This window comes from Neodiprion virginianus, chromosome 6 (assembly GCF_021901495.1).
Source record: "Neodiprion virginianus isolate iyNeoVirg1 chromosome 6, iyNeoVirg1.1, whole genome shotgun sequence".
In the NCBI taxonomy this organism is placed as follows: Eukaryota; Metazoa; Arthropoda; class Insecta; order Hymenoptera; family Diprionidae; genus Neodiprion; species Neodiprion virginianus.
Window position 1 is genome coordinate 20,189,602 of NC_060882.1, and position 109,256 is coordinate 20,298,857.

Genomic DNA, 109,256 nt, shown 5'->3' on the forward strand with positions numbered 1-109,256 from the left:
AGCGCTTGTCCTGGAAGTCGAGAAATTTTATTAGCGGACTGACAGGTACCGAATTTGGGGTTGCGCGGAAAACGAATTGAAATAATTTATTGTAAACGTGAATCAGGAACCACGGAGCGCTTGTCCTGGAAGTCGAGAAATTTTATTAGCGGACTGACAGCTACCGAATTTGGGGTTGCGCGGAAAACGAATTGAAATAATTTATTGTAAACGTGAATCAGGAACCACGGAGCGCTTGTCCTGGAAGTCGAGAAATTTTATTAGCGGACTGACAGGTACCGAATTTGGGGTTGCGCGGAAAACGAATTGAAATAATTTATTGTAAACGTGAATCAGGAACCACGGAGCGCTTGTCCTGGAAGTCGAGAAATTTTATTAGCGGACTGACAGCTACCGAATTTGGGGTTGCGCGGAAAACGAATTGAAATAATTTATTGTAAACGTGAATCAGGAACCACGGAGCGCTTATCCTGGAAGTCGAGTTTCACCGCGTAGCGGACCCGAAGCGCGGGATCCGAGAGGTTGAGAACCCGGTACTCGAAATACGCAGCGAACCCGAAGCGCGGGATCCGGGAGGTTGAGAACCCAGTACTCGAAATTTGCGGAGCGCGACTCTCATCCGTCCGCTCTACTGCGCGGTTGTTACCAGACTGAGGAATTCGGCTAGCTGATTTTGAATTGGTGACGTCACTTTCTGAACGTCCGACATCCAAACTATGGTTTCGAACTTTGATACTACGTATGATGATGTATGATGTACGATGTATGATGTATGATGTATGATGATATGATATGATGTATAATGACTTTAGTTTTCACATTTCATACAAGAAATACACACCTTATATCTCCTGCCGATTCCAGACTCAAGCGGCCAGGCCCTTCCATTGTCAGCCGGTGACTAAATATATATCCTTCAGTTAACGGGTCAGCTAATAACGCAGTCGTTCTGCGACAGTTGGATGGTGAAAAATTTCGCTCCTATCTTTCAAATGTGTGTTGAAATACACTCGAAGTGTTAAGAAGCTTCGTTCTTTCTTTCCCTATCACCTTTTTAGGTCTTCAAATCACTACGCAGCGTTAAATACTGTCTCATATACGAAGCATCCATTTCATCTCGCTCAAAATTAGCGCATCCGTGATGTATTGCAGTTACTCTGAATTTTTTTCCATCCGAATACTTTTCGAAAAACATTTCTGCTCCTCCACCCAACGCAGATACTTCACTTGCGACCAGCTAAAACAGCGTTTCGATTCTATGCCTATGAAAATTCAAGATCGAGAGAGCAAATGAAAAGTTGTTGGAATAATTATGAATACTAATGTTATGGAATACATCGAGCGCGCGTCGAATAGAATCCCATTTCGAAATGAATAATTCTTCTCTTTTCATATCATAGCTGATCTAGTAATATAGGTAAATAGGATGGTTGGAGGTGTTCGAAAATGGTAGGACATTTGAAAAGTCAAAGTCGACGATGATCCAGTGCATCAATTTTTTCGTTGCAGATTTTCGTTTCCCATGAGGCATAGAGTATTCAACAACGATAATGCAGTCCTTAAAATTCATCATTCATCTCTGTCTGGAAAGCTAATTCGCAAGGCGTGGTATTCTAGATATGTGAAAACTAAGCTAGCGGCACGTGTTTGCATTGTTAGAAAAATACCCGTACTCTACATACACTGTATCTAATCTTTTGCTACATTTGGTTTAATTCCCATACTTCCACAGCACGAATAGTCGGAAATGTTTTTAATTATCCATAATAAAACAAGAGAAGTAACAAAGCTTAAATTTATTGATAAAGCTCCAATGAATACATCAATCTGCGGTCGAATTCATTTATTATTTGCACATGACCTTTGTATATCTGATAAATTATTCCTAAATACATTGAAACATATGTATTTATAATGAAATATCATGCAATGGGCTGTGTAAACTATAAACTATAATTTCTATCAAATAGCTGCTTTTATGTCAACAGGGCTTTGAGACTCAGTCAAGTTGGATCTCGATTTTTCTCATCGTATGTAGGACATTGGGTTACAAGAACAAATGCGAATTACGAAGAACTCCGTGTTAGAGATAAGGATATTTTAGTTCAAGTATACCTATACACAGAAATCCGTATGTGAATATACTAAAACCTCTGTGTATACCTCTCTGTATATATGTATATACACATACATGTACATAAATAATTGCCAAGAAATTAGAAACACTCACAACTTGTCGCAAATAGAGTAAAACGTGAGGTTAATAATATACAAATTACACAAGCGCACCATAAAACGTGGCAAGGGTAATCCTAGTGCAGTGATTGTATAAACTAAAGACATATACATTTACATGTGCATGATATAAATTAATAGTCTAGAAAAGAGTATTTAGAGAGCTTATCTAATTCCGATCTTGTCACAACAGATCAGTAACATAATCAATATACGGTTAAAGCTGTATTAGCTACATTCACAATTAGAGATAATATTTTTTATCCATTTTTATAGTTATTTAATTTCTTGTACAACAATTTTTCAAACTTCACCGCAAAATGCCCAACGAGTTCTCGTAGTGCAAATACGAGTCCAATTACCTTGCAGATGGCATTACATTGATTTTTGCCTTCTCGCGTCAAGTTATAAATACAGAGAAATCTCAATGAGAGCTCATTTCTATAAGATTTATTGTAGTGCTATATTCGTAGCTGTACCTGTTATTCTATATTATATACTGTCCTAAATTTTAAACACACAGCACAACAATGGCTGAAAGCACAATGGCAAGAAGTGAGGAGCAATCTGCATCTTAATAAATCTTTTCTTCTTTATACGTAGCACAGCGATGTCACGTCGGAGGATATGCACTAGTGGATCACTAGGTGGGGCACAGAACTGAAACATAATTATGTTGAAAATCTTCAACATCTCTTACAGAAAGTAGGTACGTTGCCAGAACTTATATACCAACAATGAATATTCATAGAGGCTATATTCATAAATACTTACAAAAGTAAGCTAATATTTTACCCGCAATTGCTTATTACTGATAACGTGATATGATAATATCCCCTTTCCGCCTCTCCACGCCCCTCCCTCCTCCCCTTCCCTTCCCTCTCACGACCCACCCCGCCCTACCTACTTCTGCTCCTACTCCTACTCCTAATCCCACTCTAACTCCTACTATTCCTACTTCTACTCCTATTCCCACTCCGAGTCCTATTCCTACCACTGCTCATACTTCTACTCCTATTTCTACATCTTCCCCTGATCCTACTCCTGATGCTGATTCTACTTCATCAAATATTGTAAAAATGTTAAACTCACCGAGAACGAATCCTCGTCGTCCACCTCGTCCAGCTCGACCACCTCCAACCACCGCCAACCACCTCGGGTTATACCTGAAATAGTAATAAATTATTTCAGTATAAGAACAAATGAAAAATATTGTGTAAGGATTAATGTAATTAATCAATTAATTAATAATATAATAAATTTTATTAGCGCATTGATAGCTACTGAATATGTGCTTGCGGAAAAATGAATCGAAATAATTTAATGTAAATGTGACAAGTTTGAAATATTTTAGATAAAACATAATTTCAATTGCCATCAAATATTATAAAAGTATTTTACCCACCGAGCACAAATCCTCAGCCACCTTCTTCTCCTAGTCTTCCTCGTCCTCCTCCTCGTCGACCTCCGACCAACTTCAACCACCGCCAACCACCTCGGGTTATACCTGGAATAGTAATAAATATTTTCAGACTAAGAACACATCAAAAATATTATGTAAGGATTATTATAATTAATTATTTCCTGAATATGTAATAAATTTCATTAGCGCGTTTAAAGCTACTGAATATGTGCTTGCGTGAAAAATGAATTGAAACAACTTATTGTAAACATGACAAGTTTGAGATATTTTAAATAAAATATAATTACAATTGCCATCAAATATTATAAAAGTGTTTTACTCACCGAGCACAAATCCTCGTCCTCCTCGTCCGTCTTGTTCTCCTCGTCTTCCTCGTCCCCCTCCTCGTTCACCTCTGACCGCCACCAACCACCTCCAACAACCACCGATAACTACCACAGATATACCTGCAATAGTAATAAATATCTTCAGTATAAGAACGTATCAAAAATATCGCGTGAGTAATAATATAATCAATTAATCAATTTATAACATCATGAATTCTATTAGCGCATTCATAGCTACTGAATTTGTCCTTGCGCGAAAAATGAATTGAAATACTTTGTTTTAACATGACAAGTTTAAAAAATTTTAGATCAAATATAATTACAATTACTAGTCAAGGACCTGGACAGCCACAACTACGGAGCGCTTTTCTTGGACGTCAAAATCCACCAGGTGAAGGACCTGGATAGCCAGAACTACGGAAAATTAGTCCTGAAGGTCATAAGTCACTAGATCAGGGACCTGGACAGCCAGAACTACGGAGCGCTCATTCTGGAAGTCGAATTTCCCCAGGTAGCGGACCTGGAGCACAGAAGCTACGGAGCGCTTGTCTTGGAAGTCAAGTTCCACCAGGTAGCGGACCCGGAGCGCAGGATCGAGGAGGTAGAGAACCCGGTACTCGAAATCTGCGGAGCGCGATTCTCATCCGTCCGCTCTACTGCGCGGCTGTTTCCAGACTGAGGAATTCTGCTAGCCAATTTCAAATCGATTACGTCAAGTGAAAAAAAAGTTTGGGTGACGTCACTTTCTGAACATCCGACATCCAAACTTTGGTTTCGAACTTTAGTACTATGTATGATGATGTATGATGTACGATGTATGATGTACGATGTATGATGTATGATGTATGATGATATGATATGATGTACAATGATTTTAGTTTTCACATTTCATACAAGAAATACGCACTTTATCTCTCCTGCCGATTCCAGACTCAAGCGGCCAGGCCCTTCGATAGTCAGTCGTTGACTGAAGATATATCCATCAGTTAACGGGTCAGCTAATAACGCTGTCGTTCTGCGACAGTTGGACGATGAAAAATTACATTAAATTACATCCATATGAGGATCCCGGCTTGACGTTCAAAGCGCACTTCGCCTCCATGGAGGCTAGGCTAGGAGGTGTCACGAGAACGCTGGCGAAGCTGATGCCAAACGTGAGGGGGCCATCCGAATCCAGGCGTAGGCTATATGCTGAAATGCTATTCCCGGCGATAATGTACGGCGCTCCGGTGTGGGGGGATGTGGCGAGGTCCTCAAAGTAAATTCAGCAGGTGATTACGAGGTGCCAGAGAGGCATATGCGCTAGAGTGCACTATATCTATTGGCTGATGCGTACGAGCGCACATTTCGTAGAGTGCGCGAACTGCGGTCGACCAGGACCTGGTTCCCGAGCATGGTCAAGGCGATTAGGGAGGAGGAACTGCCCATAGCCCGCGAGCAATGGAGGGTGCACCTCGGAAGTGCGGGGCTTCCCAACCGAAAGGCTAAGATTATCCATTCTATCGAACTGGACGGGATGGTTCGACAGGGCACACGGGAGCATGACCTTCCGTGTGACCCAAGTCCTGCCAGGCCACGGGTACTTTGCGGTTTTCCTCGGTGGCGGGACGGGACACCGGCCGGCATCAGCCCCGTCCTTTGGGTCGGCGCCGTGGGTCAGAGGTGGAGTGGAGGGGAGGGGTGCAGGGCAACATGGAATCTGGTGCAAGGATAGGAACGTGAGACGCTAGGTGATAGGTTGACGATAGGGTCGTCCCGGCCATGCCCCTCTTCTTCTTCTTCTTCTTCTTCTGCCTCTCTCTCCTCGGCCCCCGGCCCGAGGGACGGCGGATGGGACGGTCGAGCCGGATCCATCTTCCCCCGGACTCGCACGGGCAGGGTGCTCAATAACGCGAACACGGGGCACCGAGTGGCGGTCTCCATACGCTTGGCAGCTCCGCTAAGCGGAGCTCTCGTCGTAGTGGTAACCGAAGACGTCCCACCAGCGGGCAGGGTCGTCCTTCGTGAAAGGACGCTGAGCATAGGATGTAGCGGTGAGGGCCGGGAGGCGCAACTCCCGAATAGGAGTTAGAGTAAGATCCGCGCATAGGCACGAAGGAGCTGGGGGGATCCCTGAGGTTATGCCTCGCGCGGTTCCGGGGAATCCCCCCTAATCATACCAAAGTGATCGCTGGTTATTTAGTGGGTGCGAGTCCCACACTACCCTGAAGCTTCTTGCGCGAAGCTCCAGGGTGTGCATAAGGCATTTTTACCAGTGATATCAAAAAAAAACGGGGGGTTAGCCTTACTTTTTTCTTCATTTTTGGGGCCGAAAATTTTTGGTCTCAGATTCGATCTGCATCACCGTTTCCTGACTAATTGGATTCCCAGGAACTCAGAAAACGCAGTGAAAAGTACCTAGAACCAACAGCAGAGGATCGATGAATAAATTTCTTCGTTTTTCGGCTGTAACTTTTTATAGGTTGCTCGCAGCGTGTTGGGACTGCGCCCAATCGATTTCTCTCGCAAAATTACGTTGGAATAGTGCATGAAAGAATTTATTCCAGCACTTGTCAAAATCGCGAAAATTTTCGCCAAAAATGCAAAGCGATTAGCCTTACTTTTTTGTCTATTTTAGGTCTCAGATTCGAAAAGAGCGTAGGACTAACAGCAGACGAATGACAAAGCAAAAACCAACAGCAGAAAAATCGCAAAAATAATGTTTCGTTTTTGCTGTAACTTTTGAGTCGTTGCTCGCCGCTTATTCGGACTGCGTGCAATTGATCCCTGTCGCAAAACGACATCGTCATAGAGCATCAAAAAGTAATCACAGCAATATTAAAAATCCCCAAAATCTTCACGAAAAATTCAATGGGGTTATACATTTACCCGCACCCAAATCTAACGTTCTTCGATATGGAACCGCTATTAATGATACGAGACACTGAAACTCTTCTTAACTGATACCACTGAACAAGGGATTTCCGTTCACAACGGACTGTCCAAAATTGTGAGGACGCACAATTTACACGTCAATATATTCTGAATAGCGTACACCTCTCAATAACTGACAATAATTTCAGCCTGAAAGATGTCCGGTGTTGGGAAGTTTCACTGCAACTGAATAGTTCAAAAAGAATTACATTTTTCTCATTATCCTGCCAACCAACAGGAATATCCGAAGTATTGCACACACTCGAATATTCCAGTCAATACTGATTTCAGCACCCCTTTTTCACGTCGCATATTATAATGACGTCAATCATACAACAAACGTACGAGATCGAGTATAGTAAGTTTCATGACCTTTTTCACGCATAACTAAGTAATATACCATTTTCTAAGTGTACAGGTTATTTTGTGAAACATAAAATTTGTTTTTACAATCTGAGTCGAAATAGAGGAGTAAAATAAGTAAATGACTTTCACAATAATCCACTATCGCATAAACAAGTTCATCGTATAATCAACTCTAAATAAAATTAACGAAAGCTACGGTGTAATTTCTGTTATTACGTACAAAATTTTGTGACCGCCGAAGTATACATCCTTGAAATATTATGAGTTTCAACAGGCTTCGTCGTCAAAATACATAGAAGGCTTACACGAGGTGATAGAAAAATATGAAAACACACACACACCACACATAAATTAAACATCCAATTATAGTGGAACATTTTAGAATCCAGTGAGCTCAGCAAAGGTCGAGTCCATGTCGTCGCAGATGTACTTGTATTTATCCTTTTCCTTGTGCAAATTGTCTGTGTAGAGAAAAACGATTTTTTACTCATATTTGCAGGACATGTTCCACAATCAAAAAACTATTCTATTAAAGATGCTTATTCTGTCAATTAGGATCATCACGAAACTGACCTTCACGTATATCCATTTCCATCAAGAAAGCTCTGACAGTTTTTTCTGCTGCTATAGCTCGTTTCTCAGCTTCCTTTAATTTCACCTTCAAAGTCTTTAGCTGACTCTTAAATTCTTCCACCCGTTGATTCGCCTGTCACCCAAAACATATTCATCAACATTTTTGCATCATTCTACATCTTTCATAAACTCTCGGTATAATCTCATTGACACTGAGATAGCTAAGAAATTACCTTTTCTTCGGAAACCTCCAACGACTTCAAAATATTCCCCACGATGAAAAGTTCGTCTTCCCGCTCCGCTATCTTTCTATGGAGATTAGAAAAATATTCAGATTCTAAAAAAGTGAAAAATCAAATTCAAAATATCGGGTCGGTACTGACGCTTCGCTTGATTTAACCCTGTGCTCCGCAGCTTCCAATTCATCTTCGACCAGGGCTAACTTTTTTGAAATATCATCTGATTTGGCATCGGCATCCTCTGCAATCAATCTAGCTTCTTTAAGTTGAGTTGTCAAATGATCCATACGTTCTTCGTCTAGCTTGTTTCTGTTTTCCAGTACCTTGCAGATTCTACGGAAAAATTGCGGAATTTTTGTATATTTGACCGAGGAAATAACCATATCTAGTCCAATAACCATGTTGAAATTTTTCTTAAAATGATCTTTAATCCAGGAACCATACTAACCTTTTGGCATCATCCGCTGTTTCAGACGCCTGCGTCAATTTTACCTGAGCTATCAGTCTTCGTTCTTCCGTCTTTTCCAGGTCCATCATACATTGCTGCATTTTTCGATTAAGGATTGCTAATTCCGATTGAGTCTGAAATTAAATAGACACTCGCCTGGATGAATTTAATAGGGGTATCTTCGAATTCTAACGGTGAACTGTGAACATGTGCCTCGACTTTTGGACACATTAATTGTTTAGCCCAACAATGAAGTAATCAATTAAACTAACCAAGATAAATGCCTTCTCCGTTTCCTCAAGGTCTGCGTTAGACTTTGCCAGCTGCGCCGTGCTGATCTCGTAATCGTGCTCCATCTGAAGAAGTTTTTTAGCCAGATCCCGTACTTCATCGCGAAGTTTTTCCTCTCTACGATTCGCTTCTTTTACTTTTTGTTCACACGTGTCAGCTTTGTCCATTGCTAAGTCTTTCTCTACCTTCAAAGTTTGCAACCTCTTCTTGATTGCATTCATCACGAATTGTGAGTTATTTTCGGCTATCGAATACAGTAGAGGATGGTGTTCGTCTTCGAAAATAAAACAATACATTTATTACAGGCACGGTTGAATACATATTAATTATCGAGTTTTGTACAGCTGTAATTACTATAAATAAAAAAGTTTGCAGAACTTTAAAATTTTTTAACTTATGGTAGTTATAAACTAACCGAACCCAAGTAAATTGCTTTTGTTGCCTTTCGTTTCCGTGATTTTCGATACCACACATAAGGGAGAAATATAATATTATTTAATCAAATTCTGAAGAAACCTTTTATTCAAATGATCAAGACGACAACGAACGGGTTACTGCACTCGCTGACCAAAACGAACGATGCTTTATAGAGTACCACAAATGCAAAAGGAAAAAGAGGATCGGTGCTTTACTTAGACAACAAAGAGATTCTTAGACTTCTTCAAGCGCTTTGTCACGCACATTTTGCCTGCGTAGAAAATGTTTCTTATTTAGACAGACTCTCAAGACGGCACAATATGATTGAATATGTTTCGAATTTTCTGATATGTTATAGCTAGGTACTTATACTACCGCAATTCTACCAAATTAATCCATTGTAGTTTTCGTATCTAGACCGTAAAACACGGTTTTACACCCCGAGTGGTCGGCGTGATCAGACAAGGGTGTAAATCCGTAAATCGTTACGCTCTTGATACGAAAAATCATTTACATCTCAGAAAATTCACCATTGTTGAGAAATTGATAAATTGTATTCCGTTGTTCAAATGTATAATAATCAACTATTGCAAGATTCCATTTCTTCAGTGATCAACACCAATCCATAATAATGAATTTTCAATTTCCGATTTAGCATCGTGATGTAACAAGATTTTCCGTTTCATACGGCCAGCTGCAATTCTACAGTCCATTTGCTCATCAATACAGTTGCGTGTCTTGACTGTACTCATAACCACATCCGTCATATGCGTTTGTACGTGGTTAGAGTATTGTAACTAAAGAAAATCGTGGAAAAACTTCTACAATGGTTCCTGAACAGGCAGTGAATTCATAACATACTTATCTAAGCTAATTAACAAAAATAATATACTAATGGTACTATAACTTTACCCACCAGTAATGAATATGCGTCTGATGCAGTTGAACTCACAAGTGCGGTGGCAACGAATTTGCGCAGAGCCCATAAAGTAACTACAGATTCGATGTACTTTATCATAATTAATTTATAATAATACAAATGGGGATATCACGCATTGTACTCAGTAACAATAAGTAAAATACCGGACGATATGCGAGAAAATTATTAAAAATATTTTCCTTCCGTAGAGTAGCAAATAAATTTGCAAAAGAGTCAAATTATATATTTACTTTTATTTAGATTCGATGATTTTTAAGTGTGTATATATATTATACATCTATTTATTTAATATAATCAATAATAATACACAAAAAAAAATAATTTGAAGATGTTGAAGGTTCTGTTTCGTGTAGCCGAGGGATCGTATTGCTGAAAAATAAACGAAATTGTGGAGTATCGCTATTCGGTTGAGTAACACCTTTTCTTAATGAAAATAGCTTGACATTAACGTTGACATTAAGTAATCAAACGCACAGCAGTAAGCATAGTAGTTGCATTCTTCATGAATGAATTAACTACTAAATAAAGCATAGCTGTTGGTTATTTTTAAAACTGAAACCCCGATGTAGGTGATATTCTGCAGCGAAGCCAATAATAGCGAAAACGTCAAGCGATAAAAAAAATACAAGATGTATTTAAGCAGGCGTAGGCATTGCGTTGCGTGTTGCCTCATAGAAAATAACAATAAACGTGATATATGGAGAGAAAAAATTAATATCCTGTCATCTCGGCGAAAGTTGAGTCTAAGTCGTCACAGATGGCTTTGAACTTTTCCTTCTCTCCTCTCAGTTCGTCTGGAATGCAGAAATTCGATTACTGAATATCGCTGTGTACCGATCGTTTAAAAATTCATCATCCAAATTTTCGCATACACGCGATTCCCAATATCGGAATACGGAAATTCTTTTGCGAAGATTTAACAAAACATTCCGGAAAATACCTTCTTTCATTTCAACATCCTTCAACAACATTTTTACGGTACGTTCTGCACCGATCGCCCGCTTCTCAGTTCCCTTAAACTTTGCCTTCAGTTGTTTCAACTGTATTTTCAATTCCTCCACTCTTTGATTGGCCTGAAATATTTTTCATTCGTCAACTTGCAGATTCACGAATCACAGGGTCGCAAAACTCGTACGATTGTCTGATCAGTGAACGCAAAATACATATATCAGTATGACGTACCTTCTCTTCAGAGACCTCGAGCGACTTTACTATGTTTTGTACAATGAACAGCTCATCTTCTCTCTCTACAATTTTTCTACGGCAGAAACGTTGAAATTAAATCTGACAATTCATGCTGATTGAATAAACTATAAATATTAATTTCTCTATCAAAGTGTCGGAATGCTTCAAAATCAATACTAACGCTTCGCTAGTCTTGACTCTCTCCTCGGCGGCTTCCAATTCTTCCTCAACAAACTGCAGTTTCTTTGAAATCTCGTCGGATTTTTGGTCCGCATCTTCAGCCAGTAGTCGCGCATCTTTTAACTCTGCCGTCAACTTCTCCATGCGCTCTTCGTCCAGCCGACTCCTGTCCTCCAATACTTTGCACATTCTGTAAGAAAATGGAAAGGCCAATAAGTGAAGCTGAATCCCCGCACATCTTGAACTTTATTACTTTGTATCTACAAACCGGAAACCAAGAATTACCTACCGTTTGGCATCATCCGCTAATTCGGTTGCCCGCGTCAATTTTATCTGGGCTGTCAAACGTGTTTCCTCTCTTTTGTGAAGATCCTGTTCAATCTGCTGGACCCTCCTCGTCAATCCGGACAGGTCCTGCTCCGCCTTTTAATACAGCAAAATTTCATTTAAAAAAATTACAATCCTAATTCTGTAAACGTGAAAAGAAGTACTCAACTTGGTACCACGCAGTTGGATTTATACAGAATTTATGTAGATGTACTTACCTTCGAAAAGGATTTTTCGCACTGCTCCAGGGCCTTGGTAGATTGCTCAAGGTTGGCTTTGCTGATAGTGTAATCACGCTCTAGCTGTGCAAGACGCTTGCCCAGGTCTCGGACCTCGTCGTTTGTTTTTTCGGCACGTAGATTTTCTGCCTTTGCCTTGTTCTCGTTAGTTTCCACCTTTTCACTAGCGGCCTCCATCTCCAGCTTCAGAGCTGCAATCTTCTTCTTGATCGCGTCCATTGTGGTGCCTGCTTTCTAATCTCTTAGCGTTTACGGAAATTGATACCAGCGTTGTTCCTCTGACGCTGGAAATGTTACTTGACTTATTTCCAGAGTCGGTATTTTTCAACTTTGCCGGTATAAAATAGTCTCGAGCCTAGGATATGTTGAAACACGTCTAAAGGTGCGGTAATCACTTGCCCAGGATAATATTGCCGTTTGTTGGAAACGATACTATTGAAATATTATATAATACACTTTGGGGGAAAAATGAATAGCCAATGAACAGAAATCGGAGTTTCAACACATTCGTTATTATTTCCATTAACCCGATTTTACGGAAGACCCTAAGTTGAGATCGAAGCTATCTTTGGAATCTATAAAGAAGCCGGAAAAGGTTTTTTGAAAAGATGCGATTTTGCGACAAACTTACTTTTTGCGAGGAGCTGGACCTCAATGGAGAATTCAACACACCCGGATGCCTTCCGATGCTAAGCTAAAATAAAACTAAACGATACGAAGATGCAGCAACGGCATAAGGCTCCTCGGGCGATCCAAACCAATCCGATCCAATTCTATAATTGCTATGCGTCTTGGCTGTGATCCCGATTTCCTCTGGGCTCGTTGCCGGTCAACCCTCGTCGCTGCACTAAAGAACCGAAATGCGATCTCCACCTCCCCATTCTATTTTAGGCCAAAGGAATCTTAGTACTCTTTAAACACGATGTCGAATCTCATTGTAAACAGCGACAAATGATTTGGAATCGAAATAAGAACTGAGATAAAATATTATCGAGAGTATACATATATATCCTACCTTATATAGCAATATGTACGGAAAGTTAACGTTCAAGATCGCTCGCATCGCATTTATCCCACCAGTACCACATGTTCGATCTACGTGCATCTCAATATTAACGCTAAAGAAATACTAATTTTGGGAATATGTCAATTACACAAATAATACCAGCTTTTGCATTCAACGGTCTATTATGTGATACGTAGTATATAGTTCCGTATTTACATTTAAGCAGATATAATTTACTGTTAGGTACAATGTTTCTTACGGGATGGCGTATTACGTATCTCATAATATTATCGTTGAATTATATTCTATGTAAGTAAAATTATTTATTCACAAAGCTGTCAATATTCGAGATGTTATTTACTGAGTTATCTGTGAATTACGTTTGTTGTATTCCAAGTTGTTGTGATAACGATTTTCTGTTATTCCTGAGTTGAACTTACTATCACTACTTACGTTTTTTCTTTAAGATCTTTTCGTTACCTTTCAAGTGAAAGTTTAGGCTTATAAAGTGGTATAAAAGATTTTAATAAATCACGTGTTTGTGACACCTCATATCACTAATCACCGCAGAATTCACTTTATAATAAATTGTAAGTTTATTCTAGTAATTGATCATAATGTTTTACTTTAAATCCATACCATCATGTATTGACAAACACAAAAGCTACAAACAAAGAATGATCAGCATCCAAATTCTCCGAGACAAGTATCAAGAGAAAGAAGAAAAACTGCACAACCTGCCAAATAATTCAATCTTAATGCCTCAAAAAGTAAATTCACAACTTGAATATTTTGACCATCTCAACGGTTATGGTCAATTTGATACTACTTAATTATACGTTACCCATATAAGTTTCTAATAAATTAAATATAACAAGTATTAATTATAGACATGGTGCTTATTGTGAGTGGACTGAGCTCATGGCACATAGTGAAGGCATCAACAACAATAGTTCAAATGTAAAGTACACTTTGCAATAAGTAATCGTACCACAGTAAGCGCTCCGTATATTACTTATATTTAATACGTACAACGAAACATACACGTAATTACAATCATAGCGCCGGAAATGGTAACGTATCCACATAGAAAACAAGCCTTCGTATTTTTTTGGCACATTGCCAGACAAGGAGGGCTATATGTCAAATTGACATACTACCGCCTTATGTGACAGAATTCGATTGATTTTCAAGCAAAAATTCAAGATATCTTGGACGTTGTGCCATAAGAACAAAATACCATCTCAAGTCAGTAAGTAAGGTAGCAGTTTATAGACCATTTTCCGTAATATTTTACCCAATAACTGGGAAAATGAACAATGTGTAAGCTACATTTTAATTGAAAAATTGCAACTCGTTGATCGGAAGTGTTTTAAGTACCAGTCAGTCTGTAATATTGCTTTTGATTTAATTGTTATCATTATCGAATAATTTGTGTCATGAACAAGATATACTACTTGAATTTCTACTGTCTTAACATCATAGTGAATTCACTCGAACAGATTCATGTTATTGAGATCAAATATTATAAGAAACTCAAGAGAATATTGAATAAATAAGAAACAGTCACAGGTATTACTCTTTTTACATATCAGAGTTGTAAAAGCTACCAATGCTAAACTGAGATACAACTGGTGTTCATTAAGTACGTAAATAAATTGCTCGGCAATTCATGGGTAAAATCGTAATTCACTGTCCACGCAAAAAATTTGAACATCTTATTATTAAGTAGCAATACTCACTACAAAATACCTAATGGTTAAATTAACTAGAACATGTATTTTAGCACGAAAGTAATACGATTCAATCGTATTCAGAAATACACATAACGCTCTATAAATTTAATGGAGTAGACTGAAAATACTTCAACTTTGAATTTCTATAACGGAACTAACAATGATGAACAGTTTCAGTAAAGTAAATTTTACAGATGAAACTCATGTTGCAATAGACATATAATTTGGTCAATATTTGTTTTGCAATTAACACACTTGACACCGTAGATATTTCTTTTTTAAAATAAGTAGATAATTCAAATCAACATAATCAATATGTGAATCAGACTTCAGGACCATTCGTATTTCATACTCCTAAATTTATCACCATATGACACAATATTCATCAATAACCTATCTAAGTTGAAAGTATAATTCAAAGCATGGGCGGAAATATTGAATTTTTGGCAAATTTCATCGAATAGAGATTCAGTAAGAAATATTCTTAAGCCTTAAAATGTGCTCATTTGGTATTTATAATCATTGTATCGTCATCTGGATAAGTTAGAGCCAGTTTCAGAATCAATCAAAGTTGACATATAATGTGTTGGTGTGTGCGACAACAGCAGTTGAGCAGCGTCCTCGCGTCCTAACGCTTGAAGCTGTTGGACTAAAGAGCCTACAGTGGAATCAGTTCCAGCGCAGTTCAGCAGTCTGAGGAAAAGTCATTGATAACCCTATGTGTAAATCACTCATCACTTATGGCTAAGCTACAACTTTGGCCACATGTTGTGTTCCGCAGAATTCAAATTATTCTTGCATATTGAATAATTAACAGCATCAAACCACACGATTTTATATACACATTTGTAATATGGTAAATGTGAAATTAAAGTAACACGGTTCAGTTTGATAGGTTGCTAACTTATTGTGAGTGGAAATATAAGTATAATACTAACCGTAGGGTTGGACTATCTGTTGTACTATCAAACTGTGCTACTCGATCACCAAGACCAAGCCTAACTGCAAGGAGACACCAATCTCTGCCATGAGATTCTGGAGGATCCAGCATCTGGGCTAATCGTCTTTGGACACTGGCCTTTATCTGCTTTACTGGTAATCGTGTACCAGATATTGTTTCATGGTTTAATGATAAACCAAACCCAACGATTTCCCAAATACTTTCTTGCTGCCCATTGAATGGATTCTTCATTATCGCTTCATCTAAGCTCAAATCAATCAGTGCTGAAAGAAACGTTGCTGGTTCCCAGCTATGTATCACCTAGAAAAAGAACATTTCTATTAATAGGTGTACAGAAGGTAACAAAAGGCGATGTGCATCACTGAAGATTGTGGTCAAAAGGGATTGTTTAAGATGTGTTGCACAGAGCAAATAAACGTAGTCCGAGCTCAACAAACCTCATCATAGTCTCGAAGCTGACTGGGGCTTAACCAATGCTTTTCTAGCAGCATACCCGGAGCTACAATTTCCACAGTGGTATCCAGAGCATCAAGAATGACGTTGAATAATCCTGCACATTGACGGCTAGTTCCTCGAGGTCCGCGAACTCTTACCTCTATGTAACCTTGATCTTCTTCTTCTAAAGTAACTATACTCTCACAGGCTCCCACGCATAACTTTGATCCCCGCCACCACTGATATAAATCCGAATCGCGAGGGTCCCAAGACTGTGTGATTTTTCGCAACTGGGCCTTAGAAATTAATAATAGGTATAAATGAAAAAACTCCAGGCACACTGACAACATACGAGAATGACGACACAGTTTTTCATCTTTTCCAGATATCTCACCTGCAAATGAGGAAATATAGGTGACAAGTGGTATAATGACGCTTCTCCTAGGCAAAACCGCAATCCTGCATGGGGCAAGGTTGTAGGAGAAGACTTCCAAGGTTCCCAAAGGCCAGGCAATCGTTCTATCAAATTCAAACAGGGAAGTTCAAACTCCACTTCATCTTCGTCAACTTCACACTGTGAATGAAGTATTATTACGAATTACATATGCTTTCCAATATTGAATGTATTCACTTACAGATCATTAATTTTACTTTTCAAGCCATAATGCATAGCAGGATTATTTAAAAAATCCGAATTTCTTAATATTAGCAATGAACTTACCGGTATACAGAGATTCATAGCTTGGAGAGCTTGCAGTGCTTGAGCAGCTGGACAAGGACACCTAGCTTGAAAGTCATCCATTGTATAAACTCCGGTAGTACGTCCTCCCAAACGACCTCTGTGTTCTGGACTCAATTGCCAACCAATAACGTCTCGCCAAAGCCACTCGGGATTGAGTACTACCAAATCATCAGGTAGAAGTACGCATTCTCCTAAGGCCTGAATCATTGACAGCTTATTCCACCAGTGAAATATAAAGTTTCTCACTATATTTTAGAATAAAAAACGTATCCGACTGCTTGAACTTTGAAGAGTATGCCATAGTACGTTACCTGTAGCTGTTGTCCAAGTTGTCTACAATGATCTAAAGATGTCAAAGGATTAACTTTTCTCACGTCTGCCAATAGCTCCTCAAGAGTTAACATAACTGGTGTTTCTTCCATGGTCTGCAAATGTGACCTCCATACTTCTACCAGCCCTGTCCATACCAAAGCTCCCTATAAAATTATAAGAGAAATTGGAAATTGTTGTTTTTTTAATTTGTTTACATATACCCCCATAAATCTATATTAAGCAAAACGCACACAAGTTGTAAGCTTCTTGGTATTCAAAGATTGCACACTACGGAAAACATGCTCCATGTAAAAAATACAGTGTCATGCATCTAAAATTTCACAAACTAATACAAGTATATTTGTCATCTCAAAATAAAAAAAATCATCAACCTGCAATTCAAGATTTGCCAAGGGCGCGTACGTGGGTGCGGCACTCGAGTCGTGACTTTGACGAAAAGTTTCCGTAGCTCCCCCTCCTCCCTACACCATGCATTGCATGCATTAAAGCTGCAGTTAATCAACTTTCACAGTGAGAAAAATAATAGGGAAATATTTCTTTGCTTGGACTCACATCGAGAAAGAGCACTTTCAAAGATTATGCAAGTATTGAATAATTTTACTTAATATGTAAAATAGCGAAGGAAACTGATAATGTAAGATGGTTCTTGCACTCAGGTGATAACAATTACTTGAATCAAAGTTTCAAAATGTAATTAATGTATGTACAAATGCAATGATAATTCTATAAGACGGATTTTGTCAAAGCTTACACAAATAGATATATATCATACGTCTTGTAGTCCAATTTACATAAATATAGGTACGCAAAAATGAGTCTTGCTGCAAATTACTGATGTGATCAAATATATATTATGATGTCTGAATTTAAAATATCAATTCAAGTGTGCTTGAAAGAGATCATTTTAACACACTTGTAAACGATACTTCTCAAGCTATATGGCAAAAGAGCATACCTCCTATAATCTGCATTTAACCATAGAATTCCGACTCTTTTGCTATGTAGCCATCAGAGTAACTTTACTCATAACATCATATGAAAAGCCAATTATGCAACAAACTTACAGGAACGCGATGTTACAAAAGGATCTTGTTTTGTTCCAATTCCTTCCTTGACCAATGATATATGAGCAAAAACTCATGCCATGAAATCATGCATAGAATAGTGTATCTCAAGTTTAAAAAATAACAATTTAAGGTAATAAAAATCCATAATAAATGATGGTTATGTATACCCAGAAAATGTAAATACTGAAAGGATAAGGATACTCATAGTTATTTGTACTCAATAATTGCTGGTATTTGTCACAAACTTACACAATAATTCCATACTTATTACATTAGTTTCCCAAACAAACCTTGTCCTTTCCTATTATTTGTGACAAAATATAAGACTGAAAAACTGAATAAAAAGTGAAGCAGCGACTATTTCACCTCATTAAATTGTGCTCTGATGGAATTTAAATAGGTTCTAAGAAGCTTAAGTCCAGGGCTGGATGGATTCGTTGCATCTAGTGCAACCAGCTGAGGTTCATCTCCCAAAATTGACATGTATTCACTTAACAGGGGCAGGAGTGGAGCTAGAAGGCTTACTCCATTAGAAGTAGGAACTGGAGTTTCAGGAGCATAAGTTCCAACTAATATTACTTTCACATCACTACATCTGCCCCCAAATCCTGTGACACACAAAAGGCAGTTTTACATATCCCTGATTATATAGCTACCACATAAAGTACATTGTGAAAAATTAATAATGTAATGAAAATAGTGTTGATAAAATTGTACTGTAAAATATGATGCTAGTAAGAAGTAACGGAATTGTACATATTCAATTACAGTGAGTGGTGCATACCGATATTGGTTGGTTGAATACGATCTAAAATGTATCGCAGCCAGAACCTTGCTTGCTGTACCTGAACAGTTAATGGTTCTCTGAGACTGATTGTAACAAGGTGAACAGCAGGCTGTTGATATGTCAAAACATGATGGTATGCTATTAAATATTCCTCACGGCCGCATAACTCCCAAAACACACAATCACCTCCTAAACAAATGAGTTTTCAATGAAGCCCCAAATATGAAGTCGACTTCCACTCTTCACGCATTTGTGAGAATCACAACTAGCTCTAGACACATTTTATTACCTGCATTTCCACGACTCCATTCCACCCCCAAAGTACCTTCATATTCACTGTCACTATATTCGAAACTCAAGGAGCCGTGTTTGCTGGTTACATCCAATTCAATACTTGGTTCTCTCTAAAAGTAATATGAATATCAAAGATTGCATGTCACGTCTGATTTCTTCCCATAATTTCTAATTAAGAGGTGATTAACTACACATAGGAATGCCTACTTTTGCAGTACAGTTCTGACTTCGGGATCTTCGGAAAAATCCAAAACTGAAGAGACCTGACTTGAGAGAACGTACTAGAGATGATTTTCCCGACGCACAATGCCCCAAAAGTCGGATATGAAGACGTTCTATGGGTCTTTGGGTTGGCTGTAGTTGTCGTATATAATTATCCCTCTGCACTGGCTAGGGTAATACAACATTTCAATGTTATTTTAAACTTTTGCTTACCTAAGAACCTAATTTCTACATCAGGCCCAAAAATAACTTGTGAATCAAAAACAAGCTATTGCTTAATTGATTCTTGAATTTAAGCCGCATGCAACTAACGCATAATTAATACTACAATAATTTTGTGGCTCAATCACCATTCTGAAAGTTGCTTACATTTCTCAATTTGTCCAACAAATTGGCTATCTCAAGATGACCATGTTTAATTGCTGTCACATCAGCTCGAATTCCGCGATTAGTTTTATCTACGTCACAACCGGCATGACACAATAACCGCACCAAATTAATATGACCATGCCGAGCGGCCACATGCAGCGGAGTCAAACCCTTTTTATTGGCAGCATCTAATTCTGCGCCGTTATCTATCAGTAATGATACCATCGATTCGTTGCCAGTTTCGCAAGCTGTGTGCAACAACGTGTCTTCCTTCTGAACGATAAATATTCATTTTTTAAAACATTTATAATACTGTTTGGTTTAATGAGATAATAAAAATAATTATCAATTTTGCTGGAAATACTGAAGCTGATAAACTCCATTCTTGACAAAACAGATATACTTTTTACACATTTGTTGCAATATATGTGCATACAGTGAGAGAAAATTACCAAATCCGTTACATCGAGTGGTGCTCCTTGCTGCAGTAACTGTAATACAGCTTCTATGCATCCACGTTTAACAGCACTCATCATAGCTCCCCTGAGACCCTGAGGTCCGTCAGAGCCCTGTTACGAATAAAATACTCGTATTATTTATATATATCACAAAATGTGCCAAGTTACACCCTAACAGTATCTATAATGGTGCAAGGCATAATCAGTCAAGTAATGACAGTAGAAAAGGATTTCACAGTTCAGGCAATTGATGTTTAGAAATTTAATGCCAATATATTATTAACTCCAGGGATTCATCAAATGAAATACTGTAATCTAAGACTTTTAAAGACTGTTCAGTCTCTTTAATAATAATAATATATTATTTTTCAATAAACTGCGATGCACGTCATTCGAATTATGGAAAAATGATTTAGGATGACAATTGAAAGACACAAGACAGTACTTATTAACGAAAATTGTTAAGTTCTTGAATTCTGGGACACACCGTCATTATCCATGGGTGCTTGAGACATGATTCCGCGCTGCCTCTTTCCCTGAAAACATAATATGTATTTTCTTCGGTTCATACAAAATGTACAACACAAGCCAAAGTTAATTAATTTTAACATGCTTCTGCCATGTGGCATAATAAAAATGAACGGTTCGTAAGATTGAAATAAAATTGAGTATCAGTATGGTCAAGAAAAAGGTGAACCATCGAATGGAAAAATCCAACATGCACTAGGATGTTTGAAGTGATTGCGTCAATAAATAACTGGAGGATTCGGTGAACTTACTTTGCATCTTTGACTAATAAAGACTGAATGAAATCCTTGGCTAGTGTAGAAACACTGCTAAAGTATTCATTGTCAAATTGATATTGGCAGGAAGCAACGTTAGCATATGTTTCTTGCTTATCTTCACCCAAAAATGGTGAAGCTCCACTCAAAAGAATATAAGTCAAGACCCCAACAGCCCATAGATCTGTTCCAAGACTAAGAGGTTCGTAATTGACAATTTCTGGGGCCACGAATTCTGGCGTTCCAAAGAGAGCTCGATGTTCCGAACCAGGTGTCAAACGATGAGAAAGTCCCAAATCTACATTCAGGCAATGTCAATTAATCTATTGTAAACTCACAGATAAAAATAATCAAACTCAATACTAGTCCCAGTTTTATATAAGAAAAATTAGGTTCTAATTTTAAGTAAATGGAATGAAAAAAATATATGTTTTCAACATATCAATCTAAATTGTAATGATTAAAAGTTTCTGTAACTAACCACTAGCAAAACCTAAAGTATTGCATTGCATACAGTATTTGGGTTAATTAAAAGATTACCCTTGGTGATAGGAGGAGTAGGCATTAATGAAATTAAACTAACCGATTAGCTTAATGCTTGGCATGGGTGGGGGTGTAGACAAAAGTATATTTTCAGGCTTAATATCCAAATGCGCTACTTGATGGGAATGTAAGTGACTTAAAGCCAGTAAAACTTGTCGCACCTGAAATAAAATAATCTTAATATCGATATATAAATTTCACAATTAATTCATAATTATCAATTTCACAGTATACATCATTACATTACATATGAGAAAACTGCAAGAGGTATAGTATCATGACAAACCACGTGCGTAGCTTCAACTTCGCTGGATGGTGTCCAATGAAACAATTCACCTCCGGTAATCAATTCTAATAGGAGAACAACAGTTGTACCTGTGTCAATAACTTTGTGCAAAGACACGATATTTGGATGTCTCAATCTTGCCAAAAGACCTGCTTCTCTTGCTGAAATCATAATTGATAAGAAAAAATATAGATCTAACTAAAATATTTGTGGTTTCAGAGATAAGCTGATCAACTTTCAATATTGTATCAATATCTGTTGCATACTTAATGAACTGAAGGTCTTTTTACCTATATTTTGGTCTATTCTCGACTACAAATTGATATTTTATTTATTATTAGACAAAACTAAAAGCGTTAAAAAAAACTCTATGCTAAATAACGGAAAATATTAGAAATATACTTTAGGAAATATATGCATTAGGTACCAATATCAGCTGTGGCTACTCCCCTGGCAACCCTCCGCTTCCTCATAATCTTGGCAGCAAATACTGCATTAGTCTTTAGTTCTATGCATTTTCTGACCACAGCAAATTGACCTCTGTAACAAAAGAGTAATATATATTGATCATCAACGTATCAATAACCAATACCAAAAGTTTTAGTGTAAGTATCCAATAACCAATAATTTGTAAATTAATTTCTAATTGAAAAAAAATTTATTCTCTTCATCATAACGACAAAGAAACGCAGTGTCTATAGTTCCAAGGTAAAAATCAATTTTACCAGTGACAATTTAAAACTAGACCAATAATTAACAGAAACAAATGTATTTGTAATGAAAGCGAAGCCTATAAAAATTTAAAACTACTTCTGCTTAAAATGTAAGAATCTTACTTTCCAATCTCCTCATGGAGTTCATAATTTTTTTCGATAGGTTCATGATGAACCTCCATTAATGTGTCCCATTCTGGTCCTGAAAGAAAAAAAAAGGTTTTAGCTGTTCATAATATAGAATGGAATAACTGAGTAGAAAAAAAAACATAGTAAGGATACTTATTTTACCGTTACCACTTTGTTGGTGTGTAACAAGTTTAATAAATACAAACTGAACTGTATCTACGACTCGAACTTGTAAAATAATATTATTTACATCGAATAACTGATTCGATACAATATGATTAATTTAAGTAAAAAAAATAAATATTGCTTTACAATGTAACTATAAATATAGAGAATTACTTGTATCGGAGAGTAGACAATTAGGTATTTAAGATACAGATTTAGTGCTAGGAGACGTCAAAATTCGAAAACATCTGGTAATTCAAAAAGACACCTACATTGCGAATGAAATTTCACATAATTAACCAAAACATACCACTAGCGGAGGCTCCAAACTGACGCGAGGTGCCTGGCATCATCCCCGGTCCATGTTTCGATATTTAGCCAACAACTTTGCCGACCGTTTGACAGAAAATTGTAAAAACTGTGGCATTCGTCGACATGCCGGCCGCCCTATACACAACGTACACAATCGATAATTGACGCCACCTTGTTGCTAGCAGTGGCTAGCAGACGATAAAGTTCGTTGTAGCGTTGACTACTTAGCTGTGAAGTAACGAGCCAAATATTAATTATGCTTACGCTATGCATTTTTACATTTCGAATTCTGCTATTTGCTAACCGCAGTCAAATATCATATTACAATATCGAACATTCCTACAGGTGAAATCAAATTTATTACAATTTAAAATATCTCTATATTCGCTGCACATCCGAAACTACGACTCATTACGTGTATGTATAGCATGTTACTTATGACCAAACTATACATAATTATACATGTGTACCTCTAGTCAGCTGCGGGGTCAATTCCATCGATGCGGTATTCAATTGGTAAATTTTAGGAGAAATCAAGATATTGGTGGATGCCAGGGCCATTGTGGCATAAATAGTCATTACATTATAAGATATTTCAAATATTATTTAATACGCTATGTTGACAATGACCTATAAATAAAATGCTATTACATTACAAACACTGAGCTAGAAATCATTGGCCATAGCACGTACAAATATGGGGGTCAATCATCAGTATTTAAATATTTATTTTTGTCAAGTGAAAATGCTTACAATGCTGTGGAACGATATTGTATAATTCAAAAACGCTGAATGAATTAATAAGTAATTAGAATTGAGTAACACCGATGGTGTAATCTTTTAAAGCTAAGCATTAATAAGATGCGATAAGAAATAGGGTTGATTTCAAGGAGCAAGTTAATCTTTCATGGACTCCTCTGAAAGTTGACTCGGTTTAGGTGCCTCATTGTCATCAGCCTTCTTTTTGCTACCAGACACAATATCATCAATCCTCAACAATAAAATTGCTGTCTCAACTGCAGTCTTGTAGATCTGAAGCTTTACCGCTAGTGGTTCCCATATGCCACGTTCTTTCATATCAACCAATAATCCTGTCTCGCCATCAATTCCCCAAGTAGAACTTGCGGTAACATGCTTTGCACGCAGGGCTGTCAGAGTACGGATCGTATTTGCACCACAGTTTTGTGCCAAAGTCCGCGGGATAATTTCCAAAGCCTGTGCGACAGCCTTATAAGGCCACTGCTCAATGCCAGCTAGGCCTGAAGCCTTTTCTGAGAGACGACGAGACACTGCCATTTCCACCGCACCACCACCTGAAATTAAATACAGTATTTTCGTAAGACCAAGATAATTTGACTCATATTTCATCGTTCTAAATAAAGATCACTGAATTATAGGTGTAAGAATTACCTGGAACTAGCTTTGGCTCCACCAATAAATTTTTGGCAACATGAAGAGCATCTTGTAGATTTCTCTCAGTTTCATTTAGCACATCTTTACTGGCACCACGTAAAATAATGGTGCAGGCTTTGGGATTCTCACATTCAGTGACAAAGCAGAAATACTCATCTCCAAGTTTTTTTATCTCAAATAACCCTGCACCAGTTCCTACGTCTTCTTCACGAAGTTCTTCCGTGCGATTGACAACAGTTGCTCCACAAGCCCTGGCAACTCTATTATTATCAGATTTTCGCATCCTGCGAATAGCAGTTATTCCAGCTTTCAACAAATAGTGTTGAGCCAAGTCTGACACGCCTTTTTCAGTAAATACGACATCTGGTTTCAAAACAATGATGTCATCGCAAATTTTCTTTACATGTTCCTCTTCCAGTTCTAATATCCTTGTGAAGTCTGTGTCCTTTAGAATCTCAACATTTGTTTGGGATTCACCCTTTTTGTACTCCAACGGACAATCCAACAATACAATTCTTGGATTCTTAATGTAGCGCTTCATTTTTGGGTGAGTTACATCTTTGTTAACCATAACACCCTTCAATACTGTACTATCTTCAATGCTGCCACCTGAAATCTTTTCTACTTTGGCATACCGCTTGATGTCTATCTCTCGTCTGCCATTTTCTTCAAGCATAATAGTGTGGACTGCATCCAAGGCAATGTCACAAGCTAGTTCTGCCCAGCGACCGATGAATTTAGTCCCAACACATGATTTGACTACTTGTGCTAGCTTTGTTCTATCATTCCGATCCAATTCAGTGCTGACTTCATCATTCAGAATGGTTATCATATCTTCTAAAGCCTGCCTGTACGCTCTGATTATTACTGTGGGATGCATGCCTTGTTCTAAAAACGGTTCAGCAGTAGCTAAGATCTCTCCAGCTAATACAATTACCGATGTTGTCCCATCTCCGACTTCTTCATCCTGGGTTCTCGCAATTTCAATCATCGATTTACCAGCTGGATGTTGAACTGTGATTTCCCGAAGAATGGCATTTCCATCATTGGTCATTACGATCCCACCCATTGGATCCATCAGCATTTTCAGCATAGCCTGAGGCCCAAGGCATGTTCTGATAACATCAGCGATAGCCTTTGGTAATAGAAAAATAATTGAATTTATGTCTTAAATGATCTCAGTTCTAAAGCGGACTGTATATTTGCAGAGGTTGAATCTGAAAAGATATTTGCATGTTTCTCAAGCTACACGTTTCAGAATTAACCTCTCCAATGTACTTATGAAATGATCAGTGTGAAAAGTTTACAATATTACTGTTGTTCTTAAATAATTTTAATGCCTGGGATTAGCGACTAATTTTGCAATCGTCGTGATCCTGAATTCGAAGCATCACTTGCTACATATCCATTTGATTTGTGTAAAATTTACTAGTATAACTATATTAAACAGTATAATCAAGAAAACGGTCATAATTATTGACTGTTAGATCAGGTTAGGTAGCGGGGAATTATTCGATTTCTATTTCATGCTGAAAATTGATGACGAAAATGCACGTGAGTGTGCCGACGAAGCAGGACCGTATAAGGAGAATTTACTGGTCATGTGTGTGGCGGGTGTGTTTGTACCTTGCCGGCTTGGATGTTTTCACGTTGAACTTTCTTGCCCGCATCTCGCTTTGTGTTTTGGCCTGCAATTATAAGAGACGGCATTATGCGTATGATAGCGTCGGGAAATTTTCCTAACAGTATAATAACAATTTCATTGTTTTTACACTCACTCAAAACCACAATAGGCGCTGACCCTGGACCAAACATTTTTCACTGCACACGCTGTTCGAACTTCCCAATAAATATCGAAGGCGGGCGTTCAGCTCAAGAATCTCGCGTGAGACGAACTGTTCTAGAAGAAACGTGGGTATGGTTTCAGTCATCGGATAAATCCTATGTAAGAAGAGCTAACGACCTCCCATCTGGTGTTCAAGCACGAAAGACTGGTACAAAAAACGAAATATCATCTGTCGTGTGTCTAACTATCCAGTTGATGAGGATCATCCGACAAGTCATATTTAAGTACGGATGCGTATTTATTCGAGATTTCAAATCTTTGACAATACGAGCACACATGATGACGCACATGATGCATACTAAAGAGGTTACAGGAATGCCCAAAATCGACTAACCGATAATCTTGCAATATGATTCGTAAAGTTTTCACTACAGTCATGTACTCCCCCCGCCCCGCCCGCCTGGCGCAATACTCATAGAACACTAGTGCCCTCTTAATTTTGGAAATAATTTGTATACATGAAGTTCTTACTCCTTGTATAGTCTGCATGATGTATGCGGAGATTTAAAAATTCCAAAGGCATCTTTCGAATCGAACTATCGTATACTGAAAAAGTGAGAGGGAGCATATTTGACAGCTCATCAAATCGTTTGGCATAAAATGAATACTAGTCATTTAACGTGATTCATTATAAATGATTTGGTTTCATCACAATACTAATTCAATTAAACGATGACGGAAAAATTGAGGAGATATGAGAAAATTGATTTCTTGGGAGAAGGACAGGTTAGTTGGTATCATATGCCACCATTTATCACGTTTTAGTTGCATTAGTAGTGATATTTTATAAATTTTTTTTTTTTAATTTCAGTTTGCAACTGTGTATAAAGCTCGAGATACTGAGACCGACAGCATAGTAGCTGTGAAAAAGGTGATTTAGCAAAAAAATGACTTCTATCGGACAGGTTAACATATACAATAAATAATCATGCATCATTATTCTCCAGATCAAAGTCGGAAGCCGAGCAGAAGCAAAGGACGGAATTAATCGTACCGCCTTGCGAGAAATAAAACTCTTGCAAGAGCTTAAACACGATAATATCATCGGATTATTAGGCAAGTACTTGTTTGTTCAAATAATGTTTTTATCCATCATTGAATGGCACCTATCTAATTTTTATTATAACAAATTTTCAGATGTCTTTGGTCATAAATCCAATGTGTCGTTGGTGTTTGATTTCATGGATACAGACTTGGAAGTTATAATAAAAGACAATAACATTGTCTTAACATCAGCGAATGTGAAATCTTATATGATCCAAACCCTCCAAGGACTTGAGTATCTCCACTTCAATTGGATACTTCATAGAGACCTAAAACCCAACAATCTGCTTGTGAATAGTAGCGGCGTATTAAAAATAGGAGATTTTGGTCTCGCCAAGTTCTTTGGATCACCAAACAGAATATACACTCATCAAGTTGTTACTAGGTGGTACAGAGCACCAGAACTGCTGTATGGTGCTAGATTATATGGCACTGGCGTTGACATGTGGGCAATTGGTTGCATACTGGCTGAGTTACTGTTACGCCTCCCATTCCTCCCTGGAGAGTCAGATTTGGATCAACTAACGAGAATATTCCAGGTCCATATCATTATTCAAGTTCAGTCGAAAAATAGGGCGTTTTGATCTAAAGATACCAGTGATTCAATAAATCACATACTGTAGTTAAAAATACAACACAAATAAGTTTATGGTACAATCTTTCTTGTTGAAATATTTTTGCAGACGCTGGGTACACCAAGCGATGAAACATGGCCTGGAATGACGGATTTGCCAGATTTTATACAGTTCAAGCCATTTCCTGGTACTCCACTGAAGCATATCTTCACTGCGGCTGGAGACGATCTGTTAGATTTAATCACAAGTCTGTTAAACGTTAATCCATTGGAACGCTGTACTTGTGATCAAGCTCTACAGATGCCTTATTTTAGTAATAAACCACCACCAACGATTGGATCAAAATTGCCTCTTCCCATGACTATCAGGAAAGAACCAGAGGAAAAACCTAGTCTCAAGAGAAAATTGTTAGAATCCATGGATGGAGGATCACTAGCGAAGAGACTGCAATTCTAGCTATAAAAGATATTAGGTCTATGTGATACATTACATACTAAGGAACTCTTCTAGTTCGCCTAGTTTTGTGTTGCAAATATTCAAGGAAGTTCAAGAACTTTCACATATCCTTAAATTATAATTCATAGCTACTTCTCACATTCTTCAAAGCTGTGAAACTTAGGAACAATATTGCTTTGCGTTTGTTGTAGATATTACAATAATTTACTGAACCAAAAATTCACGATTTTAGTTTGGTATTATGATGTTTGTGGTACTAGTAGAAAGTATTTGTATGTGTATGATCAGTTTTCAATAGAGTCATTATTTTGTTAGTAACTTAAATCACTATTAAAAAATATGTTACCAGGCTGGTGACATGAAATTTAAAAAAATGTTTACACAAGTTTCCGTATGCATAATCTTCAGACAGCATTGCCACCTACATTTGGATACTTGTCATGTATATGTACTGTGCATTTAGGGTAAACAACGTAAAACCAGCAGTATATGTGCTCTATATGAAACAACAATTACTGATAACTCGGCATAAACGTTTGTTTAAAACAACTATTAGTAATTACTGGGTGACTGTATGTAAGAAATTCAATTTGTGTTGAAGACTCAAACGATAGTCAACATCACGCTATTCCAAAGTCTAAATTAAAGAACATTTTATTTCAAATTTATACACCAAATTGATGTTATCAGCTCACTGAATTCCAATAATTCAAACAATTTTGAGACCGGCAATCGAATTCTCCAGTGTCTAAAACAGAATCGAAAAAAACTTAACCAACTGATACGGTATTTAAATATTTCAGATTAAAGGATCATAAATTAAAAGTGATACAATACCTTCAGATCCCAAATGACCAATTGTCCGTCTAACCCACTTGTACTAAATTTGTCTTCTTGTAGTTTTCGTACACAAGTAATTGCATTCTGGTGAATACTATCCAGGGCAGTGTCTGTTGTTTCTATGCGTGCTTGGCGATCAAGCGATTGAAATTTTCGCATAGCCGAAAGTCCACCGGCTTCTTTTCTTTGAGTATTATCCAGTTTTGATGCAAAATATAATTGGCCATTATCATCCAAGGCGTAGAGCATAGGAGAACAACTATGTCCCTGAAAAATAAATATCAATTTTTTACTGTCTGCTGAAGGAAGTGAATTTTCTGACAGTTCTCTTAACCCTTTCAAAACGGTTATCCATCCCAATGGCAAGAGATTTCAAAAATTCATATGAACAGTTTCACTAATCCGATTTTTTTTTAAGGAATGTTTTTCGTCAACAGTTCCAATATCTATCTGAAAGAAAATATATTAAAGTCTGTCCTTCATTTAAGTATATTTTCTCATCGGAAAAGTACAGCTAATTTTCAAATCTGTTTCTAATTTCATAGGCTATTGAAAATTGACTTTCTTTCTGAAAAACAAAAAATGAATGTTTCTAGCATAGTCATAAATGTCATGAATAAAAATATGTATAAGCTCAGCACCTATTAATGCAAAGTTGTAAACTTGAAAAACATTACATGTCCACTGTAATAGAAATCTGTATAACTTTCAACATGGATTTAGGAAAATTCTATATGGATTATTATTGAAGAATTTAGTTGAAAGATACAAAATCAAAATATGCTGGAAAAAAAAATTTCTATTGCTCGATTTAATTCAGTTCTAAAAGAGTTAATTACAAAGTAATGAGTAAGCGTTTGGAACAAAAGTAAATAGGATTCAAGTCTGGTAAATATTTTATTATTATGGGCATTAGAGAAACCTATTAGAGTTCTTACTGCAGCCACGATGGAATTCGGCCCAACCCAAATGCAGCTTAAAAATGGAAGATGCTCTGTGCGTAAGCGTGTAACTGTGTTGCCTTTGGAAGCATCAGCAACACAAACGGATGAGTCATGACCAATCCAACACACTTTGTTACCGCATTGACTAAAGGCAACAGAGTGTACCCATCCACCTGCAAAATTAGATTATGAAACTTCCGACCTTTGAATTGTATGAATAACAAAGTTGGCCCAAATATGATTTGCTTTAAATATTATTTATTATTGCTCTAGGGGTTAAAGAGGTGAAGGATTGTAATTCCAAAAAGAAAGTTTATGATGTGAATGAAATCAAGTTTACCTCCATTTGGAGAGTTTGGAAATTCGGCCAATGCAGTTCCCAAACTTGACTTTGTTCCCCAAGGACCAGGTTGTGGGGCTTCTTCAATATCTTTAACATAAGCGCTAAATACCCGGACTTTGTAATCAGCTGATCCAGCAACCAATAACAAATTATTGGGATGCCAGTCTAGTGCAGTAACTGTTGATCTCAATGGTCTTTTGATATGCTTAGACACCCACCAATCATTTTCTTCCTCAAAATAGCACACAGAGATCAATCTTGCACCAGAACCAACAGCAAACTTGTTTTCTGAATAAATAAATAATAAATTTTACATTAGATCCATACCGTTAATATAATTAGACCCCAAGATTATAACTAAAAATGTCGAAATCACACTTAGGATCCCTACCTAGTGGTGACCATTTGACACAAGTAGCGGCTCTATTAATTCTGAGTAAAACCAAAGTGGGTTTCCACTTTCCATCGTCTCCCTGAGTCCATACATAGGCATTTCTATCAACCGCACAAGTTACAATACGGTTAGTATTTGGGGCCCAATCAATGCCCATAACCCGTAGATCATGTTGATTCAAAATATCCAGCAACTTCCATCCGTTGGAAGATCGCTGATATATATGGACTTCGTTGTTGTTTGGTGATAATGCCAACTCTGTTGAAAACGTGATTGATTATTTATATGCGGACAAATTACATTACTGCTGATAATAATACAGCAATATTTTGTTTAAGTTCTAACTAAAAATGATCAAAGTAATAAATTGAAGGAGTTTACCGGAATGAAGTACATGCTTTAAGTTTGACAACTTACGCGTTCTATCTTTGTTCCACGCATGGCAGGTTATGGGGCTGACACCAAAACTGTGTGTTTCCGTCATATTGAATAAAAAATTACAATTGTATTCAGTTTAACGATGGTTGAAGCAATGCAGTATCGTTCTGAAAATAAATTTGACAAGAGGTTTCTGATTACGATTTATCACAAAATGAATCATAAGGTGAATTGGGTGCGGCCAATGCGGTTAGTCTGTGAGGGATTTTATCACGATCTATGTATGTACTAACTAATAAGCTTACCGAATGAAATGCTGGAAATTCGCGGACTCTGGGCCGTCAACACGAATTTCCAAATGCCTCTTAAAATAGTGTAAAGGGTTATCACATCACTCTAGACAACAAAAAGAACCTATTTCAGATGACAGCTAATCATGAACCAACAGTCAATGCCGCTTGCTGCCGCTGACCAATGCACGGATCGGTATCACGGCAAATCACGGAGCACGTACTCACGTACGTAAGCAGAGGTACGCGGATGGTACGCGGGTAGCGTACCAAAAATTGGAGCTAGTTCAACATCAGCGCTATGCCTGTGTGGATGAAAGGCAAAGTATTCTCGATTAAAGGCAAAACGTTTGAAGAAAACTACTTTGCCCATCCACCGGAGACACCCATGAACATAAAGGAATCGCGAGCGAAACCGCCAGTGTATTTTATATTTCGAAGGTACCGTCGGCCAACTAGAAACGCGGTCGATCTCATTCGTAACTGTATCCTTTGTGTTAAACTGGCGTTTCTACCTCTTTTTAAAAAGTATTTTAAACTTGGACGACGTATGTTTTATTTGCTGTGGATTGTGGAACTCTGATATGTCACATCATGGAGTCCGCAATAAGCAGTTCGGAAGGTTCGAAAATGATGCATAATGACGACAAAAGATCGACAGAAGATGACAATATCAACCTGTTGCGGTGTCCGAGTACTAACGAGGAAAGGCAAGAATTGGCGGACGGAATATTTCACCTAAGGCAATTGATGCTTGATGCAAAATTCATAACCGATACGGTGAGCGTAAAGATAAGCAAACGATCGGTACTGATAGGGAGAGAAATGTTTAAACGATTCATGGACATGTTCGGGGACATTGAAGATGAAGAAGTAATGGAATTCGAGGAAGTCAGCGTTGAAACGAACCCGAAGATCATGCAGACTATTAATGCTCCTTTGGCAGGTAACACCGAAGAAAAGGTAACGCGGAATAAAATACCATTTGACGTAAAAGCAAGAGCTGTCGAATTGGCGCAGTTGCATCCAAGATGGTCTATCAACACGTTGCGCAAAAGATCGACACGTCTATTGAAGGATAGATCACAATTGGCGCGATGGAAAGTACACATTGAAAGAGGTGGAACACGATACGATAAATTAGCAGTGATAAATAAGAATGTTTATGATCGTTTTGTTGAGGTAAAAAATCACAGAAGAGTTACTGTCACAACCGGCTTGCTGAAAGAATGGGCAATGGCTGCTGCTATACAATATCTCGATGGAAATTTCGATTTCAAAGCGTCAGATGGTTGGGTGAGGGATTTCAAAAGAACACACGGAATAACATCATAGTAGCGTACTGTCAAAAATCCATTAGCCACTCAACATCAGCAACATTTCAGGAATTGATTAACACTGCACCGAATTAATCAAGCTATTCAATAAAATCAAGAAAAGATACTGTGTGCAGAAACAATAGTTCTTTTCTACATCGTTTTTAAGTGCAGACTCCCACCTTGAGGCATGTGTGCTGGTCATTATCGTGAAATTTATACATCAGTGATAAAAACATTTTCATCATCACTGGAAGCGCAGTAGGTAATAATTCATCCTCTACTTCGTCAGACACGCGTGGTGTGCTGAAAAGTGAAAAAACTTGGGAAAATTCTTTTTTGAGAAGCCAAACACAGTTAGTTTTCAATGAAATGAAAAGATACGGCATTAAAAACTCAGGGACAATATTTATTCAGCGCTTTTTAATAGTGCCATAGGATATTAAATACTTTTCTTGATTTTCTAATGTTGTAAGAATTGTGATTGAGATCCGTCGTAAACAAATAATTATTACACTTGTGCTAGGTCAGTTGTTTATGTTAATATGTGAGAGAGGTAAGAGGAAAAATTATGTTACTTGATAATAAAATCATTTTCATCACAAATCAGGGCCTGGTAATACAAAAAATGATCCTTCATATTTTCAAGCTAAATTTTAATTCCTTGATTAAAATAAGGTTCAAATTTGGTGGCACTTCTCCAAACTCTAAAATGCATCTGAAATCAATGTGAAAATATATCCAACGTGTCTTAAAGTAGGATATAATATATTCTTTTTAAATAAAAATTATACGATTGTGAAAAATTTCCCATTTTTTACAAATAATTATTGACTCATGCGATTTTGATGCTTACAAGCAACAGAGAAATTGATTTTCTAATGCTAACTAATGGATGATATTTTACTGCGATGAAATTTTTAATACGCCATTTAGTTTTTTGATCATATGATGTCTGACATGGATAAGAATATGTCATGAATTTTTTTTCTCTTTTCTACACTTTGAGATAAATAATAATACTGTATAATCCAACGTTTACACAACTGATTCAATCACAATGTTTCTTTCCTGTTCTTGGATTTTTATTGTTAATAGTATTATTTTATGACTTTATATTTCATTATATTTATTTAATTTACTATCGCCACAATAAGAACGTTTCTACGATCCCAAACGCGTTTCTCTTTTATGTTCCTTTGTTTGAATTCTTTTAATACGCAGATTGCGTCGATCAACTGATCATGATCAATAGTTCGGTCCAAATTGCGCCAGTTGTCAGCGCACGCCAGTCCAAGATTAATAGTGTTCAAGAATCAAACACTATCGTCTGTTGGCATAGAAATAGAATATATTACACATATAATATATATTACCACGACAAGTCAAGCTGATGCCTGCAACTGTATGAGTGCAACGATATTCATGTTTTGTTCCAATTATCCAGGCATTATTTTTAATATGGTAGCTTTTTAAACATCCATGACAATTTTAATACTTGAAAATTAATGATAAAATTTCAAGCCATGTGATTTCCAAAGATATTTTATTTGTGCAGTGTACGAACGTACCGTGATACCACCATTTCGTTTTCTTTGGATTCTTATTACATGTCTTCACATAAAAGGAATTATCAGGTGGCCTTTTCTGCGAACCAAAAATAAAAAAACAATTAGAATTGGAAAGATTCACCCATAGCATAAAATTGCTCAATACTCAATAATAACTTCAAATATTCAAAAGAAGGAATTGAAGATTGTGGTAAATTTTTCTTTTGTATAAAATAATGAATATTACTGGAAACTTGAACATCTTTCAATGTTCTGCTTTTTTGTTGACAGATCATTCTTACTAATGATGAACAAAGCTTTGAATAACTCAATAAGTCAATTAAGATAGCGAGGAACGAATATAAAACAAAAGAAAAATCATACAAGAAAAAGAAACCACATAAAAAATATTAGAGCATTACCTTTTCTTTGCAACTGCTCAGCATAGAAACTATACTTAAACAGACGCTTTGGACACTCAGAGCAGGTGACCAATCATCAGTCAGTATAGACAGACAGATATGACCATTGCTGTAGACATGTGGATGAACAGGGATGTTGCCTCCAATAAATGTGACTTCAGGTGAATCAAATGGGTACTTGGAACTGAACTTAAATTGCAACTGAAATCTTTCACCCTCGTATAGCGTCCCCTTTGCTCCTTCCATATGGATTATCCATTGTGTCAGATTCTGGCCAGCTTGATCACCATCTACGTGAACACCAGGAGGTGGTTCACGCATCAATGACATCAACTCCTTTTGTAATCTCCGCTAAAATCCAATAAAATTTATTCTTTGTCGGATAAAGTAATTCAAATGAGGGTCAAGAATAACTAACAGAATTTGGAGACTATACCACAGAATCTGCTGAGAGTAAAACCCACGGGTAATTAACTACTTATATTTTGAATGCTGTTGTAGATAACCTAGCAAAACATTAAAGTATCTATGTACCATAATATTAATAAAATTTATCACAGAGAACTGCCTCGGAATGAAGTTCTTGGAACAGTAGGTAAGCAATTATCAAATAACTTATCAAAATTAACTATATTCTACATTAGCAAGTTTTAATCAAATTTCTTTTTCTTCATTTAGCAACTTGTGAATTCTTTGATTTTTTCCTATTCTACCGATTTCCCAGGTTTGTGACAACCTTGGCAAATACATTGATATATTCGATTATTTGTGAACTAGTGGCGGTTGTACAATAATTTAAAGTAAAAATTTCTATCTTGCATTTTTCTGTGTCAGAAGCGGTATATAAAATCTAGGATATCTGTCACAAATGAACAAATGTGCTTGGACCACATTAAATTCAATAATTATAATAATCAAGTTTTCGAAGTGTCAAACATAATCCAGTCTTGTACATTATAGACCAGCCATAATTTTTCATTTTATGACTAACCTAAGACTATTTTGCTTGCGTTTGTGAGTCATAAGGTGGGATAAAAATATGTTATCACTTTCAGTTAAGCATAGAAATTCATTGTTCAGAATTACCATGAGTCACATACATCAAAAGATTTAATACAAATTGCATTGGCACGTGACTAAGCGACGAAAACTAAAATTGACAAATGGAATAAATAAATAAAGTAAAACGTCACATTGCCCCAAGAGGACAATGCACTCACGTAGTTATTGGACTAGATACCCAATCGATACACTTTGGTATCTCAATTTTAGCTACCCAGTAAAATAAAATTTGCACACTACTTAGAAGCGTAGTAGCAGTCAGAATAATCTGACATTCACCTGCATTTCGCAAAAAATTTAACACCGACTCACCTCGGACGGGGACATTGCCGCCATTATTGTTAAACAGCACTTGAAACATAACCATTCATGGTATCGGAAAATTATTAACTTTAACGACGATTGTTTGGTATCTGAACGGTAAGAGGTGATGAATATTTGCAGCTATAAAATCGCATTATATCAACTTTATTCCAGATACATTGGTAGCGCCTAATTTGGAAACAAGTTTGTTAATTTGACGGTAATCCAAACTGACACTAAAGACAAGCAGCACCAGGCCACAGCAGACAGACCTCTGACCACACAATCCATGCTAGAAATAGTAACGTCAGAGATGCCCGCATAAAATTTTGACGACTGTAATTACCAACAGGTGTGTCAATTATTCCCGCTAGAGGCGCAGCGTCGGACTACTCATTATTACCATATTATTATCCATGAGTTTTCTACTCGTTCCAATCTCTCCATATAGTTCGTGATTGTTAATTGTGACTTACCCGCCAAAAGGTATGGCGAGGCAAATGTAAAGATATGTGTCAGCAAATTCATATTGGTTTTTAAGTGATCATTTTTGACAGAAATCCACCGTAGTGATAAGTGCAACGTGTGCTGCATCAAATATATTGATATATTTAATACATAATAATGTCCACCTGAATATACAACTTCCTTGACGTTTTTTATAGATACATAGATTTCTGTTCTAACCAACTATTGTCTGGCAATACACCAAAGGTAAAAGAAGAATGATATTAATTATCTACCAAGTTTAACAATACTATAGATATAACAGTGAATTTTATTTCAATGAATTTTTTGCTTTTTTATTTAGGTAGAAAACCTGTTTGACCATGGCTAGTGACAATGATTCCGACGTTGGAGATTTGCTAGAAGATCTGCTAGCAAATGATGAAACAGAAGATGCAGATGCATTCATTCAAAAATCAAAGCCAACAGAATCAAGCCTCAACTTTTTAGAACAGGAAACTAATATTCCTAGTCCTCATAGATATTCTACACTCGCTGATAAAAAAACTATGATTCACAATGGTGATACGGATTCATCTGATGATGAAGATAAACGTGATTTTGAAAATCAAAATTACTCCAGCTCAGGTCGAGAGATAAAGAACATTTTAAAGAGTAATGCATCCGAAACAAACACCTCTTATCCAAAAACATTTAAAAATACATCCGGATCTTTCACTAAAAATCACAGTACTGAGTTATGCTGTCCACCTGACTCCACCAAGACTGAATCAAAAGACATATACTGCGACCCAATATTTGGGTTAAGAATTATAAATCCTGTTGTATCTTCAGCCTCTCTAAAGGAAAGAATGACAGGTAGAACACCAGTCACAGTTTCTAGAATCAAATATCACTTGAACACTGCAGATCTTCAAACTGACTGGGTAATTGCCGGAGTACTTATCAACAAATCTGGTACACGCAGTTCACAAAAAGGAAACCAGTACTGTATCTGGAAGATAAGTGACCTGTCTGATGGTATTAAAACCGTATCTTTATTTTTATTTGGTGATGCCTACAAATCATTTTGGAAAACTAATACTGGCATGGTGATTGGAGTTTTGAACCCAGGAGTATTGGATAACAAAGATGAAAATATAAATGAGGCAGCCTTATCTGTTGATAATGGACAAAGAATAATGATATTGGGAGTGTCTAAAGACATGGGAGTTTGTAAATCGAAAAAGAAAAATGGTGAACCATGTACAAGTATAGTAAACTTACATAAATGTGAATATTGCATATATCACGTTCAACAAGAATATAATAAATGCGCCCGGAGATCCGATTTACAATCATCCAGTAATAGCAGAGGTGTGTCTACAAAAAACGCTTTGCAGAACAAGGTACTAGGTAAAGGTGAGACTATATATGGTGGACGTAGCTTTACGGCAGTTCCAGCTAAGAGAAATTTTAAAATGGTAGAAAAAGATCGGGCTCGATTGGAACTTCTACAAAATCCTACCCCAACAAGAACAAACTTGCAATTATCAAGTAATAACGTAGAAACGAAAAAGAAAGCAAGTTTGGTTGAATTGACGAGTAATCAGATGAAGAAGGATGCAAACAGATTAGCTAAGCTAAGAGGATCACTCCCAAAAGATCAGCCATCTTTACCTGGAAGTTCCACATCTTCATCATTGATTATTTCAAGCAGCAAAACTACTATGGCTAATTCTTCTCCTCACACGAAACCACAATTAAGTTTCAATAAAAATTCACCTGTAATGGCTGTTCCGCAATTGGGAGTTGGACTGAGGGGGGGATTCATTGATCTTTCTGAACCAATAACCAAGAAAAATACAGATATGGCTAAAATGAACGCTATTAAATGGATTCAGAGAAATGGGGCTCTAAAAAAAAACAATCCAAACAAAGTTCGAAAAACTTTGGATGAGAAGGTTGAGTTACGGGGCACTAAGCGACAAAGAGAAATTACTGAAGACACTGATCAAGCTTCCAAGAAACAGACGTTAGTAATGAACAGATTTCAAGAGATAATGGCAGCAACGTCGAGGCACACTGACCTAATTGAAAAATCCGATGAACAAGAGAAAGAAAAATATTTCAGCAAATTAGAAATTAAGGAAAAAATGGAAGACAAAATGATGAGCACATATTCAATAGACTGCAAGGCTGTCAAATGTCTCACCTGCAAATACACTGCATTTTCAGCTTCGGATATGTGTAAAGATCAAAAGCATCCATTGCGAGTTACTGATGCTGTCAAGAGATTCTTCAAATGTGGAGACTGCAAAAATAGAACAGTAACTTTAGATAGATTACCCTCTCACAGTTGTAAAAATTGTCAAAGTTCCAACTGGATTAGAACTGCAATGATGGACGAAAGAAAAGTTGAAATCAATGAAAATACCTTGAGTATCCGTGGAGGAGAGGAGAAGTTTATAGGATCAGTTGTGACAAACAGTTCTTTGAATCTCTTGGTTCCTGAGTACGACTGAAATCGTGTATATATGTATGAAATTTGTATAATGTAGTCTATAAACACATACATGAGCCCTTCTTCCTTATTTAAATATCGTTTTATAAATAATACGAGTATTATGCAGTGCACTGTGTGAGCGCATTATTATGTTTACATAACTTATAATAATAAATAAGTCATAGAATTTTATGCAGACTGAAAACTTTACTGTATTGAGTTAATGATTTACCCATTAAAAAAATTTTCACTTCAATGATGTTACTGTTATATCGAATAAGTTAAAAATTTAAATATATTTAGTGCTAAATGTTTAAAAAATTCGTGTTCTACTTGCATTATATTCTTTTTGCATATTTAAAAAAAACTTGGTCAGAAAAGTAAAATTAAAATTTATTCCGCATATGTGATGCGTTTGTTCACTAATAAATAGTGCCAACTTCATTAACAAACTGATGAGTATGATTAAAAGTGTACAGTCCATCAATATTCTTGCACTCTTAGTTTTATTGGATCTTTACAAGTACCAATGGTTTAAGTAAATTCACATTTCCAACCTTTGATAAAATTATAAATGCAGGGTAAGAAGTATAAAGAACTATTGATACTGCAAAAATGGATGTTCTGTACACGTATGTAATAAAATTTCCGTGTGTATGGTGTTTCTTACAATGTTTATCTAAGTATAATGAAACATTTTCTTTACTTCTACAATACAGGCACATTTAATTATATTAACCAACTGCAAAAAAAAAAGTAGTAGTACTCCCAAAAATACTTCATACGACTTTTGTAAAAGCACACCAACATCCTTTAAAAAAGTTTAATCCAAATCTACTCCCGAATAAATTTTTAATGAAAAATTTGTAGCCAAAGAAATATATTGATGTTCTTCAGCTGTGCTATCAAAAATAGTGCGGAATTATCGTAAACCTGCTTGAGAATTGCCATTGCTTGTATTTACAATGTTTCACAGGGCAGTACGTTTTTGAAATTTTTTTCATTTTCAAGATCCTCGTATGTGACCTGCATTGATGCGCAGTTCATTGAAAAGTACATTTCATCGTTTATTAGAAGGCTTATGACGTTTATAAAGTTTACAATATTGACAACGTACCTTCTATATTTGAAATGCATACATTTACCTTATATTATTTCTTGATCTTACGGTAAGTAAATTCACCCCAAATCAATTAATCCACCATTCAGAATCCACGTGCCGAATGTGGTCAAATTTATGCACTTTTAACTAGTAATTAACTATAACTATCAAATTCACCACTTTCATGAAGTCTATACGCACACCCAACCATTATTTTTGGCAAAATATGTCCATCAGTTTTTATTGCCATTTCACAGAATTCAAGTATGATTTGGTAAGAGCAGATTAACGAACAAGGTTCACGTGTTTGCTGCAATCGTCATAACAACAATAATCCAACTTAGAAGCATTCAAACATGTATCAATCAAAGCTATGCTATAACACTATTGAAGATGTTCATTTATATACAGGACTATTTATTATTCATATGAATTTAACTGATGGTACTAAATGTACGATACACAAATTGTATTTATAATAATCAATTTATTACACTTCACCAAAATTTTATATAAACAAAAATAACGCTACAATCATACATACATAAGTCAATTACCGATTTTATAACAAGAACTGTTACAATACAGTGCTGCAATATCAATTTGGAACAAGATTATTATGTCCCAAATTATGTACTGTACAATCATAAATAGCGTCCGTAAAATTGCAAAAAATTTAAATCAAATTCATGTGAATAATCAAAGAAGCTAGTATCATAAGACAACGTATTATTATTTCAATAGGCAGGCAGGCATCAAGCTGGCTGGCCATTTTTAGTCTTGGACTGTTGGCATAAACTGCATTTTTTTCTATCAGTTTTATATACCAACTACAACTGCTTGACGTTTCCTAATCTCTAGATGATAATACGATTCCAAATGGTTCACATGTTTACCTTTGCAACTGTTCTCTATATGCTGCTTTTTTAAATCCTATGTGAATGATCGTTGATGTTAAAATAATGCGTATTATTGGTTGTTCCAATCGATCTTGTAACTATTGATGAGATTTGTCACCACTCTCTTCACGTTGAAAAAAGTGATCGTACTGTAATCGTGTGAGCCTGGAAGCTAAGAGAACCGAATCTTTGTTGGTAGTTTAATAGTCATCTAGATCAAAACTTTCAACTTCGGTATCTTCCAACTGCATACTTTGGAAATCCACCTTGTACCGTAAAACACCTGTAAAATACATAAATCCAAATATTTAGCGAAAAAAAATTTTAAATGAAATAATTTAGACAATAAGAGATACATTAATCATGAACACACAATAAATAATATTAACAAACCACTGTTAATTCATTTACAAGTGGTCTGAAAAATCGTTTAGTATCACAGAAGAATTCAATTTTCAAATAACGCTTACAGGGTTTACTTGAGAATTTAATTCGATCACATCCATGTTCAAAATACTTATTGGTTAACAACTATTCGTTGAACAATCAGCTTGTACTTTATGATTTTACACTGATGCGCGAATTTCGAAAACAGTTTTAATGATACAATTCAATGGAGTTACTTCCAGCGTTGAAATTATTTAATTATAATATTAGGATTTGTATAACAATGATAATTGCACAGGATAAAGTGATTCTCCAGCGGGTCACCCAGTTCAAATAAAATTTTTAGACGAAATGAATTAACTTACTCAACATTTTTTTGTTAACTCGAATCCTACATGCATTGCACTACCATGGAAGAATAATCCCAGTGAGGGTGAAAAACTAAATATGTATTTACATATGCTTGACGTTTGAAAGAATTAACATCTATGCATGATTGCACACATATGTTTGAACTCAAAAGCTGAGCAATACCACAGATAGTAGATTGCTAACCAAAAATATTCAGTTTATAGTAAATATGGCATATCACTATTTTTCTTCTCAAGCCTGACTTTATTTGAACTACTACAGTTCAACACAAATATCGTAACTAATAGAAGCAAACAAAATTTCTTCAAGAATTCTGGTGACCAAATGGCATGCAGAAGATTAATAGTGCCGCAAACATATTGAGAAGTATTTGGTTCAATTTCAGCTGGTATTTCCATATGCACTCCAAATATTGTACAGTCGCATCATTGAATCTAAACATGAACACAGCAATAAGTGCATATGGTATTGTGAAATTGTTTGATATTCTTACTGAAGAGCTTGTACTATACCTTTCCCAGATTGCAAGCTATTAGAAATCAGATATGCATTAATATTCATATTTTCGGAAATTCTAAGGCTAAGCTACCTGCTATATTTTGATCAAATACTTTGCATGACATCTAACAATTATCCGTTCAGTAACATTTTGCACAATTTTGGGAACATTTATTTAAGAAAAACTCCATGACATTGACAATCGTGTTAAAAAAGATTAGAGATTTATTATTTTTTACTTTTAAAAATACCCATGCACACGACGATAGATTGTTAGAAATAACAAAATTAAAGTTGATTTCAACTCTGGCCTAAAGTGAAATAAATTGATTAAAAGCCAGTTTGTATTTTCGATGATTGCAATTTTATGTAATACAAATTATGAGACATGCATGTTGTACAAAGAATGAAAAATGTGTATTTATAGAGCTAGGCTGAAGCTTTGCGAGAATAATTTTCAACAACCAGTACCACGACTCTGAGGACACTAGTAGTCATCGCATTGACTTTTCGGTTATATATAAATGCGGGGCCCGTATGGATACAATTTTTTCCCCTCACAGATGTTACACGTGGGTTTCTTAATACTGCTTGTAAAAATGTTTAACGGGTCGCGATAAACCACAGATCTTGTGCATCACATCAAACGAATTATGAGTACACCATTTACTTTGACCAATGTATTTCCGAACTATCTTCATAATCTTGTATAAATTTATGGAATAAAACTAGTATCACCAGAATATTCGATAATGAATTGAAAATCAAGTAATAATTATTGGTATTTGCCCAATGAATCACATTTCATAACATTCGTACGAATAAATTTTGTCATTGACACAATATAAGTCTACCATTTCACAGAATGCGAAGTAAAAATGAAAATGTATTTAATATTATAAATAATAATCTGAGTCTAAGACCTCATAAATATTTCTAGCAAATTAGAAGAAGTACATCCAAGAGTGATATGTTCAAAATATAATTTAAGGGAGATTTGATGAAAATGCTAATTTTTTTAGTTCTATTCATATCTTTACATCAGAAAAAGTCGAATCCACAAGTCCATCTACAAATGATTGGATTATGCTGCTGTGTATCTTCAAAAAAATTTCAACTTTCTGCGATAAAACTGTATGCGCAAGAAATATTTACAAGCAATTCTTCAAAAAAGATTCATACATTATTTGCACATACACTTTCTTCGCAGGAGGCTGAGAATTTTCGAGGGACGAGTACGAACATAATCCAATGGAAATGACAAGAAAATAAAAAAAAAGAAAACCAAATTTAAAATTTCCATATCTCTCGTTGAACACATTCAAGAGAAATCAGTTCCAAGTCTTGATTAAATTCCATTCTAATATCCATCACATTTTGAATGTGACAAAAACTTTTGATTCAAATTTGAACTCCAAACCACTCTACAATGACCATCTATAAATACTTCGAAGCATATCAACAATAAATTATTCTCTGCGCCTCCCAAAACTTTCATTGATCGACTTTTCCAATTATTCACAAGAATAACATTTCACTAGGTATTGTGAATGCACAGGTAGATGTGTATGAGCACAAATAAAATATATCTATTTAGCGACAGTATCATAAAAATAAAAAATTAAACTGTAATCAACTAATTGTGTATCACAAAAATTTCTACAGAAGAAAAAAGGAAAATCGCATTCTACACTGTGTTACACAAATTATAAGTGAGAGCACTCAAGACAGTAAATTAACTACCTGGTTGACTCTGAGTACTTGACAGATGAAATTAGTAATCATCGAGGTCAACATCGTCAAGTGGCTCATCAGCCTGCAGTGATTGGAAATCAACTTTGTAGCGCAGGATTCCTACATGCCAACATATACTCTGCAGTTAATAACAGCTGCTATGTGTTTTCAAAAATTAGTGAAAAATTATTTTCTTGACTCAGTGTTTTTTATGAGTATGAACTGTACTGAAATAGAGAGACAATAATAAATTCTATGCATTTTTGCATTTGAAAAAAAAAAATTTATTATGAAACCCAAATGCAAATGTATTTGGACAAAGAGGATTGAAAGTCAGTTATGTAGAATAATTTTTCTACATAGCACAAAGTTTAAAAACAATTAGTACACCATATTGTCAGGTTAACAAATATGTTCTATAAATATTCTACGTATGTATTGTCACAAAGGGTGAATTAATACTACAGTCATCCTGTAGTTCCATTATGTGATCGATCAGTATAGAATTCTTGCTAAACCTTTGAATTATTTGACAATATACAAAATCTGTACCGAATAATATTGTGATTATTACAAATAACTGTATTGAGTGAATGTTGACTATGTTCTAACGTTGGCATTATTTTAATGAATCCATTTTTACAATATTCTTTCCATTCCCTGACCTGTGTACGATTAGTCAATACGCAATACCTTGATTAGTGGTTAGTATATTTATGCACTTATGTTCGCACATATTGAACATTTGCATTCTCTATTGACTCAATTGAACCATTGAATAAAATCCACACTTAATGACAGGTCTATTTCTTGTAATTATTTGCACTAATAGAGTATCAGAAGAATAAACAGATAACTTACCTCCTATTCCACCAAACCCTCTGACGAATTGGGAACCTTCTTGAGACTTGTCTGTAATAATTTCCAAAGTAGCACCAAAACTTTTGTAATTGTTTGCGAGCCACTCCAAAAGTGGCTGACACTCAACTAGTTCCAGTTCCACACCGCTCTGTAATCAGTGAATATTATTAAAGTAAAAATTCGACAAGGGATTACTGCACATGACCAATGATGACATAATAAGGAATAATTATTGCAAAGATTGAATTTGTCAAATGTAATACAGGTAGATCAAATATCAAGACAACTAGTATATATTTTGAAAACGATCATTACCTCTTTATCGGTAAAGTGCGATTTGTCCTTTTCTTGCTCTGGCGTAAGGTGCAACACTTTTTCTTCAGCATTGGTATGATTTTTCAGTACGTATCTCTGAATATCTAAATTTTCCCAACATATCAACGTTTCAACACTTCCTAATTCCAATGCTCTCAATGTATCTTCCACGCCAAAGCAATACTTCCCCGTATCTTGTGATATCTCATCAAAGTATCGACCTAAAAATTATTGCATTATTAGCCCTAAAGAAATAAATCTAGACCAGCGTTTGAATTATTTAACAAATGTACATTAAAGTGAGAAAATGTAAGTTAAGGATTAACGAATATTACCTATGAGCTTTTTTTCCTGGATAAATTTCACATTTTGTAAAGATTCGGCAGCTAATTCAATTGCTTGGTTGAATCCGTTTTCACCACCATATGACACATCAACTAGTTTGATTACTTTTGCTTGTAATCTCTGAAAAATAATCATTTTTTATTAACAAGAACTCTAATTGAACGTAGAATAATTCTTCATAAATATTAGCAACTAATCAGTCACAAAACAAATGTGGGATCAAGTTTTATGTATTAGTATTCCAAAAGTAACGAAATAAAAATGTTCATGTTCTCTGCTTATTCGAACCCTGAGATCAAATTAATATGGTGTTGGAATTTTGCATTAAGCCGGTCTTTGTCAAAATCAACTGTTAAAGAAGAGGTTGGCGATTTTGCTGATATGAAATTCCTTGATTTTTCGATAACTTTTCCTTCCAAAATTTTTAGCACTCCATCATTTTTTACTTTATGAAACGTTAGGCAGATTTCACAATCAACTATGCCTTACATCGCATACCAGGAAGACGGGTGGTATGAAAATTTAACCGCCTTATTTCTAAAAGTAAGTTTGGGTGAATTTACTAATAATAGTTAGAGCTTCTAAATGATTTAGGGTAAAAATAAAGAAAAAATCCTCTTCTACCAGCAGGATACCGTCATTCCCGGACTTTTACCAATTGACAAAATTCCTTGAATATTTCCGATTTTTCCAGTCTAGCATGACCCTGACGAAATGTGTTATTTGAAATATGCAACTTTGTACGTATCGCACACGTTTCGGGGTCAATTCTTAAGCATGAAAGATAAGGCTTGGGAATTTAGATGTTAAACACAAAGCTTCATGGTAGACTTGCTCCTGAAGTACTTGAATTGAATAATTTTCATACGTAAGCACTTAGAATTCTCCCAAAAAGCGAATGCCAATGTCACAGATTAAGAAAAATTTCAATAATACGAAAAAAATATTGAGTCCTGCTAAGAAATCCACTAAAAGAGCACCGAGCTAAAGAAACAACCTTGATCAAGTGATGTCAGTATTTTTTATACTTAACAAAGGGGTTCACTCATTGCGATTGCTTGAAATGTTGACTAGCCATGGCAGCTATATAGCACATGTGCCGTGAACATTTTCGACATGCTAAATTTGATCTAAATCTTTGATAAAAAGTTACTAACAGGATCAAACATGTCGGACTGACTCAGTTCCGTCTTGAAATCAGCACTTCCAGCCAAAATTAGACCAGCTATATTAGGTTTGTCATTGGTAATGTAAAGTTGGGTTGCAACCTCAGCCACTTTGCGGACATAGTTATGTCGCTTCTCCATTCGTAATCTAGCAAAACGTAGCGCTGACTGTCCTCCTCTACCTGGAATTATTATTCAATTCATGTCGAGTTATAATTTCAAATCAAATTATAAACCATTTCACTGATTATAAAGACAAGTACTGCAAAAACAGATTGGATATCACCAAAGATATTGTATTACACGTTTCATCGATATATAGATGTTGAATATATTTTTATCAAGTTTTATTCTCAAGTCTTTTTATGTCAATTCTTATTGCTTACCGTGCTTTTTCGGTAAATCAACAGTAAACTTGTGGAGAACTTCACGGGTGTTCCCTTGCAGTGTACCAAATAACGCTCCATTACCATCCATAACTATAAATCCAAATTTGTTATCATCTGCCAAGAGAGCTGTCAAAGCCTCTGTATGAAACTATAAACAAAACAAGCAATATTTCATGTACAAACTATTATTTAAGCATTATAATATTGCAAAACTAAATTGAATAACGCTACAGAATACGTAGTATTAAATGCCAGTGTTCACTTCTTAGGAACCAATTATTAAATGTAACAATCAAAATGAGAATAAACCAATATTCCAATTACCTTATTATCGCACAGGTAAAGGGATGTGTTGATGGGCTTGAATGGTTCAAAATCGATGTTTACTTTCTTTTCCTTGCCTTCCTCTGTCACAATTGTACCACAGTATATTACTAATCCATTTGGCGGCACTGAAATTTGCAATTTTTGGTAACAGTGTCATAATTTATGCAAAACAGGCAGACTCTTCAAATATTATGTAGATGTAAAAAAAATAAATTTGAAACTAGTGTCTTTAAATATGTTATGATTAAAGTAGACCTGAAAACTCAGAGTTAACCGTTTAATGCAATTGCTAGTTGATCACCCTTTAGAACGAATTTACAATTGAATAATGCTCTTGAAACAAGTAACTTTCTTACATTTCTACCACTGAAATTATGTACAAAGAACAGAACGTGTGGTTATCATATTACAAAAGTATGAGGCGAAAAGATTTAAATGTGTATGTTATGAAGCAAAATACGTTGCAAAGTAAATAGTGATTTCTCACCTTTAGTATATAGCTTCAGTCTATGTTGAACGGACGTAATTGCACCCAGTACAGATAATCTATTCACACGAGATTTGATATTTGATGCTGTACCAAATTCATCAGCCAACATCTTACTTACTCGGGATATTTGATCCTTTGGTGGTATAATTAACGAAATCATACTTGTACCATTTCTGCAAAATATAAAAACATGCTTGCATCACAAGCTTCCAATTCACCTGACCGTTTTAAGTCTGTTTTTACAATAAATCATAAATATTAGCAATAACATATAAAACAGAAGGCAAAAAATAAAACTTGTTTCCATCACTCAGGAATAATAAGTTTGAATGAAGAAATTCTTAATCATCTACATAAGCACAATAACGATTCTTATGTAGAAGAACGTGTTCAAAATTTATTGTCTACTAGGACTTATAATTTGGTCTAATATATTCCGTCTCAAATATCATTTATAATATGCAAGTATGGTTTAAGTATCTTTTTTTGCTTATGTTCCATACTTGAAGTAACCACGCTGCAATAATACGAAAAATACTTGACTGAGCATAAGAAAGAGCACTTTTACATCCTAGTACTAAAAAGTGCTCCTTTTTCTACTTCTTCATAAGAGAAACCTTGTACACCATACTTTTGTTAGTAAGGTACTATGTGCACCATGGAGGTAAAGCCTCTTTGAGCTCTGCGTACTTGCGATATTCATCTTCGGCTTGAATATGCATTCGCCAATGACTAAAATCACAAACCTATTATCGGCGTAAAAAGACTTACTTTATCTGCTTGACGCACAATCTACTAATTTTAACAAATGAAATAGATGGAGATAGTAATTCTAGGAATATCCTGAATCCATCAAAATATTCAAATTACATGTAGTTACAAATAACCTAGTATCTCTCACTCTAAACAGTACACAAAATGTCATGGGCTGGTGTAATTGCATTCGCCATACCAACCATGAAAGACGAAAGCAATCATTTTTTCCACATTGCTCAGAAAGTGGCTTTTAGTAGTTTTATCTATGATTTTATAAATATAAAACTTCTAATTTAACATGAGCTTCATATCATTGTCCGTTTTTGAAATCTGCACTTATGCATGATTATAGATCGACACTGACTGTGATTCGGAAGTTTCAGATAAGAGAAACAAAAATGTTGCATTATGCATTTGCAATGAGCAACTGTATTTCAGGGTTGAGTGCATCAAACTTGTATTGCTGTTATTCGTTGATGAGAAAAAGTGTGGAAGCCAAAGTGAAGAAGCATTGGTGCAAGGCGTAAGAAACACATGGCAAGATCAGACCATGAGATTACATATGGTAGTATTTGAAAACTCGGTTACAGCTGGGGCTTGATGCGAAATATTTTATTGCACGTGAAAGGAAAAAATGATAAAATAATTGAATTCTGATATAACTCACCCACGTGCCATTTCCAGACTTTTAATGAGCTTCTTGATTTTCCAGATCTCTACATTGCGATCGGCCGAAGTTTCTTCGTTCGACATGGTTGCAATTTTTTAGTGCTCGGTTATCTCGTAACTACCCTCGGTTGTAAATTAGTGCCCTGGAGTCTGCTGACAGTAGAAGAAAAAATAAATAGCCGTTTTACGGCCAGGTACGAGTTAATGAAAATTTGATGAGAATTCTCTTTCCGACTAAAACAAATGGCCAGCCTGTTTATCGACGAAACTACCCAAATCCAGATTATACCGGTTTGTCGGAGACTGAAACGTGAATGGCATTGTGCTTGGACATAGCAACGTATTATCCAATTTGTTACGTTACACTCACTCAAATATTTGTCAATTGTTGATACGTCTAATGATGAAACTGGTAAAACAGAGGATGCCACATTAAAATAAATTTTATACTACACGCATCGGCCATGCGAATACCGCAGTGAAACGTCAGCCCTGCGTCAGTCAGTACACTGCACTGCCCTAAAGTGAGAAGTAAAATGGCATGCGCCACCTAAGCGCGGACCGCTATTTCCTTGTGGTGTAGCTCGTGAATCATCAAGCCTGAATCTCGTGAATCATTAAGTCTGAATCGCTCGAATCACAGCTGCAATCGTGTCACAGCGAGATCGCTGCCTACCATTGGCGTCGAGCAACAGTTTCGTTAGCCAGTCGTTACGATGGCCAATGAGGCTTGTTCTTTCTGTCAGAATTATCTTCTAACGGAAATCTGCACAAAGTGATCCTCGTATTGATTGAGTCGGTGTGGGATCTAACGGAACTAACGCTAATATCGAATTGTGTCGACCGTATTACAGGAAAGAATAAGTGGTTGTGAAAACGCATTTTTTCCGTTTGTTTATTCCATACCTGTTTGATCACTTTATTTCTGCTCATGAAGCCGTTCATTTCTTCAGATGCAATTTTCGATTGTCCCGTTATTACAGTATAATAAAATGGGGAAGCGCTACTGTGTACCCGACTGTCAGTACGGGTTTCGGTATTCGAAAATACCAGTATCGTTGTTGGGCGCTCCGAAAACCATAAGTTATTTAGAAAGTGGTCTTGACTGATTGTATGTCACCAACGAGTTTTACGTGAAAACAAATTATTCCGAAAAATGCGTTAAATTTTCGTAAGTGGTGGCTTATCAACGTATGCGACACCTGGACTCGACTCGTGAACTTTAGTAAAATAATCACAGCATTTAGCGTGAGTCGGATCACCTTCTTCTTATTCTTCTTACACCGTGGGTTGTGCCGTCTTTCGTTGCCGCTCCCGCGCTTCTTGCCACGGGTACCCGTATATTGGTCACGTATACGACACTTCAGCGTGCATATGTGCGTTCACAGACACACATCATCGTACGTCCAAAAATTCGGTGTTTTACTGCAGGTATTGAAATTCGCGTTGTTTACGATTCGACCGTGAGATCTACGTGTGTTTTTCCCGCTATAAATACACCGCGACGAGGTCGATTATCAACATAAACCCTTCGCAGTTTACTGAATAAATATTTCTTGACAGAACACTATTATGCGAAAATTGAGTATGAAAAGTAAACGCGGTAGATCTGGAACGTGTAGTGATGGTGATTCCGAAGAAAATGGCGCCGGCGTTAGAGCTGTCGGCGACGACGAATCCTCAGAACATGACACTTCAAAAATTAAGAAAACCCCAAAAAAGGGTCGTAAGTCTCAAACTGAATCTAATAAGCAGACTGAGGGTACGGAGAATCCGACAGATGAACAGGAGAACGGGTCTCCTGTAAAAAAACGCAAAAAAGACTCACAGAAGGTTTCCGTTCCTTCCACATCCGAACACAAGGCATCCACCTCCGTAGACAAGTTAACAGACGAAGAGTATGAGGTAATTTTTTGAAAATGACAGTATGTCAGATACCAAAAAACTTCTAACTTCAATACCTTGCAAATAGTTACATACTTTTTCAACCTGCTCGTTACTATACGCTACTACTTTCTGCTGCTCTACTGCTGCTTGCTGCAGCTTCATTGAGATAAACTCATTACCTCCGTTGAAAAATAGAGTGGATTGTTGCACTTATTTATAAAAAATTGTAATTAAATTATTCCCGTCTGTAGTTGAAGTAACAACAGAATCAGGTCATACATCGTTGAACCAGACTTCCATAAAAACTTCTTCAATGAGATTTATTTGATGATTGTAGATTTTGAGGTGTATACATTTTTTCCCTCCTATGTTAGTATAGTAAGAAATGTAAAACTATCGAAACTCCTTGTTGCTGTTAAAATTTCTTTCAAATGTGTCATGAAATTTTCATTAGACTGTAAATTATTTTACAAAGTGGTGGTAAAACTAACAGCAAAAACTGGCAATGACACCACTTGCCATGGAATGTGATTAAGGTTGTGCATTGAAACTGCTCTACTGCTTACTTAGGTTATCAGTTTCAATGTACCATAAAGTAAAAGTATCATCTGGTCAATTTTCACTCTGTAGAGAATTTAAGTATGTTAATTTTTCTCCGTAATTTTAGGTTTTAAAAATAGTTGGACAACGTACTATCAAGGGGCGCCGCCAATTCTTGGTACGCTGGAAAGGATATGATGAAGAGTCATGGGAGCAAGAAAAGAATCTAAATTGTCCACAGCTTATTGAGGAATATCTTGCAGATATTGCAGATAGCGGTATTGTTGAGAAAAGCCAAAAAACTTCAAGAACACCCAAAGAGAGTAGAGATGCTGCTAAGCCTAAAACGCCAAAGTCTGGAGGCAAAAAGAAATCCAATATCCGTGAGAAATTTTCTTTCTTAATACTCAGACTTTTTATATATTTCCAAGTTGTTGGTAAGCAAAAATTCTATTGCATAAGAATATGGTTTCAAAATGCCAAATCACAATTCACGTACAAATTGATTTTTAAAAAGTGTATTTCTCATAGATGCTGAAGCTGAACACAATCAAAATCACAGAGTAGATACTAACAAAGCTAGCAATGATGATGATGAAAAAACTACTGAGGATACTAAAGAATTTGAAGTTGAAAAAATTTTGGAGGTATACTTCCACAAAAAAAATAAGACACGGGAATTTTTAATTCGATGGAAAGGATTCAGTTCGGCTGAAGATACCTGGGAGCCTGAAGAGAATCTCAATTGTCCAGAACTAATATCAAGGTTTATGGACAAAGTGGAAGTTGCAAAAAAGACTGAACTTCGTGAACTAAGAACAAATCCAGCCCATACAAAGCGATATACCCTAATGTCAACTGAACCTGGGCGAAGACTCTCACGTCGCAATACCAACAAACAACGGTGAGTTGGACCATTTAAAGTATCAATGAGAACCTCCTACAGTAATTGATTGTATCATAATGCAGTTTGTGCTGCTTTACTGCATTTGACAAGTATATCATACCAAATATACCCATATCGAACATCTTCACTGTTTTTATTTTATTGCTGAGTCATTCTTAATTGAAATATTATCTAAAGTGTATACAACATACAAACGCTAAAAAACTTGACTACATTTCTGGTTTCTATGAATTACCGAAAATAATATTTACGTGTGATTGTGTTCAAGTATCTTCACTTCAATAAAATAATGATGGAGAACTAAGCAGAAAAAAGTAAGGAAACATGCTTATGACATTGACATCAAATACATTCATGACAATGCAATTTTTTTCATTAGCAAAAATGTGTCAAACACAGTCAAGTTGATATGTAATGATTGCCTTTCTTTACCTGAGTGGAATTTTATAACGTCTTTTCTGTGTATTTGATCTTCTAAACTTCGTGTTTCCAAAATACCATTATATTTTACACTTGTATAGAACAAGTGTTGCTTTTCGAAAAATGCTTCGAATTGTTTTTTTTTTTTTTATTCATTCTTAGCGAGTCTCTGACTGCGTCTGTAAGAAGTAACCTCTCAGCTTGTAATTCACTATTTGAAGAATAACAAAATATTGAGTGAGTCCTTAATTACAGGGAAGTTTTAAGGAATGACACACTAAGCTCCTTATTGTATGTAATGAGTAAAATGTAAATTACTTTCGTATGCTGATGTATGCTGTGTTGTGGTAAATGAGTGGAAAACTGAGTTAGAACAATTGCTTCTCACCCAATAACTTACACAAAACTGATCAGTTTTATTGCTCATGCACATAATATTTATGGCTTTTATTTTTACCCTCTTAACACATTACTTGGACTTGATTTTTTCTTTCTAATTTTAAGGTATGAGAAGTATGTATTATAAAAGTATGGAAACTGTTGTGTATAATATGATTTACATGATTTGTTTCCTTTTATTGGAGCCCATATTGCATAATAGCTTCTGTGTCCATATCGTGTTTTACATTTTATGTGGAAATATGTGACATAAGGGCTTACGCATATTTCTGTGGTTTGTATTAGCAATGTAGATCAAGATTATTATTAAAAAATTGACCTATGACTACACTTTCTCTGTACTAATAAATCATATTAAAATTGCTTAACTTATTGAAATTACATTGTTATGGTGATTGATTAGTAATTACTTCTTTATGAAATCATTTTTGAGAATTGTAGATAGTTGAACATCCACAAGCACACTGTTATTATCAACCCTATGTGACATTATTAAAATGAAAATAGATTTGCGACTGCTCTTCAGCATTTACAGAAATATTCACTTGAAAAGTAAGCAAGCTAATAAAAGAATAAAAGAGCGTACGAATAAAATGTTATACTTGGTTAATGAAAGTGGTGAATGGTTGGTAAACCCCATCTGTTGGGTGACCTACAGGTAACGATTGACAAACATTTCTTTACAGTGCAACATACCATCAGTGCGATGAGTAAATGGCAAAACAAGATATATCATTGTAGCTTCACATTACATACGAGGACTATTCGTTGGATTTTTTATCTTTAAGGATACGTTTTAAGAATGAGCTGGTACAGAACATAACTGGTGAGAGTTCAAATAAAGTGACATTATTATAGGCAAATCTTGTTCAACAATGAACAGCGAATCAGTGAAGAAGTATTTGAGCAGCTCTGAATTTTTCTTTTTTGTATTCTATTTTATTTTCACAATTCAGTTACAGTTTTATTTTGAAACTGTAAGATAGTTGGAATTTTCTCAGTGAAATACTGCTAATTATGTTCTGTGATCCTACTATTATATAGCGACGTGTTTGATGTTATTATAGACTCTATTGCACTTTTTTTTCCTGATATATATAAATGCATATATAACATTTGTTCGAGATCAGTTAAACGTAAATCCCAAATTCCAATTATTGAGGTAACATTAATCTATGGACAAATGCTCACTTGGAATTGAACTTTATCTCCATCTAATGTCATCGTATACTATTTAGTTATTATATCTAATTACAGTAAAGTCTCAATTATTAGAGTCCGATTCTGAATTTGTCTTAACATGCATACGTTGCAATTAAAAAATGTGCATTCACATCTTTAGTTCACATTATATGGATTCTTCGAAACTTACACTTAACATGGGTCCACAATGACTCCGATAATCGAGGTTCTACTATATGAGAGAATTCAACTAACATTCTACCTTCAAAATATTTTGAAACTTGATCACTTTCAATTTGAAAATACAAAAACCGAGTCAAGTTTTAGTCTTAAAGAGGATGTATTTAAATAGACTTTTATTAACTCTGGCTTGTATATTGTCTCAAGTCACATATATTTTTATTCGAAACTACCATGTCTATTACATGATGTGACGTATGTTAATAATTTTCATTTGAATAACATTGTAACTGCTATAATTAATATATCAGGACACCAAAGTTATTACTGAACATTTTTCTCGTGAGAAGAGTACTTTTTAACTCATGCGAATAATTTAAGCTATCGATACATACGTATGTATCTATTTTTGTGTATTTACATAATATATACAATACTAGATTTGTAAGAAAAAACCAATCGAACTAAAACTGAATGTAAAAAACACATGAACATTGAATATTACTAATAGTGATAATAATAAGTAGCTAGTAGTCTATACGTACTGATAGATTGGTTCAGACTTTGGAAAAAATATTCAATTCTAAATCAAGTCAGTACAATATAATTAATAAAAATAAAAACCGACTTGTATTTTAAACAAATGTGTATAGTTATTTACGAATACTATACTATATAAAAAATATGTCTGCCACTTCCATGATTATTTTATTTCTTTATGGTGCAATATTAGATAAGTGACAGGTACGAGGCAGCATACATTTAATGGCTTATCCGCATAAAATACATTATGTGGTTGAATTGAACGGTAAATTGCTTTTTTACAAATCTTCTATTCAGTTAATTATTGAATAAAATCAGCTGAAGGAGTGAGTGTGCAGAAAAGAACTTGTAAAATACATACATTTTTTTAAGAGATTTTTGTCATTTTCATATCGTGTGCAGTATCAAGTAGAACCAAAGAAATATTTTGACGCAGTGTCGTTGTGTGATTGGCATTGTAATTTGAGTTAACTAGTTTCTCTTGAAGCCAGCTTTGATACGTGTACGGAATATTGATAATTAACCGCTTTCTTTATATGTGTATATACAGTTTTCTGCAATGTTTGATTGATATGACCAATGATTTACTACACATAGTGTCTCCATTCTCGACGACATCTAGCAAATATTTTGTACAGATTAGCATAACTTGTACATCATCAACACACCAGTAGAATATCATTAGATAATATACTGTAGACATTTCTTGTCGAGTATCAGGTGTGAGCTGGGTAATTATTAGATATTTAGATATATTAGAAAAATAGTGTCGTCATGTGAACTTGATTTTAAGTAAGTTTTAGTACTGCTAGACTTATACTTGATGCTTGACAAAAAATTGATTGTATAAGGAAAGCTATACAAGTGTATTAACGAAATAAAATTGAAACTTGTAGCATTAATTCATCTCTTGGGCCATGGGTTGATGAATGGAAGTTACTGAAATTTTATATAATATATTGTCATTCAGAAGAACAAACACAGGTAATCTACTTTGAATTCAAAAAGGTGAGAATCCCATACTTCTCGTGATTCCATGTTCATATTGTACTTTGGATGGGAATTTCTGCAATTTTGGGCATGTATAACTAAGTCAGCTTGATAAGCAAAATTTAGTTTCTTTATTTACTTATAATCTGGAAAGTTTTAACGAACGCTTAGGTATACTACATTCATATGGGGCATAGGAGTTTCATGAAATCTGATAGTACCCACAAATGATGTCAACATAGTTGTATTCTGACGTCGAGAGAATTCGTTGCCAGCGTACTCGCATTATAATGAGAATCAATTCATCTTTATTTTTGCCGGGATACTACGTAGTAATTTCAAAATCAAGTCTCGTCGTATCATTAATTTTCGTACGTAAATTTCATTGATTAATTTCGCAACTGAAATTATAAACGGTACATAAGTTCGGTATTCTTTTTGAAAAATTCAAATTATAATTGTCTCTACGTAGTTGTGAAGCGCAGTTCAATACATCCGCCGTGTCTGGAATTTCCGCGTGTGGGAAGTTCTCGCCAAGCATGACTGGAGTCAGTCGTATTTTATGAGGATATCAGTTTAATTAATTTCGAACAAACGCACGAATCGTCTTGCGCACAGAATTTTGTAGAATAGGGCTACTGTTTAGAAGACGTATACCATGTGATATTCACATTATTATTGGAGTGGGAAAAAAATTATGATAAACCCGAGCATACTTTAAAACTAATCCTGACATACTGGTCGTTCATCAATCAAGTTATGAGGTGTGGTGTTACATCCGTTTGAACTGAATCTTGTAATTTGCTCTCGTCGAATATAAAATGGAAGCTTTCCTCAAAAGTTACAACAATTTCAATGTGAAGTTGTTTCAAAGTTTGACCGATAACAATATACAGCCGAGGTAAGTTGATTGTACTTTTTTTTTTTTGTTTACTTTAATAATTCAGTGATAACACAACATAACCTAACTCGCCGCAAAATCTACTCATCATCATTGTTATAAACAAAATTTGATGTGATTGTATCTTGATAATGCGCTGAATTACGAAAATTGTTTCATGATTAAAGTCTATCTCGATTTAGCAGAATGTATCACGTATCCGGAATAATAGTACGCAATTAGTATCAAAGGAACAAATGAAGAATATCTACCTACATACCGAAGCAGCATTCTCTCCCATGTATTTTTAGTCTTGTCTAAATTTACAGTGTCATCTAAACAATAGCCACAATAATGGTAGATCCAACAATCGGTCTTTCATGTTTGCAAGAATCTCGATTTAGCATAATAATAGTTGCGTTTTACTCAGTTGGTGTACAGATAAAAATATCCAAATTGGTTTGCCCCTAATAAATTGTAAGATAATAATAATATTTTAAGAAGCATAAGTAATAAAGCTAGTATAGTTCACATTGAAGATGTAGTAATAAGTATCTTCATAATATACAAGTTAAAATTTTGTACTTCATATTATGAAGATTGTTTTTACGTTCTTGGAATTTTCATGGAAATCTCTTAATTGTGTTCAGTAAACAAACATGCGTTGTTATGTACAAAATGGTGATAAAAGAAGTGCTGTTTTTATTATTATTACTTAGTTTAAATGGTATGTAAAATTTGTATAAATGGTGTATTGATCAGATAAAACAACAAAATCAAATCTTAGGTTTGCATGTTGACACCCAATAATGAACAACATAATGAAGAAGTGAGGCCCTACGCGACAAGGCTTAAACCCAAGGCCATGACTTTATGTCAACTATACTTAAGATAAAGAATTTTTTCTCAAATTACTATATATGAAACATCAAAGTGCTAGAATGAAATCCAGCATTGCTCGTTAAAAGGTTTGATACAGACAATGAAAACGCATGAAAGCAAATTCAATCCACTTTCTAGATCCGGATGTATCCTGATCTGTAAATGCTCGAATCTGATTCAACCGGTATCAATAAACTTCTGTTTTAACACGAAAGGAACAGTCTTGTTCTCGAAAGAGAGTGCACTCTATTTTAGTTTCAGATTTTCCAAACGTATTTACCAAGATGTCATAATTACAGAAAAAACAGTGGACTTGGACTATGGCTTGCACCATTGGTTGGGCTCAGTGCTGCAATCACGATCCTGAGAGAAGATAGCAGTTATTCAGAGATATGTTTACTTACAGGAATAACTGGAATAGGTCTCGTGATGAGTTGCCTTTGCCTTATTCTTCGTTTATCCACAGAAACAGCGGCTGTTAAAGACTTTCAAGTTTTATATTTCCTGCCAGCAATGTTCACATCTGTATTATTTCTACTCTTTGGAGAAAAAGGTATATGTACATTTTTATGCACACCATCAATAATTATCTCAAACTTTCGAATTGGTGTGTTTCAAAACACTGAAAATCCTATTAAACACTTTGCAATTTACAAATACTGCTCGTAAGGCAGAAAGACTCTTCTAAATATGCAATTAGTAAATACTGAGAAAAGAGTTTATTTATTGTTAACAAACTTATATTTGGATATGGCGAAATGAATTTTTCATTATTATTACAAAATTTTATTTTAGCCAAATATGATTTGTTAACTGTTAAAAAAAATTTTATCAACCATTATTTGGCTCGACTGAAATCTCATAATAATAACGAAATATTTATTTCACTATATCCAAATATATGTTTGTTACCAGTAAAAAAACTTTTCGCAGTGCATACGTCATTATTAAAATTTGTTGTTTTGATTACTTAAGAACAGGATTGCTTGTGAGTGTGACATGGGGCTTAGGTGTTGGAACATTTGGCACATGGGGAATCTTGCAACTGATGTCTTATTTTCCTGGTTGTTTCACAATTGGTGAAGCATCAGCAGTGATGCAAGCTGCTACTGTCTTTCTACTATCCACAGCTGCCAATATACCTCTAAGATATCATCTGCCTCCAATACATAATCAAGATATCGCCACTGTCATACTACAAGTGTGTACTCAATTGCTTGCCACGAATGAAGAATAATATTTCAATTGCATTACACCATTTGCAATGTGTAACCCTAACTATTTCCTACATTATAGGTAGCCGTTCTGTTTGTAGCAACAGTTGCTATTTTATGTAATGCATTCCCATTGTTACGCTCACCGGGACCATTTTATGCAATAAGTTTTGGTATTCTCCTGCTGGGAGCTGTTCCACTTTTACACTTGTTGCTCGATCAAAGTCCACTTTTGTGGTTGTTGGGTTTTATCTTCGAAAAAATTGACAGGGTAAAAAATTAGGTTTATTATCTTCAGTGAAGTGATTTCAACACATTTTCGGAGATCAAGAAACTACAACTCGTTGTTTATCTATTACTTTTCAGGTATTCATGGTGTTGTACTGGCTACTCTGTTTGGCACTGGGGATAGGAGTGATATCCTATCAAATTTTATGCAATTCAAAAGCTACAACTTCAGCCAGAAAATCATTTCACGTGTTAGCTGTGATGGTATACATTCCTGGCTTGATCAGCGAACCAACCCTACTCTATGTCGCCAGTGGTCTGGTAATGGCCCTATTTCTAATGCTGGAGGTATGTAAAAAAGTGCAGAATGAATCATTAGCTTGAATGAGCACATGTGTAGATAGTCAATTTATACATAGCCCATCTTTCAGCTAATGAGACTTTGTAATGTACCACCGCTATGTGAAGTTCTACAGCAAGGCTTTTCTGTATTTGGCGATGAAAAAGATACACTTATATCTTTGACACCGTTATACTTGCTAGCAGGACTTTCATTTCCTCTGTGGTTACCAGCCAGCAATCTAACATTATTATCTCTGCTAAGCGGAGTATTGACTATCGGCATTGGCGATACAGCAGCCAGTGTTGTTGGCAGCAAGTATGGCAAACACAAATGGTCAGGTTCACTGAAATCCGTGGAAGGAACAATTGCTTGTATTTGTAGCCAACTCTTTGTCCTGTATAGCCTTGCATCGTTTGGTAAGTTATTCCACTTACACGAACCTATGCCTGGTGCACTTTTAAAAAAAATTTATTATTTTGTGCTGAGAATACAGATCATCATACTTAAAAGTACCCATAGACATGTGTGTTTTTATTCATCTGGTGGATAATTAAATAAGTCGCAATAATTTTAATTTCAGGTTTTTTTGATGATTTCTGGCTATTGTTACGTGCCACACTGGCTGTGATTGCTGTTTCGTTTGTTGAAGCATGGACAGATCAAGTGGATAATTTGGTATTGCCAATTCTGACCTATCTTGTGTTTGTTGTTTAACAACAACAGTGACGAATGATTCAAACTTAATTGTGACAATCATTTAGTGTCTTGTTCGAACACTCCAATTGCCCAGGTATAATCAACAATTAGCAAAGGGATGATCATGTTCAAAAATACAGAACTACGTGTAATTAATTCCCTGATTCTTGAATCAACATCTAAACCAATAAGCTGTTGGCACATCGCAAATTATGACAAAGTCATAAGTGTGTAAATATTAAAGTTTCTTTATGACTTTATCAAATTATTTACTTATACAGAAAAGCACGACGTGTCTGGCCTAGTAACGATTATTTCTGATCAGTCGAATGAAATAATACATATCTACGCAGTGAGCTTTTTTTTGTCATTTCGAAGTGGCCCACTATTAATAATTCCAAAAATTTATAATTTTTATCGTTACGGATGACAGTTATAAATTTGTGGCAGGTTTTTCAACGCACAAGTAACAAATTCAGCATCTAATTACGGATGCAATGTTATTCTAAGTGTTGTTACGTTTGGTTATCACTGTCGTGAATACTTTTAATCCATAACTTTGATGAATGTTGCGTTAAGGCATTGATATGTGTTTTATATTTCTTAAATACCCATTTGCATTTCCAGAATTACGACTTTTTATCAATTACTTGATATGTAATAATATACCGTTTTTTACAGAATAACAGAAATAAAATATTTTTCTACGCGACACTATGTATAATTTTATTTCATCCAAGAAGTTGCCCTGTCGAAAATCGTATAATCAATCAAAATGTCATGGTAAGATTTTTGATTGCTTGACGTCATCTTTCATGTCGATAGTTTTACTGTTAATTACTTGCAAAATTCTTCCGGTTTTCGTTTTTCGTGCTAAGAGCATGTTAGAAGAGTGAAAATTAAACCATACTTTTCTTTAAAAGTCGGACCGTGAGTCAGTTTATTCTGGAAGGGATTAGCCAAATACATAATGTATCATAGAGTGTTTTTCAATGGTTTATTGATGGCACACTCTTAAAATCTGTCCGCACAATACGTCGTTTGCCATTTTTGTTCACGAAATATGCCCAGTTTAGTGCCAAAATACATCAAGGAAAAGCATCCCCTTAAATGCGATGCAAATCTTCTCTCGTATATCTTAAGCATTAAACCAAGACAATTATATATCAGCTGGTTGGTTTTGTTTTTACCCTACTTGATATCTGGGAAGCTTGAAATACTGGAATAATAGAGTGAATACCAATTACTGTTTTTATTTTTGATCAAACAACAGCCAATGACAAATTTCGTAAAAACAAAACCAATTACTATACGTAAGTCTACTTAACCATCACTATCATTTCACCCATACATACTTCAGTAAAGCAAATATTCTGACTTTCTTGAATTGAAGTTTATCGTTGGTTTGTGTAGCTAATTTTAGCCAATCATTTGCATATTATTCGAGTATTGATTTTCAATAGTGCAAATAATGTAATTATTCTGATTATCTGATTTGATTATTCTCTACGAATTTCGTTAGCAGACTACTTTTTTTTTTTAGTAATTCACACAGTTGTCTCGTTAACTCTTTGAAAATTCAATGAATCAATCAAATGTTGGAACAGCTTATATCCTGTATACGCGTTGAACAGATAGAAGGTACATTTTTTATGGATATTATATGACCGTGAGATGTAAATGGTATACAATTTCGCACGTAGTGAATTCTTGCTGACTAATAAAATATCACGCAGGGCGGGCGTGCGGTGGTTCATTTGAATTACATGTATATGTATTAGGGTGGTCCTTATTTTGGGTAAGTCGGAAATTCAAACTTCTCACCCCTTGCATATCTCCCATTTGCCAAAAAAAAAAAAATGTGTGCAAAGTTTAAGCCCAATCGGACAACGTTTACACGTGGCCCAAGAGGGTCAAAGTTTAATATTGGAGCCAAATGGTAAAAACGAGCTTGAAGGCCTTTATTTAAGTAGACCAGCGAAAAAAAATCGAAGCAGGCTATAATCCACAAGATTTCTAACTAAATTCACAACTAATTGAATGTACTGATACCGAGTTCCGCCAAAAATTTCTATGTCGAGTTGTAGATGTAAATACGTAGATTCTACAACATACGTACATCTACAAATACGTAGATTCTACAACATACGTACATCTACAAATACGTACATCTACAACTCGACATAGAAATTTTTGGCGGAACTCGGTATCAGTACATTCAATTAGTTGTGAATTTAGTTAGAAATCTCGTGGATTATAGCCTGCTACGATTTTTTTTCGCTGGTCTACTTAAATAAAGGCCTTCAAGCTCGTTTTTACCATTTGGCTCCAATATTAAACTTTGACCCTCTTGGGCCACGGGTAAACGTTGTCCGATTGAGCTTAAACTTTGCACACATTTTTTTTTTGGCAAATGGGAGATATGCAAGGGGTGAGAGGTTTGAAATTCCGACTTACCCAAAATAAGGACCACCCTAATATGTATGCATGTAAAATAAAATACCTTGCCAAATCAAAATAAAGTTACTCAAAATTTGTAAATCATAAATTATCAATTCAGCACATAGTTTCTATATTGTTTTGATATTAAATATATACAACTATATGTCAATAAAACAGAAAGCTTCTAGCTAAAATATCAGACGAACGACGTCAATCTTCATGTAGGCTTTACGAAATATCCTATCGCCAGGTAAGTATTATAGAATTGCTTGAGCTTTTTCTTTTAAATTATTTAAATCGCATATGTCATCAAAGTTTTTATAACAGTGGTGGCTCTTGTTCCACAAACTTTTGTTTCAAAATGCATGAGCATTTATCGTCAAACTTAATGATCATTGCTGGCTGACGTCTTAAATGTTATGCCTAAATTGTATTTTAATTTCGTTACATTCATTTTGCTTGGTCACAATACAATGATAACTAACATCAAAAGAATTTACGGGAAATTTGCTCAATCCTGTACCTCGAATTCCAAGTACTACATTAAAATTCTCTCTTTACCTCTATTTTTGACGAAGTTTGCAATCAATTCTCTAGTATTTATTCTTGATTATACGTCAATTTTTTAAAGTGCTCCAAAATTTTTCCAATATTTTCCATCACTGCAAGTATATTATGCTCATAAATTTTAGCATGAGTTAAAACATCAACCCATTATATTTCTTCTACGCGCAGCACAGAATTGAACATTTCATTAAATTTGATTGATGCTAAGTGTCGTGCAGATCTTCTACACGGAAGCATTTTGAGAATATTATGCTCTCTATATATTTTTAAACAGGGCGTCAGTTTGTATAACACGTGAAACACACCCTGTAGAATACGAGTATGCGGGAATTGAATTATAAGAATCACGTTATCGTATTCTAAGTTAAAAAATGTTCGGGCTTATATGATAAAGGTTAATAATACGTGCAAAAGCAATTCTTTCAAACATATAAGGTATAACGTATATCGGATGACTTAATTATCGGTCAATAAAACATTCGGGAGATTAGGTCGGTCAACCATATATTCTATAGGATAACAATTTTTTTTGAAAGAGCTTTCATATTCGATTGCAGCACTGCTGCAGTCGGGTTAAAATTCAGTTTTATCAATTTTTATAATAGATTGCCATACACCCATTGCTTGTATTGAGTATTGAATTTCAATATTTCGTTCTCTTAATCCGATGGGTCCCCAAGGTATTATTATCATAACTGCGAATAGTACGACTTACTCTCTTCCATATTCTCTTATAATACTAACATCATAATCACTGACTGCTCTTCCATAAAACATTCACTTCAAGCCCATATTATAAGTTACGTTGAGTGGGTAGTTAAAAAAACATACATTTTACAACTTTACAGAGTGGATGCGCTAAGGTGTAGGGCTGTCGGCGAAGGACAATTAGGGATTCAGAAAAGATAGAAAAAGGGGAAAGAGGGAATGTGGGGATCGAAATCGGGATTACGAGGACGGGTTACTCCCTCAGTTTGTGCCAATCAGCAATTTGTCGTCGCGGAGAACTGCGCACTTCGTTCCAATGGTTCAGAGCCGACCCCTGACTCTTCGCGCTCCCTAATTCGAGCCGGCCGATCACCTTAAATAGATTTCCGATTAAAGTGACGGGAAGCTAAACTCGCGAAAGATAGAGGAGACCGGGGCAAAGTGGATCAGGATTTTTCATCTAATTTTCTGACCGTAATTAATCAAATTTGAGCCCTGCCTTACTTCACCCCCATCTTCCCTATACAATTTCCAATCTAGATCTCACCTCGTTTTTGGTCACGCGATCCCAATCAAGTAGCAGAAATTCTAAGCTGACGCTTCCGAGGCCGTCACCACCGCTGGGTATATCAAATACGAAGGACTCATTAAAGACAGGGCTAAGAGTTCGCTTCTTGACGTGTGTCTTCTTCTTTGCAATGCGTTGAGAATTATAGAGGAGGTACATCTTTACGTAGGGATCTGCCAACCCAGTCACATCCATCTTTGGAAGGTTGCGAGCTTTTAAAACAACTACCGTTAAGCGGCTGGCACCGGGTTGCCAGCAAAGTGAGACCAAAAGCTCACCTCTTCCCTGCGATTGGATCTGAAAACCGATATTTGATTTCATTTTGAAATTCTCACAATCGTCTCGAAATATTATTACGCGACTGCACTGCACTGCACTGCACTGCGTGCAGCAAATGTCGGGGATACCTTCAAACTCCGAGGACAAATCTCACGACACAATGCTAATTGCTGATTGTCAACCTGTTCCAAACCGGGGACAGATGACAATGCGCAGACAACTTCGCCGATCATGTCGTCGCGTGAATACCTGTCGAAGCTGAGGACCACGAAGTGAAGTGTCATTTTCTACAAAGAGAAAATTCTCGTAAATGCCTAATTGATACAGTCTATCTAAGCATTTAAAGAAAATGATGCATTATTCATTTGTTCGACGGAGTCTATATTTCATCAGTAAAGGAGTCCGATAGCTTTTAAATTTGAATGCTGGATCGTAATCCAAAATAAATACAGTCGATCCTTTCGAAAACCAACTGCTAATATCCAGTAATTGAGCAGCACCGGTTTTGAAAACTGCTCACATCCCGTACTTCCGTAGAACAACAATAGTAATTTTTCGTAAGGGCACTACATGGCTCTTTGAAAAGTTTCCAAATTAAATCTGTAATATTGTTTCATCACTCGATGACACGTCTACAACTCCCTTTTGCGGACTACGAACCTGTAGTTGGTTCTGGGATATACCGTAGAAGGTGAAGTCTTCGTCGTACACGGGATCTTTGGTGTTACGAAGAACCCTGGTCTTCACCCGGTGTTGTTTATCGGGTAGAAGTTGCAGTTTGACATAAGGATCGCGAGTAGCATTTGTCCCTCGAGCCGGAAGGTCTTTGCATTTAACCACAGTAACAGCGAGCGCGTTCTGCTCGCTCCGATATCGTAACTTGAACTCCAGCTGACCCAGACCATCCTTGTTGCTGTCCCGATTCGCATTTACGTTATCGGTCTTCTCGTTATTCTCAAGCTCAGCTTTGTCTCGCTCGTTTTCAATAGTTAGAGTTATTTCTCCGGATGGTGTTTGCACGGGGGTGCCAGCACCCTGGGGCGAACGAGGCTGCGTCGACTGGTTGTTTGCCTGCTGCATAGGCTGTGTCCCGATGGGGCTTGGTGTATGACTTCCGGAACCTGGAGGGCTTTTAGCCGGACCAGTTGGGCTCGGACTTTTTTTAAGATAGTGGCTGGTACTCCCGGGGCTCTTTACCGCCGTAGGCTTCCGGTGGGGCGGTCGAAAGGCCAAAGATTTGTCTGGTCCCAGCTTGGTGTGACCTCTGCGTCGACGGCACAGCCACCATGTGGCGACAGCCACGCATACAAGCAGAGTTGCACCAATGCATAGCGCTACGAGGGTGGCGGTTGAAACTGAAACGCAAGGGGGGCAAACCGTGGGCTTAATTGTAGATTTGATTACAGGCGTTGATTGAGTAGGCCGTCGGGATGACTCACTTCTTTGCGTGACGACTAATGCCACGCGATTGCCAGATTGCGGGTCAAGTTCTATTTGTTTGCAAAACAACCCTGCATTGATAACACGTCTCTGCTAACACGTATGTAAGTAGATCGTAGTTTCGCATCCCGAATATGTGAAGTTAATTGTGTTATTTCAATATTATACGAAACGCGTAGATTTAATACTGCAATCGAAAGTTATTCAAAACAAAAATCTATTCTTCGTGGTGCATTTTTTATTAGATCTATGCAATATTTAACATTCGTTGCATTTAGTCTGAATGTGAAAGCTGGACGAGACTCATTATAGGATGATGTAGTGTGCACCATATTGTTGACGTAAATTTGACAGACGCAACAAGGGAATCGCCAACACATTATGCCTTTTGCCAGAAAACCTGACAGCAGAGATGTTAACCCAGCGGTGTAATCGCTTTGACCAAACGTTATGAATTTTATAACAAAATGCCCATACTTGAAAAGATCAATGCGGTAGGGCTGTACATGTAGTTATGTACAGGTATACAAGTATAGCATTTATGGTCAACTCCCAATTTGTAAAAGGAAGAGGCAAAACGCTGTCAGGTAACTTTGTGATTCTACAGGTTTCTTGTGTCAATGGAAGCTTACCAGAATCAACCGGCCGTATCAGCGGACCATCTTCGAGAACTCCTCCGACCATGTTGGTCGTTCTTCAGGGTAAAAACGCTTATCCAAAAACCCGTTTTGATGCTCAGTGCACTTGCTATTTTCCACGTCGCGGTCTCCCGACTCTGTGACTGGCACGATCGTGCGTCGATCAATAGACCTGGGCGTGCGCGAGAATGATTTCGACCCAAGCCGAGCGACCCGAAAGGATCCCGAACCCGACCATCTCCAGGGGATGGCGATTCGCTACAGGACGGAGCTATAGCTCACTATCCTTATCCCATCGCTCCGTTACTACTCGCCGAGCATCAGGATACCATGTAACAATAAGAACAAAGCGATGGAACTTCATTGCAACGTGTCTTCGGTTTGAAATATCGATGCGAATAAGAAAAGCGGCGAAACGTATAATCGTCATCAGTGTATGGTAGAGTTTTTAATTGACGCAGAATTTCGCAAAATTGTGGGTTATAATATATCCTAAGCAGTATCAAGTTACCCATAAGTTGTTATCGTGAATGACTAAGCAAGAGCTTAAATCATTGTCTCATTTCGGTACTTTCCTTTTGATTAGCGGTAATTATAAATCAGTATGCGTTGATCTATGTTTATATGTTTTATTTGCCACCTTTCAAAAATGAAAGAGCTGAAAGACTCGTAATGATTAGTCTATACCCAAAAATCAGCCAAGCGACAGCTTCTTTCAAACCTTCGTTTTCGAAAGGTGGCAAATAAATCGCTCTCAATGAAAACGTCGCGAAGCAATACGATTTTCACTTAGTTGGTCATAACGGTACCTAGCAGTTTGAAGAGCAGTGTACGCAAGCATTCATACTCGAGTCTATTCTAAATCCATTTTAGTTCATCGTGGAAACCAGGTTGCAATACATGCTTCAGTTTATAGCTTCCCCGTCTGCGATAGGTTATAATTGCAAGATAAACTGCAATGCGCAAAACTATGTTTAACACAGGCAGATCATTAGAAGGTGGAAATAATTATATTTAGAATTAACATTATGTTTGTCTTCAATATTTAATTACGGGGTGAAACTTAAGAGGGCTACAACAATACATTCATTTGCCTTTACGTTCGAGACTACGTGACGATTAAAGTTTCAAATTAGCAGACAAGACGCCTAATCGTACGCAACTCATTGTTAAATTGTACGGTTCTTTCATCGACGTAGAGAATGGACCGCGTGTCGTAAGCAATGCACAGAATATGTCTGCTGCTGTGCAAGTGAGATAGAGCATTGGGGATAGTGCACGGTGGCATAGGCATAGTGTTACGGTGTAGCAGGAAGGAGACATAACTCAAGCAGCGCTCAAAAATTGATTGAGTTTTTGGACAACTAATTGTAAGAGGAATTTTGAAGGTGCGATTTAAGCGCCTTTTTCGGTGTAAGCCCGTATAGACCATTCCCCCCTTGCCTTATGATCTCGAGATTCGCCGTTACAGCTTATATAATCCAATGATGGTTTATTTTAGATGTAGTGTGATTGTTTTAAGAATAGGTGAAAAATAATTGTTAATATTTTACAGGCGAATGGCGTTTGTCTTGGGCCATATTTTCACGGGCGTCAAATTTGACGCGATGGCAAAGAGGCTGCAGCGCCACGCCGTCGATGACAAAAAAACGCTCGAGAAAATGGGTACCAACGCAACGTCAAAATGCCACGCGTTAAACCTGTGTGATTGAGTTAGAAGTTCTCAGTTGCGTTTTTATCGTAAGAATTAAAAAATCTAGGATTGTTAATTGAAAGTAACGAAATAAATCACAAATATATTAACAAATGATGTTATTGCACCAAAATTGAAAACAAAATTGACTGCAAAATTTTCATTGGTTATAATTGTACAGAGACTTAGATTCTGACACGTTTGATATCCCTAAAAATTTTATGACGCAGGATGTTGTTTTTTGTTTTCTGCTCAGCCCTGTAAGGCACGCGGCCGGTTGTGCAAGCGGTGCTCATCCAACACCGTGGGTCATAAAATTCCTAGGGATATCGAACATATCAAAATCTATCTAAATCGCTATACATACAAACGCTTTTCCACACGTGACGAATAAACCAATCGCATAATTTTTACATAATAATACTCAAAACACCTAAACTAATGTTGCTAACAAAAGTTATAAACTGTGCACCGATAAAAACTATCTCGAGCCCAACGTTGACATTCGCGTAAACCTACCTACATTTCTTTGATCAAAGAAAAAATTGTAAACCTTATGAATCAAAATTAATTTTCTACCTGTAATTATTGAAATAAATATTCTGTTCGAATGAAGACTACAAATTTTTCGGTATGCTTGTAAAAAGACTTAGTTCGTTTCTCTGAAGCAAAAAACAATACAATCACTAAAAAAATACCTTTGTAAGCCTCAGATATGTTTTATAAATACTTACAAGATTCTTTACCCTTACTATACACTCCGCGACTTTTATACCCGCAAATTGACTGTCGGCTTGCAGATGCCGCGCTTTCTCTTAGAACCAAATAGTATCAAGTCAACGCGCAAAGGCACGGTCAATTTAAACTTGAAAACTCAGTTGTTGATAACAAATTGATTGAAAACCTGAAGGCTTACCACATCGAGAGTGCTTTACTTTTTCATTGTACCATTTACTTGTACCATTTACGAAATCGCTAAGCAAAAGGCGCGATAGATTGATGTGCATTACCAGAGTGGCGACAATTTTGCTCAAATATAATTCCTTGACTTTTCCCTGACTTTTCCAGTCGAAAAATTCAGAAATCTTTGACGTTTTCCCACGAACCTTAGGTAATGGTAGTAATGTTTTACGACCAAACGCTATAGAAGTTATGCACCTTAAATACATAAATTTGGTTTTAAAAAACATATAGTATTGCTTCGTTTCATATGAATAATTAGAAATTAAATGATACCATTTCCGGAAGTTAGCTTAGCTGAATTTACGAAGCATAGCCGCAGTTTGAAAACGATATATAAAAAACAGTGCGTTTTTCCGTATGGTTAATTATAATTCCCTGACTTTTTCCGCTAGACAAAATTTTCCCGGTCTGTTGCCACCATAGTTATCAAAGATCGCGCAAAAGGTGCGTCTGGTTCCCGTAATTAATCTACGCGCAAAAAGGCGCGACCGATTAACCTGACAAAGAACCGTAAATATCTAGTAAATAACTTGTAACAAAATTCGATAGAAACCCAATCCGCATCTGAGTATTATTGAATCTGATACGTAGCGATGCGAATTGTTGTTCTGAGATGCGAGACAAGTTCGGGAGGGAGGTGGGAGTGCATGCATTATTGTGTGGCGTGACGGTCGGCGGTCCTCTTCGACGCGACGTCTTCGAGCTCAGCATCTCTCCTCATCTAGCGTACCACGGAACGCGATAGATGGTCCAGAGATGCGTTTTGCTCATTCAAACGATCACAGTAATCAATTGCACGAAATAATTAATTATCGATAATGACTAAGTAATTAAATTCGATAACGACTGGAAAATGATTGCAGAACGACAAAAATTTGGGAAATTGAACTTCCTTAAAAGTTGAAACCTTACAAATAGCTCAGAGACTCTTATATTCCAGTCTTTTACATGTTTCTAGAGGAAAATCATTGTGATCATTTGACGCTGTGGATTACAAAAGTTAGTAACATCGCGACACATCACGACCTTCCTGCCCTCGCCTAATTCCCAACGGAACCACCCAACGGAAATGTTGAAAAGAGATTCACACGCACATTTACATTAAACCCCGCGACGGATCCCGAAACGACCACCTACCTACCCGATTACCTATATTCGCTCTAAACGATTCTCCATTCTTTCCAACACACGTCATTCTTCCTCATTTGCACCGTGGTCATTGTGACTTACTTTTTCATTGGTTACCTGTGGGAAACAAAATGTTTTTGTACCATAGTCAGCGAAAATACTATTTTAGTGATTGCTGGCTAACTATCGGTACATCAACCTTTTGTAAGAGAGATTAAAAACATCCTGAATGCTAATCAAAATTTGTCTAAGCGAGCTAAGCCTGTAGTTGTTCGGTAGTTGTTGAATATTGAAAAATTGAAAATGATTCAAGATTTATCATGCAATTTGATTATATTACGTTGTGCCAGACTTTGAAATGCGATCGATTAACCAATCGTTGGAATATATTTAAACCTCAGGTTTATCCACCGCTTAAACGACATCACTCGCAAATTCAAACATAGGTAGATTATTATATCTGTAGCTAAACACAATTTGTTTTCGCGAATGTCGAGTAAGTGATGGTAACCTGTCGCGATGCTCATTCCACTTTCAGCAACGTGCAAAATTTCTAACTTTGAGTGACTATCGTAAAATAGGTCAACGACAACAAATAAAAATATATATCCAACTTAAATCAAGCATCGTTGCGGTCACGAATGAGCCTATCCATGCTGCTAAGAAATCGAAGATTCGTGTAACAATTAAATTGTTACCGCCACGCCACGTGATAAAGGAGTCCCAGGGAAATACCCGTAACCTAACACGTGCAAACTCACCAACGTTGCTGAGTAATGGAGAAGTTACTCGGATGTCTCTGCTTAGACCTGAAAAAGCGAAAAAGGAAGTTCGAATTAATTCAGCAAACTGGATTTTCAGTTCTCAGATAAATTATTACTGTTGTATATTTCCACATTTATTTGCCGCATGTTACGCAGGGACAAAAATTAGGTTTCAAGTGCACCACATTGAATTATCAAACAATAATTAAAATAAATTTTCTTACCTCCTCCGGGTTGCTCCACACCTTACATGTAGTAGTTCTCGTAGCATCTCAGGTTGTATGGCGAAACGACACTCTTTTCACACTGCAATAAGAATGTAGCAGAATATTACTCACACAACATACTCGGAACAGATTTCATGTCCTTATAGACTGTCTATGTCAAAATAATTTTTTCACTGTAATATTGCAGTGGTTTTTCATATAGTGATAAATAATCTGCAGAAATGAACAATAGAAAATTTAAAAAATGAGCACAATATTGAATAAGTGCATAAAAACAGTGAGTAGCATTCAATATCAGTCAAGATGGTCTGACTGATAAAATTATTTGCGATCAAAAAAGGCACTATAATTAAAAATATAATCGATTACGTACCTTCCACTTTGATTCACTATGGTGGTTAGTTTGGTTTTCATTTTGCATCCAGTAATCGGTTGTTCAAGTTACTTCATTTCGATCATTGCTAAATGCGGCCCATTGTGACCTGTTCAGCTTCTACATTTTGTTTCCCAACATTTATTGCTAGAAGGACGATTTAATCAGATTTTCATTAATTCCGAACAATATTGCTGCAGTTTAATTCTGTAATCAGTTGTTATATAAGACGACAACATTTCATTAATGTTCTAAAATTTTAGTGTGTTACTTATTATACCAAGCTGTGGAAAATGTTATCAATTACTTAATGACGTGAGAAATGAGTGGGATTATTTCATACCTGTTACTTTTCTGCAATAAATTCATTAGTTCCGCTACCGAATGATTTCAGTTGCAGGTGCAGTTCGTTCCTGTAACCAGGTAAGATACAACCATATTTTGTTAGTAGTGTCAAAGAGTACGGGAGTAGTGTAACTTTGAAATCGGTTCAAACGCCATTCAAAGTTTACCATAGCTATTCAAAAGCATAATAGGTATGAGAAATAAACAACCATTATCGTTTTACATTCACTCGAAATTTCAAACAATTTAGTAACGATGTTTAATACATTAACTTTCGTTACATGGCAAGGATTACGTAGTATGGATCTCCAGGAAGAAATTCTGAATGAGCAGACCGAGGTTTGTTATTGTTTTGAAAAGATGTTACGTTGCTCACGTCGCCACGCTACGCATCGTAGTAACGCAGCTACATGTAAGCAAAACGCGCCCTTGAAAACGACCGACTCTTTCATTTGGCCAACGTCCTCATAAGTTGCTTTTCATACACACGGAACAACGCCAAAACGAACTAGGAGTAATAAATACGTTACAATTATTTTTTACAAACGTGTGTACACCTGAAAGACGCGATCCGTGATCTGAAATCCGAGACACGGACTCAAAGGTCACGTTTCGCAAGGTCCAGTTTATCGGAACTTAAGAAAGAAAACTGCAACAGCAGATTATTGGGGCATTTTCTTGTCACACAACGCTTGTAACTATAATCAAAGTCTGCCGGAGAGCAATCTGTTAATAATAATCTATGCAGAAAACTTTAAAAAGCTATACCTAATCTGAAAACCTGCACCGTAATAACACTGAATTCTACGCTTACTCTCTTTTTGTGGTATAGCTGGTTACGTGAAACGATTATTAATAAACCAATTAACTAACAAAAAAAGTCAGTAAAAATATCACCCGAAACGGATAGAGACGAGGATTGAGATTACTAAAAGTAAAATTTTTAGAAAATACTGAAAACTCGATACAGGAAACTCACCTTGAATGTTCGCGAGCCATTTTTATTTCAGTAACTTGTTATTTTCCTGGGCTCACACCTTGGTCACACGCTGCAGTTTGCACATTATTCACAGATAAGTTTAGTGGGAATGGACTGATCGAATCAAGTGACAGTCTGAACAACGCGAACTAAATACTGGACTAATGGTCTGCACGCTCTCGCTACAGCTGCTCAAAACCGACTGACGATATTCTCGATCGGTTGGAAACGCCGGGGGAGCTGCGCACACCACGGTAGATGTGTACAGGTTTTCAGCAGTACGCGGCGTCAGGCGTGATTTTCAATTCATCAACGACTTTCGGCAGAATAAAATTCGCGTCAAAATAAATTAATAATGAGAAGAACATACATACATACATAAGATTGAAAACTAATAAGATAACATTATCGGTCTCGCGTCTGTATAACAATATGTATACGGTAGACTGGTCGAAAAAAACGGATATTTTTTTTCAAAGTCACATGTTTAATAGTTGTATGAATAGGAAATAAGACACCTTTAATAATTTAAGCCCCTAACTTCTGACAGGCAAACATCCAAACCGTAAATCTCTACTGCCAAGGAGTGTAAATAATGACCATTGAAAATTAATTAAAAATATTTTAGCTTTTCATAAAGCAATCGAAATTTTCTTTTCAAACTAAAGTTCAAACAATTCCGCGTAAAATATTTGTATTATGAAAGTAATTAAGTTAAACTAAACAAATAAAAATGAACGTTAAAAGGGTTCAATCCTTACAGTCTGCTCCAAGAGTACAAGATTCTTTGGGGGGCAATTTTACCCTCATTGCCTGTCGGGGGTTAATGTTAATATTTAGTGGTTCCTGAGCGCAATCTTCCATTTTTTATTTAATTAATACGCGAAAATAATTTTAGTTATTTCTGAATCTTGTAACTCAGTAATGAGGCAATGTATGTACATAAATGTCCGACACATATGATTGTAGAGAATTTAATGCTCTACAAAAAAAAGTTTACTATAATTTTTCGATAACTAAACTCTTTCAAAAGTTATTCAGGGTTAAAGTGGAAATAAGTGTAAAAATTCACTTTCTTGCGAGATTAACAGCGAAATACTAGACTTACCACAAAATATTGTGGGTTTTTTTTGTAACAATTTCAAGCGCTATAAAATCATGTCATTTAATTAATTTTCAACGTAATGAAATTTATTTTTTACTAAAAGCAGGCTCCTTTACAGAGAAATTGCATGTATTACATATTATTACTAGCGCCAAGTCGAACGTACCCATTGACTATACCCGTGCATTATACAGTGTACGGTTCAAATCCGCGTTCCAAGTAACATCACACTCGGTGCTGTCGATGACGTCACAATCGGCGCGACACGCCGCCGCGAAAACTCGTAGCCTCTGCGGGCTCGATATAGCACACGGTCCTTTCGAACAGGAGAGATAAAATAAGCGGCGGTGTATTGGCAAAGCAGTGTGCTCTCGCGCTTTAGTCGTTGAGGATCGCCTAGAGATTGTCAACTACGGCAATCATTCGTACAAACGTCGCATACCGAAATTGCAAAATTTCCGCATCGAAAAGGCGAATCAGTTGTGTGATACACAGTATAAATACTATTTTATTGTTAGTGGCACAGGACTGGCGGCGCACATTAGTTTAACAAGTTGAAATGGTACTCAGGGACTTTCAGATACTCTTTGACAATCCGTGGAATACGTTCTATGGAGGCCAGACTGTGACTGGACGGGTTCTCGTAGTCATTGACTCAACGAAGAAGATTCGTGGTAAGATAATCGCGACTTGACTGATGTCCATGCCTTACAATTAGATTTCCACAGAGCTTCTTAACCGAGGCGGGAGATTGCCGACCGCGCCTTTTTCTGTATCGAATTACAAGCAGTACCGACGATTTAGAAGTATCATGTCCTCCTTTCTCGCTATAATTCTCATTGTCAGTGCAATTTTGGTAATGTGATTAATTATAAGGTTCAGCATAAACAAAAACGTATATATAAACATTCGAAACAGATTCATAACTTTACGCACGATACGTATAGGATGTGCTACATTCCGTTAATTAAATCAGAACGGTGGGAAGCATAGTTGAATATACTCTGCAATAACATAAAAATAGAAAAAAGTGGGCTAAGTGGGTTGGGTTCGTTGGTGTATTATCATGAACATGAGAACAGCGGTCTCTAATATATTATGGCTATTAGTTATTCGAATCACGATATTGCATGGAGGGCGTTCAGCCGCGTTTTTGAGCGTATAATTATAGCGTGAAACGGTTGAACGGATATCAAAAATACCAGGCAACGAAAGAATTCGGCAAGTAGGCAGATTCGAAAATGCAGAAATAAGATTGTCAAAACGCTAGATACGACTCACGGGGATCTGGCGGAGCTGTCAAATCATTTCTATTTTAGTACATTCGGATACTTATGAAATAATTATTCAGAACGAAGTTTAGAACACTGCATTACAGATATTTATATCCGTATCCCATTGCCTTCTCAGGTATAAATATAAGGATAAAAGGCGAAGCGAATACTGCCTGGACAGAGAGTAAATCTGAGCTGAACAATGATGGAAAGTACAACGACGAAAACCAAATGGTTACCGGTCACGAGCAATATTTCAATATACAATACTATCTCCTTGGTGGAGCTTCAGGTAAGATTTATGATGTTGGTTTTGAGTATTTACTGCGAGAATTAATCAATTCTTTCAAACCAGATCAATTACGATTGTCAACCGTGACACATTCTACGCGCTTTACGTATAGTTAGTTATAGGTATACACGTCGTACATTTTCAATTTACAGTCGCAAAATTATTTACCCGGATCACAAATTGTCCTAACTATAAGTTAATCGATATGTCAATGCCGAGTTACCTCCCATTGAAACTCTAAAATACTTGGTCTTGTACAGAAAAAACTTATTTAAAGTTTGTTCATATGTGCCCCATTATTAAAGACTTGATGGCGTAGGAAGACAACAATCGTGCGTAGTAATACCGGAATGATTGTAGTATCTGTAGAAAAGGACAGAGTATCGATGAAGATACCTTGTGTAAAATCTGAAACATTTCCCGTGATGGTCAGTCATTAGTAAATGATGTAACAGTCAAAGCATTGAGGTATATTTACAAGTGATGTAGGAATGTCACGTTTCTTTTGCCTGTAGATTCTAGTAGCCATACCGTACACGTGTAAATATAAGTGGGTGTATATATATATATATATATATATATATATATACGTGAATAGGTGTCGAGATTCAGCTACCTCCCGGCGAACACACTTATCCCTTCAGCTGTGTCCTGCCGCCGAATTTGCCGAGTAGTTTTGAATCGGACCTAGGCCACGTACGATATACTGTAAAGGCAACCTTGGATCGACCATGGAAATTTGATCAAGAAGTGAAAACAGCATTTACGGTCATATCGCCGCTCGATCTTAACCAGGAACGAGGAGCCGCGGTAATAATTTTCTTTCCGTGATGTGATTGCATGAGATACGAAAGGCGCGAAAATTTTTATAATTTATTTTTCGGAAATAACTCGTTTTAGGAACCTGTCAATGAGGAATTAACGAAGACCTTTTGCTGCCTATGCTGTGGGTCCGCACCTCTGAACGTAAATGTGATGCTACCAGTGCGAGGCTACGTCCCGGGCCAAGTTATTCCGATTAGGGTGAACGTTGAGAATCTCAGTAATGTAACAGTCGACACAGTCAAGTTCGTGCTGAGAAAAGTACGGTGACAATTAACCAATCAATCGTGGTTATATTCTATTTACGGCAATTGTAAATTGCAATACATCGTGTTTTGGTTATAGGTAGTAACTTTCACGGCAAGCTTACCGTCTCATGCAACGAAGAAGGTCAAGATCGTAGTTTCGGAAATCGGAAAAGGACCCGTGGAAGCCGGTGCTACCGTACATTGGGAGGAAAGGCTTACCGTTCCTCCACTTCCGCCTTCGAACCTCGCGAATTGCGGTATCATCAAACTTGAGTACTGCATCAAAATAGAGGCCTGCGTTTCGGGGTGGTAAGTTGGAAACTATTACTGCCATAAGCGTATTCTTTGCTTTCGATATGTAAATTTCCATGCGCGTTTCTAGGTATCACCGTAATCTGAAGAAAAATATCCCGGTATACGTGGGTACGGTCCCTCTCACGAGTTACCAACCTCCGATTGCTCTACCACCTGGTACCGGCCTCAAACCTGATGACTATCCAACCAAACTGGCAGATCCAACATACGGCGGTTATCCGAGCGGCTATCCAGCCTTTAATCCATCTGCTACCGCACCAGCAGCAACTGCACCTGGTTTCGTCGCGCCAGATCAATCTGGAAACACGATGCCAGTAGCACCACCGCCGTTGCCACCAGCGATGGACATGTACCCCAATCTTCGTAAGTGAATTCGCACCGAATGATGCTTTGCCCGAATTGATTTTCTGGAATTTTTTAAACTGTTTTGCATTCCATTTGTTCAACAGCCCCACCATCATACGCAGAATCGCGTTACGGAGCACGTAGTATACGTGAGCGTGGTGAGTCAGAACATGTACTCGGAGCAAGAAATCAATTTGCGCCAAGGTATCCCGTCTACAACTTTGCACAAGAATAGAAAACTCAATGTATTCGAAACTGAGCGTGCTGTGAAAGTGAATCTCTACATAATATTCCAAAGCTAGACATTTGTTCAATTTCACTGACAAGTTTTACGCATTAATAAATGTTGCGTTATCCAGACAAATCGAGTAATAATATTTAAAGTGAACAATTGAGGAATTAACATAAGGACACTATTTTTTAACATTGTTGTAAATGCTTCTGTACTAACATCAATTATTAAGTTTTTACATGTTTTGATGCAGCTATATAGATATAAAATAGATCATTCGCTAAAAAAGACTGTGTTAATAAATTGCTTATATTTTGAAAACGTTACAACGGTCACCATTATTAAGGTGGCGATAATATTGCTCAAATGTAAATCCCTGATTTTTCCTGTCTAAAAATTCAGAATTCCCTATAATGTTGGACAGCTTTTATGACGAAAAGTTTCAGAAATTATGCACCTTCAATATATAAATTTAGATCCAAAAACCCATAGTATTGCCTCGTTTCACACATATAATTACAAATTGAACAATGCCATTTCCGGAAGTTAGCTTACCTGACTTTACGAAACATAGCTGAGTTTTCAACACAATTTATAAAAAAATGCGTTTTTTCTGCAGGCCATCATAATTGACATTTAGATAAAATATTTAAAATAATACTTTTATAGACAAAATTCCCTGATTATTCCCGATTTTCTTGGTGTTTCGCCACCCTGATTATGTAAACATAGTTCAAATGTCTAAACGTATTAATCAAATTTTGAATATTGGGTAGATTCAAACTTAAAGTGAGGACAGCACCAACAAGGTTGAATGAAATGAAGACCATTAAAAATAGTCAAAAAAATCCCCTGACTTTTCCTGGACCAAATTATTAGTTTTCCCCGACTAAAATCCAAACTTATAATAGCGATTCCAGTATCTAATAAATAGAGCTCTATTTCAATTCGTATTTAAAAATACGTTTCTGATCTATTTAACGATGATGCTAACCGAGCACATGGAGACAAATATTCTAAATATTTTGCTTTTTCAAGAGGGAAGCTTTATTCTCTCTCCATACCTCCATACAAAATCCGCTGAATTTTCTCTGATTTCCCAGTTTTGGCTGACTAGGTCATCATAAATTATTCAATATAGACACATTTCTATTTTTGATGCCTCAATTTTGCCAACTTCAAATACTGACGGATTCCCAATTCTCAAGCTATTCGTACTAAATACAGTAATTTTTTTACAACTTTTTTATTTTCAACAACGATGATTAAATTCATAGTGTATAAAAGGAAAGAATTCTGATTAATTATATATAGTATTCTATAACATGTGACATTGTAAATTGCAAATAACAAAATGAATCTAGGAGTTCCAGTTGGTAGACTGAATTATTAAAGAATGCAGCAAGTCTGGTAATTCATATTAAGTTTCTCACTGTTGAATTTGCAGCCCTACTGATATCAATAAAACTTGTGATTCGTGATTCAAATAACTAAGTGAAAAAATAGTTATGAATTGTAAGAAATCATTGATACTGCAAAAACGCAAATCCATGTCTGTGAAAAACATTCACTGTTGCAGACTCAGCTGTCACAGTATCTTTGCAATTGAGTAAGCTTTGTTCTAAACGATAAGTGCCAGAGTTCACCTTTTCTGTGGCAAATTCTTGAACTTGACAAGATATACAGTTTCCATTCTATCATTGAGCCAGAATTTCATTAACTCATACTCAAGTGTTCACTTACTCAATGTATTTTCTCTGACATCGTACCTATCAAACCGAATGAACTCCCGTGATGAATGCTTCAACAGATGCAATAGGTGCATCCGGTAAAATACCATGACCCAAATTTGCAATGTACCGCTCCTTGCCAAATGTTTTGACCATATTTGCAGCACGTTGGAATACTTCAGCCTAAGTGAAAATATGGTAAAAATATCACGCAGAAAATTAGTATTTCGCGTTAGTTATGGTCATAGTTCAATAGTGTCAACCAAAGTACCTCTGATGCATATAGTGCACAAGGATCCATATTCCCCTGCAGAGTAACATTTGGTCCTAATCGGGCCCTTGCCTCTGCAGGATCTACCGTCCAATCCAATCCAATCACATCATATCCACTTTCCTTAACGAGCATTTCAAGGGAATTCAAGGTAGCACCCTTAGGAAATGCAGTCTATGACATATTAATTTCATTACACAATAAATTAGTTTTAATTACTTATAAATTTTGGAGTGACGAAAAATGGTGAACAAGGCAATGTAAATACCATTGGAACTTGTGGAATGTTAAGCTCATCCAGTTTTTTCTTCACTCCTTCGTTGATTTGCTTAAGATATTTGAGAGAAAATTTTTGAAATAATTCATCGTTTAAAAAATCACCCGAACTCTCAAATACTTGTAGGAGCTGAGCACCAGATTTTACTTGCATCACCAAGTAATCAATTACAACATTAGTGATCTGTTGTAGCAACTGATGTGAAGCCTCTGGATAATGATAAAGCCAAAACCTGGCTTGAGCCATTGTTGAACTACCACCACCTTGCACCATGTAGCCCATTAATGTCCACTATAATTTGAACATAATGTTTAATGGCACAATGATCTCTGTACTTCTGATGTGAAATGTTAGAGTAAAAACACAGACAAGAAGTGAAGTGTTGTAAGATAATTATTGGACCAAGGAAAAGGTATCTTTGACAAAGTAAAATACTGACCGGTGCCCCAGTAAAACCGATGAGGGGTACTTTTCCTTGTAAACATTGTCGTGTCAGCGTTATGGCATCGCCGACATAACCCAAAGTTTTCTCAACATCGGGCGTTATCAATCTTAATAAATGAGATGGGTCTGTTAGAGGTTCTGGCAAAACTGGACCCTACAAGACCCACATAAAGTAAATAATTTTTATATTTACATGATCATGCATATAATAATGAATTTAATGAATTAATTTTTCAATAGACAACATCTTTTCACTATTTAAAATATGATGACTTACAACTCCAGCTTTCATTTCCACTTCCATCCCCATAGCCTGTGGGATAACTAAGATGTCAGAGAATATTATGCTAGCGTCATAGTCAAATCTCCTTATGGGTTGCAGGGTGACTTCACATGCAAGCGCAGGTGTTCGACAGATGGTAAAAAAATCATGTTTTAAACGAATTTCCCTGAATTCAGGTAAATGTCTTCCAGCTTGTCGCATAATCCAAACAGGAACCTTGTCAACAGGCTCTCCTCGAACAGCTCTGAGCAGCCGGTCATTTTTTAGAGGTGGAAAATTATGCTCGGTCATTCTGTAATGGTTGAATTTTTAAAACATCATGCCAAATGACCAGATCATAAATGACTGATAGATACCAAGCACCAAAAGTAAATGTCATGGAAAAATTATGTTTCACAGCATTATTATTTACAATCGCTGTTGAATGCAGTTAATGCTTACTGGTTAAAATAACATTGATACTTATCTGAATACGAGTAGGTTATGTTAAGTTAAGGGTTTGAACGAGAAGTGGGAACTATAGTATGTATAGTAAAACAAAATAGTTTGATTATTTGATAAACACTTACCTTGCCTCAACAAAGAAATAACAATTACTATCATATATTAGTAATTACAAAAGACAATTACTATTAATTCACACCACCTTCGTTAAATACTGTGTGACCGTACGACTATGCGACGAATTTTCTCACTCATAAGATTGCATATATGTCAGACATACATACCGATCGTGCCAACGGCGTAAAATTATCGTACATGGGCAAAAGTTATCATACATTTTTAAATTTCGTTCAATCATAGCTTGCAATATTTGAAAAACCATTAGCTTAATATTATTACATACATATATTATGCCCGATACCCAATTTTTCGAATTGTATTATTCTCGAGCACATGGCGGGAAAATTTATGTATTTCGAACATGTCATGAAAGAAAATTAAATTCAAATGTTATATCTCAGTTATTTATTCATATTCAACTTTTAAATAACAAAATTTATATATACAAAGCTAGTGACTATTGAGGTTTATTGGCGCACGTAATATCGCAATTCTCAGAAATTTCACTCTACGTTGGCTCTGATAAATTTTTGTTAAATTCAAACAAGAAGTAATATATACAAATTATCGCACATCTATGGCACTTTCAATAATTATCTTACGGCTGGGAACACTGCGCACAATGACACACACCTGCTGTGCTTCTTTCTTCATCTACATTGTCTTCTATTTCCTTTTATTGGTTACCCGGATCGTCCGGAACCCCCCGTCTCAAATATAGGTTTGTATTTACATATGGATAGTTAGGCTGCACTTTCACGTGCAGCAAACAGCTGGATGCAGCAACAGCAAAAATGCTCTGATTGGTCAATGATTCTGGTGTTTTCTTCAGTATTTTGCGGTACCTGAATATAGCTTTTCGAAGTAGAAATAAACCATTACAGCAGTTGGTTTTGCTGCGTACAGCAGAAGCCTCCCACCACGTACGTAACCAGCAGCCGATGAGAGTATTTTGCTATTGCTGTTTGCTGAGGTTTCTCTCTGTTTGCTGCACGTGAAAAAGCAGCTTGATACGTTCGATAGCCCTGTTAATGTTACACTCACGGTTTCGAATGAGCACCGTAGGCACTGTCGGCTGCGCGCCACAAACCGAGCAGCGAAACGAAAAAGAGCCTACTTACTGCTACTTACTCACGCTTTCAGGCAACCTACGTATACACTGGTGGGTTGACACTTGCCCTAACGGGATATTGCCATCATGAAGACTAGAGGTAGAAAAAAGAACAAGTGCACGTATTTGGGACTTGGTCGAGGAGCTTTACTTGATGATTTCAAGAAAGATAAATAAATCAGCGCACGTATTGAACTTTCAATGTTTGATCAAAGGAATCATATATATTAGCTGCTTTCCTTTGTAATGGAAGGCATCGAAATTTATTTCAGAAAAAGCAGTAAAAATATACTCACTGTCAGATTATTTCAATGACATTAATGAAGAGCACGCAACCATGCTCTGTCTTCTGCACTGATTCTTTTGAAGTTATACAGCTATTCTGCAAGCACCAGGCATGATACAGTAATTGACGAATATTTACAATCTACTTTATTACTTTTATTTATCCATTTCAATTACTTAATTAATCATTCACTCACTAATCTTATTAAAATCTAAATACACAAGAGATTCAACTCAATTGTGTGGCTATTAATTGCTTTTCTCAAACGTGTAATTAGCAGTTTAAAAGGACTTGCCTGATTCCAAATTTTCGTGAATCTACATTTAGAGAAATTTATTTCAAAGTAGAATCAATTCTTTTCAACATTTTCCAGCTTGTTTAAAATCAGAATCTATAAGACCTTTAATTTTTCAATTTGTTTGCGTTCATTGATATAATTAAATATGAAGACAATAGATGATAATTAAGAATTTGAGTATTAATAATAGTATTTTTCGATACAAAAGCATAATGGCACCAAGGCTGCATAGCGAGTGTCGCACATTCGTACATTCTAGGCATTGCCACCTTCTGATCGTGTATCGAACATTATTTTTTGTTAAGACTCTAACGTAAGGTCCTATTTTTTTATGCATTATTTACCAGCAATTAAGAAGTCTCTTAAACCCGAGTACAAGAAAAACTTTTTAAACAACTGCCAGCTGTGCAGGACAATTTTTCTCACACTAGGGTTTGAGAGACTCCTTTAAGTACCTGTGGATGGTGTATAAAAAAGGACTTTCAGTGCAGATGTTACAAAAAATAAATTATTGCTCCACCCTTAATGTTTTAAACAAGACTTGTATGTACATTATGTTCAAAGTATTAGATTGTATCATTTCGGTAAAAATTGTAGTGATGAAAGAGCAGAAATAACATGTTTTATTAAAATCTTTATTTTTTATAGCGTTCTTCTAAATAATAATTAACATAATCTATTACGAAGAGTGCTAACTAGAGTGCTGGGCAGGGATGATGAAGATAAACCAATTCAGTTATTCATAATTGTTTTATACCTAAATTTTTGTAACAAACAACTATACAATAAAATGACCAAGATTGGCATTAAACTTGATCAACCTGTTACTACAGTGATATCTCGAAAGCACATGGATCTAAGACTTTGTATCAATTATAATGTATGTAAAGGTGACAGAATGTTGTTGAGACATAATGAAAATGATCGCGATAATAGTAATAATAATGACGATAATAATAATATTAATAATGATGGTAATAATAACAGAAACACAACAGCATCCATTAAAAAAAAATTGGATTATATCCTACCACACACGGGGCAGCCAGCACTCTTTTTCATATTTACTTGGGTCATAGAATAATACAAGAATTAATATCATATCATACACATAACACGGCATACGAAGCCTATTTCTATATCTAAAGGGTGATCACGCATTAACACGCAGTTATGCAGGAAGGACCAGATTTCCAGATTAGTCAGCGCATGATACTTTCCTGTATAACTACCCAATAAAAATTAAGGAATTTCGCACATGTCAAGTATTCAAATCATCATTTGCGCATATGTAAATTGAATAATAAACGGGAACTTGAAAATATTATTTTTGCCGCAAATATAATTACCTTATCTGATGAATGTCAAAGCACAATCTGATCACTAGTAGCTCGACATCTCGTTTCTTTTCTACCCACATGTGTACTTTTTGCTTGGCTGTTAGAATGCTGTCTCTTTTCTAATTGTAACGCCAACTTTAGGAAAATGCATGTTGTAATTGATACTAGGCTAAATTTTGCAACTAAGCTGGGCGAATATTTAGAATCCATACTTTAAGCACTAAAAATAGTACATGAATAATTAGGAATAGAACAGAATGAAATCTTGATAATGTCAGGAGTCTCAGGTTGTTACTGAGGATAAGATATTTTCAATAAGAAGACTCAGAAGTACACTCAAATGATGTTTACTGTTAAAAATTAAATCGCTTTCCTTTAACTTCTGAGAACTAAATTTACTACCTTCTTTATACTACTTTAATTAGTATATAACTTTTCATACAAGTGTCCAACATCTAGCTAGTCTCGTATCGACTTAGTGCGTCAGAAATGGCATGGGTAATATATTCCAAAGTACCCGAATAAGAAGTAAAAGTATTTGAAGGAAAAATAAGCTTCAAATAATAACAAAATCATGTTGCCAAGTTCAATAAGATTTGTTTCAACACAAAAGATAAGCTTAAGAAGTGTCCAAGCTGTTGTGCTATACGTCATTAACATTGAATTAAAATAAGTCAGTATAATTACAGCCACACAGCAAATGGATCCATCTGTTCAGGCATACAAAGTAACAAGAAGATCTTTACACTATAATCCATAGAAAAACGAAGAAAATGAACTATGATAAGGAATTTTTAATGATTCAAGAAGCTGAAAATAATGATTAAATATTGTGTACTATAGAAACTGATTTTTGAAATAAGTAGTTGAAAAACAAAACTAACACAACTTTTTACAGAGAAACGATTGATAATTAAATATTTTTTATGATTACTTAATGACAGAGAAATATCAATACATGTGGCTGGAGCTTACTGCTATGCATAGAATATGTACGTTTTATTTATAAGTTGCGCATCACTTCAAATATTGAATTAAAGAAAGAGCTGTCCATATTCACATTATAGGAATGTACAATAGAAGCCTGTCAACCAATACAATGAATTGTTTCCGATCCAATTCTGATTCTCACAAATTCGGGATACATTTTTAGAAGTCCTAGAGTGCTAATACTTGGCTCCTTCATTCCATATATTAAGTGTCGTGGTCCAATATCCACATTGATGATAGTTTTATACTAACAACAGATAGACCCCATTGCAGTGTAAGTGTCATCTACTATGATGAAAACTTTATAAGAGTTTGCAGACTGTACAAGACTAAAGGCAAAACACTGTTTGAATATAAATTCAAATTTTCAATTGATTTTGGCAAGAAGTTTTCAGACTGAATCAACATAAGCAGGATGCGTTCCAAAATATACATACAGAAAAACTGGTGTAACATTTGCGTTCTTGTAATCTTTTTTTTTTTTTTTGCCTGCAAAATAATTGGACCGTATTGTGCAAAAAAGATCCAGGCTTTAAAATGATTAGCATTATGCAACTTGGCCATTTTATCCATTCGACCATAGTTTTTAATTTTTTTACACATCCCCAGATTTTAGAATATTCGATTTCACATAATGTTTAATTTCACTCAACATATAAAAATAATTCAACAACAATAAGTACCTAATTTACGCACATTTATATAGTACATCTGTAAAGAAATCTGAATACAACTGTGCAAAGGGCAGTTTGGAGCTCATTATTCGATTACACGCTACCTATCAATAAACTTTGGATCTTTTATACAAGACATGGCCCAATTCCTTTTGCACTTGGAACACCGGCCTGGGTCAAATTGTTTTCACCTCCGCAATAGGTGGTAGCTGGCTTGCAGTGAAGCACAGTCTAAATTTATAGTCATAATAAATACATACAAGAGTTCGATCTCATGATGAAATTTGGCAATTTCATTTTGGACTTCGTTTGTTTTCCACTACTTTAAAAGTTATGTAATATAGTTGCACTGGAGAATTTCATAAAATATCATATAATTTACCGAGAAAGTACAAGATGTTTCACAAAGAATGAAACAAGTCAATGCACATCATTCCGAAATACGGACATACAAGCACAGATGTCAATTCTAACAGCAAAGAATGTATATCTTTCAGGTTACTCTTGATCCTCCAAATACTATTATAATTGTCGACATTTCTTTTTAAAGGAGTAATAAATAAAGTACCTCCTGCTATAGTTGTTACGGACCAAGTAATATAATTCGATGGAAGAATAAATCGCATGAAATTATAACATACATGCACTGTACTTATACATGCAATAGAGGGTCTCTGTTAACTTCCTCGGAGACCAATCAACTGTGGCTCTCGAAATGCTACATCTAACAACTGCTTATGCTGTTAGCTTCAATATCTGTGTGTACAAGACACGTATCGCATGAGTCCCAAACACTTCACTGTTTGCGCGTCAGCCATATTAGCGATGAAAGAAGTTATGCATAAGATTAATCAGTATCTTAAAAGTTACCTAGTTAATGTTGTGGTTGTGTATCAAATCATTATCATAACAATTATTTATTGGGCACACACCGAATTAAAGTCTCAGCTGTAAGCACGCGTCGTGTAATCGCTTGATGTTTTTTTATTACGTTAGTTCGTTTTTTTTTTTTTTTTTATTAGCCATCCTCTTTCGGTGGTGTGAACCAGCCTGTAATAAAAGAAGTAGAAAGAAGAAACAAATTTAAGTTAACTTTTAGTGGATGCTCGGTATAGTACCAAAGCACTTTATTGGAAGGCAATGCTTTCAGTCTCAATGCATTCAGTCGTTATTACAATATTTTTAGAATTTTTGAAGTATTAAAATACATTTGAAAACTTATTCTTTCAAAAGATCTTATTCGTAGATTATTATACCTCTGTTATCAAAACTCTCGTTATATAACTTAGCTACAGGGATGAAATAAAAAAATAACGGTACTGGTCGACACACCAGATAATTTAGATAATTTACAGTATGCCTGATCTCAAAATCAATTTCAAAAGAAAATCAGAAGGGTTGAAAAACAGAATCATTGATAATTAGTTATAGTTCAACAGGCCTACACCTTTTTTGACCCTGGTTCTATATATAGACCTATTTTCCTTAATGATAACATTAACTCCCACCTATAATATTTGCCTGGTTTATATCATTTGATTGTATCTTTTGATTAACACTAGAACTACCGAGATTAAAACAAAGCTACTCCTACCAGAACCAGTGAAAATGACTGATCTTTAGAAATTAAATAATAATAAAATATATGTATATCATATTGACAAAAACATTTTCTATTACTACAATTTTTAAAAAATTAGTCATTTTGACTGGTGTGTTAATTACTGGGAACGGAGCCTGAATCAACCATTGTTTCATCAAGAATTAAAATAAAATTTCATTGATTCGCTTGAATCGATACCACAAATACAGGTGCATGTATGTTTGTAATAGTTCAACCTTGTATAGATATAAATTACTATGAATTACAGATTTTGCATCGTTTAAAAAATGTCTGTCCAAAATTACCCAAGTAATTACGTAATATTGTTACATACGTATTAAAATGGTTTTCATTTAGTTCGATCTCATTGTTTTAAATATGTCTTGCATATCATAGTATTATCGCCTCCATGTGTTGAATTGGTATAGTTTTCGATGTTTTGATCAATAATCAGCAATGTTTCGATCGTATTGTTCGTTAACATTTATTACTGTTTTTAATTTCAGTAGAATTGAAGGAGAAATATCAAAAACTATTTCGTCCTTGGCAAAGAAAATTTCATCTATCACCGTGCATAAAATATTCAATTAATCTTTGCTTACCATTTTTTTCGTGTATCTGTACGAGGGACTTAAAGGACTGCTGTGCACGTGCGAGACTATATTGGCCCTGGTTGCCACAAACTTTTCCTCCACCACCTGCTCCTTGGAACTGTATGCGTGCCTTTCCTTTTACCAACGTTGCAGAAATCTGCATTATAACGGCCTCTACCGTGTATGCCGAACTCCATCCTTGCTTCGTTAACAATTCCATACAAATCGCACCACCTACCAGTACGTAGCCACCCGAAATTATCGGATGAACAACTCGCACAAAAGGTGGTTCGAATGGGTACGTTTCCTAGGATATACAATTAATATATTAACGATTTCATATTCTTTATCAGATTAACGAGTGTATACAAAGAAAAAATGTGTGTATGATGAAAAAATCATTATTTATACAAGGTCATATTTTAGACCTTTTGAAATTCAACACTCAATCATTTAATATAACAGGTTCCTTGTGCAACAGCCAGTACTTAGAGGTGTCCCAAAGTTACTTTATTATGCGAGCACAATGTGAAGATTTATGTGAAGTAACTTACCTTAAAGAGCATGTTGAGAAGAATACTGTCTTTGCCCTCTTTTTCTTTGAGAAGAACAAGATCATTGTGAAGCGGTGAATCAGGGTCGACACACATTAACCTTATATTCCACTCATACAAGCTATCATTAACAAGTTCTATGCTGTACATTCCTGAAAAGAAAACACATTTAAGTAAAAACCAAACACCAATACACAAATACTAAAATTTCCAAAACTGATACTATGGATCAATTGCACAGCTGATAAATTCGCTCGCAAATTATATAAATCAGGTTATTTTTGGATGAATGAGCACATTGAGTGGATATCTGAGCATATCTTACTATCAAACTGTTAATGCACGAAAAAAACTTTTGACACAACTTTAGTAGATATAACATGCAAAGTTTTGCCTGGATCGTTTTGTGAATATTGCAATACCTTTCTTGAAACTATCACTTCGGTATATGTCACGCAGTTCTTTCATAAGTCGATCTGTAGCTTGGACACTACCCGATACTGATCCTTTTAAATAATCTTGTCTCTGATTTTGTCTCAACCTTTCCAGTGTCGCCAGATGCTCAAGGTCCATCTCATCACCCTAGAAAATAATTAGCAATGTGACTAAGAACGAATGGACTGCAATATCAAACACCTCAACTTTCATCACTAGCTTAAACTACTGTAAAGCATCCCGACCCTTCTGGTAATTAAATGTATACGCACACAGAAGCAAGCACAATAGTGAAAAAAATTAAATGAAGTCTCTGCTAAAGATTCCTGTACCAGATTTTATCATCATTATTTATTATATCTATTTCTGCAGGTTCACTATGTTGAAACAAATGAAATGAATTTTATAGAATACATTAGTAAAAGCGATGTTTTTTTATTGGCATTTTAGCTAAATTGCAGATCAATCAAATCAGCATTGTTTGGGATACCCAGTCTTTTCTACCTTGCTTTTGGCATTGGCTTCTCCCTCATCCATATCTAAATGAAGGTCCTCTTCAGTCTCGCTTTCTTCGTCATCTTCAATATCTTCCACATCCTCAGCTTCCATTCTTTGCGCAGCAGCAGCTGCTCCACCTAGCCGAAGCGGGTCTAGGGCTGTTCTTAGTCGCTCGACATCAGGTGGTTCAGGCAACGAGTGCAAGCGGCATAATTCTTTCAGAAGTATTCCCACCTGATTAATTACATGGTTATCCCGTCCCGTTGTGTTACTTAGAATTTGTACTGCATTTGTCACGCTCGTTTCCTCCGATTCCGCAAACCAAACCGGTGGCGTAGAAGGGTAGGTTTCCTACAAGTTTAATTATATTAAGTAGTAATTCACTAGATATAATTATTTATCTGCACACAATGTTTTTGATCGAGCCAAGGAATCAATACTCTTATCAATATTCACCATGATTTACATCACAAAGCTGAAGCTAGTTAAGCTTCATAAAAAAATAATGCAGTACAGTTCAATATTGATCATTCTGTGCAATTGTTAGATTTTCAGAAGATTTAACCAAATTTTCAATTCTTGGGTTGTTCTGTCCTTTCATAATCAATATTAGTGCACGTAGCTGCTAATTCTGATCATTAACTTCAGCGGCATACTTACATCATTAGTCTTATCATGTCTTTTGTTTGTTTTTCGATAATAGCAATTTTAAACAGTAAGTTTTCTTATTTGAATTCCGATTATTCGATAATTGATGCACAAGGATCTGAATTCTCTGTGAACAATGTGAAACAAGTTTTATAACATGTTTGACAACGGAAACTGAATTTACACTAGTGCTCAACCTGCCACCAGATGTGTGCAAGTCTTTGTGGCAACTGAAAATTGTTTTTAATTCTAAGGCCGTAAAGGTTATGAAAATTTGATTTATATCGACTGTTGAATTGACTTTCTCAACTTCTAATTATCGAAGAGCATAATTTAAGAAATATTTGATCAATTTTATTTCATTTGCAAGTATTTTATACAATTATCACACAATAGAAAAATGTAACAAGGCATTTTGTAATTTTGTAAAAATGTATCAAATTTTGAAGGTGGCTCGAGTTTTATAGGATAAAAAGAAAGGAAGTTATACTCAGACAAAAAAATCGAGTAGAAACAATATTTTGACATTGAGAAGAAACAAGTGTGTGGATAAGTGAATGATGACTTATGCCTTTATTGTTGGCAAAGCTTCACCCTTAAATCTGAGACATTCATTGACCTCTACCCTTAACATTGATTGGGCTGTAAACTGTAAAAACAAAATTGAAGCGAATTGTTGAAAGTCGTGTGCATTAACGTATCTGGATGATAAATGAAGCCTCCAGTGTGTAATAAAGTAAACCGATTACTTCCAGGCAATGATTCGTTGTGTAAGGTATCACTTGACAAATTGAAATATCAAATAACAACACAAATGTTATTGTTTCTTTGTCTGACCCATTGGAAACTCGTGTTAGATTTTTTCGAGTATACGTTGTGTCTTCGGCAGATACAGGTGATATCGTAAGCGTGAATAAATTTTCAGAACATTATAGTGTTTCATAAAGTAAATTACTTACTGTAATATTGGCGTGAATGTCGTATTTCTTCCCATTTTTACCGACGAACCTGCAGCTGAGCTCGTCGACACTCGCAGACATTATCTGAAATCTTTCATGGCTCTTGGGAAACACGGACTCGAGAGTTTTAATTTCTTGTTTTAAAGTGTTCAAGCAAGCCATTTGACGACGCCCGTGAGAGATGGGCCCTAATTTTCAGCAGATATTCTTTCGAAAAACACTTCAGGATCAAAAACACGACAGACAGATTACTCCCGAGAAAATGGCGACCGCGACTTAACTGAGCTTTCAATGCTTTCGGCAACTCTCACACATTTTCAAGCAAGTATTGTTCTATCTTTGTGTGGCCCCATCTACGAGTGTTTCAACGCACTAACTTACCACACTGCAGAGCACGGTCTTGTATACAGTCTGAAAACGACCCTTAATTTTTCGAAAATGCGAAAGGCCCTTTTTTTAGCCAAATTGATGGTACTATCAACGGCCAGGCAGATCACCACGTATGTTGGGGTAGGGTGTGCTATACTCATGTATTTCAATATTGCACAATAAAAAATTTAAATTAACGAAGATTATCTTATGCAAATATGAAAAAAATTGTATAGTCAAGTTCGAGTGTAATTAAGAGCATGCTGTAGCCAGTCTTTATAGGTCAAGTAAAAATCACTTACTTTGACGATAACCTACACTTACGCGTCATTAACACAAAAAAGCTGTTGTTTGCGCCATTCAACAGACAATGCTGAATATGAATTTCTACAAAAGTTTCGTTTTACAACAATAATGTGCTAAGAAATGAATTTCTGTAATTCAATCACTATTTATTACAGGAATACATTTCTTTTCGTTATCCTAGGATGATAGCAGAAACAGTTTTTGGGTATTTTTGTTCGGCATTGCATGTATGTAATACATACATATACACAATAGAGTTATCAGTAGCTTTTTTGCGCTAGTGATGCGTATGCAACCACCGAAGGAAAATCAGGAACAGAGTTTTATTTTAAAGTGATCGAATAAAGTGCAAATCACAACTGGGTAATAACTGTATAAGTATACATACAATTATTTTGACCAGGGAATAGGGGTTAATTGTATTGGACAAAATTTGCTATTAATTACTCAACTATTGGGCAGCTTTTGGTATAGCTGTTTTATATTGTATTGTATTTACTCGTTTTATTCATACATAATTTTCCTATTTTGAATATGTTTTCTTCTTAATTCAATGTTGTTTTATATTTATATTTGGTCGCTTTCCTGTTACGTCAATTTTCTGACGTGACATTAAGCGATTTCATTGTCCCATTCCGTTAGATCCGACCAATTCAATCTCTTACGCCCGCTTCCTCTGACACAGTTTAAACATTGTTAAATTTTTTCTATATAGTTTGGAGATAGGCTCTACTGGGCTGAACTTAGTTTAAACTTCAATTAACGTTTAAGGAATTGAGCCTTAGTTAAGAGTAATGTTGATACGTGTTGCAGCCTGTATAAAACCATGATAAAACCTTTGCAAAATGTACTATACGGTGCCAGGTAGCAATATTGGTATTATTCGTTCCCCCTAGTATTCTCTCCGGTCACTTAGGTGAAGATTAGAGGTCGCTGGATCGCATGTCCTTATCTTAGGCCAATGGTCTATGGTCCTTATGGGATCACTCACGGACTTAGGATCACTGCCATACCTATAACTACACTGGATAGAGCACTGAACTATAGCCGATTCCTCATAGGGCCAACGACATCTATGACGTCATTTTCGTAACTCGTCAAGCGTTGTTACCATGGCAACAAGCTTAACCGCGGTTCGTTTGCTTTTATTAATGAAATTAAATGAATTTATCAATGAAATCATGAACGTTGACTAAGATAGTCTGTAAATGCATAACTTTCACAAACAGTTCTCATGTTTAAATCTCCCTCGCACAAAGTAGGTTTTGGCCCGATAAAACGACTGTCGTACATTCGATCAATTCGAGCCACTGAACTTCTTGAGCATACCTATACTGTATATGCTCTAAGCTGAACTCTAACTCGTGTCAAAACGCTACCACGCAATCGACACTCATATCAATATCACATGTGCCAACTGTACCAATAGAGCTTAGAAGTAATAGAGCATAAACTTAGGGTTACTTCACTGCATTTTAACACTGTAGAGGATAGAATGGCTTCGAGTATGTTGAGAATAAATTATCCATCCACGAAAATTTAAAGATAGGAGACTTAAGTTAGTGAAATATTCTTAAAAAGTAAAAAAAATTTCCTATTATAATGCATTTGGGAGCTAATGTACGTGTCAACAAAATCGGCATTGGAATTACCATAGGTCTCATATGCTTGTTCTATCTGTATTCCCATAGAGGACCTGCATATTCTAGCATTGATAACAAAGATGTTGTTTCAATGAAAGCCTTATTAGCTGGTGCTATCAAGGTAGCCCAAATTGGTGGTCTTGAGGTAATCTCTGTTCACGATAATTTACACTCTTTAAATCTAGCGAGCAAAGGAAAGACCAAAGAAGGTATGTACTGCAAATTTTTCAGTATCAAGACTCCAATTTTAGACATTAATTATTTTAACCAGTAACTGAATGACTATGTAAATAATCGACAAATTTTAATTTCGTCAGGTGTCAATGATCCAGTCACAGCTGCTGATTATAGATCACATTGTGCGATGTATCACGCTTTGTTAGATGCTTTTCCAAGAATAACTGTAAAGTCAGAGGAAAAATCCATAGGTTGTGACAAAGTAGATATTCTAGACTTGAAGGAATATTTAAAAAACCCTGAACCACTCGGTATTAATTATGACAGCGCTGTGAATGCTAATGATATTACAGTGTGGATTGATCCTCTGGATGCTACCAAAGAATACACAGGTATTGTCAGTATAGCCACACTAAACTTTTTAATATGAATCTTATAATCTAATTGTAAGTACTAGCTCCGTATCAGCAATGCTATCTAATTTATCTGCTCTATAAAATTTGAGTAAACAATAAACTTGACACTGCTTTTAGAAAATCTCGTACAATATGTTACTACCATGGTATGTGTTGCCATAAAGGGCCAGCCAGTAATGGGGGTCATTCATAAGCCTTTTGACAATAAACAGACATATTGGGCTTGGGTCGATCACGGTCAATCTACAAACCTGCATGTTAAAACGGTTACTCCTTATTATTCTTAATTGTTAAGACTTACTATAAACTGTTTTCAAAAATCTCTAATTATTACATTTGTACATTCAACTGCTGTATGTGATTTTACACCTGATAATTATCGTAAACATATCTTGTGATTTGAAATTTGAATTTTTATTCATAATATTTAATTCTCCTTACTAGCCAAAGAAAGGAAAGCAACCAGTTCTTATAGTATCGAGATCTCATGCTGGCCGTGTCCATAATGCCTCAAAAAGTGCTTTGGGGCAAAATGTTCAAGTTGTATCAGCAGCAGGCTCAGGTAAATAAACAATACTTTATGTAAATTTACAAATTGTATCTGAATTTGAATTAACAAAAAAAAAAAAACATTTTCGAAAAATAATTAATTTATATTGAACATTAAATGTTTTTAGGATATAAATCGCTAGAAGTTGCCGTTGGAAACGCAACAGCTTACGTACACATAACTGCAATAAAAAAATGGGATATTTGTGCTGGAGCTGCCATAATTAGGTATAATAATTTACCGTTACTAAAACTGATTTTTTGCTCTAAATATCATTAATACCAATATGTAGGGTTGCTTATTTCAATTCCAATTTAGGGTCTGGGATGATGTTTTGATTATTATTTCGGAGAGTCTTTAGTCATATCAAAATCGAATTTGTTGTGTGTGAAAGCGTGTGCCAATTGTAAAGTTTTGAATCAACAAATCTATGGGAGTTGATGAATTTTAAAACTAGATCTTTACAACGCTGATACAATTTTCATTATTATCTGACCTATGGATATTTTATACTTTCATGACAAAGTGCATTGGGTGGCAAAATGACTCCTCTCTCAGGCCCACCACCAATTGGATTTGGACCAGAAGATGATACATTATTGAGTACAGGTTTATTGGCTACTATGAATGATCATCAATGGTACCTGGACAAATTTTATACCGCATAAACGAGATTTATAATTTCACACGAAAGAGCCTAGAACTCAATATGCTTTGAATAAGTCATACTTATCACAAAGAGTGCAAAAACTTGAGAATAGGTATTGATTGTAAGCTTATCTTTCCTAGCTCCATACAGATGTCCAAATACCTAGTACTTATAAATGAAGTAATTGAAGCTACTAATATTTTTTTATTCTGCATAATGAGTTTGCTAGAATATTGATGAAACCTGTATTTATTTACCCTGGGTTGCAATGAGCATCTGTATTAATATTGTATATAAAATTGATTCTAATTAGATATAGAATGAGAAATATGTAAGTCAGATGTGATTGGTTCAGCCGAGATAAGGAATAACATTGTAGACAATAAATTGGACTTGAAAAATTAGTAATCCATATTTGTTAGTACTTTTTTTATAACCATCTGGTACTTATGTAACATCATTAGAATATTCATACTATATGACTAATTGAAAATGTTCGGGAAATCTATTCCTGTTAAAACATAATCTGGATCAAATCATATCCTACTTTTTATGTATACCTGTATAATTTGCATACCTGGTGTTTATATGACGTAGGTATACTTGTGTATATGCTCTAAGTTAAGTGAGTTAGGTGCGTTTGGAATAGTTCCGCAATCCACAAAACAGTTGTATAGTTATCAATAGCCATACAAGACGTATACAAGGCATTCATGCACCCGAGCGAGTAAAAGTCGAACAGACACCACGCGCTCTACCGAGAACGTAGAATGCAGATAGTGTTGTCTCTTTCTTACGAGTACACTGTCTCAAATGCTGGCGAACTCCGCGTACTTTACCGCAGTAAGCAACATGGGAACGGGAAATACAAGTGGGCGCAGTATGTTTTAAGGTTACCACTTATCTATTTGATATCAAATTTGTGCAAGGAAACAAGAAAATGATGTGCAAAACATCTCGCATATCATCCAAGAAGTTACATTTCAATTAGGTTAATTAAATTATTCGATTACTTACGAGTGAAATGCACCCAAGTGAAAAATGGACGAAGTAGTAATACAATCGTTTGACAACATTACTAGAGATTCGGAAAAATGTTTCGTTAACGTGAAACCAGCTGACATGGATTCAAGTTTGCAATGCGGTACGTACTGATAAACATAAGGTTTCTAGATATCACATGCCAGAATTTTAGCTTTGTTTATACAATTCTCTTTGGACTTTGTACACAATGTGTACTCGTGACATTTCCGTCTATTTACATGAATGCATTACAGTAACTCGAAATATTCGAGAAACCATTTTTCACACTTGTTTTCCTTACATCTGTCAATCATCAAATCGTTCGACATTAATGATGTAAGTTTACATCTAGGTACTGTGTATGTTGTATGCAGGTATTGCATAGTTCTATACTGGATTTTGACTTCAATTCCAAATAGATTTTAAAAAATGCCACATAAATATAGCCTGCCGACAATTTGTAGGTTTTAAAGAAAGATGTAATTACTATGTTTGGCCTAAACCTATCCTACTTTCAATAATTTCCGACACGTGGAATTGGTACATATTCTTCTCAGCTTAATGAATTGTTCCAGATAATGGTTCGAAAAAAGAAGAAGTCACTTCACCCACAAACGCAACAAAAGATTCGTCAAACTACCATGATAACTCATTGGTGATGCCTGACGATAATTTGGATGTACGGAAAGTACACAGTTCAAATAAAATGACAGAGGTAGCCAATCAACGCCTTAAAAATTTATGTGGTCATGAATTAACCAGTCTAGAAAATGAAGATATATCATCAACATTTCAGCTTTCATTAATAAACAGCAGTGAAGAAGTGAATTCAAGTACGGATCTCACTCGGTTAAAGAAATTTGAAATGACAAAAGAATTGACGAATGACACTCTACTTACAAATGACTCTGGAAATAATGAAGAAGAAATTAACTTCAATCATACGCCTGAAAATTCACCAATCCAATTACCTACTCCGAAAGCACTGCCTGAAGATAATTTTGAAATATCATTGAACAGTATAGATACTCCTGGAGTTGTGCCTGATAAAATGAATATTGGACAAACAAGTGATGTAACACTAAATAAGGAAGATGCAATATGTCAGGTTCAGGACGACAAGAAACAAGTTATTTGCAATTATCAAAGCATGCTTTCTGATAATGACAGAGAGCATACTATTTTAAATAACAGTGATCAGATGGCACACACAGTATCGTCTCAACCAACAAGTCCACAGAGTTCAGCAATTTATTGTCACGGTCAGTCTGTAAAATCATCTGTTGTTTTGGACATATCAAGAAATAACCAAGTATCAGACCTAAGTTCCACCGGTGACTTAATTCGTAGTGACCCTACTACTGATTTAAGTACAATACATAACATTAATAAATCCTCTCTTGCCAACGATGCAAAGCTAGTGAAATTCTCAGTATCCTCTAAATCAATGAACATACTGCAGTCAAATGCTCAATTTTTGAACAAAAGTAGGAACTTTCTGAATTTCATTACAGAAAAGTCAACAAATATTATGGAGAAAACTTTGTTACCTCAAAATTTAGCTGCTAAATATAACAACATACTTAGAATGACAGAGAACAACCCCACAGATTATAAAAAGTATGTAGAAGGGAGTGGAACTAGTTCAAATTCTGTAGGAATGGATCTAACACCGAATGGTGACGATAAAACAGTGCACAACACTCAGGCTAGCTGCCAAATTATGTGTGATGTAACAGATGAGTCACAACATATAAACACCAGTAATTTGTGTGACAGAGTGCAACAACATGAATCCACTGCGGAACAATTTAGTATTCAAGATAATTCTACGAATGAAGATGGAAATTCATTCCATAACCATTCCATGAAAAAACATGAGCCTGATTCTACTATTATACCTCAAGAACAAGAAACTGAAACATCATTACCTTCCAATGTACCTGCAGATTCAACTTCCAAGAATAGTAAACCAAGTCATGATCTTCAAATGCCAAATCGAATTGTTGAGGAATTGCTAAACAATTTGGAATTCAACAGTGCTCAAACAAATCGAGATACAGTCAGTTCAGTTAATGTAACTAATTCTCATTTGCCTAATAAAACAGTAGTAGCAATGCATGCACACAATCTTAATATGCTGGATGGGATTGACAATACTAATTGCAGTAACTGTACGAGTAGCATAGAAATTAATGAGCAACTGTTAATGAAAGAGAACACATCTGATGATATAATATTAGTTACTCGAAATAACAGCAATTCTGATACTTCACCTAGTTCACAATCAGTGTCAAGTGAACACTTCAGTCGGGAGCACGAAAGTGTTGAGCACAATGCTGTTGAGAGCCAGAGAGATAAATTGATTGATCTCGGGTTGCTTGACCAGCCAGTTTATGTGACTCTTGTAAGAGATTATCGCACTTTAAAGGAAGAAAACAGCAAGTTGTCAGAGACTGTGCTGAAGTTGGAAATGGAAAACCAAAGATTCGCTGCTGAAAACAGCAGTGAATTATATGTTTTGCAGCTAGAAACTCTTGAAAAAACAATTGAAAAACTGAGAAGTGATTTGAGGCAAGCAACTGCTAATCAGGAAGTACTTAAAAAAGAATATCTTCTCGCTAATAAAGAAAAGGAAAGCATGGTCATGAAATATGCGATTAGCGAAAAACAGCTTATAGAGACGCAAAGGTAAACTTTTATTTGATTAACTAAATTTGATAATTTTTGAGTTCACAAAATATAGAAGTGATAAGAATATGGTCTCTGTACGCTTGAGATTAAAATAAAGGAGTTTCGGAGCTTGATATGGTTTTTACAGATTAGTGTTATAGTATTGGTAATTTTTTTCTTTTTTTTCTTTATATATTCACAGAGCAAGAGAATATGCAGAACGTAAAATCAATGAGGCTTTTAAAGAACAAGAATTACTGCACACCAAGTTGAAACAAGTACAGGGTGAACGTACAAGAATATGCAACATTCTAGATGGAAAGTGTCACGAGCTAACAGATGTTCAGAAAGAAGTGGATCGATTGAAAGAAGAATTGAGCATGCGAGATGTTAAATTGAAGTGGACACAAAATAAATTGAAGACTGAATTAGAAGCTCAAAAAGAAAACCAACAGAAATTAGATAAAGCAATGGTACTAAAATTTGCGTGACTATACACTATTAATAGTTGATCCAAAATTTTTGTGTTTGTCTTGACATATGGAAATCTCATTTTGTTATTCATCGGAAAAAATGTTCTGGTATATCGTGTAATTTAGACAGCGCATTTTTGAAGAAAAAACAAAATTATTGCACCAGTTTATAACTGTTTTGCAAGTTGATGCATACTCAAAGCGTTATATTCTTTTTGTTTGGCAGATTCGGATTAACGAAATGAAAGAAGAATGTGAGCAGGTACGTAAGGAATCGCATGAAACGATTCGCAAATTTCAGCAATCTGAAGAAAACAAAGTAGTCACCTTGGACCAACAGCTCAAAGAGCAGCAAGCGCGTTTAATTCTAGAACGCCACGTTACTGAAGACAAAGAAATGTCCAGACTTCAGCTACAAAAAGAGGTGGAAACATTGAAACAAAGGCAACTTGTATTGATCGAAGAAAATAATACACTCAGTTTAAAAGTTCAAAACCTAGAGAAAGAAAGATTAAACTATGAAAATAACTTAAGCAATTTAAAAGTAATTGCTGACCAAAGACAGAAAGAAATTGTTGATTTAGTTGGGAAAGTATCTCAACTTGAAACTTTGAAATTGCAACTGACACAGTAAGTCATCTTGTTCTCCAGTGAATCATACAAATCAATTATAATTATATCCCCAATCCTAATTTTCAATTAGGTTATTGTATGTTGCCATATTACATTGCTTGTATAATATAAAATGAATATAATCACATATCAAACAATTCATGATCACTGGTATTGCCCTGACATTTGATTTTGAGATTTGGTAGTTATCATTCTTTTTCAGCAAAGAGCAGTTGTTGTCATCAAATGATGCAGAAGTCGAAAGACTACGTCAATCAAACACGGAGTTACAGGCTGACATGGAATGGTGTCGTGAGCGTGAAGCACATATGTTGGATTTTACCCAAAAGCTGACAGATAAAAATGTTCGTCTACAATCTGAGTTTACTGCAATTGAAGCTAAGAATGAACAGTTGGAATTGGAACAAGGTCCCTTGCATGATCAAATCAAAGAACTCTCTGCTAAAGTGAAATTACTAGAAGTCAGTTTGTCGTCAGAAAAGAGTAAGAGAACAGAAGAATGTGAACTCTTGGCTAGACACGTGGCTGAACAAACACAACTCGCTCGGAATTTAGCCCAAAAATTAGAAGATAGTCAAGGAGAAAACGCAGTCCTTCGAAGAAAACAACAAATTTCTGTTAAAGAAATGACAAAAGAATTACAGATGTGCAAAAAAAGATTAGATGCATATGAAAGTGGCTCACCGAGTAACTCTCTAGACCAAATCTCCCGAACTGGTTCTAATTCATCGTTGAGCACGGGTATGATCTTGTCCTCATCCCAATAATCTAGCTGATTCGATTTCTAAAATTACTGTAAAGAATTGATGGATTCTTTGAACATTCTAAGCATATTATATGCCACATCATTAGTAAATATCACCAACTAGTAATTGTATATTTTCTGTTTTTTATTTTTAGGTGAAACACTTAATGGTGCTGTATCCGATAATAGTAATAGTGGAGATCATACATTACAGTCTACCGAACCAGACAGACAAACTTTGATAGATAGAATAGTAAAATTACAAAAAATTCGTGTTAAACAGGCCGAGAAGTTGGATTTCTTGGAAGAACATACCAGAACATTACTTAACGAATTGCAGAAGAAATCAAAAATTATAAAAAATTATATTCTGCATGAAAATCCGGATGCAATGGGTAGTAATGAACGTGATAGAAATAAGGTAAATCACAAAATATTGTCAATTTTTGTGTTACATTATCTTCAAAACTGAACTTCATTATCTTATTATGTATGCTAGCATATCAAAGGCAGACGCAATGCTGTAAGTCACCATTCACTTTTTTTGGATCTTAGAAACTTGTGTCCCCCTCAATCATTTACACTGCACATTATTGCAACTCAAAAGGGAAATAAATTGAAAATACGTAATTCATATACCCGTAAAATATTAAGTGGGAGTGCATGAAGAAAGTAAATCTGTGTAGTTATCCACTACGTTTTGCACTTGTATTTTTAATAGTTAGTCATTTACTTTTCAAAATCTGCTCTTTTTTGTCTATCATCTCAATTGCTAAATATTTCCAACCATGTTTTAAACAAGACATGAACGATACAATTTTTTTTACCTTTCCCCTCCTAGAAATACAAATTTGTAAATAACAATTTGTTCCAGTTATCTTAGTTCATAATTCGTTTCTGTGTTGTTTCTCAGACGGATTAAGGACTTTTATTTTACCTTACAGGCTGAGCTAGCTAGACATGGTGGTATTATGGCATCGGTATATAATCAACGAGTTTCTGATGATAATATGACACTGGAGCTGTCTTTAGAAATAAATCAGAAATTGCAAGCTGTACTGGAAGATACATTACTTAAGAATATTACTTTGAAGGTGAGGTCTTGTTGTATAATTAAATATTGTTGCTCAGAACATTTTACCTTATTTGGGTCTTAATTTTAAATTTTATATGTGTCTTATACAATCTTTTTTTTACCTCTGAAACAGGACAGCATTGACACATTGGGTGGAGAAATTGCACGGCTTACCATACAGAACAAGCCAAGACAGTGAAATTTGAAAAATCGTATTTGTCCTCGGAATGACAGTGAACAAAACTCTGAAGTGAAAATCTTAGCAATGCTGCTAACCCCAAATGACCGTATTCTGGTGCTAAAAATTTTCTGGATAAAACCAGAACCATAGATTTCGAAAAGTGATTCAGCGGTTGCCCTACTCTAAAATGGCAATTCACTAATTGCCATAAAGTAATTTTACAGCGTGGTCAAAGTACTACATCTAGTCACGATTCTCGTTATTTATGGCGGAGTATAAATATTTCACACTTAACCAGTATTGTGTTACCATGCAGGGGCGGCAGAATGTATATTTCTGAGGTGCAGAGCTGAGTGTAGGTGTGTGGGTTAATTTGGACTAGCATAAAATAACACTGTTAAACTTTTCAGTCTGTCCTATACAAAGTACACTTTTATTTCACTTTGATAAACCGAAATTTGCTTTTCTGCAGTTGTTAAGGTTGATGAATTCGTTTATCAGAAGATCAAGATCTAATTCTTCAGGTCTATCTTAGTGAATATAGATTATAGATACATCGTCCAAGTGATCTTGCAGCATCGTTGATATTCAAGTAATTGAAACAAAAGTGAATTTTTTGAAACTACAGATATCTGCGGTATGGAATTCCACACCTACTAAATTTTAAGTGCTCCACACCTACCATAGTGGCTAAGCCGCCCCTGTTAACATGAAAATGAAAGGTTGCTGGAGTCAACCGTGATGCATATAATTTTTAATAACTGTTGAGATTTTTCGAAATACCCTATCAGACTCAATGCAATATGATTTGGAGAAAAATAATTAAGTGTCGTATTAGAACTTTCAGAATCAGGAGTACCGATTTATTTTAGATGCCTTTATTTGTATAAATTTTGTTTTGTTATATTAATTTTATTTATTAGTTTTATACTCAAATTTTGTTTTTCTATATATAACTAGTAATGAATTAATAATTGATGCCCATAATATTTTTTGATCAGGGTATAAATTTGTTAACCTCTTACATTCCAAAATTTACAGTTACAGAAATATACGTATGCTGTCACATTGCAGTAACTTACACGATAACTCAAATTACGTAATTGAAATTGAGCTTATAAAATATGTATATTGCGCTGTACTTAGGTAAAATAAATATATATGTACATACATATTGAAGTATGTGTGATAGCTACAAAATTGTAGACAGTGGTGTAAATCCTTTGTAAGGACGAAAACGAATACTGCAAGATCGATGAAAGTGTCCGGTAGTTAATTTCAGAACGGAATAAAATTAAAAATTTTACTGCTTACATATATTTTATCGAACATGTTATAATTGTTACTGGTTGTAATATCCTTGCAAATAATGCACCGACCTGGGATACTGCTTAACAAACTTAAAAAAGATGTACTATGCATACGTATGTGTATATTGAAAAAAGTAATACGTGAATGAAGTATTTTCAAAAATGTATATGTGTAACTTATTTGAGAAATAATATAGATCCATATTTCCCACTACGCGAAAAAGAGGAGTGATCAAGATCGTCAGATTTTCATAGAATAAGTATATTGAAAGTCTTTTCGTATACGCTACATAGCAAACGCACGAGCAAATATACAAGATATAGGTATATATATATAATGGTAATTGTAATTTTTTACGTATGTTACAATCATACTGTAATCACAATCATTTTTCCATTCGTCAATTATACCACAGTAATTCCACGTTGCAGTAACAAACAGAAAAATTATTTTGATTAAAGAGAATCGATTATACTTATTGTTAATATAATTTATTTTTAATGTTTCTTGATATAGTGGAGTATGTATTTCTAATGTAATTAATAATGCTCTTGAACAGAGCTTTTGGCAGGTAGGTATCATACAGTGTCAAGTAATTAATTCTAATTACAATTTATGATTTTCAGCTAATTAAATTATGTAATATTCGCTAATATTTGTGAATGGGCATTTTGACCATTCTTTTTCGCTCAACGGATATTTCTGTCGATTTCATAATACATAAGACACATTTTTCCGCAACAAAATTTGTGAGTTTACTCTGTACGAACTCATAATTCGGCAAAATATGCACGTAGACAGCTGCAAGGACAAGTATTAAATGTTAGAACAATTATTATGCTATATCGAAGATATTGCTTTTTGTACATTTTATTTTAATATTCCTTATATTATAGTTACCAATATTTTTTTCTATACTAATAAAAATTGTGTTCATTAATAGATTGATTATAATCCATCCTTGTATGAAAAAGCTCAAAATTTTAACATTACAGGTACACATCTGTATAAGTATACGACTTGCGTTTCTGACAACACGTAGTGTTTTTTTTTCCTTATTTTTTATTTTATGATTCAATTTTTCGTATAGTTTGTATCAGAATCATATTTACGGAACATATGGGTTCAATAACGGCCAACACACCACATAAAGCACATTAATCAATCTACACTTATTATTTGTGTAGATTTCTATTTTTTTTTTTACTTATAGAGGCAATATATTAAAATATACATTATACATATATAGAATATGGAATAATTCTTTGTATACAGGGTGACGCAGGACTATCCTCCCACAGGATACCAATGTATTCCTTGTGGAAATCGGCGACTGAAACGTTTTTTTATTTTTGATAGGCTCGGCAACTGTCCCGAGCCATTAGATGCTACCGGATTGACCAATTTCAAACGAACGGCAGTAACTCGCGAACGACAAACGTTTCAGTCATTGATTTTCACGAGGAATACATTGGCAGCCTGTGGAGCGATAGTTCGTGATCATCTTGTATATTTCCAGCAATTCAACTTTCGGTAGCTATTATATTCCAAATGAGATTTACATTTGAAGAACGTACTGTATGAAAACGTAAACTGGTGCTAAACATTATTATATGAATGATTAAAAAAATATTACTCATTAAAAGTATTATGCATACACGAGGGATTCTCCAGAGACTCAGTATGCACATTTTTCCGATACTCATCAACATTTCTGATTAATCAACCAGCATCTAATACTACTTGAGAATGTGTTCTGTGGTTTTTTTGGAAGTTCGTTATCTCCCCGTCTTGGAGCTACATGTTTCCATCTTTATTAGATCTACAAATCTAGTTAAAATCAAATTTGAAAAAAATGTGAATCCTGTTGCATTCAAAATTTCTTATAAAAGATAAGTTTTTTGTACATAATTGTTTCATGCAATTAATTCCTTTTTGTATCCATATTTATGAAAAACCATGTCCAACGCTGATTAATCGAAACTATCGATAAAGGTTGAGAAAAGTTGGCTGACAATGACTTTATGGAGAATCCCTACGTAGGGGACCTGCTCAACTTTGAAATTGGACAAGAATTATAAATGCGAACACTACAGCTTATGTGACATCAACAATTAACATCAGATTATTGTTCGATATAATTATTCAATTATTTTGGTATTGTGTGATTCGTAGATCATAGTTCATAACAATTCAAAAATTACACTAATATTTGCCGAAATGCCCTACTGCAATGAATATTAATTTTCATGATTTAAATCATGTTTCGTGTAAGAATAATTATACACGTACACGTACAGCAATAAATGGTATTGGAGAAAAGTGTACTTAGTAAATGACTGAAAGTACAGAAGTAAAATGTAAAATTACTCCATACTTAGGTGAAATTTACACGACAAATTAATTAAAATGATATGCAGCAAAAGAATATAAGTATAGAAATTAAGTTATATGTATATTATATATTTGTAGTCAGTAAAGTCATGTGTAATAGAAGAAAAGAAATCAACGGAAATTCGCACGTGGGAAAACTAGTCTCCTATTTCTACGTTACCACCTCTATCTTCGTGTTTTTTTTTTCCTTTTCGAGATGTGAAAAGAGGTAGCGGTAGCTTATAGTTACGCGACGTATTCAAATTTTAAACTTTAACTCTGCATTATGCCAGCATGAATTCATTCGTTAGAGGTAGTCGATCGAGGTTCCATAAGGCTCTTAGTGCCGAGTCCCGCGGTGCAGGCTTCATTGTGTTAATTTTCCTTTACGAATTGATTTTGGCTTAGCCCAGCTCGGCTTTCGGCTCTCGTACATGCCTCTCAAGCTGTATAGGGTGCCTGATAGAGCCCCCAAAGGGCGAATTGTGCCTTAGGAGGGATGCTGGTTTAAAGGAGATGGAGGCGTTAAGTGCACGTTCGTTTTAAAGCTGATGTATTGGTTCGGTACTTTTGCAGTAATATATCGTTCATTTCTAACTAGTGTGATAATCGAGTCGAGGTAAAACGCGTCTTTGACCTTATTTCAAGGATTCAACAATGATGCATTTATTATACATAATGGCTCGAATCAAAAATTATACTCTTACGCATATTAGCATTAGCGAAGCTATGATACACCAGCAGTACTTATGAAATAATAATGTTATTTACACGAATATTTCCGTTTTAATGCATGTGCGCGAAAGAGCTTCCAATAGCTTTCGGGATTTCTTGAACAGATTTCAAAAATGCGTTGGCGGACTTCCACCGATGGTATTTACCTTCCTTATTTTTCCGTTTGTTTTCTTCATTCTTTATTTTATCTCGCTGCTAAAGATAGCCAGCCCAAAATCACAGATTGGACACAAAACTAGTGACAGAGAAAGAGAAGAGTATACTCGCAAGTACATTTAAATCTACGAGGATTGATGAAATTGAGCGAGCAGAGTAATAATTATAACAATGCAGTATAAAATTTTTTGTCTATAATCTACTGCAAAGAATCTTTCAGTATCATAAGATATATCATATGAATATACGTATAAAGTAATAGTTCTTTGTCACCAGAGCATGGATGAAAACATCCATGTCATGCCGTAATAGTCTACACCATTAGGCGTAACATTAAACCCGATAAATGTCGCAATTCTACGTTAAACAAATAAAATGTGGGGATGGAAATTTTGTCCAATATTGCCTTTTACCCGAAAATCTCTCATTACGCTAAAAGACAGTAATTTACGTATACATAACTCGAAGCAACTTTTAATTGCTAAAAATGAATAGCATTGAAAATACTCGAACATCGACGTGAAAAGGGTTTCAGAAGACTCACCCCGCATGAATTTACAATAAACCCTCATACAGCCCGCATCAAGATAGAGGCATGCATGTACCTATAGGTATATTTATGCGTGGGAACGCATAGGGAACTGTACAATTAAACTCTCGAGCTGTTCCGTTTGTACCACGTCACGGGTACATGCGTTAACATTCAACGAAACTTTTAAGCTGCAGAGCTTACAGTCCGTGACGCTGTTTTCGAAGGAAAATTTTATGAACGTATATATAGTTTACTATTACGAAGTCGCAAATGACAGCTCACCTTTAGAATTCTAAAGCAGACTTCTACAATAATTTGCTTTCGCTACCTCTAAGCATTCGAAATATAATTTCTTCTGCATATTTCACTCTCATCGAGCGGTTACAAAGAGTTCCTGCGTGACTACCCGTATGTTATGCTACATACATCGACCGTATAACATAATAAAGAAAAGTATTCCATCGGATCTGTTCATAAATGCGTGTGATAAGTATATTTATGAACAGATTTAAACATATTTTTTGAAAGTAACGTATGCAACGTATTTGAATGTTAATTTGAATAAATTTCTGTTACAGAGTGAGATATACCGTTATAGTTAGATAGAGGACTTCAAATGCAACTAATAAAAAGTGTTGACGGTAGATGTTAGTTCAGACTTTGAGATTTTTCGGATAATACGTTACATAAATCAAATTTGATACGAAAAAAAAAATCATTTACACAATTCTGTCCGCAAATTAAATTTAACAATTTTGG

The 109,256-nt window shown here is 35.7% G+C and overlaps 17 protein-coding genes and 2 long non-coding RNA genes across 31 annotated transcripts; 8 read left to right on the top strand and 11 right to left on the bottom strand.

Moving 5' to 3' along the window:
* Positions 1–7,591: 7,591 nt before the first annotated feature.
* On the bottom strand, positions 7,592–9,364 carry LOC124307681 (tropomyosin-2-like). The gene is made up of 7 exons (XM_046769613.1): positions 9,331–9,364; positions 8,796–9,088; positions 8,524–8,657; positions 8,220–8,408; positions 8,070–8,145; positions 7,837–7,969; positions 7,592–7,724 (listed from the first exon to the last, which is right to left on the bottom strand). The coding sequence occupies exons 2-7, from the start codon at positions 9,033–9,035 to the stop codon at positions 7,642–7,644; spliced, it is 855 nt and encodes a 284-aa protein (XP_046625569.1). The 5' UTR covers positions 9,036–9,088; positions 9,331–9,364; the 3' UTR covers positions 7,592–7,641.
* Positions 9,365–10,441: 1,077 nt separating this feature from the next.
* Positions 10,442–12,935, bottom strand: LOC124307680 (tropomyosin-2-like). The gene is made up of 7 exons (XM_046769611.1): positions 12,734–12,935; positions 12,082–12,386; positions 11,826–11,959; positions 11,538–11,726; positions 11,354–11,429; positions 11,112–11,244; positions 10,442–10,965 (listed from the first exon to the last, which is right to left on the bottom strand). Exons 2-7 carry the CDS (start codon positions 12,319–12,321, stop codon positions 10,883–10,885), a joined length of 855 nt encoding a protein of 284 aa, XP_046625567.1. The 5' UTR covers positions 12,322–12,386; positions 12,734–12,935; the 3' UTR covers positions 10,442–10,882.
* Positions 12,936–15,267: 2,332 nt separating this feature from the next.
* LOC124307673 (death-associated protein kinase 1-like) lies at positions 15,268–23,889 on the bottom strand. Of its 2 annotated transcripts, XM_046769602.1 has the most exons (20): positions 23,441–23,889; positions 22,960–23,038; positions 22,551–22,663; positions 22,124–22,284; positions 21,878–21,998; positions 21,292–21,592; positions 21,000–21,048; positions 20,507–20,623; positions 20,055–20,327; positions 19,671–19,853; positions 19,459–19,573; positions 19,167–19,358; positions 18,749–18,990; positions 17,687–17,776; positions 17,294–17,458; positions 16,962–17,180; positions 16,635–16,814; positions 16,243–16,536; positions 15,783–16,105; positions 15,268–15,537 (listed from the first exon to the last, which is right to left on the bottom strand). In XM_046769602.1, exons 1-20 carry the CDS (start codon positions 23,481–23,483, stop codon positions 15,375–15,377), a joined length of 3,423 nt encoding a protein of 1,140 aa, XP_046625558.1. In that variant the 5' UTR covers positions 23,484–23,889; the 3' UTR covers positions 15,268–15,374. The 2 variants fall into 2 exon arrangements, with proteins under 2 accessions (XP_046625558.1, XP_046625559.1); XM_046769603.1 differs by lacking the exon at positions 17,687–17,776 and having other exon boundaries at positions 23,441–23,888.
* Positions 23,890–24,153: 264 nt separating this feature from the next.
* On the bottom strand, positions 24,154–26,794 carry LOC124307675 (T-complex protein 1 subunit gamma). The gene is made up of 4 exons (XM_046769605.1): positions 26,634–26,794; positions 26,482–26,543; positions 24,853–25,990; positions 24,154–24,755 (listed from the first exon to the last, which is right to left on the bottom strand). Exons 1-4 carry the CDS (start codon positions 26,668–26,670, stop codon positions 24,340–24,342), a joined length of 1,653 nt encoding a protein of 550 aa, XP_046625561.1. The 5' UTR covers positions 26,671–26,794; the 3' UTR covers positions 24,154–24,339.
* Positions 26,795–27,121: 327 nt separating this feature from the next.
* Positions 27,122–29,924, top strand: LOC124307679 (cyclin-dependent kinase 7). The gene is made up of 5 exons (XM_046769610.1): positions 27,122–27,427; positions 27,513–27,572; positions 27,649–27,757; positions 27,839–28,284; positions 28,429–29,924. The coding sequence occupies exons 1-5, from the start codon at positions 27,374–27,376 to the stop codon at positions 28,774–28,776; spliced, it is 1,017 nt and encodes a 338-aa protein (XP_046625566.1). The 5' UTR covers positions 27,122–27,373; the 3' UTR covers positions 28,777–29,924.
* LOC124307678 (actin-related protein 2/3 complex subunit 1A-B) lies at positions 29,415–32,180 on the bottom strand. The gene is made up of 7 exons (XM_046769609.1): positions 31,981–32,180; positions 31,715–31,842; positions 31,295–31,555; positions 30,901–31,191; positions 30,555–30,733; positions 29,614–29,883; positions 29,415–29,524 (listed from the first exon to the last, which is right to left on the bottom strand). Exons 2-7 carry the CDS (start codon positions 31,779–31,781, stop codon positions 29,486–29,488), a joined length of 1,107 nt encoding a protein of 368 aa, XP_046625565.1. The 5' UTR covers positions 31,782–31,842; positions 31,981–32,180; the 3' UTR covers positions 29,415–29,485.
* A 1,489-nt stretch (positions 32,181–33,669) lies between these two features.
* On the bottom strand, positions 33,670–39,381 carry LOC124307682 (ubiquitin-conjugating enzyme E2 W). Of its 2 annotated transcripts, none has more exons than XM_046769615.1 (4): positions 39,281–39,381; positions 35,254–35,604; positions 34,853–34,928; positions 33,670–34,611 (listed from the first exon to the last, which is right to left on the bottom strand). In XM_046769615.1, the coding sequence occupies exons 2-4, from the start codon at positions 35,581–35,583 to the stop codon at positions 34,598–34,600; spliced, it is 420 nt and encodes a 139-aa protein (XP_046625571.1). In that variant the 5' UTR covers positions 35,584–35,604; positions 39,281–39,381; the 3' UTR covers positions 33,670–34,597. The 2 variants fall into 2 exon arrangements, with proteins under 2 accessions (XP_046625571.1, XP_046625570.1); XM_046769614.1 differs by lacking the exon at positions 39,281–39,381 and adding an exon at positions 36,628–36,875.
* On the top strand, positions 37,051–41,694 carry LOC124307674 (protein MCM10 homolog). The gene is made up of 2 exons (XM_046769604.1): positions 37,051–37,332; positions 37,430–41,694. The coding sequence occupies exon 2, from the start codon at positions 37,449–37,451 to the stop codon at positions 39,588–39,590; it is 2,142 nt and encodes a 713-aa protein (XP_046625560.1). The 5' UTR covers positions 37,051–37,332; positions 37,430–37,448; the 3' UTR covers positions 39,591–41,694.
* On the bottom strand, positions 40,618–50,418 carry LOC124307676 (eukaryotic peptide chain release factor subunit 1). 3 transcript variants are annotated; one of them, XM_046769608.1, is made up of 12 exons: positions 50,252–50,418; positions 49,880–50,031; positions 48,454–48,629; positions 47,964–48,091; positions 47,637–47,787; positions 47,242–47,432; positions 46,075–46,204; positions 45,740–45,960; positions 45,425–45,572; positions 44,573–44,683; positions 42,844–42,860; positions 40,618–41,855 (listed from the first exon to the last, which is right to left on the bottom strand). In XM_046769608.1, exons 2-10 carry the CDS (start codon positions 49,963–49,965, stop codon positions 44,604–44,606), a joined length of 1,311 nt encoding a protein of 436 aa, XP_046625564.1. In that variant the 5' UTR covers positions 49,966–50,031; positions 50,252–50,418; the 3' UTR covers positions 40,618–41,855; positions 42,844–42,860; positions 44,573–44,603. The 3 variants fall into 3 exon arrangements, with proteins under 3 accessions (XP_046625564.1, XP_046625563.1, XP_046625562.1); XM_046769607.1 differs by lacking the exons at positions 42,844–42,860; positions 44,573–44,683 and having other exon boundaries at positions 49,880–50,034; positions 50,252–50,417; XM_046769606.1 differs by lacking the exons at positions 42,844–42,860; positions 44,573–44,683 and having other exon boundaries at positions 50,252–50,416.
* A 766-nt stretch (positions 50,419–51,184) lies between these two features.
* On the top strand, positions 51,185–57,830 carry LOC124306640 (heterochromatin protein 1-like). 2 transcript variants are annotated; one of them, XM_046767469.1, is made up of 4 exons: positions 51,185–51,786; positions 52,436–52,691; positions 52,840–53,212; positions 53,798–57,830. In XM_046767469.1, the coding sequence occupies exons 1-4, from the start codon at positions 51,454–51,456 to the stop codon at positions 53,859–53,861; spliced, it is 1,026 nt and encodes a 341-aa protein (XP_046623425.1). In that variant the 5' UTR covers positions 51,185–51,453; the 3' UTR covers positions 53,862–57,830. The 2 variants fall into 2 exon arrangements, with proteins under 2 accessions (XP_046623425.1, XP_046623426.1); XM_046767470.1 differs by having other exon boundaries at positions 51,191–51,786; positions 54,721–57,830.
* On the top strand, positions 57,692–61,328 carry LOC124306638 (dolichol kinase). Of its 2 annotated transcripts, none has more exons than XM_046767465.1 (7): positions 57,692–57,830; positions 58,991–59,244; positions 59,672–59,892; positions 59,988–60,176; positions 60,272–60,481; positions 60,565–60,892; positions 61,057–61,328. In XM_046767465.1, the coding sequence occupies exons 1-7, from the start codon at positions 57,751–57,753 to the stop codon at positions 61,188–61,190; spliced, it is 1,416 nt and encodes a 471-aa protein (XP_046623421.1). In that variant the 5' UTR covers positions 57,692–57,750; the 3' UTR covers positions 61,191–61,328. The 2 variants fall into 2 exon arrangements, with proteins under 2 accessions (XP_046623421.1, XP_046623423.1); XM_046767467.1 differs by lacking the exon at positions 57,692–57,830 and adding an exon at positions 57,874–58,536.
* Positions 61,329–63,727: 2,399 nt separating this feature from the next.
* On the bottom strand, positions 63,728–68,053 carry LOC124306639 (synaptotagmin-4). Its single transcript, XM_046767468.1, has 5 exons — positions 67,809–68,053; positions 66,397–67,091; positions 65,865–66,023; positions 65,437–65,754; positions 63,728–65,262 (listed from the first exon to the last, which is right to left on the bottom strand). Exons 1-5 carry the CDS (start codon positions 67,858–67,860, stop codon positions 65,143–65,145), a joined length of 1,344 nt encoding a protein of 447 aa, XP_046623424.1. The 5' UTR covers positions 67,861–68,053; the 3' UTR covers positions 63,728–65,142.
* Positions 68,054–72,296: 4,243 nt separating this feature from the next.
* Positions 72,297–73,079, bottom strand: LOC124307177 (uncharacterized). The gene is made up of 3 exons (XR_006908755.1): positions 72,963–73,079; positions 72,587–72,668; positions 72,297–72,407 (listed from the first exon to the last, which is right to left on the bottom strand). It is a non-coding gene; the product is annotated as an uncharacterized LOC124307177 (long non-coding RNA).
* Positions 73,080–75,728: 2,649 nt separating this feature from the next.
* Positions 75,729–80,445, top strand: LOC124306909 (arrestin domain-containing protein 17). 2 transcript variants are annotated; one of them, XM_046768075.1, is made up of 7 exons: positions 75,730–76,065; positions 76,802–76,957; positions 77,556–77,767; positions 77,858–78,040; positions 78,125–78,336; positions 78,410–78,705; positions 78,792–80,445. In XM_046768075.1, the coding sequence occupies exons 1-7, from the start codon at positions 75,951–75,953 to the stop codon at positions 78,920–78,922; spliced, it is 1,305 nt and encodes a 434-aa protein (XP_046624031.1). In that variant the 5' UTR covers positions 75,730–75,950; the 3' UTR covers positions 78,923–80,445. The 2 variants fall into 2 exon arrangements, with proteins under 2 accessions (XP_046624032.1, XP_046624031.1); XM_046768076.1 differs by lacking the exon at positions 76,802–76,957 and having other exon boundaries at positions 75,729–76,065.
* LOC124306910 (uroporphyrinogen decarboxylase) lies at positions 79,306–82,720 on the bottom strand. 2 transcript variants are annotated; one of them, XM_046768077.1, is made up of 6 exons: positions 82,653–82,720; positions 81,919–82,216; positions 81,637–81,795; positions 81,189–81,488; positions 80,921–81,094; positions 79,306–80,832 (listed from the first exon to the last, which is right to left on the bottom strand). In XM_046768077.1, exons 1-6 carry the CDS (start codon positions 82,703–82,705, stop codon positions 80,692–80,694), a joined length of 1,125 nt encoding a protein of 374 aa, XP_046624033.1. In that variant the 5' UTR covers positions 82,706–82,720; the 3' UTR covers positions 79,306–80,691. The 2 variants fall into 2 exon arrangements, with proteins under 2 accessions (XP_046624033.1, XP_046624034.1); XM_046768078.1 differs by lacking the exon at positions 82,653–82,720 and adding an exon at positions 82,494–82,641.
* Positions 82,721–83,122: 402 nt separating this feature from the next.
* LOC124306917 (uncharacterized) lies at positions 83,123–86,129 on the top strand. Its single transcript, XR_006908716.1, has 2 exons — positions 83,123–83,209; positions 83,632–86,129. It is a non-coding gene; the product is annotated as an uncharacterized LOC124306917 (long non-coding RNA).
* A 2,045-nt stretch (positions 86,130–88,174) lies between these two features.
* Positions 88,175–92,789, bottom strand: LOC124306912 (ubiquitin-conjugating enzyme E2 Q2). 2 transcript variants are annotated; one of them, XM_046768080.1, is made up of 6 exons: positions 92,478–92,786; positions 90,877–91,221; positions 90,360–90,519; positions 89,938–90,089; positions 89,393–89,690; positions 88,175–88,237 (listed from the first exon to the last, which is right to left on the bottom strand). In XM_046768080.1, exons 1-6 carry the CDS (start codon positions 92,637–92,639, stop codon positions 88,206–88,208), a joined length of 1,149 nt encoding a protein of 382 aa, XP_046624036.1. In that variant the 5' UTR covers positions 92,640–92,786; the 3' UTR covers positions 88,175–88,205. The 2 variants fall into 2 exon arrangements, with proteins under 2 accessions (XP_046624036.1, XP_046624035.1); XM_046768079.1 differs by having other exon boundaries at positions 88,175–89,690; positions 92,478–92,789.
* A 1,660-nt stretch (positions 92,790–94,449) lies between these two features.
* LOC124306913 (putative inositol monophosphatase 3) lies at positions 94,450–97,001 on the top strand. The gene is made up of 6 exons (XM_046768081.1): positions 94,450–95,004; positions 95,113–95,364; positions 95,506–95,654; positions 95,833–95,950; positions 96,066–96,165; positions 96,465–97,001. The coding sequence occupies exons 1-6, from the start codon at positions 94,755–94,757 to the stop codon at positions 96,604–96,606; spliced, it is 1,011 nt and encodes a 336-aa protein (XP_046624037.1). The 5' UTR covers positions 94,450–94,754; the 3' UTR covers positions 96,607–97,001.
* Positions 97,002–97,303: 302 nt separating this feature from the next.
* On the top strand, positions 97,304–104,867 carry LOC124306905 (coiled-coil domain-containing protein 186-like). Of its 4 annotated transcripts, XM_046768063.1 has the most exons (10): positions 97,307–97,731; positions 98,186–98,325; positions 98,407–100,301; positions 100,486–100,756; positions 100,983–101,386; positions 101,592–102,130; positions 102,290–102,555; positions 102,634–102,657; positions 103,079–103,228; positions 103,343–104,867. In XM_046768063.1, exons 1-10 carry the CDS (start codon positions 97,629–97,631, stop codon positions 103,406–103,408), a joined length of 3,858 nt encoding a protein of 1,285 aa, XP_046624019.1. In that variant the 5' UTR covers positions 97,307–97,628; the 3' UTR covers positions 103,409–104,867. The 4 variants fall into 4 exon arrangements, with proteins under 4 accessions (XP_046624020.1, XP_046624017.1, XP_046624019.1 ...); XM_046768061.1 differs by having other exon boundaries at positions 97,306–97,731; positions 98,186–100,301; XM_046768062.1 differs by lacking the exon at positions 102,634–102,657 and having other exon boundaries at positions 97,309–97,731; positions 98,186–100,301.
* Positions 104,868–109,256: the final 4,389 nt, after the last annotated feature.

Coding starts and splice junctions, on each gene's coding strand:
- LOC124307681 (XM_046769613.1), bottom strand. CDS start 9,035: ATGAATGCAATCAAGAAGAGGTTGCAAACTTTGAAGGTAGAGAAAGAC. Junction 8,409..8,523: donor ACAGCGGATGATGCCAAAAG/GTTAGTATGGTT, acceptor ATTTTTCCGTAG/AATCTGCAAGGTACTGGAAA. Junction 7,970..8,069: donor TGGAGGTTTCCGAAGAAAAG/GTAATTTCTTAG, acceptor TTTGGGTGACAG/GCGAATCAACGGGTGGAAGA.
- LOC124307675 (XM_046769605.1), bottom strand. CDS start 26,670: ATGTTTGGTCCAGGGTCAGCGCCTATTGTGGTTTTGA. Junction 25,991..26,481: donor AAAACATCCAAGCCGGCAAG/GTACAAACACAC, acceptor CTATTACCAAAG/GCTATCGCTGATGTTATCAG. Junction 24,756..24,852: donor GGAGCCAAAGCTAGTTCCAG/GTAATTCTTACA, acceptor ATTTAATTTCAG/GTGGTGGTGCGGTGGAAATG.
- LOC124306639 (XM_046767468.1), bottom strand. CDS start 67,860: ATGGTCGGAGGAGTTCTCGAAGATGGTCCGCTGATACGGCCGGTTGAT. Junction 67,092..67,808: donor GATACGGCCGGTTGATTCTG/GTAAGCTTCCAT, acceptor CTTGCGTTTCAG/TTTCAACCGCCACCCTCGTA. Junction 66,024..66,396: donor TATCCCAGAACCAACTACAG/GTTCGTAGTCCG, acceptor TTCTCTTTGTAG/AAAATGACACTTCACTTCGT.
- LOC124306640 (XM_046767469.1), top strand. CDS start 51,454: ATGCGAAAATTGAGTATGAAAAGTAAACGCGGTAGATCTGGAACGTGT. Junction 52,692..52,839: donor CAAAAAGAAATCCAATATCC/GTGAGAAATTTT, acceptor TATTTCTCATAG/ATGCTGAAGCTGAACACAAT. Junction 53,213..53,797: donor CGCAATACCAACAAACAACG/GTGAGTTGGACC, acceptor ATTCATTCTTAG/CGAGTCTCTGACTGCGTCTG.
- LOC124306912 (XM_046768079.1), bottom strand. CDS start 92,639: ATGGCTTGCTTGAACACTTTAAAACAAGAAATTAAAACTCTCGAGTCC. Junction 91,222..92,477: donor ACATTCACGCCAATATTACA/GTAAGTAATTTA, acceptor TTAAACTTGTAG/GAAACCTACCCTTCTACGCC. Junction 90,090..90,359: donor AAGTGATAGTTTCAAGAAAG/GTATTGCAATAT, acceptor TTTTCTTTTCAG/GAATGTACAGCATAGAACTT.
- LOC124307678 (XM_046769609.1), bottom strand. CDS start 31,781: ATGACGGAAACACACAGTTTTGGTGTCAGCCCCATAACCTGCCATGCG. Junction 30,734..30,900: donor TCCAAACTCTCCAAATGGAG/GTAAACTTGATT, acceptor CTAATTTTGCAG/GTGGATGGGTACACTCTGTT. Junction 29,525..29,613: donor TGGTCATTTGGGATCTGAAG/GTATTGTATCAC, acceptor ATTCTGTTTTAG/ACACTGGAGAATTCGATTGC.
- LOC124307680 (XM_046769611.1), bottom strand. CDS start 12,321: ATGGACGCGATCAAGAAGAAGATTGCAGCTCTGAAGCTGGAGATGGAG. Junction 11,727..11,825: donor TTAGCGGATGATGCCAAACG/GTAGGTAATTCT, acceptor ATTTTCTTACAG/AATGTGCAAAGTATTGGAGG. Junction 11,430..11,537: donor AGAGTCAAGACTAGCGAAGC/GTTAGTATTGAT, acceptor TTTCTGCCGTAG/AAAAATTGTAGAGAGAGAAG.
- LOC124306905 (XM_046768061.1), top strand. CDS start 97,629: ATGGACGAAGTAGTAATACAATCGTTTGACAACATTACTAGAGATTCG. Junction 102,658..103,078: donor TCAAAGGCAGACGCAATGCT/GTAAGTCACCAT, acceptor TTTACCTTACAG/GCTGAGCTAGCTAGACATGG. Junction 103,229..103,342: donor TTAAGAATATTACTTTGAAG/GTGAGGTCTTGT, acceptor CCTCTGAAACAG/GACAGCATTGACACATTGGG.
- LOC124307682 (XM_046769614.1), bottom strand. CDS start 36,651: ATGGCGGCAATGTCCCCGTCCGAG. Junction 35,605..36,627: donor CGGCAATGTCCCCGTCCGAG/GTGAGTCGGTGT, acceptor ATTGGATTTTAG/CGGAGATTACAAAAGGAGTT. Junction 34,929..35,253: donor TGAGCAGTTGCAAAGAAAAG/GTAATGCTCTAA, acceptor TTTGGTTCGCAG/AAAAGGCCACCTGATAATTC.
- LOC124307674 (XM_046769604.1), top strand. CDS start 37,449: ATGGCTAGTGACAATGATTCCGACGTTGGAGATTTGCTAGAAGATCTG.
- LOC124306638 (XM_046767465.1), top strand. CDS start 57,751: ATGGAAGCTTTCCTCAAAAGTTACAACAATTTCAATGTGAAGTTGTTT. Junction 60,482..60,564: donor CCCTATTTCTAATGCTGGAG/GTATGTAAAAAA, acceptor CCCATCTTTCAG/CTAATGAGACTTTGTAATGT. Junction 60,893..61,056: donor GTATAGCCTTGCATCGTTTG/GTAAGTTATTCC, acceptor TTTTAATTTCAG/GTTTTTTTGATGATTTCTGG.
- LOC124306909 (XM_046768075.1), top strand. CDS start 75,951: ATGGTACTCAGGGACTTTCAGATACTCTTTGACAATCCGTGGAATACG. Junction 78,337..78,409: donor GAGGCCTGCGTTTCGGGGTG/GTAAGTTGGAAA, acceptor GCGCGTTTCTAG/GTATCACCGTAATCTGAAGA. Junction 78,706..78,791: donor GGACATGTACCCCAATCTTC/GTAAGTGAATTC, acceptor TTTGTTCAACAG/CCCCACCATCATACGCAGAA.
- LOC124307679 (XM_046769610.1), top strand. CDS start 27,374: ATGACGGAAAAATTGAGGAGATATGAGAAAATTGATTTCTTGGGAGAA. Junction 27,428..27,512: donor ATTTCTTGGGAGAAGGACAG/GTTAGTTGGTAT, acceptor TTTTAATTTCAG/TTTGCAACTGTGTATAAAGC. Junction 28,285..28,428: donor AACTAACGAGAATATTCCAG/GTCCATATCATT, acceptor ATATTTTTGCAG/ACGCTGGGTACACCAAGCGA.
- LOC124307676 (XM_046769607.1), bottom strand. CDS start 49,965: ATGTCGAACGAAGAAACTTCGGCCGATCGCAATGTAGAGATCTGGAAA. Junction 46,205..47,241: donor AGTCCGACATGTTTGATCCT/GTTAGTAACTTT, acceptor ATTATTTTTCAG/AGATTACAAGCAAAAGTAAT. Junction 41,856..45,424: donor AGGGTTTGGTGGAATAGGAG/GTAAGTTATCTG, acceptor TGTATTTTACAG/GTGTTTTACGGTACAAGGTG.
- LOC124306913 (XM_046768081.1), top strand. CDS start 94,755: ATGCATTTGGGAGCTAATGTACGTGTCAACAAAATCGGCATTGGAATT. Junction 95,005..95,112: donor CAAAGGAAAGACCAAAGAAG/GTATGTACTGCA, acceptor TAATTTCGTCAG/GTGTCAATGATCCAGTCACA. Junction 95,365..95,505: donor TGCTACCAAAGAATACACAG/GTATTGTCAGTA, acceptor CACTGCTTTTAG/AAAATCTCGTACAATATGTT.
- LOC124306910 (XM_046768077.1), bottom strand. CDS start 82,705: ATGTATGATAACTTTTGCCCATGTACGATAATTTTACGCCGTTGGCAC. Junction 81,489..81,636: donor TCGGTTTTACTGGGGCACCG/GTCAGTATTTTA, acceptor TTCAAATTATAG/TGGACATTAATGGGCTACAT. Junction 81,095..81,188: donor ACATTCCACAAGTTCCAATG/GTATTTACATTG, acceptor AATATGTCATAG/ACTGCATTTCCTAAGGGTGC.
- LOC124307673 (XM_046769602.1), bottom strand. CDS start 23,483: ATGATGCCAGGCACCTCGCGTCAGTTTGGAGCCTCCGCTAGTG. Junction 21,049..21,291: donor TTATTAGTCAAAGATGCAAA/GTAAGTTCACCG, acceptor TTATGTTTTCAG/GGAAAGAGGCAGCGCGGAAT. Junction 15,538..15,782: donor ACAGATAGTCCAACCCTACG/GTTAGTATTATA, acceptor ACTTTTCCTCAG/ACTGCTGAACTGCGCTGGAA.